At 37.8% G+C, this 144,179-nt stretch overlaps 1 protein-coding gene across 1 annotated transcript; it reads left to right on the top strand.

Moving 5' to 3' along the window:
- The first annotated feature begins 22,210 nt into the window (after nt 1-22,210).
- LOC145129422 (putative pectinesterase/pectinesterase inhibitor 61) lies at nt 22,211-24,981 on the top strand. The gene is made up of 3 exons (XM_079064120.1): nt 22,211-23,385; nt 23,802-23,938; nt 24,083-24,981. Exons 1-3 carry the CDS (start codon nt 22,268-22,270, stop codon nt 24,778-24,780), a joined length of 1,953 nt encoding a protein of 650 aa, XP_078920246.1. The 5' UTR covers nt 22,211-22,267; the 3' UTR covers nt 24,781-24,981.
- The last annotated feature ends 119,198 nt before the right edge of the window (nt 24,982-144,179 follow it).

Here is a 144,179-nt window from a genome sequence, read left to right as displayed (position 1 = left end):
TTCCCCATGATCAAGTTTATCTTTCCATGCTCCACATTCTCACTTCTTCTCAGTCCCTGCAAATCAGAACAAATATGAATACCACAACCGGTATCAAGGAACCAAGAGTTAGAATAAGGTGAGTTATTAGATAATATAGTGTAAATACCTGCATGGTTGGGTTTCACTTTCCCATCCTTCAAATCTTGCTGGTACTTCGGGCAGTTCCGCTTCCAGTGTGCATTTTCATGGCAATAGAAGCATTCAGCCTCTTTTGGGTCAACAGAAGGAGTGACAAAACCTTTCTTGGTTCCGCTTGAAGAGGAGCCATCAAGGGTCTTACCCTTGGTACCCTTCGAAGGGTTCTTCCTCTTCTTCCCTCTACCTTTCCGGATTGCCAGGACAGGTGCGGAGTTTGGAGTAGGAGTAGGAGTGGTAACAACCGACTTACCTTTAAGACCTGATTCTGCGGTCTTTAGGAGTCCTTGAAGTTTGCTGAGGGTGACTTCTTCCTTGTTCATGTGGTATGTCATGCGGAACTGATCATAACACGATGGTAAGGAGTGCAAAATGATATCTATTGCTAACTCCTCTGGAAATTTCACATTCAGCTTCATCAAACGGTCCACATACCTCTGCATTTTCTGCATGTGGCCCGTGATGGGTTCACCATCTTTCATTCGGGTTGTTATCATGGAGGAGATGATTTCATATCGCTCTTGACGAGCACTCTGATGGTAGCGGTCCATCAAATCCTGGTGCATCTCAAAAGGATAGTAGTCCTCATAGGACTTTTGGAGCTCGGCTGTCATAGTGGCCATCATGATGCATGCCACTTTGGTAGCATCTCTTTCATGTGCCTCATATTCAGCAAACTCCTCAGGAGTAGCAGTCGGCTCGGGTACCTTAAGCTCCTTGTCGAGAACATATTATTTGTTCTCGTATCGAGTGACCATCCTGATGTTTCTGATCCAATCAGTAAAGTTGGATCCATCAATGATGACTCTCCCACAAAGGTTCATGAGAGAGAAGGAGCCGGTAGGGTTTGAGCCAGGAGCAGCATTGTTGGTAGACATCTGAAAAGAAGAAAAGACAAGTTTAGTTTAGATATAAAGATAGTCCTTAATAAAACACCCAAATGTAATATTAAGGCTAGGATCCAATCACAATATATTATAACTTAGAAGAGGGATGCCGTAATCTAAGCTAAAACATATTTGAAAGGTAGGTGAATGACGATTCACCAATTTCCACCATGAAAACGAAATATATAAATTATTAGGTTTTATTTGGTTTTAGAAACTCCTAGATTCTTTTGAGATTCATTGAACTTTTCAATGGCATGTTTCAATCTCGAGTGTGCCCTTCATGTTTTGTGACTGGGATATCGAGGATCACAAAACAAGGTGTGAAGTAACCATGAAAATTACATGGTACCCTTAATGTTTTTCACTTGATCGATGTGCCGGTAAACCACACGCGCTCCACCGACCTATGAAAAACCTTAAGTCACCCTTTGCCTACCTTGTTAAGTCCAAGTTAGTGTGCCGGTTAACCACACACGCTCCACTAACGACTTAATCAAAGTGCAAAGTGTAATTTCATAGGTTAGCACCTTATTCACATTTTCCTAAAGTAACTAAGATTGGGAATTTATAAAACATTTAGTTACTTTATAATAATCATTATACTTTTAATGAGAATTTTAAGTCATTGTCCTACCCGTTCGGCTAACGACCCTCCACCAGTCAAGGAAGCGGTGGGTGAGAGTGGACACCCATTAAGCTGCCATTTTATAGGCAACAACCTTATACCCCCCTTATAGACTGGCTTCGTGAATGAGGCCTACTAACGGTAAAACGATTTGATCTTATACATATATATATATATATATATATATATATATATATATATATATATTATTAAACTTATAATATTATAAAGTATAAGGGTTGAATTTTAACATTTAAAATTCTAGGGGTTGGAACTAAAGTTTATTAAGATGGCTTTACATGTTCCAAAACTTGAGGGCAAGTTTTGTAACTTTACAAAACCTTTCAATTCATAACTTGTGAGTTATTAAAATGAAGACTCTTCATTTTTGTAACTTATGTGTTCTTTTAATGGCTTTAATACAAAGAGGCTTTTGGTTATCCATAACTTGAGGACAAGTTATGGACTCCATTAAAACACATAAAGATCATGAATTCAACATTAATCAAGTAATTCCTATGATCTATCAAGAACTCATAAGAACATGAACATAAATGGATTAGAACAATCATTACACCATCTAAAACAAGTTTAATAACACCAAAACAGTTTAGGGTAATGTTTCTAGTCCATTTCCAGCAGCAAAAGTCGAAAATCTGCATTTTGAGGCTCTTACTCGTCAAGTGCACGAACCTACTCGACGAGTAGGATGAGTTTAGTCATGGACTCGATGAGTCCCGCCCATGGACTCGGCGAGTTCATCATGCAGACAGCAAGAAAATCGACTTTTTTTTCACTATTTTGCATCAAGTATCAACAAACAAGTCTAGGCTCTGATTCCACTGATGGGTTTTGAGCATTCTAACACTCCTAAGTGTACATGCAACCCTAGAAAACCTTGGATCTATGTTTGTCTATAATACATGCAAAATATGATTTCCAAGGTTCATAATCCTATCTAGCATACATGGGGAACTTTTAACATAAAAGATGGCTAGAATTACATACCTTGTAGTTGTTATGATTCCTTGAAAACCTTGACAGCCTAGCACCCCAAGTGTGATGCCTCAAATGTTTCACACAACACCAAATGCTTTGGAATAACTTTAGAGAATGTATAACACTTGTAAAAATCGGCTTGCCCTCTCTTGTTCTTAGTGTAGCCGATTTTGGTGAGTATCATGTTCCTTATATAGTGTGTCACATCTAGGGTTACACCATGTAAACCCTAATGTGACATGAATCTTCATTTCCATGACCCATGGGTTTGTAACTCCCATGGAGCCTCCATGGAGCATCCAATGGGTTTAACCCAACTTGATAACCTATGGAGCCTTTTAGCCCACTATACAAGTTATGGATGATTTACATAATCAACCCATATATTTAATTATTCATCTTTTGATCATTTAATTAATTCCAAATTAATTCTTGATCAATACTAATTAAATAATACTGATAATATATTAGAACTTATAATATATTAATAAACCACAAGTGTTATTTCTCTCATTTAGTCTATCCAAATGCATGATGCCAAGCAACCCAAATGGACCATGTCGGGTCGGGTCAAGTACATACCAGAAATAGTTATGGACTTAGACACCTTTGTTGGGTTTTAGTATACTACAACATCCTATGGTGCACATACAACCCTAAATACCTTGGATCTATGTTTTCTCTATTATACATGCAAATATGAAGTTTCCAAGATATTACCCTATACTAGCATGTAAATATCATATACTTGGGTAATAAAATAGATAGAATAGATACCTTTTTTTTTATGTAACTTGTCTTCATCAAGCCTGAGTGTCTAGTGCCTCAAGTGTGACACCTCAAATGGTTCACACAACACCATGAACACTTGGAATAACCTTGAGAATAAGGATACTTTGGTTCTCTCTAGTGAAATCGGCCTTGCCCTTTTGTGTACACACACTAGTTCCAATTTCACCAACCAAGGACATCTTTATATAGTGTGGAGATTAGGGTTAAACCCTAATACCCATGACCTTTCATTTCATATGATCCATGGGTTAAACACTCCATGGACTATCCATGAAAGCTTAGCCCAACCTAAATGAACTTGGCCCATCACACACATATATCTTAGAGTCCATATTTAATTAGTTCCTTTTGATCACTTAATTAATTATAAATTAATTCTTGATCAATACTAATTAAATAATATGATTATATATTAATATATTAGAACTTATAATATATTAATATAAATCACTAGTATCCTTTTTCCTCATCTTGTCTATCCAATTGTCCCGATGCCATGCAACCCAAATGGACCATGCCGGGTCGGGTCAAGTCTTACCAATTATAGTTATCGACTTAGACATTAATGATGGGTTTTGAGCATTCTAACACTCCTATGGTGTACATGCAACCCTAGAAACCTTGGATCTATGTTTGACTATGATACATGCAAATAATTATTTTTCCAAGGTTCTTATCCTATCTAGCATGGCATGGGGAACTTGAATCAAATCAAGTTAGTATAATTACTTACCTTGTAGTTGTAGTTGATTGCTTGGAGTTTTAGAGCCTAGCACCAATAGTGTGGATGCCTCAAATGGAAATCACAAATCACCACAAACTTGGAACTTTGAGAGAATAGTAATCACCTTCTTGAAATCGGCCCTCTTACTTTACTCACCACAACTCATGTGATTTCAAGAACCAAAGCCTCCTTTATATAGTGTGGTGGATTAGGGTTACATTCATGTAAACCCTAATACCCATGTCTTTTCATTTCCATGAGATCCATGGGTTAAAGCTCCATGGAGTATCCATGGACTTTTCATGCAAGCCTAGCCCATTCCAAATAAGCATTAGTCCACACTATATAAATACAAGAGCCCATATTTAATTAGTCATACTTTTGATCTCTAAATTAATTCTAGATTAATTATAGATCAGTACTAATTAAATAATATGATTTTATATTAATATATTAGGACTTATAATATATTAATAAATCATAACTTATACTATTCTCAAACGATTATCCATAAATTGTTCGGGTGAAGTGCAACCCAAATGGACCATGCCGGGTCGGGTCAAGTACATACCAAATATAGTTATGGACTTAGACACTATATCCAACAGTCTCCCACTTGGATAAGTCTAATAACTATAGTTGCAAGTATGGCTTCAGGAACCGATCAGCAATCGTAGCTCTGTAAACTCTGTTGAACTATGAAGCGCCATTTTAGATAAGTGATCATATAATCATCTGTTCTAGATATCAGCCGGACAAATACATGGAACATGGTCTTGTTTATTATCCAGCATTTGTTTCCCGATTTTCGATTTGTTTGACATAGAACTTAACTGAACACATCAATTTAGTTCTGACCGGGCCCGGTACATAGGTCAAAACAAAATCATCGAGTGGCCTAGATATCGCTTCTAATCCTAGAAGGAACAGATAAACTTCGACTCATATGTTTGCTCTACTACTTGTTGAATTACACACAAAAGCATGGCTTATAACATCGAGTTACCAATGCGTTTTCGTGCAATCAATGCATAACCAACTCATAGGCAACAAATCATATCTCTAGGTTTGAAGACTTATATGATATTACCGTCTCACGATCACTCGAGATAAATTCCATGAAGTGATACAAGTGAGCGTTGGTTGAATCCAATACTCAGAACTTATGAGCACTCATGAGTGTTGTAGCCCCGCTTTGTCTAACATCTTAGACCTCTACAAGCCAACCCATGACAGTCTTGATTCATATCTACTTCCAACATATGACCGACTGTGGAGAGTTTGAATAATATGATATAAACCATAACATAATTATTCTGGAAGTCAAAACATGCAAAAAGAAATAATAGTAAACGATTGACAAGAGATAGCAACACTTTACTCATAAATAACAGCTTTTATTTATCATCAAATATCAATTACATTTTACAAATTTCAAGATTATATAACTACTAAAACTAATATCATCCTTCAGCCCTATGCTCCGAGCATGCTGGAGATGCTTAGCCCGAGTCAGTCCCTTCGTGAGGGGATCTGCTGGGTTCTCATCCGATGATACCCTCTTTGCCACGAGGATTCCTTCTTCTATTCGATGTCTGATGAAGTGATATTTTCTGTCAATGTGTCTGGATCTCCCATGATCTCTTGGTTCCATGGCTAAGGCAACCGCACTATTGCTGTCACAGAAAATCTCCATTGGCTCCTTTATAGCTGGTACAACTCCAAGGTCTCCGATGAAGTTCTTTAGCCATATAGCCTCCTTTGCTACCTCGCTTGCTGCTATATACTCTGATTCACAAGTGGAATCAGCCACTGTCTCCTGCTTGGAACTTTTCCAAGTAATTTCCCCTCCGTTTAGAGTAAAGACCCAGCCCGAATGAGAGTGGAAATTATCCCTGTCAGTCTGAAAGCTAGCATCACTGTACCCTACAACTCTCAAGTCCTCACTGCCACCGAGGGTAAGGACCCAGTCCTTAGTCCTCCGTAGGTACTTGAGGATATTCTTTACCGCAGTCCAGTGTGCCTTGCCAGGGTTCCCCTGATACCTGCTAACCATGCTCAAAGCAAAGGCTACATCAGGTCGAGTACACGTCATAGCATACATGATCGATCCTACAGCTGAAGCATAAGGTATTCGACTCATTTCTGCTATCTCAGCCTCAGTACTAGGGCTTTGTGTCTTACTCAATCTGGCGTTACTCTATATGGGTAACTCTCCTTTCTTGGAGTTATGCATGTTGAACCTTTTCAACACTTTGTCCACATAGGTGCTTTGACTAAGTCCAATTAGTCTTTTACTCCTGTTTCTCAAAATCCTTATCCCTAGGATATAGGCAGCTTCTCCAAGGTCCTTCATAGCGAAACACTTCCCAAGCCAGGACTTTACTTCCTGCAGGGTTGGGATGTCATTTCCTATGAGTAGTATGTCATCCACATATAGTACCAAAAAGCTGACTATACTCCCACTAGCCTTGATATAGACACAAGATTCATCTTCACTCCTTGAAAAGCCAAATTCTTTGACTTTCTCATCAAAGCAAAGATTCCATCTGTGAGGTGCCTGTTTTAATCCATAAATGGATTTCTCGAGCTTACACACTCTACTGGGGTACTCTGTACTGACAAAACCCTCTGGCTGAACCATGTAAACATCTTCAGCCAACTTTCCATTAAGGAAAGCGGTTTTGACATCCATTTGCCATATTTCATAATCATGAAATGCAGCAATGGCTAACAGAACCCTAATAGACTTAATCTTGGCCACTGGTGAAAAGGTCTCATCATAATCAACTCCCGGAGTTTGAGAATAACCCTTTGCAACTAGTCGTGCCTTATAAGTGTGTACATTACCATCCATGTCGGTCTTCTTCTTGAAGATCCATTTGCACCCAACTATCTTACGATCAGGTACATTGTCAACCAAGTTCCAAACTTGATTGTCATACATGGACTGTATCTCGCTATCCATAGCCTCTTTCCATTTAGCAGCCTCAGGGCCTGCCATGGCTTCCGTGTAGCTGTTAGGCTCATCCAGTTTTACCAGTGTGTTATCACTGATAAGTGTCTCACCTTCTGCAGTAATATGAAAACCATAATAATGCTCAGGTGCATTCCTAACTCTGGTGGAACGCCTCAGAGGTATAGATTCTTCAGTCGGCTCAACATGAGTTTTCTCCTCAGGCTGAGGGCTAGGGTTTGAGGTACCTTCACCACTTGACTCTTGAATTTCCTCAAGGTCAATTTGCCTCCCACTGTCTCCTTGGCTCATGAATTCTCTCTCTCGAAAGAATCCTCTTCTTGCTACAAAGACCACATTATCACTGGGTCTGTAGAAGATGTAACCAAAGGATTTCTGTGGGTAGCCGATGAAAATACACCTTTCGCTTCGGGGTTCGAGCTTATCGTGAGTCTCGCGTCTCACGAAAGCCTCGCAACCCCAAATCTTGATGTGGTATAGATTGGGAACTTTTCCAGTCCACACCTCGTGAGGTGTTTTGTCAACCTTCTTTGTAGGGACTAGATTAAGGATATGGGCGGCAGTCTCTAAGGCATACCCCCAAAATGAGATTGGTAGCGAAGCTCGACTCATCGTGGAACGAACCATGTCCAACAAGGTCTGATTGCGCCTCTCAGCTACACCATTCAACTGTGGTGTCCTAGGAGGTGTCAATTGTGAGACAATCCCACATTCCTTAAGATGGTCAAGGAACTCAGTACTAAGATACTCACCACCACGATCGGATCGAAGCATCTTAATGTTCCTGCCCAACTGATTCTCCACTTCTTGCTTAAACTCTTTGAATTTCTCGAAGGTTTCTGACTTAGGCTTGATTAGGTAGACATATCCATATCTACTAAAATCATCAGTAAAAGTCACATAGAACCGATTAGCATCTCTTGTGGTGGTTCTGAAGGGTCCACACACATCCGTGTGTATGAGGTCCAACAAACCTTCACCCCTAGCACAAGTGCCAGTAAAAGGTGACTTTGTCATTTTACCAAGCAAACAAGATTCACAACTATCATCTGACTTTAGGTCAAATGACTCCAGGACTCCATCCTTTTGGAGTTGGCCTATGCGTTTCTTGCTTACATGTCCAAGACGACAATGCCATAAGGATGCTTTATCTAAGCTAGTGGAAGAGTTAATACACAATACATTATTTCCTAGATTATCTACAACAGATACAGTTTCATACACGCCATCACAAGGTAATGCTTTAAAATAAAGAAGTTTATTAAAGAAAGCATCAATACTACCATTATTATTATCAAAATAAAAGGTAAAACCTTGTTGATACAATGCATGAAAGGAAATAACATTTCTTGCCATTTCTGGCGAATAATAACATTTATTCAAATCTAATGTAAACCCACTATTTAGCACTAAGGAATAAATTCCTATCTTGGTGACAGGTGAAGCTTTCCTGTTTCCCATGATCAAGTTTATCTTTCCCTGCTCCACATTCTCACTTCTTTTTAGTCCCCGCAAATCACAACATATGTGAATACCACAACCTGTATCAAGGACCCAAGACTTAGAATGAGGTGAGTTATTAGACAATATAGTGTATATACCTGCATGGTTGGGTTTTACTTTCCCATCCTTCAAATCTTGCTAGTACTTTGGGCAGTTTCGCTTCCAGTGCGACTTTTCATGGCAATAGAAGCATTAAGCCTCATTAGGGTTAGCAGAAGGAGTGACAAAACCTTTCTTGGTTTTGCTTGAAGAGGAGCCTTCAAGGGTCTTACCCTTGGTACCCTTAGAAGGGTTCTTTCTCTTCTTCCCTTTGCCATGCCCGATTGCCAAGACATTGGTCGCAGTTGGAGTAGGAGTAGGAGTAGTAACAATCGACTTACCCTTTGGACCACTTTCGGCGGTCTTCAAGAGTCCTTGAAGTTTGCTGAGGGTGACTTCTTCCATGTTCATGTGATATGTCATGCGGAATTGATCATAACACGATGGCAAGGAGTGCAAAATGATGTCTATTGCTAACTCCTCAGGGAAGTTCACATTCAGCTTCAGTAAATGGTCCACATACCTTTTCATTTTCTGCATGTGGCCCGTGATGGGTTCACCATCCTTCATTCGGGTTGTTATCATGGAGGAGATTATTTCATATCGCTCTTGACGAGCACTTTTATGGTAGCGGTCCATCAAGTCCTGGTGCATCTCAAAAGGATAATAGTCCTCTTAGGACTTTTGGAGCTCGGCTGTCATGGTGGCCATCATGATGCATGCCACTTTTGTAGCATCTCTTTCATGTACCTCATATTCAGCAAGCTCTTCAGGAGTAGCAGTTGGCTCGGGTACCTTCAGCTCCTTGTCAAGAACATATTCTTTGTTCTCATACCGAGTGACCATCCTGATGTTTCTGATCCAATCTATAAAGTTGGACCCATCAAAGATGACTCTCCCAAAAAGATTCATGAGAGAGAAGGAGCTAGTATGGTTTGAGCCAGAAGCATTGTTATTGGAAGACATCTGAAAAGAAGAGGGAATAGATTAGATTAGATATAGAGATAGTCCTTAACAAAACACCCAAATGTAATATTAAGGCTAGGACCCAACACAATATTTTATAACTTAGAAGAGGGATGCCGTAATCTAAGCTATAAGATATTTGAAGGTAGGTGAATGACGATTCACCAATTTCCACCATGAAAAACGAAATATTTAATTAGGTTTTAATTGGCTTAGAAACTCCTAGATTCTTTGAGATTCATTGAACTTTCTTCAATGGCATGTTTCAATCTCGAGTGTGCCCTTCAAGTTTTGTGACTGGGATGCCGAGGATCACAAAACAAGGTGTGAAGTAACCATGCAAATTACTTGGTACCCTTAATGTATTACCCCTCAATCGATGTGCCGGTTAACCACACACGCTCCATCGATACTATGATAAACATTAAGTCACCCTTTACCTACCTTGTTAAGTTCAAGTTAGTGTGCCGGTTAACCACACACGCTCCACTAACGACTTAAACAAAGTGTAAAGTGTAATTTCATGGATTAGCACCTTATTCACATTTTCCTAAAATAACTAAGATTGGGAATTCAATAAAGTTTAGTTACTTTAGTATTATCATTATACTTTTAATGAGAATTTATAAGTCCTTGTCCTACCCGTTCGGCTAACAACCCTCCACCGATCAAGGAAGCGGTGGGTGAGAGTGGACACCAATTAAGTTGCCATTTTATAGGCAACAACCTTATACCCCCCTTATAGACCGGCTTCGTGAATGAGGCGTACTAGCGGTAAGACGACTTGATCTTATAAATATTATTAAACTTATAATATTATAAAGTATAAGGGTTGAATTTTAACTTTTAAAATTCTAGGGGTTGGAACTAAAGTTTTTAATATGACTTTACATGTTCCAAAACTTGAGGGCAAGTTTTGTAAACTTTCAAAACTTTTCATTTCTCATAACTTATGAGTTAATGGTTATTAAAAATGAAGACTCTTCATTTTTTGTAACCTATGTGTTCTTTTAATGGTTATTTATAAATGTGACTTTTGGTTATCCATAACTTAAGAACTAGTTATGGACTCCATTACAACACATAAAGATCAAGAATTAATCTAATCAATTATTAGCACATAATATCTATGATCTTCTAAACTCATATGTTTATGAATGTTCATATCAAAAATTTCAAGAATCGTAAGTACATATACAAAACTTGAAATTTTGATACGAGCTTTTGAACAAAACTTCGATTTTCAAGGTTTTTTTTTTGCATCAAGTATCAAATAAACAAACCAAGCTCTGATACCACTGATGGGTTTTGAGCATTCTAACACTCCTATGGTGTACATGCAACCCTAGAAACCTTGGATCTATGTTTGACTATGATACATGCAAATAATTATTTTTCCAAGGTTCTTATCCTATCTAGCATGGCATGGGGAACTTGAATCAAATCAAGCTAGTAGAATTACTTACCTTGTAGTTGTAGTTGATTGCTTGGAGTTTTAGAGCCTAACACCAATAGTGTGGATGCCTCAAATGGAAATCACAAATCACCACAAACTTGGAACTTTGAGAGAATAGTAATCACCTTCTTGAAATCGGTCCTCTTACTTTACTCACCACAACTCATGTGATTTCAAGAACCAAAGCCTCCTTTATATAGTGTGGTGGATTAGGGTTACATTCATGTAAACCCTAATACCCATGTCTTTTCATTTCCATGAGATCCATGGGTTAAAGCTCCATGGAGTATCCATGGACTTTCCATGCAAGCCTAGCCCATTCCAAATAAGCATTAGCCCACACTATATAAATACAAGAGCCCATATTTAATTAGTCATACTTTTGATCTCTAAATTAATTCTAGATTAATTATAGATCAATACTAATTAAATAATATGATTTTATATTAATATATTAGGACTTATAATATATTAATAAATCATAACGTATACTATTCTCAAACGATTATCCATAAATTGCTCGGGTGAAGTGCAACCCAAATGGACCATGCCGGGTCGGGTCAAGTACATACCAAATATAGTTATGGACTTAGACACTATATCCAACAATTAATCCAACAACCTTATCCAACAAGGGTGTGGTGCATGCAATCGACCGAGCTCAAGTAAGTTTTCCCAAAATACTCATACACGTTATCTGATATGATTTGATCAGTGAATCTGTGAATTGCATGCTAGTTAGGGCTAAGGATCTGGTCAGTTTTTGCATGATAGAATGCTAGGAGAGTTGCCTTTGTATGCCTATTATATGACCTTATAGACTTGCATGCTAGTAGGAACGCTTAGCGTACAAGCCCTAAATGGGGGAGTACGTTGGGGGTACAAGTAGGTATGCTTAGCGTACAAGCCCTAAAGCAAGTACGTTGCACATACGTGCTGAGTACGCCCCGCATACTCAGCATATTGGGCTTCGAATGCTTGGGCTTCGGTTTGGGCAATTTTTGGACTTAGATGCTTAGGGCCTTGTTGGGCCATCAGGTTTTGGGTTGATACTTGTTTGGGTTTGCTTGGAAAAGGACCATGAAAGAGATTTGGGACAATTTGGAAAATTGGGCCATAATTGGGCTTGGAATGATTATTGTGGAATTTTGGGCTTTTGGACATTTTGGATTGGGAATGGGCCTTGGGCCAAACATAAGGAAGGGTAAAAAGGTCTTTTACCCAAGTTTAGAATCTTTTTGTGAATTGGGATCCAATTATTGATTGGATGATTATTTTGTAATTGAGAGCGCGTGGATTTTAGCGGGCCAGCAGCCAGAGATTCTTTCTGTGAGATTCAACAGTGCGATGTGAGTTTCCTCACCGTCTTTGGTGGGTCGAAGGCACCAATGCCAACCCATGATTTTGTTATTTTAAGATGCTAGATGTTTGTGTGACTCTTGCATGTGTTATGTACTCTTATGCTTACCGGACGAGACCCGATGACCGTTTTGTATACTATGTATCTTTGTGATTATTGCATGTGTATGTGTTTATATGTTATATGTTTATATGTATGCCGTACGGGGCCCAATCTGTATACCGAGCGGGGCTCGATGCTGGGTGGGGCCCATTATGTGTCTATTATGTATGGTATGTGGTATCTTGGGGAACTCACTAAGCTTTGTGCTTACGATTTTCAGTTTATGTTTCATGTACTTCTGGTTCCAAAGGGAAGAGCTCGGGATGATTGCAGAACACACACCACTTGATTCCACATTTTGTGTTTTACTCTGATATTGATGATGTATCGATACATTTTGATAACTTTGGTTTGATGATAATGATATGGTTTGATGTTTATCAATCTAAAAACGAAAAATTTTATGGTCTTATTTTTGGGACGTTACAGTTATGTTCATGCTTTGATGAAGAAATCAATCTCACCACCATCATCAGACCCACAACCCAACTGGGTACCCAAGAAAAAAACCTCTATCCTTCAACAATGTCTATACAATCAGAAGCAAATTAGGACAAGTGCAGTTTGATACAACCCATCTGTGCTTACAGAAATCCACATGCATTCCTTATCCCTACAAATCGATACCCACGCAAAACCTCATCTACAAAATTTCAAGCTTATTTATCTCCAAACCTGTGTTCTTTACATTTTTAGAGGAGAACAAATCATAAGAAGATTAAACCTTATTTGGATCAGGGTCTTCTTCGATATGGTGAAACTAGTAAAACCAAGTCGGAGCTTGGCATCTTGCGATTCCATCTCCACTGACCCAAACACCAACATCAACACTCCAACCCTAACCCTCAGTTACGTTCCCTGCGATTCCCCCCACCTACCGTCGCTGGCAATCCGTAGCCACCATTTACTCTGACATGTAAAAGATCTACATCAGGAGGAGAAATTTGTAGAAACCCAATTTGATTTTAGTTTTGGAGCGAAGGTATTGAAGTAGACCAAATCGTCATGGATGGAACCCAGAATGTGTGAGCTTAGGAGTTAAAAACTGGCGACAGAACCATAGTGAGGTGCACAGGTAACGACGAACCATGAAAAGGGGGTGACATCAACATGGTTCCAGTTTTGGAGAAGTGTAGATCGGTGAGAGAGAGAAGAGAGTCTTTGAAAGAAATGAGGATGGTTCCATCGGAGTTAAGGATGTGTGTGGGCACCTTTCTATTGTTTTAATTATTAAAATATTAAAATAAATATTAAAAAATATAAATTAAAAATAAAAGGGTATAATAGTCATTTTAATTTTCGGACGGACCAATTCCACGTAGAAACATGGCCAAAAGGACCACGAAGATAAAAAAAAAAATCAAGGTTTGGACGGAAACCCAAAAAAAAAATACATACCATATGGACCATTTTTACAGTTGTCTTTTTTCAAATAATTAAAAAGTATAGGAACCAAAAATATAATTAACTCACATTAGGACCAAAAACATAATTTACTAATGTCCTATAAATAGTTAAAAATTATAGAGAATAAAAATATAATCCACTGAGAACTAAAAATATAATTTACTCTTTTTGACAATTAAAATGATCAATAGTAATTAGGCACTTCAAAAGAAAGGAAAGACACGACATAAGGTCGTAGACTATATATGGAAAGATATTTTATTTTTTGAATGTCACTTCAGTTTTTTCTTTATTCTCATTTCATTCCCCAAAACATAGAAAATTGTCACCTTTTACTATATTTCACTACCTTTTATTTTTCTATTTTTCTAAATATATTTTATACAAATATTATACTCATTTTGTAAAGAATTAAAAAAAAGAATTTTGATAAATTTTTTATAATTTTTAATAAATATATAATTTAATAAATAATACAAAACTAAGAAAAAGACTGACCAATCACACGATGAGAGAAAGTGAGGGATAGACTCCCCTCATATTTTCCCCGCACCCTCTAAAGCGCAACAACGGTATGGTATGTCAATGTAAGTGAAATCATCTTTCGGCCATTCTCCTCTCCATACCCTCCGGCCTAAAAGGCAAAATCAAAGAGATGAAAAGTAAAGGGAAACAAGAAAATGGGAGAAGTGTAGAGTGTATTACACATTTACAAGGTAATTTTGATCAATTTATGCAACAAAGATATATGATAGTTTGGATTTTATTTTTATTGATATACAATAAAATGAAATAACTTAAAAAAATCTACGCTTGAAAAATCGTTAAAATATATAGAAATACACAAGCTTCTAAATTCTATTTGAGTATTAATATATATCAATTAGTTATAAATTTAAGAAAAGTTGTAGTTACATGACCTTTACATAAAGAAGGAAAAAAAAAAAGCAAAGGAATAACTTTAAATCTGTTAAGAGGGTGGGCACGAAGCAAACTAGCAAAGACCGACGAGAACCTTGATGGGCTTTACAAGATCAAAAAGACCATCATCATTAAAGATAAAAAGTCAACACCAGAAATATTTTTCTTTTACTTAAATAATTAAGTTCATCGTGTATTTTCTACTTCCCTTTAATTAACATTTACATTTTTTTTCTTTACTTTTAATCAAATAATGCCCATCTGTATTTTTTGAGTTATTCATTGAAAAGCCCATCTAAACTAATAGAGTAATATCATAAAACTATTTTTTTCAAACTTTAACAAAATAACCACAATTATCTTGAAATAATAAGCTATTTTTCATCATAAAACTCTATAAAACCATTAATTGGGGAAAAAAACTTGTATTTTAAACTCAAAGACAGCAGCACTACTCAAATTCAACTCATATAAATAGTGCAATATAAAAGATGAGATGAGTGATATGAACACTTGTGCCAAATTCTCAAGTTGTTTTTTTTTTTTCGTTTCTTTAATTATCTTATGGGTTCCATTGCTCTTTCCAAGGAACGATGATTAGAAGAAACATGTTATAAGATCATGATCAATGCAAGAATCCTAGTCAGTATAGTCGGAGGATTCAAAACGTACTATGCTACATAACATACGTACCACACGATGCGTTTGCAATACAAACATGTCGTGAAGATGTTCTAAAATTCCAACACATTCTTCCATATAATATGTATAAATTAATGAATGCTATAAGATCATGGTTTATGCAACACCTTACGTCTTTTGAAAATGATTAAACATTATATAAGACAACCCCTTCCTAAAACTATTTTCTTCTTTAAATCCTTTTACTTGTAAGTTATATAAATAGTATATACACTAAAAAGTAATACATTATATATATATATATATATATATATATATATATATATATATATATATAAAAGGAAAACAAGACATGTTGTGGGGCATGTGCACAATATATTATGTACTCACCATAGTTGCTTTTTAGTGGGCACTCTTTGTCTATATAGAGTGTTCCCTGATCACCTATAAGCCATGACAATTACCAATACGTAGGGATGTAGAAGAACCGAACGAATACGAACGAGAGCTTGTTCATGTTCGTTCGTTTAAGTTAGTCGAACAAATAAACGAACACGAACGGATAAACGAACGAGTTTTTTTGTTCATGTTCATTCGTTTAACAAATTACATTGTTTATGTTCGTTCATTTATGTTCGTGAACATACTAAACGAACATAAACAAACGAAGATAAACAAACATAATTGAACCTATATGAACATAAATGAACATATACTATAATAATGTAATCAAACACAATTAAACATATATGAACATAAAAGGAACTTATATAAACGAACATAAATGAACGTAAACAAATAACATAAACGAACACTCACGAACATAATTGAACGAACGAGACCATTATTCATGTTCATTCGTTTAACTAAACGAACAAGAATTTGTGTTCATGTTCGTTCATTTATTAAATAAACGAACGTAAACGAACTTCCCGCAGTTCGATGAACGTTCACGAACAGTTCGATGAACGTTCAGTTCGTTTACAGCCCTACCAATAAGACTTATGAAACCCTACAAGTAAAACTACTTAAAAATCACTCACTTATGGGCTTGTGCGACCTTGCAAATACACCTTATGGGGTCAGAACCCATGCGCAAACCAACTCGCAATAAGAAACCCTAAAAAGCACCCTGCGTTTTGGCTAGTTTTTCAATGACTTTTGCTTTAATTTGTTAAGACAGGGCTCCAACCTCTAGATTTGAACTCCCACAATGTCCTAATTGATAAAGCTTCCAACTTTATCTATTTATATGAACCCAAATGCACAAGATCTAAAGTTGAACATCAAAAAGGGGACAAAAGACAACCTACTTTGCATGGCCAAGAGAACAAGCTCTAAGATGCCAACTTTCTTAATAAGAATGGTCCAAATAACAACTCTATGTGCTTATAAAGAAATGGATTCATCACTACTCCAAGCTCACCACCAAAATGGGAAAGTTGAGAGCTTTATACTCATAAAGGTCTAGAAGATAAGCAAGCTTTCTGGATCTACATCACCCCTTGCTTCCACACACCAAAATCGAGTCTTCTTCTTCAAGTCTTGACCACAAAGATGATAAGCTCTCAAGAGGATTTTAAGCTAAACTATGATATGAGAGGGCTATGGTTTGCTAAGACACTCTCTAGGGTTGATGGAGGTTGAGAATGATCCAACCCTAGAGGCTTAAGTGTCTTTAAATAACTCTTAAACCTTAAAAATCCAGGCATCCCAAGGAACTAGGCGCCCCACGCTTTACAAGAGCGCTCCGCTCTTTCTCGGCTGGACAAGCCCAATAGCGAATTTCAAGTCCAACAAGGTCCATTCATGATGAATTCTAAACAATTTAATTACACGTACCGAAAATAGGATATTACACATGTCCTTCCACCTAAATTTCAAGGGGATATATTCTCTTGCACAAACTCACAAAAATCATGTATGAGGAGGTGTAATTTTGCGACGTAGCTCGCACTTTAAGAATAATGTGTATGTAACGTCCCAAAAATAAGACCCAAAAATAAGACCCAAAAATTTCATTTTAGAATTTATAAAACGGTAATCTAAAACATTGTCATACAACCAGGATGGATCAAAGTGTATCACTACATCATAAAATATCAGAGTAATCATATGAATGCGGAACAAAATAGTGTGTGTACTGCAATCACCCGGAGTTCATCCCCTTTGCACCAGAAGTACCTGAAACATAAACTGAAAACCGTAAGCACGAAGCTTAGTGAGTTTCCCCCAAATACCACATACCACACATATCAAGCCATAATGGGCCCCGCCCGATGAGTGTAATAGGCCCCCGCCCTAACTCGCATAACGGGCCCCGTCCACTGAGTATAACCGGTCTCGCCCAAACTCGCATAACGGGCCCCGTACACTGAGTATAACGGGCCTTGCCCTAACTCGCATAACGGGCCCCGCCTACTGAGTATAACGAGCCTCACCCTAACTCATACAATGGACCCCGCCCACTAAGCATACAAACACATACATATGCAAGAGTCACACAGAAATCTAGAACCCTAACATAATAAACCATGGTTCGACATTGGTGCCTTCGACCCGCTAAACATGGTGAGGAAGACTCACCTCAAACTGCTGAATCACACTGATAATTCTCTGGCTGCTAGTCCGACAATCCCCGCGTTATCAATACCAATAACATCCAATTAATAATTGGGTCTCGATTCATATCTAAGAGTCCAACTAGGGTAAAAGACCATTTTACCATTTACCTAACTTGACCCAAGGCCAAGGCCCAAACCAACTACTCAAAAAGGCCCAATTCCAAAAATGGACACCTAAGGCTCAATTCTGGCCCAATCTTCCAAATTGGGCCCAAACCCCTTCGTGGGCCTTCAACCAAAAGAACCTAACATAATGGCATCAACCCAAAAATAGAAATTTGATGGCCCAACAAGGCCCTAATCTCCTAATGTCCAAATATGGGCCCAAAAACGAGAAGCCCAAAATCCGAAGCCCATCTGCTGAGTATGCGGGGCATACTAAGCTCGTACGCTTAGCGTGCTCCCTTTGGGGCTAGTACGCACAGCGTACCATCTTGGTACGGGTTATGTGCTTTTAATAGTACGGGCCCATACTACTTTCCACACCTACCCGTATTTGTCTCAAGGATCATTACGACCACGCAAAACTAATACAACAAAGAAAATACACATACATACTATTCTTACTCTCTCGAGAGTGGGTAAAACATTCCTCCTCAGGTCGACCGCTCACACACATACTCATCCACAATGATACTCCAAACACTTGCTAAAATCACATCATGAGTACTACGTACCCCTAGGCTATCCTAGGTTCCATACCTCACCCTTCCATCAATTGCCAAACGACCCCCATTGGTGCCAGTTAACTACTGCATGAATACAATCACATGCAACATAACTTAAATAATCTTAGATTAAAAGATTCAACCCTACCACGGTTGGACATAGACAAGAGTTGTACAATATGACCAAATCCTTTACCCTAAAATTATTTAACCCATGCAGTATGTGACTTAACGTATTCAATTAGTAGTTAGTTCACACCCGAAAGAGTCATACAATAATCAATAAGAAACTCTATAGGAAGTAAGGCATCATATATCAGACAATTCTATCATGAAATTCCTGAAGATCCCTATCCCACAACTAGCATGATGTTCTAACATAACATACCATCAAATAACAGTGTGGTAACTTGGGGTCTACTTACTGGCTCCGGCTGATCGTACACATCACACCCTTTCTTGATTATTTTTTAAAACAATTTGAAAATCATTTTTAAAGCCTTTGCAGTTCCTTAGTTTGAGACTGGATTCACACAGATGTTCCTCCAATTCGCTCAAACCAAGGCTCTGATACCAACTTGTAACATCTCAAAATCACAATAAATTTAAACTTTTTTAAAAACGACCATTTTACTAATAAAAGTGCTTACAAAACCATTGTTTCCAAAATATTATTTAAAATCAGAGTCTCCTAAGATCAACAACATAAAAATCCAGGATGTGTATGGTCACGCCTTTTCCTTCCCGCGATCATCAGAAGTACCTGAAACAATACACTAAACCGTAAGACAAAGCTTAGTGATTTTCCCCCAAAGTACCACCACATAAAACATATCAAACAACAAAATGCATAACCGAGCCTTCAGCCTAACTGGACCGCCTCGCAGGGCCTACATCCTATCTGGACTTCTCCCGAGCCTTCAGCATGACTGGACCTCCTCGTAGGGCCTACAACCTATCCGGACCACTCGCCAGGCCTTTGGCCTGACTGGACCGCCTCGCGGGGTACAGTCTATCCGGACCGCCCTGGGTATATTGGCCTTCAACACAAAGCAGGACCGCTTCAACCCAACCACACATAACATGTCGACATATACATAACATATAAACATATAACCAGTCAACAGACAACATGCAGATCTACAAATCACTACCGCATGCTAACATCCCAAATACCAGGATATCGATCTAATAGATCTCTACAACATAGCAACATCCTATATACCAGGATACAGATCTAACATATCATCACAGCATAACAACGTATGGTAAACCAGGATATCAATCCAAAGTGTTGGCCTTGGTGCCTTCGACCCGTAAGTACAGTGAGGAAGACTCACCTCTCAATCTAAACAATAGTTGATGAGGTCCCGACTCCGAATCTCATCTTTCACCGACGCCTATCCATCCAAATGACCAATTCACAAACATAATCCAAAATACCCAAAATACCCTCAAGTCAAACTTGGTCACCCTTGGTCAAAGTCAAACTGGTCAAAATCAATAAGTCAACTGAGTCAACCTAGCCGAGTCAACTCAGGGCGCGTACGTGGGGCGTACTCCAGAAGTATGCGGGACGTACTCGAGCATTGACCGCAAATGGGAGAGTTGACCTCGTACGCACTGCGTACTCAAGTTACGCAGAGGGTACGCCCAGACTTCCCAAACTTCATTAAGAGCTTAATGCCTTAAGTTCTTATGTCCAACTTTCAAATCCAAGGCTAAATCATCCTCAAGAGTCATAAAGTTTCCAACTTTATGACTTTGCATGTCCATTAAGTTCCCAATACTCCAAAGTACTACATATTAATGCATTAAGACCCTCTAAAGAATGCATGGAGCAAAACTAACCAACAAAACTACATTTTTATGACTCAAGACCCTCCCTAAGGTCTGAAAGGATGACTTATTGGGTCAAAAACATGCCATGCTCAATAATCACCACCTTGGGGCCAAAAAGTGTCTCAAAAGAGCAAAAGTCTAGATCTACAAGATGGAGTGATCAAGAGGCTATCTTTCTACCTTCTGGAGGTTACTATCAAGGAAGAAATCAAAATCCAAGGCGCTTCCCAATTCCAAACTTTTCACATCACACTCTTCTCCTTCAAGAACACTTCTAAACACTCAAATAGGCTTCAAAAAGGCACTCTTTCACTTAGGGTTTTGGGGTCGATCTCACAGAGGGAAGCTGAAGAAGGAAGGGGACATGAGGTTATGATGACATTTATATAGGGCCAAAACCCTAAAAATTAGTGCTTGGACAACCTGTGCGTACGCCCTGCGTACGAGGTGTACGCCCATCATACTAAGGTCCGCCCTGGTATGCTCAGCGTACGCTTCGTACGCCTAGCGTACTAACCCAAAGCCCAAATTACTATAGTGCCACTAAGTGCCATTCATGCAATCTTTTCCAATTCCAAGGGCTAAAATATAACATTATTCAAACATAGGGTTGAGATTGAAATTACTTTGACATCAAGATGTTACACCAAAATCATATAATTACAACTTTTTTTTCTCATTTTCAACACCTAACATCTCTAAACATCTTAGAGTCAAGTTCAAAGGATGATAATAATTAAGATTTATTCAAAGAATTTCACACTCTAATCCCAAATTACCATTTGAAATAAATGAGATTCGTTATTTTCAACTTAAACACTCGAATGCAAGTCAAATAGGGAGGTGTTCATACCTTCGAGAATTAATTTCTAGGCATGGATTCTTCTCCAATGCATAAATATGTGTATTCGTTTAAAACCCCCATTTGGTTTGATTATTCTTTCAAGAACACACATTCTACTCATTCCCTTGATCGACTAACTCAAAACGCTAAGAAGGCTTCCATATCTACTTTCCCCTTTCACAAATTTAGCTACCAAACTTGTTATATTTAAAGTATTACCCTTACGACCAACATTCGGTTTCCTTACTTCCTAGAGCTAAATTGGATGTTAAAAAATATTATCAATATTTCACTTTCATTAAATTAAGGTATTAAACCCAATATAGCTATGTTTCGTTACTCCCATGGGATTTGGTTAACCACTAATTCTTTCAATATTACGATAAATATTTGTTCTTATAATTCTCACCGATTTTTAAGTAATCATCCGATCTATATATTAACACTGTGTGAAAGAGGAGTAGAGAGAGATTTAAACGAGTTAGATAGCCTGTGACTTCTCCCGATCAGTGGTAACGCGTTGTTCGGATCCATTTCACAAACGATACCACCACCGACCCACAGATAAAAAGTCGACTAAAAGGTGTCGACTCATCCCAACCTAAAATCATATCATAAAATTTTATAAATCAAAACAAACTAAATTTCTCGTGGTCCAAGTAAACAGTCATCACTAAACAGTGTCGACTATGCCCACCCTTTTGTATGTATGTATGTGTATATTTATATTCATTCTTTCTCCGATTTGACCCTCTCGATCATCATCCCCAAATTGATCCTCTCTCTTCTGCAACCAATCGTTCAGAATCTAAGAATAATCATGAATTACGGCAGGCTTGAAGCAAAATCACAATCCGATGCTGAATTGACGCAGGATCATTACGCCACTAGTTCATCAGAACCCCTTGAACCAACCCCCAAAAGAAGGTCGAGGCTAAAGCTCCTTCTTCTCATAGTCGGATTCACACTCATTATCGCGTCGGCGGTATCTGTGACACTAGTGGTGGTCCTCCGAAGTAAAGACTCCGGTGGTGGATCCGGTTCAATGACCCACCGGCAGCCGACGAAAGCCATATCACGAGTCTGTAGCCGTACACTTTACCAGAACCTGTGCGTCAATTCCCTTGTCGATTTCCCGGGTTCACTCATCGCATCGGATAAGGAACTGGTTCACATTTCAGTCAACATGACGCTTCATCATGTCGGGAAGGCGTTGTATACGTCTACCGATCTCAGCAATCTGGAAATGGACGGACGTGCACGGTCGGCATACAACGATTGCCTCGAGCTTCTGGAGGATTCCGTTGACCAGCTCACACGCTCTCTAACTTCCGTCGCCCCTTCCGGTGACGGTGACCCGCAGCGCCTAGGATCACCTGAAGACGTGATGACGTGGCTCAGCGCGTCGCTCACGAATCAAGACACGTGTACGGACGGTTTGTCGGAGACGGAGGAAGGAGAAGTGAGGAATCAGATGCGAGAGAAGCTTAAGGACTTATCGGAGCTCGTGAGCAATAGCTTGGCGATATACTCATCATCTGATGACGACGAGGACGAGGATGCAGATGGAATTCCGATACAGAACCGGCGGAGGAGGAGGTTAATGTCAGCAGCAGAAGAAACCAGTAAATTATCACCGCTACCCGAATTTCCAGTGTGGGTGAGGAAGAAAGAGAGAAGATTGATACAGACGCCGGCGTCCCTAATTCAAGCCGACATAGTGGTGTCCCAAGACGGCAATGGCACGTGCAAGACGATCAAGGAGGCGATCAAAAAAGCACCTGAGAATAGTAATCGCCGATTCATCATCTACGTGAAGGCTGGAAGGTAAAAAACACACGCACTTTCTTTTCTTTTCAATGTCACTTTTCAAAAGGGCATTTTAGTTTGGTCCAGTTACAGTAATACCACTGTCAGTTTTCTCGTAGTCAACGGTAAAAATCCCGTACGTTTTTAAATATTAAATAATACTATAAAAGAGAGACAAGTAATTAATATAGAAGTGGATGATTGGATATTTGGCATGTAGTTATATTATATTATTTTAATTTTAATTTCATTTTTTCAAATAATATTCACATATATAATTTAATAAATAATAAATAGGATTTGACGCATGGTATATAAAAACAATTAAGTTTGGTGCGGGTTAATTATAACGTAAGCAATGATTCCGACATTGAAGTCGTAATGCAAATTATTATTATTTTCATAACCTTTTTTGTTTGTTTGTTATTTTGAAGGTACGAAGAGAAAGAATTAAAGGTAGGAAGGAAGAAAACGAATTTGATGTTCATAGGCGATGGTATGGGCAAAACGGTCATTACAGGAGGAGTGAGCATTGCTGATAACGTGACCACATTCCACACTGCTTCTTTTGGTAAATATAAAACCCGATAACCCATGTCCTGAATTGTCATTTTCAACTTTTGCCTCCTTTCCATGTGCGTTGTTCCATCATTTCACTAATCATTTGTACCCCTTGCATGTAAAGTTGTACATTAAATAAACATTTGACTTGCAGCTGCCACCGGAGCAGGGTTCATGGCACGTGACATTACGTTCGAGAACTACGCCGGTGCCGCAAAACACCAAGCTGTGGCACTCCGAGTGGGTGCAGATAAGTCGGTGATTTACCGATGTAACATAATTGGATACCAAGACTCGTTATACGTACACTCACAACGACAATTCTATCGTGAATGTGACATTTATGGAACGGTGGATTTCATTTTCGGCAACGCCGCCGTCGTCATCCAAAACTGCAATATCATTGCCCGGAAGCCGATGGATCAACAGAAGGTGACAATCACGGCCCAAAACCGGAAAGACCCAAATCAAAACACCGGGATCTCGATCCATTCATGTAAGCTTTTAGCCCAACCGGATCTTTTGGCGTCAAAGGGAAGTATCCAAACGTTCCTTGGTCGGCCATGGAAGATGTATGCCCGGACAGTGTACCTGTTAAGCTACATGGGTGATCATATTGACCCGAAAGGTTGGCTGGAATGGGACGGGTCGTTTGCACTGGATACATTATACTACGGGGAATATATGAATTACGGGCCGGGTGGTGCTATCGGGCAACGGGTCAAATGGCCGGGTTATCGGGTGATTACATCGGCTATTGAGGCAAACCGGTTCACTGTCGGGAAGTTTATATATGGATCGTCATGGCTGCCGGCCACCGGAGTTGCTTTCTTGGCAGGTTTATCGGAGTAATTGATTGATATGTATTTGTTCGATTTATATTATATGATTTAATTATACAGAGCATAATTATAGTGATGACTTATGAGATCTGCTAATTCTTTTGAAAATTAGAATAACCCAGAAGTCTCACATACGGTATAAAATGTAAAAGGGTAAATTTGGTTGGTTGCGTGTGGGGTGTGTGATAATGAAATTTGTACCATTTATGAATTACTATTGTCGGTGGCTTTATTTTCTATACTGATTGTGATTTCCTAAAGGCTCTTTGTAGTTATGTCTATCATGCAGATGTTCATGATGAGCTAACAAAGGTTTTCTTTTTGAAATTTGTAACTATAAAGTTGTTAGGAGATAAAGGAAAAAATATCTAGAAGAGTAAAGTTAATTTTAGTCGTATTTTTATAAGATGATACAATAACTAGAAGAGTAAAATTTTAGGCGTATGTTTATAAGATGATATATAAGGTTTCAATTAACATGAAATGTTTAACATGAAACACAAGTATATTAACATAAAGCTTTTAACGAAGTGTTATTTATACAATTTTGAGTGAATATAGTATCACTCTCAAATTGCAAAGCATAGTCAAAATATTACAAAGTAATAAACAATTAAAAATTTAAAACATAACAAAACACAAGAAGGGAGAGGGGGACAATTCCCAAACAACTTAGGTAGCAGTACTGTACACAATTGACAATGTACACAATTGACAATACCACTCCAGCACCAGGCAATATCACCCGAACTCCAGAGCCTAACAACTATATAATGTGTCCGAAGCCGGAACATAATAAAGGCATCAAATCACCTCACCACACGCCACAACTCTTCCATCAAGATTGCGTGCCTTCCAAAAAAATTTTGCACCTAACAAACGTCTCAAAAGGAGACAGTACCATGTATGAATAAAGTAGACAATCTCTCCTAACCAACATTATAAATACGTTCTCCATAGGAGGTATCAATAAGCAAGAGCTCGCTCTCAAATTCTCTGTATCACTCTTATACACTCTCTTGACTCTTGAGTGTACATCTCTACCTTGGGCGTCAAAACGTAATCACGGGTCACAACCCTGAATTACAACTAATTATGACGGACCATACTACTATTTATGATCAACATGTATTGGATTCACCAACCTACCTCAAAAAGATTCTATGTTATCTAACCTTCCATCCCTAACTCTTTCCCTCCACGACTTGGTTGCATCATTAGGAAAATGATCAAGCTTATTTATACGCATTTTGGGATTGTTCCCAAACCCCTAGAACATTAAGATACTACATAAATAACTTATAAACTTAGAAACTTTCATTAGAGATATATAGGTATCTTAAAAGACTAGTGCAACTCAAAATATTGGTCACATTAAAATGACCTCAACCACTAGATTGTTTTTATGAAAAATGACAACTTATAAAAAACGAGCATAACATCTTTTAGAAATCTTCGAACAATTCATCATTTCTTGCGTTGGAAACTAGATTTTCAGGTCTCTCCAACCATATACTACACATAATTTTTGGCATTTTAAATCGTTCTAGATTTCTCGTTGAACTTTGTAACATCCCATTTGGATAACCAAATTATTTCATTTTTAATTTAGCTAAAAACGTCGTTTCCATAAAAACCAAGTCAAGAAAAATCCATAAGTATCATATGCAATCATCCTAAAAATTAGAGTATCGTAATAATGCGGAATCACAAAAGCTGCCGATGAGTGTGTATAATCAAGCATTCGCCTTTCTATGATCATCTGAAGTACCTGAAACACATTAAATCCACAAATGTAAGCATGATACATAGTGAGTTCTCCAAAATATCACATACATCACAACATAATAAACAACTATGAGTTATCAACAACCATGGGACTACAGCACTCCTGAGGACTATCAGCAGTTCTATGGGCTCACATCAACCCTATGAGTTATCAGCAACCCTATGAGTTATCAGCAACCCTGCAGACTATCAATAGTCATGAAGTTATTATCAAATCAATAATACACATAACAACAATCAGCAAACAAAACTCGGCTAGTCTAGCATACACACATAGGTAATATAGTGAGAAGACTCACCTCACAAATAGCAGACAAACACAACAGCTCTCAGACAGCGAAGACTGGTACTACGAATCACTTAATCATCAATTAAAAGTATTGATAGATGCCACTTTCCGCATCTTTTTGGGTAGTTTTTATTAGAATTTTGCATAATATTTCATGCTTATGTTCAACTCATGTATTTTGTAAGAATTCTCATATTGCTCATGTTTTTGTGTCTATTTCATGTAATTTGAAGTGGAGCGGTAGTTTGAAAGTCTTTGGAGCATTTCTGGAGCAAACTGGAGCATATCTGGAGCTTATCTGCAGCCAAATCGCTAAAAAAAGTCCAAATAGGGGCTATGTCTCACCAAGGTCGTACTTCACTTACGAAACTTAACCGAAAGATTTTTGATTGTTTTGAGGCATTTTAAAGCTTCAGTCCAGAAGCACGGGCTGTGCCTAACTCCTGATGTAACGCCCCGATTCCAGGTATGGATTTAAATAAAAGGTTATTTGGTTTTAAGTCCTACTCGACGAGTTGGTTGCCATACTCGTCGAGTAGCAGCGGGTTTGATACGCGTGTTTAGTGACCTACTCGCCGAGTCCATTAAGGGACTCGACGAGTAGGAGCTGGCAGATGAAACCCTAATCCCGGGGTTTTGCACCCTATTTAAAGAATCATAAGCCTCCTTTGGCCTCTTTGCAGTCCATTGAGAGTCCAGAAGAACCCTAACTTGAGTGTGTGTGTATTCTTTTGAAGTTTAAGCTTGGAGGAAGATCTTTGGTGAGGGAATCTCTTGGGAAGCAAGCTATTTGAAGCAAGAGTTTGTGGGTTTCAAGTTCTGCATCAGAAAGGGCTCTCTTGAAGGTATTAAATCGTTTTTCCCTTGGCTCTTTCTCTTCTAAACCCTTTTATGCATAAGTTTAGAAAAGGATTCTTGTGTTTAAGCCAAGATCTGAAGTTGTAACTTCAGATATGGACCCCCTGGCTTCTGGATTCATAAAGCCATCAGTCTTGTCTAGTATGAGCCTTCTCTCAAGGATGTGACTTCATTGCAAGCTTAGTTGTGCCATTTTAGGGTCTTAAAGCCTTGTATGCACGTAAAGTTTGCAACTTTACGTGATAAGCATGCCTAAGGAAGTTGGATCTGCAATTTGGGGCCTTGGCATGGCTTAGAAAGTGTCTGCATGGTTAAAGGGCTGAAGAGACTCGGCGAGTCGCATAGTCGACTCGGCGAGTCATGTGAAGATAGGCATTGAACTCGACGAGTTGGATGAACAACTCGGCGAGTCCGATGAAGATTGCCATAGACTCGGCGAGTTGTATGAACAACTCGGCGAGTCGGATGAGTTTTCTCCAGGATATGTATGCGTGTGTATCCGTCGAGTTGCAAGAAGGACACTCAACGGGTGGCCTTAAAGTTTGATCGAGAATCGGAGGAACTCGACGAGTCACCTCGATGACTCGGCGAGTTGGAAAGTGTTTCAAGGAACTCGGCGAGTAGCCAAGGGTACTCGGCGAGTTAAGGTCAACATGGACTGTTGACCTTGACTGAGGACTTTGACTTTGATCAGGGGTTGACTAGTGGGTTATGGAGTACCTTATAAGGTTAAGGACTTATGAGTATATTGTGCTATGGTAATAGGTGGTGGAGCCTGTGTCAAGTGATTCGAGAGTTGGGATTTATCTACCGAGTCGACATCTGCGAGGTGAGTTATCCTCACTATATCGATAGGGTCTAAGGCACCAAGGCCGACCCTTTTTAGTTGTTATCGTGATGGTATGCTACATGTGGATATGATCTGTTAGATCGGAATCAGGATAGACAGTATGTTATGCTCTTATGATCCGTAGGGATTAATATGTTAGTGACCTGCTAGGTCAGTGCTATAGTTATGAGTGATTGCTATGTTTGGTGATCAGTGAGATAGATATGTTTGATAGTAGTATATGCCAGTATATGTTAGTTATGTACACATGATTATTTGATTGTTGCTTGGGTTGAGGCGGTCCTGCTCTGTGCTGAAGGCCAACACACCCTATGAGCGGTCCGGGGAGACTGTAGGCCCACGTGGCGGTCCATTCATGCCGAAGGCTCGGTATAGATTCAATTGGACTGTAGGCCCGGTAGGGCGGTCCAGTCAGGCCGATGGCCCAGTATGCATGTTGATTGATTGATTATTATGGATATGGTATTATCAGTGTGGTATTGGAATTTTGGGGGTAGCTCACTAAGCCCTCGGGCTTACAGTTTTTAGTTTATTGTTTCAGGTACTTTAGGAGTTCATGGCAAGGCGAAGGCGTGACCGTACCGCTCCTCATCCTTATGATCTGGCTTTTGGGACACTCTGATTGAATAATGAATTGAAAACACTTTTGTAACCAAATACTATTTAGTTTTATTTATGCTTGAAAAGTTTAAATTTGGCGTAAAATTTATGGATGTTACAAGTTGGTATCAGAGCCTTGGTTTGAGTGAATTGGAGGAACACTCGTGTGAATCCAGTCTCAAATCAAGGAGGTTTTCGGAAAGTAAAAATTTTAAAATGGTTTTCAAAATAAAGGATGGAGGATGCAGAGGGTACGATCAGCCGGAGCCTGTAAGTAAACCCTAAAATTGATGGGTTTTAGGTGAAACAAATAAACTAGAAAACAATTCCTAAGTTCACATGCAACCTACTTTGGATCTATGTTTTAACTATTGAACATATAACTTTGAATTGCAAAACAAGAACCCTAGAGGAAATTTCGAAATTAACAAACTAGAGTTTAAGAGTTACATACCTTTCAATTGTTATAGCAAACAATTGAAAATCCTCTTGATCTTGATCTTGATCTTCTTGGAAGCTTGACACCACAAATGTAATGCCTCTAATGGAATCACACCCAAGAGCTAGCAAGAAGGAAATTAGAAGGAGAGAGAGAGGGGGAGTAAGCAATTTTCAGCCCTAGGGTTTCACCAATGAAGGAGTGAGTGAATTCAGGAGCTGGGAGGCTCCTTATATAGCTGAGGGATCTAGGGTTTAGGGAAAACCCTAATACTCCTTTGCTTGGGGCCTAAGCTAATCCAAAGGCCTTATCCAAATCCCCTTGGACGAAATCCTTAGGGTTTCCCCTATAGATTTCGTCCACCTCCTTCCAAGGAGGTTCTGGAGCCTTCCACTCAACTATCTGACAATTGCAAACTAGTCCCTGCAGTTTATAATTAATACTTTTAACCCCAAAATTAATTCTGATTAATTTCTGGCTAACTATTAATTAAACATAATGATTTCTAATTAATATATTAATCTTTTAACATATTAATAAATCATTTATATTAATTTATTAATCTTATAAATTAATATCTCTCCTTTCATAATTTCCTTGTCCAGTTGCTAGGTTTGAGGGCAACCCAAAAGGACCGTGCTGCTATCAATTCAAGTATATACCAATTATAGTTATGGGCTTAGACACCTAATCCAACAGTCTCCTACTTGGATAAGTCTGTAACTATAATTGCTCGTATGACTTCTAAATTTGACCAGCAAATTGTAGCTTCCAAAAGCTGCTGCTGAACTCTGACCCAGTCAGTTACGTGTCCTTAGATAAGTGATCATATAATCCTTCGTTCTGCAAGATATCCCCAGACATAAGACATGGAACGTAATCAATCTCTTTGTCCAGAATCTATGTTTCCCGATTTCTGATTTGTGATGATGTAGGACTTCTAATTGAACACATCAATTTAGTCCTGGCTGGGCCCAGCACATAAGTCAACACCAAATCATCAAGGGGCCCACAGATATCGCTTTTCCGGTTAGGGCAAAAGGAACGAATAAACGTTGACTCATATGCTTGTATCTTTTACTCATCAAATTATACATGACAATACGTTTTATAACACCAAGTTACTGATGCGTTTTCGTATCACCAATGTATAACTGACTTTGTAAATTACAACTCATATATCTTCGTTTCAAGATTATAAGATATTGTCGTCTCAGTTAATTATAGCAAAACAACTTTTCAACCATTGCAACTTTGCAAAGTGAATCTTTGTTTTCTATAATTAATATTGCTAACTTGCAATACTTACCATAATAATCATGCTCCCACTAACATGATGATTATTTTCTTACCAGCATAACACTTATGCTCCCACTAGCTTTGACATGTATTCAGAAAACAATTTAACTTCTAGAAAACAATGCTTATTGAATTCCTTAAGTTCATATTTCTAATACCTAATGCTTTGATAAGCCTTTATCTAAGCTTCTTAAACTCATACACCTTTGCCTTAGAAAGCTCATATGTGTGTCTAGACAAATTCAGAACTTATGTTACTAAGTCCCAAATGTTCAGACTAATTGCGAAATCTCACAATTCGAGCTATGAAGAGGGATGCCGTAATCATAATCGAATTTGAGAATACAATTTTCACAATTGTTGTCTTCTTAAAATCTCTCTTAGTGAAAGCATTTCCTCACAATCATTTTCATGAAGGAGGGAAACCTTATGCCACTTAGATTTTATGGTGTATGTGTTCCTATCTATGTGAATTTGCCAAAACCAAAGTTTGCGACAAATCCAAACTCATATGGACCGAACGTGCTCAATCTCGATTTCTTGCCTCATGGTAACACGAGTGCCCACCATGTCTTCCAAGTGGTTTAGCAACTCATCCTTACTTATCAATGTACTTTCCATTGATCAAGGTGCTTTGTCTTTATGCATTCACATGAGAACTCATAGAACTCACATACATAATTAACTCAATTGGAATGGCACAGAAAAGGAGTATGTCATCCACGATAGGCTTTAAACCTCAAGTCGTGTGCTAGTGATGATCAACTAGGTTTAACTCTTGATTTGTTCCTAAAACCTTTCAAGACCATTAAGACTCCCACTGACTCCTTGACATATAAGATTCTCTTGTCAAGAAACATTCCTTGACAAAACAAATATTCAAGAGTTAGTGTAGTTTTTATCAAGACTATCACTTCACATAATTGGTTCTAGTTGATCTTTGTCTTATCCAAGACATCACAACTTACCAATCTCAAATGTGCAGGAATAAGAAGACTTTTTCCAATTCCATATTTGTTGAGTGTTATAAACCTACTAAAGACGTGTCACTCAAGTCACAATCTTGGAGTATGACTCTTAAGACTTGATATTGGAACGAATTACGATTGACTTATTGATTTAACTATGTCCATAATTCTCGATTCCTCTTCTTAGACATGCAAATGCACTAAGACTCACTTAGAGGACCAATTGAGAAATAGTTCTTAATCATTAAGACCTATCATAAAACATAATAAAAGGTACTCTCCCTTCTTCTTAGAATAGAGAAACTTTTATCTTTCTGCCTACTTGATTCTTCTTATTCGTTCTGCTATTGATTGAAACTCTTTCGATCAACTCAGAATTATACTTAATCTTATAAGTATAACCATATTTACTAAACTTTAGTAAATCATGATGAATATCTTTATCACTCTTGTGGTGGACTTGATCAACGCACAACCTAGTGTACTCGATCTCCTAGTCCTTCTCTTGACACTTTGCCAAAGAATTAGTCTAATTTCCAAATATGAAGTTTCTCATTCATCACGCAACCTAGTTGTATGATTCCAAGTTTCTGTCCAATCGAAACTTGGGCGATGAGAATCTTCCCTTATTTGGAAAATTCTCGACATTTCCACAAATAACATAATTAAGAATCAAATCCATTCATTGTAGTAATACACAAACATCAATTTTTCATAACGATTTCATTGCAAGGATATATAAAATTATTCAAACCAAAATTTATTTTATTAATAAAAGCAGCGGAAAACATGTCCTTACAATGCAAAATCAACTGAAAAACTATGTAATCAAATATTCCTAACAAATCTATTATAACTTTCTAAGCTCAAAATCTGATCTTCGAATCCATGCGATCGTGATCCAATTCTTCGTGATCAGACTCATCTTGCTTTTCCATCAAGCTTCCTCTCTTTTCTATGATCCTGCAAAACATTCAAATGTAATCTTATCACATTATGTATTAAGAATCAATGAATAGGAACTTAATGGAGTTAGATAGTGGATTTTACCTGAAGTAGAGCCATACTTCTTGACTCTCCCATCTCTTAGATCTCTCAGGTAGACTGGGCAGCTTCGTCTCCAATGCCCCTTCTCTTGGCAATAAAAACAAATTGACTCTTTTGGAACAGTACACGGAACTACTTCAGACTTTGCCTTTTTCTTATGATCAAACTTTTCGACCATGGCATGCCTTTCGTTGCCATAGCCTATATCCATAGAGGTCTGGAAGGCAGATCCACCAATCAACTTTGCTTTTCTAGTGCGCCAAATCATCGTTGATTCAGCAGCAATAAGCAAATAGGTAAGATCGATGAGGGTCACGTCGTGGTCTAACATATAGTGCTCTCTTACGAACTCACTATATGAGTCAGGAAGCGACTGAAGAACCTAGTCAACAGCCAGCTCCTCACAGACAACGACTCCCAACATTCTTAACCTATCAATGTGTGACTTCATCTCTAAGACGTGTGCACACACTGACTTTCCTTCTTCATGTTTACTTGCCAAAAGGGCTTGAGTGAGTTTGAACTTTTCAAGCCTTTGAACTTGTGGGTTAGGGAGAACAATAGGAGGAGGTGGAGGAAGTGAAATCAAGCTAGTCCACATGGCAGGAATTGATCTTTCACCTTCATTGTGGAACAGACTTTCACTTTGAGCAGGAATACCTTTTCCTTTGGATTTGGGAAGGCCATGGTTAGATTCAGACATCTATAAAACGGGAGAAATCAAGTTAGTCGATTGAATCCTTAATAAAACACCCAAAAGAGATATTAAGGCTAGGATCCAACTATGAAGATTCACAACTTAGAAATGGGATGCCGAGATCCAAGTGTAAATTTCATAAAGGTAGGTGAATGACGATTCACCAATTCCACCATTAGACGAAATAAACGAAGTGAAATTCCTAATTCTTTTGAGATACATTGAAACTATTCAATGGCATGTTTTAATCTCGGATTATGCTCTTCTATTTGTGCCTGGGATGCCGAGGATCACAAACAAGATGTGAATAACCATGCAAATGTGCTTGGTAACCTCATTGTCTTTATCATTAACTATTGACGTGCTGGTAAACCACACACGCTCCATCAAAATGACAATTATGAGATACCCATTACTACTCTTTATTAGTGCCTTTTAGTGTGCTGGTTAACCACACACGCTCCACTAACGACCAATAAAGCATAATGTGCAATTTCATGGATTAGCATACTTTTCAGATTTTTCCTAAAGTAACTAGAGTTGGGATTTTGTAAAATAATGTTCTAGTACTTTCTTTAATAACATTATACTTTTAATGAGATGTAGTTGTCCTATCAAATCCGTTCTGCTAACGACCCTCCACTAATCAAGGAAGCGGTGGGTGAGAGTGGACACCCATTCAACTACCATTTTATAGGTAGTTTCCTTATACCCCCCTTATAGACTAGCTTCGTGAATGACGCATACTAGCGATTTGACTGACCATATTCTTATACATATATAATATTAACCTTTTAATTATAATACATATATAAGGTGTGTTTTAAACTTTTTAAAAATGTAAGGTTTATATATAAATTTCGAAAAATTAAACTATTAATTTAAATTTAAAATAAACCAAATAACTAGATTTAATAATTATATATTAATTAACTTTTAATTAATCTATTAAATCTTGTAAGGATTATCTAATCAAATTAAACAATTAATTTAATCCTAATCCTTATCCCTCTAGATTTCGAAAATTAGGGTAAAGGATAATTTCCTTATTTTTCTCAATTATCCAATTAGCAATAATTATCCAATCAAGTAATAATTATCCAAAATAAGATAAAACCCTAAAATAACAAGCAAATTTCGAAATTTAAGGGAGGAGGCTAGGGTTTTCCAAAACCCTAACCCTAATTTCGATTAGGGTTCATGGAGGCTAGGTTTTTTCGAAAAACCCTTTGAACCAAAAACCCTAAAAACGAAAATTTTGGCCTTTAGGGTTTAATGGCTATAAACCCTAATTTGGAATTCAACTATTATAGCAATTCAATTTAAAACAAATAATGGCTCTGATACCACTGATGGGTTTTAGGTGAAACAAATAAACTAGAAAACAATTCCTAAGTTCACATGCAACCTACTTTGGATCTATGTTTTAACTATTGAACATATAACTTTGAATTGCAAAACAAGAACCCTAGAGGAAATTTCGAAATTAACAAACTAGAGTTTAAGAGTTACATACCTTTCAATTGTTATAGCAAACAATTGACAATCCTCTTGATCTTGATCTTGATCTTCTTGGAAGCTTGACACCACAAATGTAATGCCTCTAATGGAATCACACCCAAGAGCTAGCAAGAAGGAAATTAGAAGGAGAGAGAGAGAGAGAGAGGGAGTATGCAATTTTCATCCCTAGGGTTTCACCAATGAAGGAGTGAGTGAATTCAGGAGCTGGGAGGCTCCTTATATAGCTGAGGGATCTAGGGTTTAGGGAAAACCCTAATACTCCTTTGCTTGGGGCCTAAGCTAATCCAAAGGCCTTATCCAAAGCCCCTTGGACTAAATCCTTAGGGTTTCCCCTATAGATTTCGTCCACCTCCTTCCAAGGAGGTTCTGGAGCCTTCCACTCAACTATCTGACAATTGCAAACTAGTCCCTGCAGTTTATAATTAATACTTTTAACCCCAAAATTAATTCTGATTAATTTCTGGCTAACTATTAATTAAACATAATGATTTCTAATTATTATATTAATCTTTTAACATATTAATAAATCATTTATATTAATTTATTAATCTTATAAATTAATATCTCTCCTTTCATAATTTCCTTGTCCAGTTGCTAGGTTTGAGGGCAACCCAAAAGGACTGTGCTGCTATCAATTCAAGTACATACCAATTATAGTTATGGGCTTAGACACCTAATCCAACAAAAATACCATACAGTTATTTGATATTTTGATATGTTAGAACATCATGCTAGTGCTAGGCTAGGGATCTTCAGGAATCGTATGATAGATTTGCCTGATTATATGATGCCTATTAGCCTAGGGTTTCTTGTATATGGAATTGACATCATAACTATAGATGGTTAGTGTATGCATCACGGCTATGCATAATAAAGACCTCATAGACTGAGAATGTTGATTCGGCCTTCGAGTAGGATTGGACATTCGAAAGTCTATTGGGTCCAGCGTTATGTGCAGCTAGTATACACTAGCGCTGCAGGGGATGATGAAAGTTTCATGGATGTGTGTGTTGTGAGAAGCGGTAAGACCAGTTGCAAGAGAGTTGATATTCCTCTAGGGATGAGGGTTGAGCGCATTTTATGTTGATGCTAGTGTTAGGGTGTTGTGGTGATACTTGAGACAAATATGGGTGGGTGTGGAAGGTAGTATGGGCCCGTACTACTGAAAGCACAGGACCCATACGCGTAGCAAGGAAGTCACAACCCCTAGGGTTTGTGGGTTTTGGTTTCCCGATATTATGTTATCTATCTGATGATTGACTATATTTTTCAGTATGGTGGTGACGAGACGTTTGCTGCTGGGCCCGGATCAGGATCAGGGTCCGGATCGGGGTCAGGGTCGGGAGACGGAGGGTCGGAGGTGCCGGTAGCACCTGAGCCCGTGGTACAGATAGGGACCGAGGAGTTGGATGCCAGGATCCGGGAGATTATGCACGGTGAAATTGTTGCAGCGTTCCGAGCGCAGCTGCCAGAGATGTTTGGGTCGATTAAGACCGCGATGGTCGAGTACTTTGATGAGCGATATGCAGCTCTAGCAGAGACAGCTGCCGCTGCAGCCACTTCGGCTGTAACTGCGGCAGGGGTTGGAGGGGGAGCCAGCAGGGCTTTCCAGTACCGGGACTTCGATAATACGAAGCCCCCGACATTTGATGGTACACAGGATGCGATCAGAGCTATGAGGTGGTTATCTGACGTGGAGGGATGTTTCTTCACGTGTTCATGTCCTGCTGACCAGAAGGTCAGGTGTGCCCTGAACCTGCTGAGGCTTGGGGAAAAGGACTGGTGAAGATTGACGACAGGGTCGTATACGGATGATCAGCGAGCTGCTGTTACTTGGGAGCAGTTCCAAGATATGTTCCGCAGCCGCTATGTTCCACGTGTTGAGCGGGAGCGGCTTACTCAGGAGTTTTTGACATTGAGACAGGATGGGGATTCAGTGATGGAGATTACCCGTATGTTCACGGAGAGGGCTATGTTTTGCCCGGAGTTTGCTTCAGAGCAGTATCAGATGACTCGTTATCTGAGTATGCTCAAGACTGATATTCGATAGTTTGTGTCTACCCAGCGATGTGATACCCTCCTGGATCTTCAGGAAGCCGCGAGGCGGCGTGAGTTGGAGATAGAGCTGTAGTTGAAGGAGCAGCGTCAGGCACCGACACAGTCTCAGCCGACGCCTAAGCGGTCTAAGACCGCTGATACTCGGACTGGGAGTCAGCAGAGCCGCACTTGTGGAAAGTGTGGCAGGGGACATTCGGGGGTATGTCGAGCAGGAGGTGGGTGCCACAAATGTGGCAAGGAGGGGCACTATGCCAGAGACTTCCATCTGTCCGCCCCTACAACAGATATAAGGATTTGTTACCATTGTCATCAGGTTGGTCATGTGAAGACCAACTGTCCGCAGCTCGCCGCCAAGCCGGCGCAGGGTCCCGCGCCAGCTACTGTGGGGATTGGAGATGGGAGGCCAGTCAAGGTGGAGCCTTCGAAGGCTCAGGGTCGCGCCTTCCAGTCATGGCCGAGGAGGCCAAGGTAGCACCGGATGTGGTTGCTGGTACGTTTCTATTCTCTGTCTCAGTTATTGTATTTATGTTATGCTTATTGGTCGTACCTGTGATTAAGTACGTTTTTAGTGAATTCTTTGCCTGCTTTGGTTTTATTTGACTCGGGGGCGAGTCGGTCGTTCGTATCTCAGAATTTCAGTAGAGGGTTTAGTGTGCCGGTAGATGAGCTTGAGTGTCCGTTGCGAGTTTCGATCGCCAACGAGCACGGGGTTTCTGCTTCTACGGTCTACCGGGGATGCGAGTTGGAGATTTTCGGGGTGCCTTTCCCGATAGATTTGATTCCTATTCCCATGGGGGAAGTGTGCGTGATTGTAGGGATGGATTGGCTCAGTCGATTTGGCGCCATGATCGGCTGTGAGGGACAGCGAGTGGTAGTTCGAACCCCAAGTGGGGGAGAACTGGTGGTATATGGCGAGGGCACCAGGATGGGATCAGGGTTTTGTTCGGCGGCCAGGGCTTGACAGTATATTCAGCACGGGTGTGCCGGTTATTTAGCGTGTGTGGTGGACACGCGGGTCAGGGATCAAACTTTAGTTTCAGAGGTCCCGGTGGTTAGAGAGTTTGCGGACGTGTTTCCAGAGGAGTTACCTGGAGTGCCTCCGGAGAGGCAGGTGGATTTCAGGATTGATTTGGTGTCGGGTGCAGCCCCTATCGCTAAGGCGCCGTACCGTCTGGCACCGCCTGAGATGCAGGAACTGCTGGGTAAGCAGTTTATCCATCCGAGTAGTTCACCTTGGGGAGCACTGATCCTTTTCGTCAGGGAGAAGGACGGTTCGCACAGGATGTGTATTGACTATAGGGAGTTGAATAAGTTAACGGTGAAGAACCGTTATCCACTCCCGAGGATAGATGATCTTTTCGATCAACTACAAGGTGCATCTTGGTTTTCCAAGATCGATTTGAGGTCCGGATATCACCAGGTCAGGGTGAGGGAGGAAGACATGGAGAAGACCGCGTTTCGGACTCGTTACGGTCATTAAGAGTTCGCGGTGATGCCGTTTGGGCTCACCAACGCGCCGGCAGTGTTCATGGATTTGATGAATCGGGTCTGCAGACCGATGCTCGATCGTTCGGTCATTGTGTTCATAGACGATATATTGGTGTATTCCAAGACCCGAGAGCAGCACGAGGAGCACCTTAGGGAGCTGCTGGAGGTTCTGCGACGAGAACGATTGTATGCCAAGTTCTCGAAGTGTGAGTTTTGGTTACGAGAGGTCCAGTTCCTCGGGCATCTCGTTAACCAGGAGGGGATTTTGGTCGACCCGGCCAAAGGCGAGGCCGTTATGCAGTGGGAGATTCCGAAATCTCCCTCCGACATCAGGAGTTTCTTGGGATTAGCAGGGTACTACCGAAGATTTATTCGAGATTTTTCCAAGGTTGCAGTACCCCTCACTCGTCTAACGAGGAAGGGGGTGGATTTCCGGTGGGGCCCTGAGCAGCAGAGGGCGTTTGAGACCCTCCGAAGATGTTTGTGTGAGGCGCCAGTGTTGACACTCCCCGAGGGAGTCGAGGATTTTGTGGTATTTTGTGATGAATCCATCACAGGTCTGGGGGCGGTCCTCATGCAGAGGGGACGGGTGGTAGCCTATGCATCACGGCAGCTGAAGCCGCATGAGACGAGATACCCTACACACGATCTTGAGTTGGGAGCGGTGGTTTTCGCTCTCAAGATTTGGAGGCATTATCTGTACGGGATCCGATGTACTATATACACGGATCACAAGAGATTGAGGCACATCATGGATCAGCCGAACCTGAATATGAGGCAGCGCAGGTGGCTGGATGTGGTCAAGGACTATGATTGTGAGATCCTTTACCATCCTGGTAAAGCGAATGTGGTTGCGGACGCTTTGAGCCGCAAGTCAGCTGGGTCTTCTACCCCGGCAAGGTGTATGAGGATAGCGGTGGATTCCCCGCTTGTGAGCTTGATTAGGGATGCTCAGGTCGAGGGCATGAGATCAGAGAACTGGAAGATGGAGCGGATTAAGGGCGAGAACGCCCGGTTTGTTCAGGATAGCCGCGGATTATTGACCCGACACGGTCGGGTTTGGGTTCCGATGACCGGAGGGATCCGACAGACAGTGATGGAGGAGGCTCATAAGTCTCACTTTTCTAGACACCCGGGGGCCACCAAGATGTATCGGGATTTGAGTTTGAGCTACTGGTGGCCGTGCATGAAGCGATAAATCGCTGGGTATGTTGAGAGGTGCTTGACCTGTAGGATGGTCAAGGGCGAGCATCAGAGGCCGCACGGCAAGCTGCAACCTCTAGAGATTCCCATGTGGAAATGGGAGCAAATCACGATGGATTTCATTACAAAGTTGCCAAGGACGGCGAAGGGGTTTGATGCTATATGGGTCATCGTGGATCGGTTGACCAAGAGTGCCCATTTCTTGGCCATACGGGAGAGTTCGTCAACGGAGAAATTGGCCGACATGTATGTCAGCGAGATTGTCGCTTGCCATGGGGTTCCAGTTTCTATCGTTTCCGATAGGGATGTCAGGTTTACTTCCCGTTTTTGGCAGAAGTTCCATGAGCAACTGGGTATGCGACTGCATTTTAGTACAACTTTCCATCCGCAGACAGATGGGCAGAGTGAACGGACCATCCAGACCCTCGAGGATATGTTGAGGGCGTGCGTTATTGATTTTGGTGGGAGTTGGGATTCCCACCTACCGCTTGCAGAGTTCGCCTACAACAACATCTATCATTCCAGTATTGGCGCCTCGCCTTTCGAGTTATTGTATGGTCGGAGGTGTAGAACCCCAGTCTGCTGGGGTGAGATTGGGCACAGGGTGATGGGGCGGACAGAGGTAGTTCTGCAGACTACCGAAAAGATACAGCAGGTTAGACAGCGTTTGCAGACCGCTCAAAGTCGGCAGAAGAGTTATGCCGACAGACGCCGATCTGAGTTGGAATTTCAGGTGGGTGACATGATACTTCTGAAAGTCTCACCCTGGAAGGGTGTGATCCGTTTCAGGAAGAGGGGAAAATTGGGTCCCCGTTTCATTGGGCCATTCAGGATCATTGCCAGGGTTGGCAAGGTGGATTACAGGTTGGAGCTCCTGGAGGAGCTTAGCCGGATCCATAGCACGTTCCATGTTTCGCAATTGCGAAAGTGTATTATGGACCAGGAGGCAGTGGTATCACTGGATGATATTCAGGTCGATGAGCGCCTAAACTATGTGGAGAGGCCTGTGGCCATCTTGGAGAAGAAGAAGAAGATTTTGCGGAACAAAGTGATACCTTTGGTAAAAGTGCAGTGGGAGCATCGGAGAGGATCTGTGTGGACGTGGGAGCCGGAGGCGGAAATGCGGGAGCATTACCCGACATTGTTTAGTCCAGCAGACTTCGAGGGCGAAGTCTAGTTCAAGCGGGGGAGAATTGTAACGCCCCGATTCCAGGTATGGATTTAAATAAAAGGTTATTTGGTTTTAAGTCCTACTCGACGAGTTGGTTGCCCTACTCGTCGAGTAGCAGCGGGTTTGATACGCGTGTTTAGTTACCTACTCACCGAGTCCATTAAGGGACTCGACGAGTAGGATCTGGCAGATGAAACCCTAATCCCGGGTTTTTGCACCCTATTTAAAGAATCATAAGCCTCCTTTGGCCTCTTTGCAGTCCATTGAGAGTCCAGAAGAACCCTAACTTGAGAGTGTGTGTATTCTTTGGAAGTTTAAGCTTGGAGGAAGATCTTTGGTTAGGGAATCTCTTGGGAAGCAAGCTAGTTGAAGCAAGAGTTTGTGGGTTTCAAGTTCTGCATCAGAAAGGGCTCTCTTGAAGGTATTAAATCGTTTTTCCCTTGGCTCATTCTCTTCTAAACCCTTTTGTGCATAAGTTTAGAAAAGGATTCTTGTCTTTAAGCCAAGATCTGAAGTTGTAACTTCAGATCTGGACCCCCCTTGGCTTCTGGATTCATAAAGCCATCAGCCTTGTCTAGTGTTAGCCTTCTCTCAAGGATGTAACTTCATTGCAAGCTTATTTGTGCCATTTTAGGGTCTTAAAGCCTTGCATGCACGTAAAGTTTGCAACTTTACGTGATAAGCATGCCTAAGGAAGTTGGATCTGCAATTTGGGGCCTTGGCATGGCTTAGAAAGTGTCTGCATGGTTAAAGGGTTGAAGAGACTCGGCGAGTCGCATAGTCGACTCGACGAGTCATATGAAGATAGGCATTGAACTCGATGAGTTGGATGAACAAATCGGCGAGTCCGATGAAGATTGCCATAGACTCGGCGAGTTGTATGAACAACTCGGCGAGTCGGATGAGTTTTCTCCAGGATATGTATGTGTGTGTATCCGTCGAGTTGCAAGAAGGACACTCGGCGGGTGACCTTAAAGTTTGATCGAGAATCAGAGGAACTCGACGAGTCACCTCGATGTCTCGGCGAGTTGGAAAGTGTTTCAAGGAACTCGGCGAGTAGCCGAGGGTACTCGGCGAGTTAAGGTCAACATGGACTGTTGACCTTGACGGAGGACTTTGACTTTGATCAGGGGTTGACTAGTGGGTTATGGAGTACCTTATAAGGTTAAGGACTTATGAGTATATTGTGCTATGGTAATAGGTGGTGGAGCCTGTGTCAAGTGATTCGAGAGTTGGGATTTATCTACCGACTCGACATCTGCGAGGTGAGTTATCCTCACTATATCGATAGCGTCTAAGGCACCAAGGCCGACCCTTTTTAGTTGTTATCGTGATGGTATGCTACATGTGGATATGATCTGTTAGATCGGAATCAGGATAGACAGTATGTTATGCTCTTATGATCCGTAAGGATTAATATGTTAGTGACCTGCTAGGTCAGTGCTATAGTTATGAGTGATTGCTATGTTTGGTGATCAGTGAGATAGATATGTTTGATAGTACTATATGCCAGTATATGTTAGTTATGCGCACATGATTATTTGCCTGTTGCTTGGGTTGAGGCGGTCCTGCTCTGTGCTGAAGGCCAACACACCCTATGAGCGGTCCGGGGAGACTGTAGGCCCACGTAGCGGTCCAGTCATGCCGAAGGCTCGATATAGATTCAGTTGGACTGTAGGCCCGGTAGGGCGGTCCAGTCAGGCCGATGGCCTAGTATGCATGTTGATTGATTGATTATTATGGATATGGTATTATCAGTGTGGTATTGGTATTTTGGGGGTAGCTCACTAAGCCCTAGGGCTTACAGTTTTCAGTTTATTGTTTCAGGTACTTCAGGAGTTCATGGCAAGGCGAAGGCGTGACCGTACCGCTCCTCATCCTTATGATCTGGCTTTTGGGACACTCTGATTGAATAATGAATTGAAAACACTTTTGTAACCAAATACTATTTGGTTTTATTTATGCTTGAAAAGATTAAATTTGGCGTAAAATTTATGGATGTTACACCTGATACCATTATTTTGAATATTTTAACCTGAAAATCCCAAGCATGGGTCGTGCTTCCCCATCGAAGCCCAGTTTTTTGGTTTTTTCTGATTTTTTCCGGATTCTCAATTTGTGATGACCTGACACGGTCTGTGCTTATTGCCAAACTCCTTATTCGATACCAAGTCTTTTATATAAATACCAGATGTTGTCTCAGTTGAACCCAAGACGTTCTCAGACGACGAAAAACCATTCTGAAGGTGATTTTATACATTTTTCATCACTTTTTGAAGATCTGAAGGTTGTGGATCATCTCCTACATTTAGTGTAGTAAAATTTAGTAGTTCAATGTTTCTTTTTATTGTTCTAGATCAGATTTTAGCCATGTCTGTCTAAAACTCTATTTTTCGGTTCTACAAAAGACTAATACTTTTCATGTGATCAGTCATCAGATTTGATTTTCATTGTGTGATTCTATTTAGTAATTTCAGCTTTGTACTTAATGATTGTTTGATTTTGATATTTGTTAGTCTGATCATCTAGTTAAGTTTTAATCATTCCAGTTGATCAGTTGTTGAAATCCGTATTTTTTTGACAATATGGTAATAAGAAACAAGTAATAAATCAGTTCTTTGTTTGGATTTGACTTTATTATAAACAGAAATTTCATATCTTTACGCTTCCGAACTTGTGAGAAATATTGGATATTGCTGGGAATTTTACATAGATCTTAATGCAACTTTTCCAGAATTTAATTAAGAGCTTGTTTAGTAAAAATTTAGAGTTAATTGAAGAGCTTGTTTTGGTTAACTAATTAGGTAAAAGAGAATGTACTAGAGCTTATTAGTTGTTCTTAGTATCAGCTTGGATAGAACATATTTTGAATAACCAGGTCAGGATTGATCGCATGATTAGGAAAGTCATAGCATAAATGAATTCGTTTTTATTATTGAAATTAAGTTGAAAGTAACGATGCACTCACTTGTTAAAAGTGGATGCCTCAAAATTTAGGAAACATTTCACCTTAGCACTTTGGCGTTTCCCTTGATATGACCTATGTATAATTATTACTAAGTTTTAGCATGATATTCCTTATGACTAATGATAGTCGAGATTCCTCAACAAACCCAATGTCTACATCAAGATTTATCAAGTAAGGAATAATCAGGTGGGATCATATTGGAGCTAGGGTCTGTTTGGTATATATAGTATACTGTTTGGAAATCTCATTTTAAACACCTCACTTAATCCAACCCATACATTATCCCCGTAAGTAGATCAATCAGTATAATGACTTGGAATAACTGATAAATCTTATTTATAGGTTTATAATAACGACTATGAACATAAATATATATATTACACTTGAAATAAAATAAGTGTAGCTTAACTTATAGAGATTTTAGTGAAAACCAATAAATTACAGGGGCAGAACCCCGACCCGAAAGCTTCTATTAACCGACCGCATATGCCTAGGGTGCCACTAAACTAAAATATTCTTGAAATCCCGAAGGAAGACATCAAAAACCGATCTTAGAAGTTGAGAGAGTAATTGGAAAACATGTGAGGAGTGAATGAGCTGAAGAAAGCAATTTATTAGAAAAACTTGGGATGTGTTCTGTGCACATGGTCAGTGCGTTTCGCAAACTTGGTTGAGGGTTCTGAAGTGGCTCCTCTTAGGTGCTGACATGAGGCAGATTCTTGTGGTATGCCAAAGTTGCGCCACGCCTCATATCGGAGCGCGTCGCACGCACATATTTTTAGTTTTTTCAAAAGATCATATATTCTTCATACGAGCTCCGTTTTCGACGTTCTTTATATCCAATCGTAGCTATCGATGGGATCTACAACTTTAGTTTAGGCTCTATCGGATAATTTTCACTTTATTTTTAAAGTTATATTTTTAATAGGTTTAGACTGTTAAAGCTGATGAGTTTTATAGGTTATAAATCTATGACTGAGGCGGAAAATTACTTAATATTAAGTTCACATGCAACCTATTTAGATCTATATTTCCTCTATTTATAGCAATAAACTATGAACATCAAGAACCCTAATGGTAACCTATTATAATCGAAATATACATAGGATTAGGGTTACATACCTCTTGATTATTGTAGCAAATAATCACACCAATATCCTTCTTAAAACCTTGGAAAGCAAACACCAAAAGTTTAGTGCCTCTAATGGATTGTACCCAAAACCCTAGAAATCCTATAATGAAGAGGAGAGAGAGAGAGAGAGAGAGAGAAAGGAGAGGGATAGAAATTTCGTTCTTGAGCTTGTAGGTAAAGGTATGAACGAAAATAATGAGCCAAGGGGTCTTATTTATAGTTTAGGTAAATTGCAGACCAAACAATATTTGAATTGATTAATCAACATATTTAATCCTAATTCAAATCATTTTCCATATCTGCAACCAGGAGGCTTCCACAAACCCTAAGAACCCCTCCAAAACCGTTCATGCTACTATGGAGGGTTCTAGAATTGTTTCTTTTTTTTTCAACTATTGAATAATTACAGTGCATCCCTTGCACCTTTAACTAATATCAATTAATCCCAAATTAATTTAGATTAATTATGATTAATAATTAATCAATTCTAATTGATTTCTTATTAATTTATTAACCATATAAATTAACAAATCAATTATTTAACTAATTATATCATGTTAATTTATTAATCACATAACAAATTAACATATCAATTATCTATTCCCAATTAATATATTAATCACATAATATATTAACAAATCATTTCTCTCTCTCTCTCTCTCTCTCTCCCCTAATATCATTTCTAGTTACATCTGGTTTGTAAGGGAAACCTAAAAAGGACTTTGCTTCTATTTGCAAGTTTATACTATGAGCTTAGACACCTTAATCCAACATTCCCCCACTTGGATAAGTCTACAACTACAATTACAAGTATAACCAAACAACAAAGAGTGTTTTCCAAAGCAATTGTCGAAATCTGATCTAATCAGATATTGGCCCTTAGATAAGTGATCAACTATTCATTCGTTCTACAAAATATCGTATGGAAATGAGACATGGATTGGAATCAATATCATAGTCCAAGATTATGTTTCTCGATTTCCCTGATTTATGACGGATGAATTCAAACTACTAATTGAACACATCAATTTATTTTAGGCTTGGCCAAGCACTTTAGATGTCGGCAATAAATCATAGAGGGTCCCTAAGATATCACTTTTCCTGTTAAAGCAAAAGGAACAAATAAACTTCGACTTATATACTTGTATCTTTTACTCACCTCATCATACATGGCACTATGTTTTATGACATAATGTTACTGATGCATTTTCGCAATACCAATGCATAAGTGACATGTAAATTACAACTTATATATCTCCATTTGAAGAATAAAAGATATTTTTGTCTCAGAATTACTCATGATAGAATCCATGAAGTAATTCTCTAAGCATGAGTTTATCCAATACTCAAAATCCCCATTTTTCTAAGTACTCATGAAAATTGTAGCAATCTTAGTGCAATGTCTAATCCCCATAGACAATCTACAATTCAATTCATGACAGTTAATGAGATAGATCTATTATCATACTTTTTACTGGGAACATGCAAACATGATTCAGTTAAATATGGCTCTACACTTCTACCAAATTGGTTTGGTCCAATCTTCTATTGATGGTTTGGTTCGGTTTTCTGCAGGTGCTTCGGTTCGGTCTTTTGTTGATGGTTCGGTTCGGTCTTCTACAGACGGTTCGGTTCTGTAGTTCGACCAAGCATGGTTCAGTAGTTCGGTTCGGTCAAGATGCTCGCTCCTTCCCAAGACAAAGTACCTTTGTGTTCCTTCTCAATGAAAAACGTATGCTTCATCCCAAGATAAAGGTACCAGAAGCTATACCTTCTTCCCCAAGGTAAAAATACTTCCATCTATATATATATATATATATATATATATATATATATATATATATATATATATATATATATATATAGATCAATTGACACATAACTTGGGTATGCTTTAACTCTCTCTACGTACTCATCACACTTGCGTACCAAAAGTTTTATTGTCGGTTGACTCTTGAAACTCTCAAGATCAATATGACTCCCACTGAATTCTTAACATATGAGTTTTCTCTCGAGGAACATTACTTGACGAGCTAAAACAAATATTCAAAAGTTTGTGTGGATTCCCGACAAGAAAACACTTCATATAATATGTCTCGGTTTATCTTTTGTTTCTCGATTAACGAAAACATTACAAATCCAATTCAATATGTGCTAGAGTAAGAAAACATTTTTACTCTACATATTTCAAGGTGTTTTCAGCCTTATTAGTTTGAAAAGAGTTTCAAGATATGATTCGTAATTAGTAGAGCATGGCTCTACAACTTTATTTGGAATGAAGTATGACTCGTCTTTTGATCAAACTATTTCCAACAATATTCGATTCCTCTTCTTAGTCGCACAGTTTCACTAAGATGTTCTACGAGGATCAATTGGGATATAAATCCACAATCACTAAGATGATCATAAAACATGATAGTAAAGTACTCTCCTTTCCTTTCAGATTGGAGAAACTTTTATCTTTCTAATTAATTGATTCTTCTTATTCGTTTTCTACTCTTTGAATCTTTTCGAAGTATAAGAGTTACGTTTAATCTTATAAACACAACCATATTTATTGAAACATCATAAATCCATGACGAATAGAATTATCATCCTTTGTGGTTGATCTGAAGAGTCCATATCAACATGTACTAGATCCATTAGTCCTTCAATTGAACCACATAAATATGTGTACCATAAATTAGTCATAATTTTCCAATAAACAAGATTCTCATGCAACATGCAATTCGAATTGTATGACTCCAAGTTTCTATCCAATTGAAACTTGGTGATGAGATTTCTTTTCAATTAGTCAATTATGACATTACCACAAGCGATATCATAAGAATCAAATCTTCAATTAATATTTCTAATATTAGAAACATAACCAACACTTCCATAAATGTCATTGCAAGAAAATATAAAACAAGGAAACCAAACAAACCAAAACTTCACTTTTATTAAAAATAAACGAAAAATTGGAGCTTGTCCATAAAATGCATAAAATGAAAACTATGTTTCTAGACATCTCTGAAGAGTAATAACATTCTATTAAATTATCCTAAATCCTTAGCAGTGGCTCCAAATTATGACCATCGAACCACGTGACTAAAGTCTGCAGTTCCAACGATCAGATTTAGCTCACTCTGCTTAAGCTTCCTTACTTCTCTTAGATCCTTCAATACCATCAAAATGTGTTTATCACATCATGTATTAAGAATTTATGAATGGGAAATTGTTAAAATAATGGAGTTAGATAATGGATGTACCTGAAGTAGATTTATACGAATTGACTTTACTATCTATGAGATCCTTCAGGTACTTTGGGCTGCTTCGCAACCAATGTCCCTTCAATTGGATCTAGAAATAAATGGACTCTGTGGGGTCAACACATGGAATGATCCCAGAACTAGCCTTTCTATTTACCATACGATCAAACAGTTTGATCTTGGACGACCCCTTTCCATTGGGAAGAGAAATCTTTTCTTGATCACCATTGTCACCATTGTCAATGTCCATGGAAACCATGGAATTAGACCCTATAAGCATCTCTACTTTAGATGTTCTCTTAAGCATTTCTACTTTAGCAACCATCAACATTTGGGTTTTTATTATGTAACACCCCATCTTTCAAGTAACTTCAAATTCATCCCTTGGGTTTTTATTATGTCATTTTTCGTCCTTAGATTGGTAAGAAGTGGCCATGGGAAGCCCTAGCGGCAAGATGGTAATTTTCGAGCATGAGTAGTACGTAGGGCGTACATGTGAGTACGCTAAGAGTACTAGGGCACGCCCTAGTACGCTAGGCATACATATATGTACGCTGGGCGTACGTGTGTCCGGGTGAGACCCAAACTTTTAGGGTTTATGGAGTATTTAAGCACCATTATGGGTCATTTTAACTCACCCTTTCATCCCCCAAGTTCTTTAGCCATTTTGAGAGAACCCTAACCCCCATGAGTGAGCATCTTGAGCTTATAGTGTGATTTTGTATGCCAAAAGGAGAAAATAGTGCAGCAAAGGAGTCAAGGAAGGAAGTAGGCAATCTTGTAGATCTGGGATTATCATCTTCTTGGGAAGCTCCAGAGGGTATAAAGCTTCTATATTTATGCTTGGATTGTTTAGATCTTCTTTTGGTTGCTTTTTAATATTCTTCTTGTCCCAAAAGTTCCAATATTGTGCATGCTTTGTTTTGGACGTGTTGGGCTGTCCTTTCAGACCCTAGGATGGGTCCTAAGGAATAAAAATGAGATCCCTTAAGCTAGTTTGGTCCCTTGTTCCTTGTACGAGGTCTTAATGGATTAAGACCATGTATTAAGCCCTTTTTGGACGTCTAAAGTATTAAAGTTTGAGACTATATGATTTGGGAGTACTTTTGAGTCATGGATCTGAAGTTTGAGATTAGGTGCTGTAATGCCTGTGTTTCTAGCTAGGCATTAATGATGATGTAATAGTCTAGGACAACCTTTGTAACTTGTTTTGAAATAATAAGATGTATTATTTGATTATTATGTGTTTTATACTTAATTATTATGATTTAATAAGTTAAGGATAAAAATAAGTGTCGAAAATAAATGTTAGATGAAGTAGATATCTAAGAAGAAAGTTGTAGTGGTTGAAACAAGGATTCCGAAGATATAAAGAATACCGAAATCCGAGTTATAACGAAGAAGTTATGACCTGTCGAAGTTTCGTGACAGAACCGGCACGACGCTGTGTGACGTAAAAAGTGAATTTGCGATAGCCTTAGTGATCTAAACGAAATCCATAGTGTTCGTTAAACCGAGAGCGTGCATAAAAGGAACGCCCAAATCTGACTTCGTATGAGGAAGTTATGATTTTTCTAAGTTTCGGCTTAGAAGTATGCAGCCCGAAACTTGAATTTTAGATCAAGTGATTTTTAGCCGAAACAACCTAAACGAGAGTCGAAGATCTTATTGACAGTAGTTCAATGGTAAAAAGACAGACGAAAACGGACGTCGAATGAAGAAGTTATGAATTTTTAACGGACTTTTCATGTCCCGGCTTGTTAAAAATATAACTTTAAAAATTAAGTCAAAATTAGCCGACAGACTCTAAACGAAAGTTGTAGAGCAAAATTTCACCTATGCGTGGATATAAAGAACGTCAAAAACAGAGTTCTTATCCGAAAGTTACGAATTTTTGAAGTTTTGGACACAAACTTCGAGGCTGGTCCGAAGGAGTACGCCCAGCGTACAGAAGTACGCCCAACGTACTCGTGTAAGTGTTACGGAGTCCGTCACCTCCCCTACTCCTTCGCATCAGAGACACGTATCATAGCCTTAACGCGTCCGATATGATCCCTTCGTACGCGCAACGTACTAGTTGAAGTAGCAGTACGCCCCACGTACTGTATAGTTACGCCCATTGTAACTCGAGTGTTCAGCCCCTATAAATAGTGATCGAAGCCAGCCGTATTTATGTTACAAAATTTACTTCCTCTTACCCTCTACTTTCCTTTTTGTTACAATAAATACCCCAAGAGTATTATATTATCCTAGCATCGTAAGCAAGCCCTAGAGAGCCCGAAGATCCCGAGAAAAGAGTTTTTCGAGACAAAACTCTTCCCGCGTGAAGCTTGGTTTTTGGAAAAACATCCCGGTTTTATCGGAACCGATCGTTTTAAGAAACGAAGTGCTACCCGATTACCGTTAAATAAGGTGAGTGTATAGTCACTTTCATCTTACACATAGATATGAAGTATTTTCTATAAAGTACGTGTTATGTGTAATTATATTGTTTGTTTATTTGAGATGGGTGTTGAATAGATGTTTTATACAAATTTTAAACTGTATATGTATTTTTATCTACAAATATGTTGGGTAAAACATGAGTAGATGAAATAGTTGATGTGTGTTAAACTGATGAGAGGCCTCGATGTTGTTGTTGTTGTTGTAGTCATCTTGCGGAGTATAGATGACGACCACAGACCTTTATAGACAGTCCAGTGGAACGCTACCAGGTTCGTAACCTGTAGGTGTTGGTGAACTATATGTTCGCTGGTGTACTCCATCCCCCTCATGGTTTCCTTATTTGACATAAATTGTTGAGGAATCCCTAAAGCAGTGTTGTCACCTCGATGAAAATCCTTAGACTAGGTCCCTTATGATAGGTGTTTTAGGGACGCAAAGTGAGGATAACGGGAATAGGTAACCAGGGTTATTGTTGGTTGATGAAATTAATAAATTTATTTTTGATTGATGAATTTAATAAATTTATTATTATTGTGGTTTGAAAACCCTATATGCTCACCAGGCTTCCAAGCCTGACCCACTCAGCTTTTTATATTACAGGTAGTGGACCCATAGCATAGTTGGATGATGATGAGGGTTTTTTGGATTATAGGCTAGTAAATGTAAATATCTATTGTAAGGCTTATAATGTACTGTTTATGCTTTTGGTCTGTATCGGAATATGACATCCCGAGGTTTTGATATATAATGAAAATATATATTTCTTTAAGAAATGTTTTGATAAATTTTTATCATGTTTTGTTTTGGGGACAAATTTCGCAACATCTTTTAAAAGATTACTCTGATTTTATTTTAAAAGCATAAATTAAATCGGTCTTTTCTGGCCGAGAAATTTGGGGATGTCACAGTTAGTATCAGAGCATTAGTTTAAGCGAACTAGGAATTTGTAGGATTTCTAGACTTAAACTTATAATGCTAAGTGATGATCATGAGATGAGTGTCTACCATATTTTAGACACGAGCACTGCTATATTTTAGGAAAGATGCCTAAAATGCTATTATGTGCTAAATGTTATATGTTTGCCATATATGATGTTGTTTGTTCGGATCTTTGGTCTGTTGCCAACCGGATCTGGAAACCTTATGTGTTTAGGATTCTAAGCGTACTACTACGATATTAGAACTAGCATGTAACGTTTCGGAGTGATAAGGATAATTTAAACGTCTATCATGAATAAAGATCTAATTCGCCTAATTTGGTGTATAGATCAAAATGTCAAGAACCCGAAGTGGAGCTGGAAATGCAAATAGAAATCAACAACCTCAAGCCCAAGTGATGGAACAAGTGCCAATAGTAGAAGCTGCACCAGAACTGATCACAATGGCTGGAGTACAAGCCATGATTCAGACAATGATGGCTGAACAAAGGGAGGAAATGAGGCAACTATTGCTGAACAACAGGAATAAACCTTCAATACCTGTTGAACAACCTGAATTAAATGACAGTCAGTCAGGGGAAGGGAATTACAGTAGATCTGTTGGTCAAACTGAACCGCTTATTGTTAAGAGGAATAACCACGAGAACGGAGTGGAGAGAAATGAATGCAAGTACAAAGAATTTATGACTTGCAAGCCGTCAACTTTCACTGGAAAAGAAGATCCCTTCGGAGTAATGAATTGGATCTCGGAAATGGAATTGGCTTTCATGACATATGGTTGCCAAGGCAAGTTAGAAACCATATTTGCAGTGTGTCAGTTCAGAGGCGTCGTTGTTCGCTAGTGGAACACTATGGGGAAGACCCTAAGTCCTAATGAGCCACTGAAACTGGCTTGGGCATAGTTCTTGGTTCAATTCAAGCGCAAGTACTGCTCGGCCCAAAATGTGCTTGAGCTAGAAAACCAATTTCTGACATTGAATAAGGGAAGTATGTCCATCGATGAATACACCAATAACTTCATAGACAAAATGGAGTTTGCTTTGCGTATTGTCCCAGATGAGCTGCAAAAATTGACAGGTACGCAAAGGGACTTCCATGGGAGTATGCGGTGCCAGTGCGTCAGGCACTTACTTTGGAGGCAGTTATATGGGCTGCCAAGTCTGTTGAAGATATGATTAAGGGGAGAGCCGCCAGCAAGGTTGAAGTTGGAAAAAGAGAAAGTTTGAAGGAACTTCAGGTTCCAACAAGAGGAACAAGTTCTCGAAGTCTGGTTCGAGGAAATTCGGAGGAGGAGCCGAAGCGAAGTGGTGTGAAAAATGTAAAAAGAAACATGTTGGGAAATGTAGCGTGGAAGTCATTTGTTACAAATGTGGAAAGCCTAGGCATTATGCCAATGAATGCACCTTCAATAAGAAAGTCTGTTATGGGTGGACACATTTTGAAGGACTGCCCGAAGAAGAAGGAGGTAGCAAGGCCCAATCTCCCACCAAAGGCAAAAGCCAGAGCTTTCCAGATGACATTGGAAGCCGCAAAGGATGCAACAGATGTCGCTTCAAGTACCTCTCTTGTAAATGGATTGCCTGCCAATTTATTGTTTGATTCCGGAGTGAATTACTCCTTTATATCACATAAATTTGGTGAAAGACTAGAATTGCCTATAGAAAAACTTGATGATGCCCTAACTGTAGAAGTTGCTAGTGGCAAATTCATACATGTTAGCGATTGTATTAAGAATATCGTTATCGACTTGAATGGAAACGAATTCCACGAGGAGCTGTTACCCATTGAGTTGAATGGTTTCGACATCGTTATAGGAATGGATTGGCTTAGCGCCAATGATGCTGAGATATTGTGCAAGAAAAAGATAGTGAGGGTAAACCCGCCTGGAAAAGAGTCATTTATGGTATACGGAGACAAGCGCAGAGTAAGTTCTGGAATCATTTCCCTAATGAAAGCCAGAAAATGTTTGTCTAAAGGATGCACCTCATACTTGGCATTCGTGATCGATGCTAAGAAGGAGAAAAAGGATGTATAAAGTATACCAGTGGTGTGTGAATATCCGAAAGTTTTTCCAAAAAATCTTCCTGGATTTCCCCCTGATAGACAGGTGGAGTTTAGAATAGACGTGTTACCAGGAACAACACCAATAGCAAAAGCACCATATCGATTAGCACCGACGGAGATGAAGGAGCTTATGACGCAACTTCAGGAGTTATTGGACAACGGTTTCATTAGACCTAGTTCATCACCCTGGGGAGATCCGATGTTATTCGTAAAGAAAAAAGATGGGAGCATGAGAATGTGCATAGATTACAGAGAGCTGAATAAGGCAACAATAAATAACAAGTACCCATTGCCAAGGATTGATGACCTGTTCGATCAGCTGCAAGGTTCGAGCTATTTCTCGACGATCGATCTTAGGTCAGGATATCATCAGCTAAAGGTAAGAGAGCAGGATATTGAGAAAACTGCATTCAGAACAAGATATGGACACTATGAGTTCTTGGTTATGTTGTTTGGACTAACCAATGCTCCAGCCGCATTCATGGATTTGATGAACAGGGTTTGTAAACCATTCCTCTATAAATCTGTGATAGTGTTCATAGATGATATTTTGATTTATTCAAAAAGCAAACAGGAGCATGACAAGCATCTGCGAGAAGTGTTAGAAGTTCTGAAAAAGGAGAAGTTGTATGCAAAGTTCTCCAAATGTGATTTTTGGATTCAAGAAGTCTAATTTTTGGGTCATGTGGTTAACCAAGAAGGAATAATGGTTGAACCAATGAAGATTGAAGCTGTGATGAAGTGGGAACAACCGAAAAGTTCCACGGAGATCCGAAGCTTTCTGGGATTAGCTGGATATTACCGAAGATTTATCCAAGGCTTTTCTTCGATAGTTGCTCCATTGACAGCTTTGACCCACAAGGGAGCTACTTATACTTAGAGTGAGAAGCATAAGGAAGTTTTTGAGAAGTTAAAAGAAGAAATTTTGTGAAGCCCCGATTCTTTCTTTACCTGAAGGAGTCGAACACTTCGCAGTTTATAGCGATGCATCTGGAGTTGGGTTAGGTTGTGTTCTGACCCAAAGGGATAAGGTGATAGCATATGCATCGAGGCAATTGAAAGAACATGAAAAGAACTACCCCACTCATGATTTGGAGTTGGCAGCGGTAGTATTCGCCCTAAAGATATGGAGACATTATCTTTATAGCACAAAGTGTAAACTTTTCACTGATCATAAGAGTCTCCAGTATCTCTTTAATCAGAAGGAATTGAATATGAGACAACGATGCTGGCTAGAGTTGATTAAGGATTACGATTGTGAAATCCTTTACCACCCTGGTAAAGCAAATGTTGTAGCCGATGCTTTAAGCAAAAAAGTGAGCCTTGAAAAGAAAAGGGCGAGAGAATTAAGAATCGAAGTTGTCTCAATGATTGTAGAAAGTATCAAGAAAGCTCAGGAAGAAGCTTTAGAGAAAAATGACCGAAAGGAAGAACATTTGGGCAAAACGTTAGTGTTCGATACAAACAGTCAAGGATTGAAGGTATTCGAAGATAGAATTTGGGTACCTAATACGGGAGGAATAAGAGATCTTCTAATGGAAGAAACTCACAAGACCATGTACTCGATTCATCCTGGCAGCACGAAAATGTATAGGGATCTGAAACCCTACTACTGGTGGCTGAAGATGAAGCTCGATGTTGCTAAGTATGTGGCTGAGTGTGTGACATGTGCGAGGGTTAAGGCACAACATCAGAAACCATATGGGAGTTTAGAACCTTTACCTGTACCCATGGGTAAATGGGAAGACATCACCATGGATTTTGTGACTAAACTGCTCAGAACGAAGAGTGGTCACGACATGATTTGGGTGGTCGTTGATTGATTTACTAAAAGTGCTCATTTCATAGCAGCCAATGAAAAATGGTCTATGGATAAACTTGCAAATTCCTACGTGAAGGAGATAGTGAGACTTCACGGTGTTCCTTTAACGATTGTATCAGATCGTGATAGTCATTTCATGTCGAGGTTTTGGAGAAGTATACAAGAGGAATTGGGTACGAAATTGTGTTTAAGTACAGCTTACCATCCGCAAACCGATGGTCAGAGCAAATGAACGATTCAAACATTGGAGGATATGCTATGAGAATGTACCCTGGAATTTCAAGGTAACTGGGATGAACATTTACCTCTGGTAGAATTTTCCTACATAAATAGTTTCCACTCGAGCATCAAGATGGCACCTTATCACGCTTTGTATGGATAAAAGTGTCGAACACCGTCATGTTGGCTTGAAGATGGGGAAAAGCAGTTTATGGGACCTGAGATATTCCATCAGACTGCTGAAAAGCTGAAAGTGATTAGGGAAAGGATGTTAGCAGCTCAGGATCGTCAAAAGAGCTATGTTGACAAGAAAAGACAACCGATAACATTCGAAGTTGGAGATTCGGTTTTACTTAAAGTCTCGCCGTGGAAGGGACTTATAAGATTTGGTAAAAGAGGAAAGTTGAGTCCAAGGTTTATTGGACCGTTTAAAGTTCTTCAGAGGATTGGGAACCAAGCTTACAAGCTAGAACTACCAGAAGAACTAGATGGTATTCATAACACTTTCCATGTGTGTTATTTGAGGAAGTTCACGGGAGAAGTTCCCGACATAATTCCAATTTCTGAATTAAGGTTGGATGAAAGCAAAAGGTTAATCGAAGAACCAGAGGCAATCCTTGACCGTAAGACTAAGAAGTTACGATGCAAGATGGTCGATTTAGTGCTTGTGCGATGGAAACATACGAATGTGCCAAATCTCACCTGGGAAACGGAGAGTGACATGATGAGTCGCTATCGGCATTTGTTTGCTGATGTGTGATTATGGGGACGGAATCATCCTAAGGAAGAGAGCATTGTAACGCCCGTGTTTGTAGGCTAGGAATTAATGATGATGTAATAGTCTAGGCTAACCTTTCTAACTTGTTTCAAAATAATAAGATGTATTATTTGATTATTATGTGTTTTATACTTAATTATTATGATTTAATAAGTTAAGGATAAAAATAAGCGTCAAAAATAAATGTTAGATGAAGCCGATATCTAAGAAGAAGGTTGTAGTGGTTGAAACAAGGATTCCGCAGATATAAAGAATACTGAAATCCGAGTTATAACGAAGAAGTTACGACCTGTCGAAGTTTCGCGACAGAACCGGCATGACGCTATGTGGCATAAAAAGTGTATTTGCGATAGCCTTAGTGATCTAAACGAAAGTCGTAGTGTTCGTTAAACTGAGAGCGTGCATAAAAAGAACGCTTAAATCTGACTTCGTATGAGGAAGTTATGATTTTTCTAAGTTTCGGCTTAGCAGTATGCCGCCCGAAACTCGAATTTTAGATCGACTGATTTTTAGCCGAAACAATCTAAACGACAATCGAAGATCTTGTTGATATTATTTCAATGGTAAAAAGACAGACGAAAATGGACGTCGGATGAAGAAGTTATGAATTTTTACCTGTCCCGCCCTGTTAAAAATATAACTTTAAAAATTAAATCAAAATTAGCCGACGGAGTCTAAACGAAAGTTGTAGAGAATAATTTCACCTATGCGTGGATATAAAGAACGTCAAAAACAGAGTTTTATGCGAAAGTTACGAATTTTTGAAGTTTTGGACACAAACTTCGAGGGTGGTCCGAAGGAGTACGCCCAGCGTACAGAAGTACGCCCAACGTACTCGTGTAAGTGTTCCGGAGTCCGTCACCTCCCCTACCCCTTCGCATCAGAGACACGTGTCATAGCCTTAACGCGTGCGATATGATCCCTTCGTACGCGTAACGAACTAGTTGAAGTAGCAGTACGCCCCACGTACTGTATAGTTACGCCCAGTGTAACTCGAGTGTTCAGCCCCTATAATAGTGATCAAAGCCAGCCGTATTTATGTTACAAAATTTACTTCCTCTTACCCTCTACTTTCCTTTTTGTTACAATAAATACCCCCAAGCCTATTATATTATCCTAGCATCGTAAGAAAGACCTAGAGAGCCCGAAGATCCCGAGAAAATAGTTTTTCGAGACGAAACTCTGCCCGCGTGAAGCCCGGTTTTATCGGAAACGATCGTTTTCAGAAACGAAGTGCTGCCCGATTACCGTTAAATAAGGTGAGTGTATAGTCACTTACATCTTACACATAGATATGAAGTATTTTCTATAAAATATGTGTTATGTGTAATTATATTGTTTGTTTATTTGAGATGTGTGTTGAATAGATGTTTTATACAAATTTTAAACTGTATATGTATTTTTATCTACAAATATGTTGGGTAAAACATGAGTAGATGAAATAGTTGATGTGTGTTAAAATGATGAGAGGCCTCAATGTTGTTGTTGTTGTTGTAGTAGTCATCTAGCGGAGTATAGATGACGACCACGGACCTTTCTAGACAGTCCAGTGGAACGCTAGCAGGTTCGCAACCTGTAGGTGTTGGTGAACTATATGTTCGCTGGTGTACTCCATCCCCCTCATGGTTCCCTTATTTGACATAAATTGCTGAGGAATCCCTAAAGCAGTGTTGTCACCCTGATGAAAATCCTTAGACTAGGTCCCTTATGATAGGTGTTTTAGGGACGTAAAGTGAGGATAACGGGAATAGGTAATCAGGGTTATTGTTGGTTGATGAAATTAATAAATTTATTTTTGATTGATGAATTTAATAAATTTATTATTATTGTGGGTTGAAAATCCTATGTGATCACCAGGCTCCCAAGCCTGACCCACTCAGCTTTTTATATTACAGGTAGTGGACCCAGAGCATAGTTGGATGATGATGAGGGATTTTTGGATTATAGGTCACTAGATGTAAATATCTGTTGTAAGGCTTAATGTGCTGTTTATGCTTTTGGTCTGTATCGGAACATGAAATCCTGAGTTTTGATATATAATGAAAATATATATTTATTTAAGAAATGTTTTGATAATTTTTTATCATGTTTTGTTTTGGGAACTAATTTCACAACATCTTTTAAAAGATTACTCTAATTTTATTTTAAAAGCATAAATTAAATCGGTCTTTTCTGACTGAGAAATTTGGGGATGTCACAGGTGCTTAATCCATTAAGAACTTATAAGGATGTTAAGACATGTGAGGGTACACTGTGACAACCCGAAACTTCTATCTTGTACAACTATTCAATTCAATCAATGCTAGACTTGTTTCTGTCATCTTTTAGCACTTTTTAAGGGTTCGTTTAAGTGTTTTAAGCTTAAGTACAACCAAGGTTGAGATTAGAAATGGGTTATCAAAGTCGTAAGGAAGCATTTTGGGCCATACACTCCTTTAGGAGGAGTGTACGGCCGTACACATGGGTGGGCGACCGTACACCCCCCCCCCCTCATGGCCGCACACTCAAGGTGGTGGGTCACCCACCCCTATATATATGAGTGAACCTCATTTCCTTCATTCCTTTCTTCCCTTGGCTGCACACTACTCCATACTCTCTCAAGTTTCTTCAACCGTGAACCCTCCAAGGCTTCAAAAACATAAGTATTCCACCCTTAAGTTTGCTAGACTTGAAAGACCTCTTGATTTAGTCCTTGATTCATCAAATTTCAAAAATTTTCTTCATCCTTTGAAGGAGTACGGCTGCACACCTTCAAAAGGTTGTCCGTACACACCTTAAAGGCCCTCCAAAGTGAGAGTTTGACCCCTATCTTCTAGTTGGACATGATCCTAGCCTTTATTCACCTTAAAATCGACAAATTTGGCATAAACATGAAGGGTGTATGGCCGCACACCCCTATGTACGGCCGTACACACCTCTTAGGGCCGTAAACCCACTTTGATGATCATTATAGGCCTCAAACTTGCATTACAACCAAGCATGGGACCTAGAACACTTCCTTGATGCTTCTTACGGCCTTAAAACACCTCAACATGCACACCTCTTCATGAGTGTACGGCCGTACACTCATGGGCTGCACACCCATGGCCGTACACACCCTTAGGGTGGCCGTACACCTCCCTCACTCAATCACATATGGTTTTGACACTTAGTTCAAGTGTTTCCTAGTCCTTAGGGTGATTCCCTATCATGTCTAGTAGTGAAATACCCTAATTTTACTCCTATATGTGCTATTACATGTTAAATAGGATCCAATTGTGTTCAAGGTTTCACTTGACATTCGGCATCTCATATCGATCTTTCGTACAAACCACTCACTCGAGGTGAGTTCATACCCCTAAATTTTTCCGAGTTTTTAATGTTTTCAGGAGGGAATACAAGCCAAACATAAATGATTTTATGAAAGTTATACAAAAGGATTTCAGTAAACTTAAAACAGATGCAATCAGTACAAACACATAGTTTCTACAATTTTACAAAATATTTAGATATTTTATCCCTTCTGTATTATGCTGAGCATAAGGGACGTTTTCAACTTACAAGCTTAACCAAATAGTTTTCAGATCAATACATTATTTTACACATACAGGGTTATACATATACATACACACAAACTATATTAAGTATAGTTTGGGGATACATACAAGGTTATACACATACAAACACATAAACTATATTAAGTATAGTTTGGGGAAACATACAACGTTATACATATACAAACACACAAACTATATTAAGTATAGTTTGGGGATGCATACAAGGTTATACATATACATACACACAAACTATATTAAGTATAGTTTGGGGATACATACAAGGTTATACATATACATACACACAAACTATATTAAGTATAGTTTAGGAATACATACAAGGTTATACATATACATACACACAAACCATATTAAGTATAGTTTGGGAGATCATTAAACAGTTTACAAACTTATACTTAATAAACCTTTCGTTTATTTATAAAAAGGGTTTTCTGCATTATTACTTGTAAAGTCGTTAATCTAATTGGAGACACGTCCTTGGGCGCATACAAACTTAACTAAGTGGAGGACTACCTCTTATGAACCGGAGTCTCCTCGAGGGAGAGCGTGATTTTTGTGTATAGATCTATACGGGACTGACTATCCCGCACCTTGCTTCTAGCTATAGTAGGACCGGTAGGTCTACGGGTGACAAAAGTCATAAAGGATATTGGTGCCCGATTCGCGCCATATCAAGTTAATGCATGGTCATAAAACTCGCAAATAGATAACAACGATTTACTTATGTAGTAATATACTATACATACTGACAATAACCAGGGTTTTCAAACAGAACATTTCATACAGAGATTTTTCATACAAAATTCATCATATAATACATTTGGTAGTAATCCAATCATACAAACATTTTTACTAATAGAAAATATTGGATTTTCTTGGAATCATGCAAACATTTTTACAGATTCAACAACAGGTTTTCAATACACAAACATCACTTATGAACTCACCAGCTTTATGCTGATACTCTTTCAAAACTGCTTGTATTCTCAGGAAATCAGTAGACAGGTACTTCCTGGAGTTTTGAGAAGTCGGAGCAATTAAAGTCATGCCTTCATATTTTATCTACACTTTTGATGTATTCAAACAAGACTTGAACAGATGTAAACCTTTTTCATATATGTATTCAATGTAATGGTTATGTTTACTATGATTACTATGATACAATTGTTGTGATACTACACATGACGTCCTCCACCCCCGAACGTTTCCGCCGTTCCGGTTTGGGGGTGTCACAGATTGGTATCAGAGCTCTTATTTATAGTGAACTAAGTATATCGAACCTTACATGGTATACAACTATAAACACTAAGGGGACAAAGTGCTCTGAACTAAAAGTATACTTTTAAAATATAAATATTTTATAAGAAGTATACAAGTATGCATACATAACAGAACCAGAGCCATAGAAGGAATAAAACAAAAGTATTTGGATGTTGGGCACTGCGGTTAAACCTGGGCAGTTATGTAATCATGTCTAGGGTCAATATAGCCTGATCAACTATATTTACTCGAGACATGACCAACATGTGCTTGGGAGTGAATGTGGTGTTGCAGCAAGCCTAAAACTTACCAAGTATATATACATCAGATACCGATTGAATCAAACATACAACTTAAAATACTACAGGAGTATTTTAGCTAGAGTCGAATACAGTATAGAGATTCATTCCAAGTGTTGCTACATATTCCTTCTTAGCGATAGTTACTTGAAATAGTAACCCTCCTCCATATATCGCTTCGTAGAACACTTTAACTTTCAGAATGAGATATATCTTGTTTCATATATCTTGATTTAAATTAGGGGACTTATCATCCTCTTCTTCCTGATTGTTCTAGAACAAGATGCCTCCCCGAAGAAGACCCATCAGAAGGAACAACGACACCCCGCCACCACCACCCCTTCAGTTCGATCCTGTTATGTTCCAGGCAGCAGTTACAGCCGTCGTGACTGCTACAATGGCATAAGTAAACTCTGGGGGATCCGGAAGTGGTACTCATTCCCAGAACCTCGGTGACCAGGGACATCAAAAGGAGTGTTCCTATAAAGACTTCATGAACGCAAAACCCAAATACTTCGACGACAATGGAGGTGTTATTGCCCTGACTCGATGGTTCGAGAAGATCGAATCCATCTTCGAAATTTGCGCCTGTTCCGAAGAAAACAAGGTGAAGTTCGCCGCCTGCACCTTCACCGACAGAGCATTGACCTGGTGGAATGGTCAAGTTAAATCCCTAACCCTGCCAGTGGCTAATTCCATGGGTTGGGAAAGTCTGAAGGAACTTATGCTCGCCGAATACTGCCCAAGAGGCGAGGTGCAAAAGTTAGAGCACGAACTCTGGAACCTGAAGATGAGGGGTTCCGACATTGCTGCCTACACAGCTAGATTCTGCGATCTGACTCTTCTCTGCCCGGGAATGGTCACCCCGGAACGCAAGAATATTGAGAGGTACATCTGGGGACTGACGCCCCCAACCAAATGAAATGTTTTGGATGCTAGGCCCACTACATTTGATAGCACCAAGTGTCTGGCGCAGACTCTGATAGATCATGGGTCCAATCTTGATGAGGTAACAGCCGCTCCCGAACCACAAAAGGAGAGTGGAGGGAAGAAGAAGAAATTCTGGAACAAGCGAAAGGGCCAGTCTTTGCAGGAGCCCTCTAAGAAACAGCAAACAGTGGCAGTCCACGCTGCTACTACTCCTGCTGCAGTTCCCGTTACTCCAATAACCCCCAACCGTTATGCTGGAAACCTACCTTTGTGCAACAAGTGCAACTACCATCATCATGGGCAGTTCCGGGAGATGTTGTGCAACAGCTGTGGTAAGAAAGGACTCACAGCTCGATTCTGCAAGGCACCAGCCCAACCAACCAATCAGGCTCCTGGAGCGGGCGCCGGTCAAGCCTGTTATGGCTGTGGAGAGGTTGGGCAATTCAAAAGAAATTTCCCCAAGGCAACAACAGCTGGCAACACAGGAAGGGTGCTAGCTATGGGCCAGGTGGAAGCAGTCGTTGATCCTACCGTTGTTACGAGTACGTTTCTCCTTGACAACTCTTATGCATGCATTCTTTTCGATTCTGGTGCGGAGAGGAGCTTTGTTAGTCATGCATTCAAACATCTACTCAAACGTAAATCCCAACCTTTAACTGAAACATTTACCGTCGAGATGGATAACGGAAAGAAAGAGAGCACTAACGACATATTCATAGGTTGTACTCTTACCCTAGACGATCATTCCTTCCCTATCGATCTTATGCCAGTTTCCATAAAGAGCTTCGATATCATAATCGGCATGGATTGGTTGAGCCCCAATCGTGTTGATATCCTTTGCTACGAGAAAGCTATCCATATCAATCTTCCCTCTGGCGAAGCCCTCACTATTTACGGTGATAAACTCAGTTCGAACCTTCGTATCATTTCATGCATCAAAGCCCAGAAGTATCTCCGGAAGGAGTGCTATGCATTCCTAGCTCATGTTGTTGACGAAAAGCAAAAAGTTAAAGACCTCGAGAGCATCCCCGAAGTATGCAACTTTCCTAATGTCTTCCCCGAAGATCTTCCAAGAATTCCTCCCGAGCGCCAAGTCGAGTTTCGTATCGACTTAATCCCCAGAGCTACTCCTGTAGCTAAATCTCCATATCATCTAGCGCCGGTAGAAATGCAAGAGTTATCCAGCCAGCTCAACGAGCTGATCACCAAAGGATTCATAAGACCGAGTTCCTCACCCTGGGGAACCCCGATTTTATTTGTGAAAAAGAAAGATGGATCCTTTCGGATGTGCATCGATTACCGAGAACTGAACAAGCTTACCATCAAGAACCGTTATCCCTTACCCAGAATCGACGACCTCTTCGACCAACTTCAGGGGGCCAGTTATTTCTCAAAGATAGACCTTAGATCAGGGTATCATCAGTTACGAGTTCATGAGGATGATGTTCCCAAAACAACATTTCGAACTCGTTACGGACACTACGAGTTTGTTGTAGTGCCCTTCAGTCTAACTAACGCACCGACAGTATTCATGGACCTGATGAATCGGGTGTGCCGCCCTTTCCTAGACAAGTTCGTGATTGTGTTCATTGACGATATACTTGTCTATTCGCGAAGCGAAGATGATCATAAACATCACTTGAGACTAGTGCTAGAAACATTAAGGGTGGAAAAACTATATGCAAAATTCTCAAAGTGTGAGTTCTGGATCCGGAATGTAACTTTCCTTGGTCACGTGGTTAGCAAGGAAGGCATACATGTGGACCCTTCCAAAATCAAAGCGATTGAGAATTGGTCAGCACCAAAGACACCCACAGAAATTCGCCAATTCTTGGGTCTCGCTGGCTATTATCGCAGGTTTATCCAAAACTTCTCAAAAATCGCTAAGCCTTTAACCACCCTGACACAAAAAGGTGTAACGTCTAGTTGGGGAGAAAAGCAAGACACCGCGTTTCAAACATTGAAGCAGGCCCTATGCAGCGCACCTATCTTGTCCCTGCCTGAAGGGATGGAAGACTTCGTTGTCTACTGTGATGCATCCAATCAGGGCCTAGGCTATGTGCTCATGCAGCGAGGAAAGGTTATCGCCTATGCCTCGAGGCAGCTGAAAACACACGAAGTCAATTACACAACTCACGATCTAGAGTTGGGAGCAGTGGTCTTCGCATTAAAGATCTATAGACATTATCTCTACGGAACCAAGTGCACAGTGTTCACCGATCATAAGAGCCTACGACATATCCTTGATCAGAAAGAGCTGAACATGAGACAACGGCGATGGGTAGATCTACTCAGTGACTACGAGTGTGAAATACGCTACCATCCCGACAAGGCCAATGTGGTAGCAGATGCCCTCAGCCGAAAGGAATATTCAGGTCGTAGGGTGAAGGCATTGACAACGACCATTCATTCCGAATTATCCACACAAATCAGAGAGGCTCAGCTGGAAGCCTTAAAACCAGAGAACATGTCGGATGAAGCCTTGTGGCGAATGGAAAAGAACTTAGAGGTGAAGTGAGACATAGTTTACTATTTCATGAACCAGATCTGGACCCCAAAGTACGGCGGGTACAGGGAGGTTGTCATGAACAAGGCTCACAAGACTAAATACTCCGTTCACCCAGGTTCAAATAAAATGTATCTGGATCTCAAACAACTCTATTAGTGGCCGAACTGTTGGATAATGTGTCTAAATCCATAACTATTTCTGGTATGTACTTGACCTGACCCGGCATGGTCCATTTGGGTTGCATGGCATCATGCATTTGGATAGACTAAATGAGAGAAATAACACTTGTGATTTATTAATATATTATAAGTTCTAATATATTAATAATATTATTTAATTAGTATTGATCAAGAATTAATCTAGGATTAATTAAGTGATCAAAAGGAGACTAATTAAATATATGGGTTGATTATGTAAATCATCCATAACTTCTATAGTGGGGTAAAGGGTCCATGGGTTATCAAGTTGGGCTAAGGTCCATAGGATGCTCCATGGATGCTCCATGGGAGTTACAAACCCATGGGTCATGGAAATGAAGAGCCATGTCACATTAGGGTTTACATGGTGTAACCCTAGTGCAACATACTATATAAGCATGCTTCTAGCAACCAAAATCGGCTACACCAGTGAGACAAGAGGGAAAGCCGAATTAGAAGTGTTCTACATTCTCTCAAAGTTTATTCCAAGAGCATTTGGTGTTATGTGAAACATTTGAGGCATCACACTTGGGGTGCTAGGTTCTCAAGGTTTTCAAGGAATCAAAAACAACTACAAGGTATGTAATTCTAGCCATCTTTTATGTTTAAAGTTCCCAATGTATGCTAGATAGGATTATGAACCTTGGAAAAAGTATTTTGCATGTATTTTAGATAAACATAGATCCAAGGTTTTCTGGGGTTGCATGTACACTTAGGAGTGTTAGAATGCTCAAAACCCATCACGAACATGAAAGCAGAGATCGCTACTTTCGTGGGCAAGTGCCTGACTTGCGCCAAGGTGAAGGTAGAATACCAAAAGCCCTCAGGTTTACTTCAGCAGCCAGAAATACCTGAGTGGAAGTGGGAAAGGATCACAATGGATTTCATCACTAAGTTACCCAGATCTCCGAGTGGGCACGACGCTATCTGGGTAATTGTCGATCGACTGACTAAATCCGCCCACTTTCTGCCAATCAAAGAAAACTTCAAAATGGAGAGACTCACACGAATCTACATTCAAGAAGTAGTTCGCCTTCATGGTGTGCCTGCATCCATTATCTCCGATCGAGATAGCAGCTTTACCTCGAGATTTTGGCAATCACTACAGAGGGCTCTCGGAACTAAGCTGGATATAAGCACAGCTTACCATCTACAGACAGATGGGTAGAGTGAGAGAACCATTCAAACATTGGAAGATATGTTGAGAGCCTATGTCATTGACTTCGGCATGTCATAGGACACTCATTTGCCATTGGTTGAGTTTTCCTACAACAATAGCTATCATACCAGCATCAAGGCTGCGCCGTTTGAAGCCCTCTATGGCCGTAAGTGCAGATCCCCTCTGTGCTGGGAAGAAGTGGGTGACATGCTTCTAGTCAAATGTCAAGTCCCCGATAGCAATCTCACATGCCCAGAAATCATCCGAGAGACTACTGAAAAGATTATACAAATCCGGGAACGACTAAAAGCTTCAAGAGATAGACAAAACAGCTACACCGATAAGAGACTAAAACCCTTGGAGTTCCAGGTTGGTGACCGTGTTCTTTTGAAGGTCTCACCATGGAAAGACATGATACGCTTCGGAAAGTGTGGAAAGCTGAATCCAAGATACATTGGACCATTCGAGATCATCGCTAGGATCGGTCCCGTAGCATACAAACTCCAGTTACCTCGAGAACTTAGCAACGTACATCCCGTCTTCCACGTGTCGAACCTAAAGAAGTTTTTGTCCGATGAGACAATTTTGATTCCCCTCGATGAGATCGAACTAGACAAGAACTTCCACTTCGTGGAAGAACCAGTTGAAATCATGGACCGGGAAGTCAAACGAACGAAACAAAGTTGCATCCCGATAGTGAAGGTTCGCTGAAATGCCAAGCGGGGACCTGAATTCACTTCGGAGGGTGAGGATTCAATGAAACATAAGTACCCTCATATTTTTCCAAGTCCATGATTTGTATCTCTATTCTTGAATTTCAGGACGAAATTCCCTCTAACGGGGGGATGATGTGACAACCCAAAACTTCTATCTTGTACAACTATTCAATTCAATCAATGATGGACTCGTTTCTGTCAACTTTTAGCACTGTTTAAGGGTTCGTTTAAGTGTTCTAAGGTTAAGTACAACCAAGGTTGATATTAGGAATGGGTTATCAAAGTCGTAAGGAAGCATTTAGGGCCATACACTCCGTTAGGCGGAGTGTACGGTCGTATACATGGGTGTGCGGCCGTACACCCCCCCCCCCTATGGCCGCACACTCAAGATGGTGGGTCACCCAACCTTATATATATATATATATATATATATATATATATATATATATATATATATATATATATATATGAGTGGACCTCATTTCCTTCATTCCTTTCCTCCCTTGGCTGTACACTACTCCATAATCTCTCAAGTTTGTGGATACATACAAGGTTATACATATACATACACACAAACTATATTAAGTATAGTTTGGGAATTCATACAAGGATATACATATACATACACACAAACCATATTAAGTATAGTTTGGGAGATCATTAAACAGTTTACAAACTTATACTTAATAAACCTTTCGGTTATTTATAAAAAGGGTTTTCTGCATTATTACTTGTAAAGTCGTTAATCTAATTGGAGACACGTCCTTGGGCGCATACAAACTTAACTAAGTGGAGGACTACCTCTTATGAACTAGAGTCTCCTCGATGAAGAGCGTGATTTTTGTGTATAGATCTATACGGGAATGACTATCCCGCACCTTACTGCTAGCTACAGTAGGACCGGCAAGTCTACGGGTGACAAAAGTCATAAAGGATACTGGTGCCCGATTCACGCCATATCAAGTTAATGCATGGTCATAAAACTCGCAAATAGATAACAACGATTTACTTATGTAGTAATATACTATACATACTGACAATAAACATGGTTTTCAAACAGAACATTTCATACATAGATTTTTTCATACAAAATTCATCATACAATACATTTGGTAGTAATCCAATCATACAAACATTTTTTCTAATGGAAAATATTGGATTTTCTTGGAATCATGCAAACATTTTTACAGATTCAACAACAGGTTTTCAACACATAAACATCGCTTGTGAACTCACCAGCTTTATGCTGATACTCTTTAAAAACTGCTTGTATTCTCAGTAAATCAGTAGACAGGTACTTCCTAGAGTTTTGAGAAGTCGAAGTGATTAAAGTCTAGATTGTTTTCTTGAATACTTGATGCAAACTGTTGAAAAATCGAAAAAATTGAGCTGTCTGGGCAGTGGACTCACCGAGTCCATGGGGGGACTCGACGAGTCCAAGTGAAAATTCATCCTACTCGTCGAGTAGGTTCCTGCACTCGATGAGTAGGAGGCCCTGACTGCATTTTTCGACTTTTGCTGCTGGAAATGGAATAGAAACTTTACTCTAAACTTTTTTGGTGTTTTAAAACTTGTTTTAGATGGTGTACTGGTTATGCTAATCCATTTACAATGGCTAATATCAAAATTCCATGTTTTATATGTGTTCATATGATTCTTGAAGTTTTGATATGATATTCATGTTCTTATGAGTTATTGTTAGATCATAGGAATTACTTGCTAAATTGTTTAATGATTAATTCTTGATCAATTATGTGTTTTAATGGAATCCATAATTTGTCCTCAAGTTATGGATTTCCAAAGGTCACTTTCTTTAATGCATTTAAAACACATAAGTTACATAAAAAATGAAGAGTCTTCACTTTTATGAACCATTAACTCATAAGTTATGAAATGAAAAGTTTTGAATAGTTTCAAAACTTGCCCTCAAGTTTTGGAATTTGTGAAGACACACACACTTTAATTCCAACCCTTAGGATTTTAAAAGTTAAAATTCAACCCTTATACTATTATAAGATTAATGGTTAATATTTATATATATATATATATATATATATATATATATATATATATGTATGTATAAGATCAAGTCGTTTTACCGTTAGTAGGTCTCATTCACGAAGCCGGTCTATAAGGGGGGTATAAGGTTGTTGCCTATAAAATGGCAGCTTGATGGGTGTCTACTCTCACCCACCACCTCCTTGACTAGTGGAGGGTCGTTAGCCGAACGGGTAGGACAATGACTTTAATTCTCATTAAAACTATAATGATTATTATAAAGTAACTAAATGTTTTTATAAATTCCCAATCTTAGTTACTTTAGGAAAATGTGAAAATGGTGCTAACCCATGAAATTCACACTTTGTACCTTACCAAGTCGTTGGTGGAGCGTGTGTGGTTAACCGGCACACTAACTTGGACTAGTAAGGATAACAAAGGGTGACTTAATTTTTATCATAGATCGGCGGAGCGCGTGTGGTTAACTGGCACATTGATTAGGTGATAATATTAAGGGTACCAAGTGAATTTGCATGGTTATTCACACCTTGTTTTGTGATCCTCGGCATCCCAGTCACAAAACTTGAAGGGCACAATCGAGATTAAAACATGCCATTGAAAAGTTCAATGAATCTCAAAAGAATCTAGGAATTTCAAAACCAATTAAAACCTAATAATTTATTTCATTTTCATGGTGGAAATTGGTGAATCGTCATTCACCTACCTTCATATATGTTATAGCTTAGATTACGGCATCCCTCTTCTAAGTTATAATATATTGTGTTGGGTCCTAGCCTTAATTTTACATTTGGGTGTCTTATTAAAGACTATATATATCTAATCTAAACTTGTCTTTCTTCTTTTCAGATGTCTTCCAACAATGCTTCGGGTTCTAACCCTACCGGTTCCTTCTCTCTCATGAAACTTTGTGGGAGAGTCATCTTTGATGGTTCCAACTTTATGGATTGGATCCGGAACATCAGGATGGTCACTCGTTACGAGGACAAGGAATATGTCCTCGACAAGGAGCTTAAGGAAGTCGATGAGCTACTGCTACTCCTGAGGAGATCGCTGAATACAGGACACATAAGAGAGATACCACCAAAGTGGCATGCATCATGATGGCCACGATGACAGCCGAGCTCCAAAAGTCCTATGATGACTATTAACCTTTTTAGATTCACCGGGACTTGATGGAAAGGTACCATCAGAGTGCTCGTCAAGAGCGGTATGAAATAATCTCCTCCATGATATAACCCGCATGAAGGACGGTGAACCCATCACAGGCCACATGCAGAAAATGAAAAGGTATGTGGACCGTTTGCTAAAATTGAATGTGAACTTCCCAGAGGAGTTGGCAATTGATATCATTTTGCACTCCTTACCCTCGTGCTATAACCAATTCCGTATTACATACCACATGAACAAGGAGGAAGTCACACTCAATAAGCTTTAAGGACTTCTGAAGACCGCCGAAAGTGGTCTTAACGGTAAGTCGGTTGTTACTCCTACTCCTACAGCAACCCCTATTTTGGCTATCGGGCAAGGCAAAGGGAAGAAGATGAAGAAACCTTCGAAGGGTACCAAGGTAAAGTCTCTTGATGGCTCCTCATTAAGTGGAACCAAAGGTGGTTCTGCTACTCCTTCTGCCATCCCTAAGGATGTTGATTGCTTCTATTGCCAGAATAAGGGGCACTAGAAGCGAAACTGCCCAAAGTACTTGCAGGATGTCAAGGATGGGAAAATGAAACCATCTCATGCAGGTATTTACACTATATTGTCTAATAACTCACCATATTCTAACTCTTGGGTCCTTGATACAGGTTGTGGTATTCATATATGTTCTGATTTGTAGGGCCTAAGAAGAAGTGAGGATGTGGAGCACGGGAAGATAAACTTAATCATGTGGAATAGGAAGGTTTCACCTGTTACCAAGATTGGAGTTTATACTTTGTTGCTAAGTAGTGGGTTAAAGTTAGATTTGAATAAATGTGTTTACTCGTCTGAAATCGCGAGGAATATTATTTCCTTTCATGGTTTGTACAAACAAGGGTTTACATTTTCTTTTGATAATGTATGTGGTAGTATTAATGCTTTCTTTAATAATGTTCTTTATTTTAAAGCATTACCTTCTGATGGTGTGTACGAAACTGTGTCGATTGTAGATAACCTAGGAAATAATGTGTTGTGTATGGATTCCTCTACTAGCTTGGATAAATCATCATTGTGGCAATGTCGTCTTGGACATGTAAGCAAGAAACTCATAGGACAACTCCAAAAGGATGGAGTCCTGGAATCATTTGTCCTAAATTCAGATGATAGTTGTGAATCTTGTTTGCTTGGGAAAATGATAAAATCACCCTTCACTAGTACTTGTGAAAGCGGTGAGGGTTTGTTGGACCTTACACATACTGATGTATGTGGACCCTTCAAAATGGCCACAAGGGATGCTAATCGCTATTATCTAACTTTTACTGATGATTATAGTAGATATGGTTATGTCTACTTAATCAAGCATAAGTCAGAGACTTTGGAAAGGTTTAAAGAGTTTAAACAGGAAGTAGAAAATCAATTGGGCAGGAACATTAAGATGCTTCAATCCGAGCGAGGTGGTGAGTATCTTAGTACAGAGTTCATCGACTATCTTAAGGAGTGTGGGATTGTCTCACAACTGACACCTCCCAGGACACCACAGCTGAATGGTGTGGCTGAGAGGCGTAATCGGACCTTGTTGGACATGGTTTGTTCCATGATGAGTCAAGCTTCACTCCCAATCTCTTTTTGGGGGTATGCCTTAGAGACTGTCGCCCATATCCTTAATCTAGTCCCTACAAAGAAGGTTGTCAAAACACCTCATGAGATGTGGATTGGGAAAGTTCCCAACTTGGACCACATCAAGATTTGGGGTTGCGAGGCATTTGTGAGGCGCGAGACTCACGATAAGCTCGTACCTTGAAGTGAGAGGTGTATTTTTATCGGCTACCCACAAAAATCCTTTGCTTGCCTCTTCTACAGACCCATTGAGAATGTGGTCTTTGTGGAAAGGAGAGGGGTCTTTCGTTAAAGAAAGTTCATGAGCCAAGGAAACAGTGGGAGGAAAATTGACCTTGAAGAAATTCAAGAGTCAAGTGGTGAAGGAACCTCAAACCCTAGCAATCAACATGAGGAGGAAACTCTTGTTGATCCGACTGACGAGTCTGTACCTCTGAGGCATTCCACGAGAGTTAGGAATGCATCTGAGCATTACTATGGTTTCCATATTACTGCGGAAGGTGATACACTTATCAGTGATAGTACATTGGTAAATCTGGATGAACCTAACAGCTACACGGAAGCCATGGCAGGCCCTGAGGCTGCTAAATGGAAAGAGGCTATGGACAGCGAGATACAATCCATGTATGACAATCAAGTTTGGAACTTGGTTGACAATGTACCAGGTCGTAAGACAGTTGGGTGCAAATGCATCTTCAAGAAGAAGACCGACATGGATGGTAATGTACACACTTATAAGGTGCGACTGGTTGCAAAGGGATTTTCTCAAACTCCGGGAGTTGATTATTTTGAGGAATTTTCACCAGTAGCAAAGATTAAGTCTATTAGGGTTATGTTAGCCATTTCTGCATTTCATGACTATGAAATATGGCAAATGGATGTCAAAACTGCTTTCCTTAATGGGAAGTTGGCTGAGGATGTTTACATGAGTCAGCCAGAGGGTTTTGTCAGCACAGAGTACCCTAATCGATGTCAAAACCGTGCAAGGGTTTTGTCAGCCAAAGGGTTTTGTCAGCAAATGGATGTCAAAATCGCTTTCCTTAATGGAAGGTTGGCTGAGAATGATTACATGAATCAGCCAGAGGGTTTTGTCAGTACAGAGTACCCTAATCGAGTGTGTAAGCTTGAAAAATCCATCTATGGATTGAAACAAGCACCTTGCAGATGGAATCTTTATTTTGATGAGAAAGTCAAAGAGTTTGGCTTTTTGAGAAGTGAAGGTGAGTCCTGTGTATATGTCAGAGCTAGTGGGAGTATAGTTAGCTTCTTGGTGCTGTATGTGGATGACATATTGCTCATAGGAAATGACATCCCAACCTTGCAGGAGGTGAAGTCCTGGCTTGGGAAGTGTTTTGCTATGAAGGACCTTGGAGAGGCTGCCTATATCCTAGGGACAAGGATATTAAGAGACAGGAGTAAAAGACTAATTGGACTTAGTCAGAGTACCTACTTGGACAAGGTATTGAAAAGGTTCAACATGCAGAATTCCAAGAAAGGAGAATTACCGATCCAAAGCAATGCCAAACTGAGCAAGGCTCGGAGCCCGAGTATAGAGGCTGAGATAGCTGAGATGAGTCGATTTCCATATGCTTCCGATGTTGGCTCGATTATGTATGCTATGACTTGTACCCGCCCTGATCTGGCCTTCACTTTGAGCATTGTCAGCAGATATCAGGGGACCCCTGGCAAGGCTCACTGGACTGCGGTAAATAATATTCTCAAGTACCTACGGAGGACCAAGGATTGCATCCTTGCCCTTGGTGGGAGTGATGACTTGAGAGTATTAGGGTATAGTGATGCTAGCTTTCAGACTGATAGGGATAACTTCCGCTCTTAGTCAGGCTGGGTCTTTACTCTAAATGGAGGGGCAATCACTTGGAAGAGTTCTAAAAAGGAGACGGTAGCTAATTCGACCTGTGAATCAGAGTACATAGCAGCGAGTGAAGCGGCAAAGGAGGCGAGATGGTTGAAGAACTTCATCAGATACCTTGGAGTTGTACCAGCTATTAAGGATCCTATGGAGATTTTCTGTGACAGCAATAGTGCGCTTACCTTAGCCAAGGAACCGAGAGATCATGGCAGATCTAGACACATTGACAGAAAATATCACTTCATAAGACATAAGATAGAAGAAGGACTTTTCATGGCAAAGAGGGTATCATCAGAAGAGAATCCTGCAGATCCCCTCACGAAGGGACTGACGAGGGTTAGGCATTTACAGCATGCGAGGGGCATCGGGCTGAAGGATGATATTAGTTTTACAGATTAGATAACTATTTCTGAAACTTGTAAAATGTAATCGACATTTGATGATGAATAAAAGGTGTGTTTATTTATGAGTAAGGTGTTACTGTCTTTTGTCAATTATTTACTATTGTTTCAGCTTTGCATGTTTTGACTTCCAGAATAAATTACTTTATTCAAACTTCCACAGTCGGTCATACGTCGGAAGTAGGTATGAATTAAGACTTTCATGAATTGGGATTGTAAACGACTAAAGGTGTTTAGACATAGCAATGGTTGCTACAACATTCATGAGTGCTAATAAGTTTTGAGTATTGGAATAAACCCACGCTCACTTACATCACTTCATGGAATTTATCTCGAGTGATCGTGAGACGGTAATATCATATAAGTCTTCAAACCTAGAGATATGAGTTGTTGCCTATGAGTTGGTTGTGCATTGATTGCACGAAAACGCATCAGTAACTTGATGTTATAAAACGTGCCTTTGTGTATAATTCAACAAGTAGTAGAACAAGTATATGAGTCAAAGTTTATCTGTTCCTTCTAGTCCTTGGAGGATTATAAGCGATATCTGGGCCCCTCGATGATTTTGTTTTGACCTATGTATCGGGCCCGGTCAGAACCTAATTGATGTGTTCAATTTAGTTCTATGTCAAACAAATCGGAAATCGGGAAACAAACTACTGGAAAATAAGTATGACGCTGTTCCATGTATTTTTCCGGCTGATATCTTGAGAACAAAGGATTATATGATCACTTATCTAAAATGGCGCTTCATAGTTCAACAAAGTTTTAAGAGCTACGATTGTCGGTTGGTTCCTGAAGTAATATAGGAAAATATAGTTATTAGACTTATCCGAGTGGGAGACTGTTGGATAAGGTGTCTAAGTCCACAACTTTATTTGGTATATACTTGACCCGACCCGGCATGGTCCATTTGGGTTGCACTTCACCCGAACTATTTGTTTGGTTAAACCTTTGAGAATTGTATGTTTATGATTTGTTAATATATTATAAGTTATAATATGTTAATATGGAATCATATTATTTAATTAGTATTTGATTATAAATTAATTTAGAATTAATTTGGTGATAAAAAAAGGTGACTAATTAAATATGGGCTCTTGTATTTATATAAGTGTGGGCTAATACTCATTTAGAATGGGCTTGGCATGCATGGGAGTCCATGGATAGTCCATGGAGCTTTTAACCCATGAATCCTTGGAAAGGAAGAGTCATGGGTATTAGGGTTTTCATGGATGTAACCCTAATTCCCCACACTATATAAAGGAGCTTATGATGCTTGAAATGGCACTACTAAGTGTGTGTAAGAAGGTGGCCGATTTCTACAAGCAAACATACACTCTAATAGTTTTTCCAAAGTTTGTGGTGATTTGTGACTTCCATTTGAGGCATCCACATTATTGGTGCTTGGCTCTCAAACTCCAAGGAATCAACTCACTATTGAAAGGTATGTAATTCTTCTAGCATTTATGTTTAAAGTTCCCCATGCCATGCTAGATAGGTTATGAACCATGGAAAAATAAATTTGCATGTATTCATAGTAAAACATAGATCCAAGGTTTCTAGGGTTGCATGTACACCATAGGAGTGTTAGGATGCTCAAAACCCATCAAAAATGACTAAGTCGCGCTTTACTGGTTCTTGTGAAGGGGGCGAGGGTTTGTTGGATCTCATACACACCGATGTGTGTGGGCCCTTCAGAACCGCCACAAGGGATTCTAACCGCTTCTATGTGACTTTTACTGATGATTACAGCGGATATGGCTATATCTACTTAATCAAGCATAATTCAGAAACCTTTGAGAAATTCAAAGAGTTTAAGCAAGAAGTGGAGAATCAACTGGGCAGGAAGATAAAGATGCTCCGATCCGATCAGGGTGGTGAGTATCTTAGTATCGAATTCTTGGACTATCTTAAGGAGTGTGGAATTGTTTCACAGTTGACGCCACCTAGGACACCACAAATTAATGGTGTGGCTGAGAGGCGCAACCTAACCTTGTTAGACATGGTTCGTTCCATGATGAGTCGAGGTTCGTTACCAATGTCATTCTGGGGGTATGCCTTGGAGACTGCCGCCCATATCCTTAATCGAGTTCCAACTAAAAAGGTTGCCAAAAGACCTCACAAGATGTGGACAGGGAAGGCTCCCTCGTTAGCACACATCAAGGTTTGGGGTTGCAAGGCTTTCTTGAGGCACGAGACTCACGACAAGCTCGAACCTCGGAGTAAGCGGTGTATTTTCATCGGCTACACGCAAAAGTCCTTTGGTTCTCTCTTCTACAGACCAAGTGACAATGTTGTCTTCGTTTCAAGGAGAGGGGTTTTCCGAGAGGGGGAACTTATATTCCAAGGGGACAGTGGGAGGAAAATTGACATTGAAGAACTTTAAGAGTTGAGCGATGATGGAACCTCAAACACTAGTGGTCAACCTGAGAAGGAAACTCCTGTTTAGCTAATTGACGAGTCCTTACCTCTGAGGCGTTCCAGTAGAGTTAGAAATACACCTAAGTTTTATCGTTTCCATATTACTACTGAAGGTGATACATTTATCAGTGATAGCACACTGGTAAATTTGGATGAACCTAACAACTACAAGGAAGCCATGGCAGGCCCCGAGTCTGCTAAATGGAAAGAGGCAATGGACAGCGAGATTCAGTCCATGTATGACAATCAATTTTGGAACTTGGTTGACAATGTACCAGGTCGTAAGACAATCGGGTGTAAATGGATCTTCAAGAAGAAGACCGACATGGATGGAAAGGTACACACTTATAAGGCGCGGAGGGTTGCGAAGGGCTTTACTCAAACTCCGGGAGTTGACTATGATGAGACCTTCTCACCAGTAGTGAAGATTAAGTCTATTAGGGTTATGCTAGCCATTGTTGCATTTCATGACTATGAAATATGGAAAATGGATGACAAAACCGCTTTACTTAATGGGAAGTTGGCTGATGATGTTGTTGGGTTTTGAGCATTCTAACACTCCTATGGTGTACATGCAACCCTATAAACCTTGGATCTATGTTTTCTCTATTATACATGCAAATATTAACTATTCCAAGGTTTCATCCTAACTAGCATATTATGAAGCACCTATACTACAAAGTTCTAGTTAGATGACATACCTTTTGATGTAGCTTGATGTATTCAAGCTTTAAGAGCTTAGCCCCAATAGTATGGAAGCCTCAAATGGAATCACAAATCACCAAAACACCTTGGAAGAACTTGAGAGAATATGTATGCACACTAAAATCGGCCCACTCTTATTTTCACACACTTGTGCCAATTTTGTGAGCCAAGGACCCCTTTATATATTATGGAGGATTAGGGTTACATCCATGTAAACCCTAATACCCATGACCTTTCATTTACATAGGATCCATGGGTTAAAAGCTCCATGGACCATCCATGAAAGCTTAGCCCAACCTAAATGAACTTGGCCCATTCCATATATATAAGAGTCCATATTTAATTAGTTCTTTTTGATCACTTAATTAATTCTAAATTAATTCTTGATCAATACTAATTAAATAATATGATTCCATATTAATATATTAGAACTTATAACATATTAATATAAATCACAAATATACTATTCTCAAAAGACTATCCATATAAATTGTGCCGGTGAAGTGCAACCCAAATGGACCATGCTGGGTCGGGTCAAGTACATACCAAATATAGTTATGGACTTAGACCTTAATCCAACAGTCTCCCACTTGGATAAGTCTAAAACTATTATTGAGTATGACTTCAAAACCTAACTGGCAATCGTAGCTCTTAAAGCCGCTGTCGAACTCTGACCTTGTCAATGACTTGTCCATTAGATAAGGGATCATATATTCCTCCATTCTAGATATCATATGGACTGAGACATGGATTATAATCATTCTCTCTGTCCATTTGTTGTTTCTCGATTTTCGATTTATGATGACTGACTGATTGAACAAATCAAATCAGTCCTGGCTTGGCCAAGCACTCACATGTGTCATCGCTAAATCATCGAGGGGCCCACAGATATCGCTTTTATCCCGAAGGTAAAAGGAATGGATAAAGTTCGACTCATATGGCTTGTTCTACTACTTGTTGAATCATACACAAAGGCACGTTTTATAACATCGAGTTACCAAATGCGTTTTCGTGCAATCAATGTATAACCAACTCATAGTAACAACTCATATCTCTAGGTTTGAAGAATATAAGATATTATCGTCTCATGATCACTCGTGATAAAATCCATGAAGTGATTCAAATGAGCGCGGGTTGAATCCAATACTCAGAACTTATAAGCACTCATGAGTGTTGTAGCACCACTTTGTCCACCAACTTGGACCTCTACAAACCAACCCATGACAGTCTTGATTCATATCTACTTCCAACATATGACCGACTGTGGATGGTTTGAATAACTTAATCATTCAAGAAGAGCGACTTAGTTATTTTGGAAGTCAAGACATGCAAAGTGAAACACAAGAATAAATGAATCAAATATGGTATCAAACCCTATGAATATAAATAAACACTTTTATTTATCACCATACTGATTACTCATTATTCATTGTTTCGATTTTATCAACTTTATACTTGAATTAAAAACACTAGTTGTCCCATGCTCCAAGCATGTACACTATGTTTTTATTAAACAATAGCTTTGCCATACACCAAGTATGCACTCTATGTTTGTCTATGATCCTTACTTTGTGAAATAAACCAATTGAACATAATTTCAATGATTCTAATTTCACACTCCCAAATCCTTATCGAAAAATGTGAGAATTTCAAATTCCTATCATTTATCGAAATCTGTTTAGATTTTAAACTTATATGCATTGACCCTCCTGTAATGAATATGTACAAAGTCACAAAGACTTGTCAACAGTCATTATAAGGTATTCCAATGGAGATCAACTCCATGGAAACTAAGTCTCATATTCAAAGTACATTGCTTTGGACATGCTTCTTGCATTAAGTTTTCTAATCTTACACAGATAACTTCCACCTATGGAGACAACTCCATATTCTCATTTTGACTATCACTTCTGAACAGGAGATGCCTCTTTTCAGAATATGTCAATATGGTCCTTCCAAAATTAGCACTATACTTCCAACTGTCCCTGAGCAACCAATCTTTGGTAAACCTCAGATTGTCCTCGACAATTGCTTAATCATTTTAGTCATATCCAATTCTAGACCTTTTCCCTTCTTAATGCCTCTGGGCATTTGGAAAAATTTAGAAATGAAAAATATTATAGCACATGCAATCGATCCTGTACCCAAAGCAAATGGTACACGATTCATGATGTCTCACATAAAGACATGATTCTAGACCAGTCTTTTGCTACAATATTTTTATTTGCCATGTTTTCAAAATTTGACTATGAAGAGGGATGCCGTAATCATAATCGAATTTTGAGAACGCAATATATAGAATTTCCTTAAGTTGAACCAATTCAACATGAAATTCATATATATATTATTGACTAAAGATGATTAAGGTCTCAATCTAAGCCTTTAGAACTGAAATGATGTATATCCTCTCCCTTAATTATAGCAAAACAACTTTTTCAATCCCTGCAGCCTCACGAATTGAAACTTTTATTTTCTATAATTAACATTGCTAACTTGCAACACTAACAATAATTATCATGCTCCCACTAACATGATGATTATTAGCATAACACTTATGCTCCCACTAGCTTTGACATGTACTCAGAAATCAGCTGGACTTCTAGAAATCAATACTTTATTGACTTTCTTACCAAAGTTCAGATTTCTGATACGAGATGCTTTGATAAAACTTTATCAAAATCATACACCTTTCCTTAGATAGCATGCATGTGTGTCTAAACAATTTCAGAACTATGAAAAGGGATGCCGTAATCATAGTCTCAATTGTTTAGACCTTTTGCCATCTGCTTCAAATCTACTTGGTGGAAGTGCTTCCTCACCATCATTTTCATGAATCGGAGAGAAACCTTATGACCCTTCAATTTTATGGTGTATGTGTTCTTATCCATGTGAATCGTCAAAACCATAGTCACAAGACAAGGATAATGACAAATCCAAACTCATATGGACTGAACTTATGCAATCTTAACTTCTTGCCACCTGGTAGTACAGGGCCTGCCATTGCTTCCAAGTTGTTATGCAACCAATTGAGAACTTTCAGAACTCCTATGCAAAGCCAACTTTAACTGGAATGGGCACAGAATATGTCAACACAATAGGTTATAAACCTCAAGTCGTGTGTTAGTGAAGAACCTTAGGTTTTATTCTTGATTAGTTCTTGAAATTCTTTTTAGGATCTTTAAGACTCCCACTATCCTCTTGACATATAAGACTATCTTGCCAAATATTCAAGAGATAGTGCGGATTCTTTATCAAGACAAACACTTCACACAATTGGCCTTAGTTGGTCTTTGTTTTATCCAAAACATCACAACTTACCAATTTCAAATGTACAAGAGTAGGACACTTTTACTCTTACATTTGACAAGTGATTTAAACCTTTCTTTAAGATATGTCACTCAAGTTACAATCTTGGAGTATGACTCTAAGAATTTTTTTGGAATGAAGTATGACTCATCTTCCTGATCTAACCATTTCAACAATTCATGACTCCTCTTCTTAGTCATAAGAATGCACTAAGATGACCTTTAGAGGACTAATTGTGATATGATTTCAAAATCATTAAGATGATCACAAACATGATACTAAAGTACTCTCCCATCTTTTCAGATTTGAGAAACTTTTATCTTTCTGCCTAATTTGATTCCTCCCATTCGTTCTGCCATACATTGAGACTTTTCCAATGTTTCAGAATTATACTTAAACTTGTAAGTATAACCATATTTACTAAACTTTAGTAAATCAAATAGTCTTAACGAGCTTTGTGGTGGACATGAACAGTGCACAAGAATGTGTACTCGATCCCTTTAGTCCTTCACTTGACTCACACATCCATGTGAACAAGTAATTAGTCATGATTTTCCAATGCTTGAAAGTTCTCATTCATCATACTATTCAACTTGCATGATTCCAAGTTTCGGTCCAATTGAAACTTGGGTGATGAGGAACTTTCCTGATTTGGTAAATTTAGACACTACACAAATGAAAGAATCAAATCCATTTTCCAATATTGCTGTCAGTGGAATCATATAAGCAACAATTTTCCACAAATGCCATTGTAAGGATACTTCAAATAAACAAAATTAAACAATTTTCTTTTATTTTAAAACTTTGTGGAAAAACTTATCCTTACAATCCACATGGAAAATTGTTGTTATCTATTCTTTAGCAATATATCATAACTTCTTAAGCAACTGCTCAAAATTCTGATGCGATCGAAATCCACCTTCGCGATCAGAATCAGCATATACTTCCTTTAAGATTTCTCTCTATTCTTTGATTCTTAAAACATCAACATGTGACCCAGTCACATCATGTAATGAGGATCTCAGAATAGAACTTAACAGAGTTAGATAATGGGCTCTACCTGATGTAGAGTCAAACTTATTGACTTTAACATCCTTAGGTAAATTTGGCAGCTTTGCAATCAACGCCCCTTCCTTTGGCAAAATAAACATATGGACCCTTTGGTAATGGGACTATCTCAAACTTAGCCTTTCTCTTTACCATTTGGTCAACCGGGTTGACTATGGCCAATCCCTTTCCATTGGGAAGAGAATGCTTTTTCTGGATTTCCAGTGTCACCATTGTCACTGTCCATAAAGTTTTTGGGAAGTTGATCTTCTAATCAAATTTGCTTTACTATCGTTCCAAATCATTGTTCATTCAGCAGCACCAAGCAAATAGATATGATCATTAAGGTTCATGTCATAGTCTGTTTCATGGTAGTCCCAAAGGAACTCACTATGTGACTTAGAAAGTGATTGAACATCCAACTTTCTCAAGACTTTGACACCCAACTCTCCCGGCTTGTCAATATGTGACTTCATCTCTAAGATGTGATCACACATAGACCTTGCTTGCCATTAGGGCTTGAGTGACCTTGAACTTGTGGGTTAGGGAGAATAATTGGAGGAGGTGGAGGAAGAGAAGTATGACTTCCATGAGCCAAACTCGGGAAGTCATATTCATTAGGAAAGCTTGGTTTGGGAAGATCATTGTTGTCTAAACCAGACATCAACAATGGGAGAAATTCACGTAAAGTTGATTTAAGTCCTTAATATAACACCCAATATGATATATTAAGGCTAGGACCCAACAAACTATTTTATAACTTGGAAGAGGGATGCCGTAATCCAAGCTATAAAATATTTGAAGGTAGGTGAATGACGATTCACCAATTTCCACCAAGATAAACGAAATGTATTATTAGGTTTTAATTGGTTTTGAAACTCCTAGATTATTTTGAGATTCATTGAACTTTTCAATGGCATGTTTCAATCTCGAGTGTGCCCTTCAGGTTTTGTGACTGGGATGCCGAGGATCACAAAACAAGGTGTGAAGTAACCATGCAAATATACTTGGTACCCTTAATATTTACCCCTCAATCGATGTGTCGGTTAACCACACACGCTCCAACGATACTATGATAAACATTAAGTTACCCTTTGCCTACCTTGTTAAGTCCAGGTTAGTGTGCCGGTTAACCACACACGCTCCACTAACAGCTTAAACAAAGTGTGTAATTTCATGGATTAGCACCTTATTCACATTTTGCTAGGAAACTAAGATTGGGAATTTATAAAAGGTTTAGTTACTTAGTATTTATCATTAATACTTTTAATGAAGGGAGAATTATAGTCCTTGTCCTACCTGTTCGGTTAACGACCCTCCACCGGTCAAGGAAACGGTGGGTGAGAGTGGGCACCCATTAAACTGTCATTTTATAGGCAGTAACCTTATACCCCCCTTATAGACCGGCTTCGTGAATGAGGCCTACTAATGGTAAGACGACTTGGTCTTATACATATAATATATTAAACTTTTAATATTATAATAGTATAAGGGTGTATTTTAGACATTTAAAATACTTGGTGGTTTAATCTATTAATTAAACTATACTCTTAATTTAATTAAATTTAAACCATCTCATTATGGAATTATTAATTCTCTTTTAATTAAACACTTTAATTATCTATTAATAAAGTCCATAAGAGTTAATTGAATTATTCAATAAAAACATCATAATTCCAGTTATTAAATTCAAAATTAAAACCATTTAATTAATTGTTTAAGTTATGAACCCAAGAGTTTTAGAATTCAATTCTTTTTTTTATCATAAAAAACTTTTTCCAAATTCCAAAACTTGAGGGCAAGTTTTGTAACTCTTGAAAACTTTTGGATTTCATAACTTATGGAGTTAAATACTTGTTTTATGATGAAACTTTTCATGTTCCATAACTTAAGAACAAGTTATGGAATTCTTTAAAACATTAAGACTAAGTTTTGTAACTCCATAAAAAACTTTGAATCAATTTTTTTAAAAACCTTTTCATATCCATAACTTATGGAGGTTTCAAAAAACTCTTTAGATCAAACTTTTAAAACTAATAAAATAATCATATCATTTTATCTTTTACTAAATTTGACCTAATTCAACTCATATAGCAAATGATTCAAATTTTACAAATAATTAGTTTTTCACAAAAACAAGTAATTATCGTAAAATTTGACAAACGTCATGTTTTTTTCCTTTTTTTTTCCAACTTTGAAAATAAAAAATTTGCATCAATATAACAGAAAACAACCCATGGCTCTGATACCATTGTTGGGTTTTGAGCATTCTAACGCTCCTATGGTGTACATGCAACCCTATAAACCTTGGATCTATGTTTTCTCTATTATACATGCAAATATTAACTATTCCAAGGTTTCATCCTAACTAGCATATTATGAAGCACCTATACTACAAAGTTCTAGTTAGATGACACACCTTTTGATGTAGCTTGATGTCTTCAAGCTTTAAGAGCTTAGCCCCAATAGTGTGGAAGCCTCAAATGGAATCACAAGTCACCAAAACACCTTGGAAGAACTTGAGAGAATATGTATGCACACTAAAATCGGCCCACTCTTATTTTCACACACTTGTGCTAATTTTGTGAGCCAAGGACCCCTTTATATATTATGGAGGATTAGGGTTACATCCATGTAAACCCTAATACCCATGACCTTTCATTTACATAGGATCCATGGGTTAAAAGCTCCATGGACCATCCATGAAAGCTTAGCCCAACCTAAATGAACTTGGCCCATTCCATATATATAAGAGTCCATATTTAATTAGTTCTTTTTGATCACTTAATTAATTCTAAATTAATTCTTGATCAATACTAATTAAATAATATGATTCCATATTAATATATTAGAACTTATAATATATTAATATAAATCATAAATATACTATTCTCAAAAGACTATCCATATAAATTGTGCCAGTGAAGTGCAACCCAAATGGACCATGCCGGGTCGGGTCAAGTACATACCAAATATAGTTATGGACTTAGACATTAATCCAACAGATGTTACATGAGTCAGCCAGAGGGTTTTGTCGATGCTAAGTATCCTAATAGAGTGTGTAAGCTTGAGAAATCCATTTATGGATTGAAACAAGCATCTCGCAGATGGAATCTTTGTTTCGATGAGAAAATCAAAGAGTTTGGCTTTTCGAGAAGTGAGGATGAGTCTTGTGTATATGTCAGAGCTAGTGGGAGTATAGTTAGCTCTTTGGTACTGTATGTGGATGACATACTACTCATAGGAAATGACATCCCAACCTTGCAGGAGGTGAAATCCTGGCTTGGGAAGTGTTTCGCTATGAAGGACCTTGGAGAAGCTACCTATATCCTAGGGATATGGATTTTGAGATACAGGAGTAAGAGACTAATTGGACTTAGTCAAAGTACCTACTTGGACAAAGTGTTGAAGAGGTTCAACATGCATAATTCCAAGAAAGGTGACTTACTGATCCAGAGCAATGCCAAACTGAGCAAGGCTCAGAGTCCGAGTACAGAGACTGAGATAGCTAAGATGAGTCGATTACCATATGCTTCCGCTGTTGGCTCGATCATGTATGATATGACTTGTACTCGCCCTGATGTGGCCTTTGCTTTGAGCAAGGTCAGCAGATATCAAGGGAATTCGAGCAAGGCTCACTGGACTGTGGTAAAGAACATTCTCATGTACCTACGAAGGACTAAGGAGTGGGTCCTTACACTTGGTGGGAGTGATGACTTGAGAGTGGTGGGGTATAGTGACGCCAGCTTTCAGACCGACAGGGATAATTTCCGCTCTTAGTCGGGCAGGGTCTTTACCCTGAAAGGAGGATCAATAACTTGGAAAAGTTCCAAGCAGGAGACTGTAGCTGATTCAACGAGCGAATCAGAGTACATGGCAGCAAGCGAAGCGACGAAGGAGGCGATATGGCTGAAGAACTTCATCGGAGACCTTGGAGTTGTACCAGCTATAAAGGAGCCTGTGGAGATTTTCTGTGACAGCGATAGTGCGGTTGCCTTAGACAAGGAACAAAGGGATCATGGCAGATCCAGACACATCGATAGGAAATATCACTTAATAAGACACAAGATAGAATAAGGACACCTCGTGGCAAAGTGGGTATCATCAGATGACAACCTGACAGATCCCCTCACGAAGGGACTGAGTAGGGTTAAGCATTTAGAGCATGCGAGGCGCATTGGGCTGAGGGGTGATATTAGTTTTAATGATTAGATAGCTATTTCGAAACTTGTAATAGATAAACTATAATTAACATTTGATGCTTTAATAAAAGGTGTTTTTTATTTACTAGTATGGTACTGTCTCATGTCAATTTTTTTACTATTGTTTCATTTTTGCATGTTTTGACTTCCAGAATAATTGGATTATTCAAACCATCAACAGTTGATCATACTTTGGAAGTAGGTATTGAAGCAAGACTATCATGAATTTGGCTTGTAGATTGTCAGAAATGGTTAGACATTGCTATGACGTTCATGAGTGCTCATAAGGTCTGAGTATTGGATTTAACCCACGCTTACTTGTATCACTTCATGGAATTTATCTCGAGTGATCGTGAGACGATAATATAATATAATCTTCAAACCTAGATATATGAGTTGTTGACTATGATTTGGTCGTACATTGATAGTACGAAAGCGCATCGGTAACTCGATGTTATAAAACGTGTTGTTGTGTATGATTCAATGAATAGTTGGTACAAGCATATACTGTCAAACTTTATCTATTCCTTTTAGTCCTTGGAGGATTAAAAGCGATATCTTGGGCCCCTCGATGGTTTTGTTTTGACTTATGTGTCAGGCCCGGTCAGAGCTAAATTGATGTGTTCGATTAAGTTCTATGTCAAACGAATCAGAAATCAGGAAACAAACTGTTGGACAATAAGATTGACTGTGTTCCATGTGTTTGTCCGACTGATATCTTGAGAACAGAGGATTCTATGATCACTTGTCTAAAATGGTACGTCTAAGTTTGACAAAGGCATTTAAGAGCCACGATTGCTAGTCGGATCGTGAAGTTACACTTACAACTATAGTTATTAGACTTATCCAAGTCGGAGAGTGTTGGATAAGGTGTCTAAGTCCATAACTATATTTGGTATGTACTTGACCCGAGAGTAGCATGGTCCATTTGGGTTGCACTTCACCGAGACAATTTGAAGGATGGACTTTTGAGAGGAGGATAATTATGATTTATTAATATATTATAAGTTCTAATATATTAATATGAAATCATATTATTTAATTAGTATGGATCAAGAATTAATTTGGAATTAATTTTGTGATCAAAAGAGACTAATTAAATATATGGGGATTGATTGTGTAAATCATTCATTCTTATGAAGTGGCCTAATGATCCATGATTCCTTATGTTGGGCTAAACTCATGTGGTGACCCATGGATACTCCATGGAGGTTTAAACCCATGGAGCATGAGTAATGTGGAAATTCATGCACATTAAGGTTTGCATGGTGTAACCCTAATCTACCCACACTATATAAGGACCCCTCTAGCTAGCAAAATCAGCCACTAAGCATACACACAAGAGTGCTAGCCGAAATTTAAGTGCAAGTAACCTCTCTCTAGTTCTTCCATTTGTTGGTGGTGATTTGTGATTCCACTTGAGGAATTCACATTATTGGTGCTAGGCTCTTAAAGGTTCAAGGCTTCCAACTACACTAAAATATATGTCATCTAACTAGAATTTTGTAGTATAGATACTCCATTGTATGATAGTTAGGATGACGCTTTGGAATTTTGAAAGTTTGCATGTATATTAGAGAAAACATAGATCCAAAGCATCTAGGGTTGCATGTACACCATAGGAGTGTTAGAATGCTCAAAACCCATCAATTTTAAGGTTCTGGTTCATCATATGGGTTTGGATTGGGAGAGGTTCGCGATTGTTGTTATTTGAGGATCTTTTCTGTATGTTTTATGGTGTCTCCAGTCAGGGACTCGGGGTATAATTCATGAATGGACGCTCATCATCCTTAGGGAAGATCTTATGGGAAATTTTATGGATGTCCATTTCGGGATGACTTTTAGTGGGAACTCGTGTATCCGTGCAAGGGCTATAAGTCAGGGAGGTGTAAGTTAAGGAATTGGTATGTCAAGGGCATCAACTGGAGGGTCAAGAGTTATTTCATGTGTTTTTGCTCTAGGATGGTTCTATCGGTACGAAGGTCGGGCAGGTCATAGGGTTGTTAGGATTATAACAGTTGTGTATCGTTCCGATAGTTAAGGAAATCCGTATCATGTATCTCTTTGTGTTCATAGATTTGCTTTCATCATGAGTTGAATAAATAATTGATGGATAAGTGACATGGATTTAGCATTGGTTCAGTACAGGTGATCTGTCAGGGAGTTAGACCCATTTCGAGTCTTGAGGTATAAGATAAAGTAGGGTTGGTTTGCTGCATGGGATTATGGATCCGTCTTCTTCGGGTTGAAAGATTTCTTTTGGGTTTAGTCTCCTTGAGAAGGTCGATGTATGTTCATGGTTGTGGGTGTGCCCCTGAGGATGTCGGGCTTGCCGAGGATGGTAAGAAATGATTTCGAGGACGAAATCGAATGTAAGTGGGGGAGAGTTGTAACACTCCATCTTTCAAGTACCTTCAAATTCATCCCTTGGGTTTTAATTATGTAATTTTTGTTCCTTCGATTGGTAAAAACTGGCCATGGGAAGCCCTATTGGCAAGATGGTAATTTTGGAGCATGAGTAGTACGCAGGGCGTACATGTGAGTACGCTAAGCGTACTAGGGTGCTCCCTAGTACGCTGGGCGTACGTGTGTCCGAGTGAGACCCTACTTTTTAAGGTTTGTGGAGTATTTATGCACCATTATGGGTCATTTTGACTCACTCTTTCAACCCCCAAGTTCTTTAGTCGTTTTAAGAGAACCCTAACCCCCTATGAGTGAGCATCTTGAGCTTATAGTGTGATTTTGTGTGCCAAAAGGAGAAGATAGTGCACCAAAGGAGTCAAGGAAGGAAGCAAGCTTGTAGATCTGGGATTATCATCTTCTTGGGAAGCTCCAGAGTTTATAAAGCTTCTATCTTTATGCTTGGATTGTTTAGATCTTCTTTTGGTTGCTTTTTGGTATTCTTCTTATCCTAAAAGTCCCAATACTGTGCATGCTTTGTTTTGGACGTGTTCGGCTGTCCTTTCAGACCCTAGGATGGGTCCTAAGGCATAAAAATGAGGTCCCTTAAGCTAGTTTGGTCCCTTGTTCCTTGTAGGAGGTCTTAATGGATTAAGACCATGTATTAAGCCATTTTTGGACGTCTAAAGTATCAAAGTTTGAGACTTTATGATTTGGGAGTACTTTTGAGTCATGGATCTGAAGTTTGAGCTTAGGTGCTTAATCCATTAAGCACTTATAAGGATTTTAAGACATGTAAGGGTACGCCCCGCGTAAGTTGATGTACGCTCCGCGTACCTGGGCAACGTCCCCGTATGCAGTCAATGTGAGGCTCGCGTACGCCCTACGTACCTTCGGGGTACGCCCAACGTACGCCATCTGGTGGGTTTTCGCTTTTGGGCTTTATGCTTTGGGCCACCTTTAGGGATTTGATTCTTGGTCCCTAATGGGTTATCTGAGTAGTGTGTTCTGGACTAATTGGAGGATTGGACCTTAGGATAAGGCCCAATAAGGAGTTGGGCCCAATTTGGAAAATTAGGCTAATTATGGGCCTTGAGGTAATTTGGGCCTTTTGGATCAAGAATTGGGCTTAGGTCTTGGCCCAATTAGGGAATGGGTGAACTGGACATTTACCCTATGTATGGATCATTGGTCAAGGATGGTAATAAAATTGTTAATTAGATGTTTGTTTTGTTGTGTTAGTTTGGGAGTTTCGTGAGCCAGCAGTCGGAGGTTTTCAGTATGTTTTGGCATTGTGAGGTGAGTTTTCCTCACGGTACTTTTGCGTCGAAGGCATCAAGGCCGGCCCATTGGTTTGATATCCTGCTATTTGCTGATATGCCGCGTATGGAATAGATATGCATGAGTATTCTAGTTTTTGGTATGCTTGTCTGGTAGATCTGTAGGACTACCTATGATTTTGTCTGCATGATTATATGTGCATGTGGTTATCTGTCAACATATTGTGTTGGGTTGAGGTTGTACTGCTTTGTGTTGTAGCCTAAAAACCCTAGGGCATTCCAGATATGAGCTGAGGGTCGGGTAGGGATTTCCAAACTCATACTGAGGGCTCAATAGCATTCCAGATACGAGCTGAGGACCCGGTTGGTATGCCAGACTCGTATTGAGGGCTTGAGGGTATTGGAGCAATCCAGATATGAGCTGAGGGCCGGGTAGGGCATGCCAGACTCTTACTGAGGGCTCAATAGTATTCTAGATACGAGCTGAGGACCCACTTGGTATGCCAAACTCGTACTGAGGGCTGAACATTGACATTTCAGTTCGATGACTAATCGGTACAGGGAGCAAGCCAGACATAAGTTGTGGGGCCCGAGGGCAAGCCATACTTATGTTGTGGGCTCGGGAGCAAGCCATATATGAGCTGTGGGCCCGATAGGCAAGCCAGAATCATATTGTCGGATCAGGGGTAATCCAGTCTTTTTGCTATGGACCCATTGCATACTGTTATTTTATATATGTAATCAGTTGTGTGATTGGTATTTTGGGGGAACTCACCAAGCTTCGTGCTTACAATTTTGGTTTTTGGTTTCAGGTACTTCAGTGGATCGTGTCGAGGTGAAGGCGTGACCGTGCACATCCTCGTGTTTTGGACTTATGACTTCTGGGAAACTTTGATAACGTGAATGTTTGGAAAACTATGTCACAAACGATTCTGATTTTAAATAATGTTTTGGGAACAATGGTTTTTGTAAACACTTATGTAGAAAAAGGGCTGTTTTGAAAAGTTTAAATTTTATGGATGTTACATAGAAGTTCTCAATGAACTAATCATATGAATTTGGAATCAAGAGAAGAACCAAATCAATGGCTTGCTCACTTGGGAAAATGACACCCATCCTATCTAACTTGTCAATGTACGATTTCATTTTTAGAACATGTGCACACACAGAGTTTCCATCTTCATGTTCACATTCCCATAGGGATTAAGTAGCCTCATATCTTTCAAGTTGATGGAAACGTGATTTTAGGAGCGTCACAGGAGGAGGAGGAGGTGGAAGAGTTGAAGAAGCATGACGTCCAATTCCACAATTTCCTAAGGAAGAGAAAACAATATCACCTTGATTTGAAATTGGAAGACCATCTCCAGAAGATCGAGGAAACCATTTCCATAAGAATGAGGAATAGCATTTCTATCTTCATAAGACATATAAAAGTGGGAAAAGAAAGAATTCAAGTTAGTTGATTTTAATCCATAATTATTAGCCCAAAATTTAAATTAAAGTTAGGATCCATATTTTCGGTTCAAACTTTGAAGAGGGATGTCGTAATCAAATTCAAATCTATCTTAGGTGGGTAAAGCTTTTACTAATTTCAAATCTTATGAAACTCCTAGATCTTTTGAGATTCATTGAATCTTATCAATGACATGTTTAATCTTGGATTATGCTCTCACTTTTGTGACTGGGATGCCGAGGACCACAAACGAGATGTGAATAACCATGCAAACCCGCTTAACAACCTCGATGTCATTTATCATCTTATATTAATGGTCCAGTTAACCACACACACTCCATCAACAACAATAATTTTTGAGTTATGCCATCAACTAAACTTTATAGTCTCACATTATTGTGTCGGTTAACCACAGACGCTCCACTAACAACTCACAAAGAATGATGTGTGTTTTTATGGATTAGCATACTTTTCATATTTTATTAAAGTAACTAGAATGAGACTTTATAAGAAGTTCTAGCACTTAATATCATTATACTTTTAATGAGACAATGTCCTATCGAACCCATTCGGCTAACGACCCTCCATCACACAGGAGAGCGGTGGGTGAAAAAGACACCCATTCAACGGTCATTTTATAGGTCGTTTCCTTATACCCTATTTATAACATGGTTTCGTGAATGAGGCCTACTATTGATTCGACTAACTTTTCTTATACATATAGTAATTACACTTTTAATAATATAGAAGATGTATTTTAAACTTTTCAAAATGCAAGGTTTAAAGTTTTAATTATCTAAATTAAACTTTTAGTTAATTAAATTTAAACAAATTATGATTTAATCTTTAACTTTTGATTAACTTTTAATTAAATTACTTAAATCATTTAGGGATTAAATAATTATTTTCTATTAAACATTAATAAAACAATTCAAATTAATACTAATCCAAAAACCCTTCTAGTTTTCGAAATTAGGGTTTGGGGCTATCCAATTTTAATTATTCAAAATTTAAGGTTTTTAAGACAATATATAAGGAAACTAGAAAAACCTAAGGTAACCCTAGTATTTTCGAAAATTAGGAGTGGAGGCTAGGGTTTCAAGAAACCCTAGCCAAGTCGAAATTTCAAGGCTATATCGTTTAATTCTATAAAGCCTAAATTTGATCCATCAACTATTATGTACAATCAATAGAAAACAACTACTAATGTGTTTTATAGGTTATAAATCTATGCATGAGGTGGAAAATTACTTAATCTTACGTTCACATGCAACCTATTTAGATCTATGTTTTCTCTATTGATAGAAATAAACTATGAACATCAAGAACCCTAATGGTAACCTATTAAAATTGAAATATACATAGGATTAAGGTTACATACCTCTTGATTATTGTAGCAAATAATCACACCAACATCCTTCTTGAAAAACTTGGAAAGCAAACACCAAAAGTTTAGTCCCTCTAATGGTTTGTACCCAAAACCCTAGAAACCCTAAAATGGAGAGGAGAAAGAGGAGAGGGATAAAAATTTCATTCCTAAGCTTGTAGGTAAAGTTATGAACGGAAATAATGAGCCAAGGGGTCATACTTATAGTTTAGATAACTTGCAGACCAAGAAAGATTTGAATTGATTAAATAATAGATTCAATCTCAATAGAAATCTTTTCCTTAGCTGCAACCAGGAGGCTTCCAGAAACCCTAAGAACCCCTCCAAAACCGTCCATGTTGCAATGGAGGATTTTAGAATTGCTTCTTTTGTTCAACTATTAAACAATTACAATTCACCCCTTGCATATTTAACTAATTCCAATTAATCTCGAATTAATTTTATATTAATTCTTATTAATAATTAATTAATTCTAATTGATTTTTTTATTAATTTATTAACCATATAAATTGAAAAATCAATTCTTTAACTATTGATCTCATGTTAATTTATTTATCACATAACAAATTAACATATCAATTATCTATTCCCAATTAATATATTAATCACATAATATATTAACAAATCATTTCTCTCTCTCTCTCTCTCTCTCTCTCTATATATATATATATATATATATATATATATATATATGTATATATATATATATATCCTAATATCATTTCCAGCTATTTCTGGTTATAAGGGAAACCCAAAAATGAATTTGCTTCTATTTTGCAAGTTTATATCAATTTAGTTATGAGATTAGACACCTTAATTCAACAAAAGCCCGTATAAAAATCATGACCCTCTCATACGACATTCGTTCTTAGATGTATTTATATTGATGGACTCTTGTTAACGAGATCTTCAACTTTCATTTAGATTGTTTTTCCTAACAATCGACCGATCTTGATTTCGGTTTATGTGTCGCATAATGTTACGCTGGAACTTCTAAAAATCATAACTTCCTCTCACGAAGTCAGATTTGGAGGTTCTCTATATGCACTTTCTATGTTTTAATACTACTATGACTTTCATTTAGATCACTTAGGCTAATAAGCAATCTATCAAAAATTCACTTTTTACGATACGCAAAGCTGTATCGGTTTAATCTCGAAACCTCGAAGAAGCATAACTTCTTCATACGAAGTCGGGTTTTAGAGTTATTTATATGTGTAGAATCCTTGTCAAATATACTATAACTTTGGTTAATATTATTTATCCTAAATAATATTTTATAAAAGTGTCATTTTATATCTTATTATATTTTAATTGTCTAGCCCGAATCTGTGGGCGTTACAGTTTTTATTATTCAAACTCTTTTTGTCTCAAATATATCAATTCATAAAAATTCTCTATATTTATCATCTTTCCTTAACAATTAAATGGCCTCTTCACATCAAACTCAATTATCTTTTATGAGTATATATATATCTTATATCTTCATTTGATAATCTCATGAGGAAACTCATCCACAATATATGATTTATTTATCCCCCATAGATCCATCATGCAACTCATTATAATCTCAATTACCATATTTATCCCAATAATATCATACATAATATAATCCAATCATCTCTTGTGGATATATCATGTATACTTCTCATACTCAATCAATTCTCATTTACACAATCTTATAATATATAAATTGTATAGTTCATATCTAACTACTCAATAAATTATAAATATCAAATTCATTTTTATATCAACAATATCATAAGTGAGTCAAAGTTACTCATCTTTGTTTTAGGCATGTGTGGGTGGTACTCCAAGCTTCTAACTTCATTCTCCAAATTTTTCCCTTGATTCCCTGATCAATTAAATTTATATACATCAACGATTAAGTTAATTATATGACTTAGCTCATAACAATCATCTCTTACTCATACAATCATAGCATCTTCTCAATTTTTACATATAGCATTCACATTCAATAGAATAGACTGTAACTATACTTTACAACATAATTTAGTATCTCAATTTCATCAATTAGGTTCGTACCCTTCATTTAGGGTTTCATCAATTACTTCAAAATCTTGCCCTAAATTCGTATTTAAAGGGTTAGAAGAAGAATTTTTTACCTTAATTCACTTAATTGAAGTTCGAATCAGTAAATCTTACCAAGAACTTAGCTCCCAGGGCTTGGATAGGTAAAATCACACCTTAGTGTATGTTTTTGGGAGTAATTGATGAACTGGTCTGTTTACAGGTCGGCCTTTTTTAACTTGATTTTGTCGTCACGTCGTGGCATAATACTCGCCACGTCGTGACGTGTCTTTTATGACGCCTTTCCTTCGCGACATACCTCCACCCAACTCTAAAAATAGAAGGCAATCTACTTTTACACTTCGTGGCTAAACTCCTTCACGTTGTGGTATTTTCAAAGTACGTTACTTTCACTGTTCATTTTAAGTAACTCAATCACCGTTGTGAGTTCATGTCGTGGCCTCATCCTCGCCACGTCGTGACTAACATATAATGTGTCATTTTTTTATATTTGATTATTTAGGCTTAAACCACTTGTACTTTTAATCTATAAAAGTCATTTTAACTAATAAAATACATAATACTCATACTAAGATCATTTATACATAATACTGTTGGGTTTTGATACGAAATATAAGTTTGTTTTTCACAAAAACCGGCAACGGAAGACTTTAAAAATAGCAAGTTTATTTTTAGTTCATAACAAAACCAAACCATCATGGATCCATTTATAGAGGTTAGAATGAAATAAAAAACAACCATAGGATGTTTTAGAGATAACCTTTAAAGCCTTTGAACCCACTTGGTTTTGGGGTGTTGATGAAGATGTAAAGATCAAAAAACATGATCTTCTTTACAAGTATCCACCATCAAGAGTAAGGCACTTGGAATGCTAGTTCCTTCTTGTATTCTTGAGTGTCTTAACCCTTTAAGTTCTTAACTCAAATAAGCACTAAAGGGAACACCTCAAGAAGGCTTCTAAACCACCAAAGTAAAGCACCAAACTTCAAAAGAAGAGATCTCTTCATACTCACGATTTTTAGAGAGAAAGGAGGGAAGAAGAGAGTGTTTTCACTTGCAAAAATGCAAGCCTCATGCATCTCTTATATAGTCCATGCAAAGTAAGGCCTTTTGATTAAAATACTCTAAAGTATTTCTAGCCTTTAGAAGCATGGGAGACAAAGCATGGAGGTTGAAAAGCAACCTCCATATTTTTTTATTAATTTCGGCCATACCTATCAAAAGAGGATGGATTCTTTAAATTTTATAAACTCTAAGTTTATAAAATATAAACTTTGTCTTTAGGTAAAAGACAAAAGAATCCAACTAGTCCAAAATGTTGTGCATGACTTATTAATTCATACCATATGAAATAATAACTAGTTATACTCTCTTATAATTACTATTTTCACAAAACAACAATTATTCTCTAATTATAATACAAGAATCGATATTATTTATTAATAGTCATATTAATAATAAATATACAAAATGTGCCAACTTAATAAAGGTGTGACCCTATAGGATCATATATTATTAGCAATATCACTCCATAATGATTATTGGGCATATAGATTCAACAAATACAACAAAAATATATAAGACGAGTATTACAATGGTAAGCTTATGGGCCTTTAAAAACTGACCACATTTGGAATCGAAGAGACCACCTTAAACTTCTCTTATACCATTAGATTGAGTAAGCCTAGTCATGGTTCAATGATAACGTTTTTGCTAAACTTGTGAGAAAACATGTTTATTATAATTTCTTATACATATAATAATAATCTTATTATAATATGTAGGTAAATTTAAACATTTTAAATTTGATCTTAATCCTTTTAAATATTAAAATTTAATTCTTTTATTAAATAATATTTAAGAATTAAATATTCAAGAATTAAATATTAAAATTTAATTCTTTTATTAAATAATATTTAAGAATTAAATATTCATATTTAAATTCTAATTTAAACAATATTTAAAAATTAGTTAATTAAATATTCAGATTTAAATTCTTATATAAATAATATTTTCGAACTAATCTTAGATTCACTATTCAATTTAAATAATTTGAATAATATTTATATTTATTCATTAAATATTCATATTTAAATCCTTTTGAATAATATTTAAACTAAGAAGCTTTATCCTAAAAATTCGAAAAAAGCCAAAAATATGGAAATATGGTAAAACTCGATTACGTGCAACATAGAAAGGAACGCGCTGCGTAATGTCCATTTTCTAGAATTTAGATTTTGATTTTTGCAGCGATGCTCATAATTAAAACCTAGAGGCACTGATACCACTGTTAGATATTTAATACATCAATGCATACTAAATTAGCGCAACGAAATAATCATAACAATCCTTATGTGTATAGGCATGCTAGGATCTAGGTTTTACTAGTTATAGCAACCTACTTTAAAACTGTAAATCTACTAAAGAAAGACAAAATTACTAACCTCTTGTGTAGCTCGATCTTGATCTTACTAAACCCTTCTTGAACATTCTTGATCCAACCATGTTGCTTAGATGAGAGGGCCCAATTGTCACACCCCCAAACCGAAACGGCGGAAACGTTCGGGGGCGGAGGACGTCATGTACAGTATCACAACAATTGAATAATAGTAATCAAAGCAACAAAAACCATTGTATTAATAGTATAGTGTTTACATTACATTTGAATCATACATGATTGACTCCAAAAGTAAATACAAGTAAAGACTCGAAGCTACTATGCCCCGTCTTCTTGAATCCGTGCGTGTACCTGTCTACTAATGTCCTCAGAATACAAGTAGGTTTTGAAAGAGTATCAGCATAAAGCTGGTGAGTTAATAAGGATTTTGTTTTGGAAAAACTGTTCTTTGTTCTTTTGAAAAGTGCGTTATGTTTCTCCAGAAAACCTTATATTTTCTGATGTAATGAATGTATAAACCTTAAGTAAAAATGATTCTTACAAGTTCCTCCTGCGAGTACTTAGTGTATACAAATCATATACAAACCAGATCGAACAAACAATCGATTGTGTGGTTTTGCCCCAAGCCCACAACCAAACAAGGAACAGGAAATGAGGCGGAGGTCACACATTCCACTGGTTGTCGGATCCTCATGTACATAATCCTGAAGTATTCACTAAATACTTACAATGTTAACTGTATTGATCCTTTGATATCTGTTGAAAGTGTTCCTCAAGAAAATCCATTATTTTCTGATTGAATGCATGATTAACCAATTCCTTTTATAACTACTTAGCTCATACTGGCTATGTATAAACCAATATCGAACAGACGATTGATTGTGTGGATCTGCCCTAAGTCCACAACCAAAGAAGGAACAGGAAATGAGACGGAAACCACACATTCCATGGTCTATCGGATATTCTTCATACATAGCCTGGATGCATAAACTAAGAAATTACAGAATTTAACAATGAATGTTCATGAATGAAATGATAAACCGATTGTTTATAGAATACTGATGTTTACCCTGGAAATCCCATATTTTCCTTAAATGTAAGTTATTGAATTATATGTTCCATATCATAGAGTACAAGTATCTACCATACTTATGTTGTTTAAACCTTGTTCTGTTTTGAAAACCCTGGCAACCCCAGTAATGTATAGTAGTCTTATTACATAAATAAAACTAGTTGAAAACGTGTTGTTCTGTATACCGAAAGTGTTGTTAATACCCTCCTGTGATCACTTAGTACATATGAGTTATAGAAATCTAGATCGAACAGACAGTCGATTGGGTGATCCCGCCCTAAGCCCACAACCAAACAAGGAACAGGAAATGAGGCGGAGATTACACATCCCACTCCAAGTCGGATGTTAATTTCATATTACCCTAGTGTATATACTAAGTTATCACATAGTTACTAACCCTAATGTTTGTTCGATAGGTATATTATTACATGGACGAGTCGTTGTTTCACCTGTGGATTCTTATAACTATACTGATGGACGAATACCAATACGACGTACTTCGGACGTAGAAAACTGAACAAACGTTTGTCACCCCCGGTTGACTGTAGCTAATAGTCAGGGTGCGGAATTGTCAGTCCCGTATAGATCTATACACGAACTCACACTCTCCCTCCAGGAGACTCTAGTTACAAGTTGTCTCACACTGTAGTTCTCTCAATGAATCCACGAATAATGCCTTGAAAACCCTTTTGTTAACATGAATCCTCAGAATACAAGTAGGTTTTGAAAGAGTATCAGCATAAAGCTGGTGAGTTAATAAGGATTTTGTTTTGGAAAAACTGTTCTTTGTTCTTTTGAAAAGTGTGTTATGTTTCTCCAGAAAACCTTATATTTTCTGATGTAATGAATGTATAAACCTTAAGTAAAAATGATTCTTACAAGTTCCTCCTGCGAGTACTTAGTGTATACAAATCATATACAAACCAGATCGAACAAACAATCGATTGTGTGGTTTTGCCCCAAGCCCACAACCAAACAAGGAACAGGAAATGAGGCGGAGGTCACACATTCCACTGGTTGTCGGATCCTCATGTACATAATCCTGAAGTATTCACTAAATACTTACAATGTTAACTGTATTGATCCTTTGATATCTGTTGAAAGTGTTCCTCAAGAAAATCCATTATTTTCTGATTGAATGCATGATTAACCAATTCCTTTTATAACTACTTAGCTCATACTGGCTATGTATAAACCAATATCGAACAGACGATTGATTGTGTGGATCTGCCCTAAGTCCACAACCAAAGAAGGAACAAGAAATGAGGCGGAAACCACACATTCCATGGTCTATCGGATATTCTTCATACATAGCCTGGATGCATAAACTAAGAAAGTACAGAATTTAACAATGAATGTTCATGAATGAAATGATAAACCGATTGTTTATAGAATACTGATGTTTACCCTGGAAATCCCATATTTTCCTTAAATGTAAGTTATTGAATTATATGTTCCATATCGTAGAGTACAAGTATCTACCATACTTATGTTGTTTAAACCTTGTTCTGTTTTGAAAACCCTGGCAACCCCAGTAATGTATAGTAGTCTAATTACATAAATAAAACTAGTTGAAAACGTGTTGTTCTGTATACCGAAAGTGTTGTTACTACCTTCCTGTGATCACTTAGTACATATGAGTTATAGAAATCTAGATCGAACAGACAGTCGATTGGGTGATCCCGCCCTAAGCCCACAACCAAACAAGGAACAGGAAATGAGGCGGAGATTACACATCCCACTCCAAGTCAGATGTTAATTTCATATTACCCTAGTGTATATACTAAGTTATCACATAGTTACTAACCCTAATGTTTGTTCGATAGGTATATTATTACATGGACGAGTCGTTGTTTCACCTGTGGATTCTTATAACTATACTGATGGACGAATACCAATACGACGTACTTCGGACGTAGAAAACTAAACAAACGTTTGTCACTCCCGGTTGACTGTAGCTAATAGTTAGGGTGCGGAATTGTCATTCCCGTATAGATCTATACACGAACTCACACTCTCCCTCCAGGAGACTCTAGTTACAAGTTGTCTCACACTGTAGTTCTCTCAATGAATCCACGAATAATGCCTTGAAAACCCTTTTGTTAACATGAATCCTTATAAAATAATATCTTTTATTTCATAATTCATAAGTTTGTTTCCTTTGTTCTAAAAAATGTATTTCCAACGTTTGTATCTTAACATGTTTATAAAACTGTTCGCAAATCTAGTAGTAACTATGTTCATCATGGTTAGTAAGTTCTATGTTCAATGTATACTAATGATAGGAAAATATAATAAACCAAATTATATTTTTAAACATAAGATTACTTGTGCTTTTACTTGTATCCCCCTCCCCCCCCCCCCCGAAAACATTAAAAACTCGGAAAAGTATAGGGGTATGAACTCACCTTAGGTGGGTAATTCGATTGAAGGTTCGCGTAAGGATGAGAAGTTCCACGAATGAATTCCCGAGACACAAACGAGTCCTAAATGACACATAATGGCATATATATGCATGTAATTGGTGTTTTTAACAACTAACATGCAAGGAAATACCCTTATGGACTAGGAAACACTTTCTAGGAAGTGTTACAATCACATGTGATTTACTGAAAGGGGTTTACGGCCATACAAGAGAGTGTACGGCCAGGGGTGTACGGTCAAATGAGTGTACGACCATGAGTGTATGGCCATACACCCATGAAAGAAACATGCAAAAAGGGTGATTCGATTCATGGGGAAACTAGTGGGTCTAATGTTCAACAATGAGATGGGTAAAACACTCAATTTGGACACCTTTTAGGATGTGTACGGCCACCCTATTGTTAGGGTGCAAAGTTTTCCATGTATGACTTTGTAATGTGTTGACTTTTGTAAAACCCACTTACATGTGGTGTATTAGCCGTTAGACTCATGAGATAGAGAGTAAGAGAGAGACATGTAAACACCTCTATATAAGGTGGGTGTATTCCACTTGTAGAGGTGTGCTTGAGAGGTGTAAAAGTTGAGTGTGTAAGTGTGTGTTATTTATGTAGACTAGATCTAGATCTCTTTTTGTAACACCATACATATTCGAATACATCTCTTAAACACCGAAATCACGATGTTCATTGTGCAATCTTTAATTCCGCATGACAAACCATGTTCTTTAATCACTACGATTGGTATCAGAGCGGGTCTTCAAGATCAACGTGATTTTTGAAGAACGATTCTCGGTTTGGCAACATTTGTCATAATTGGAACATTTTTGGTGAGTCTCTCTCTATGATCTCTCTTAATTTCATTAAATTTGTGCGTTGCATTTTTGATTTGTAATCATTTGACTCGTTGGATCAAATTTTTCTTGAAAAACCCACTTGTTGTGATCCACTAATTTTTTCATAGATCAAGCCGGATCCAATCCTATTGTTTTGATTGATTCAATTTTAAATTTGAATTTGTTGTTTTGAATCAAAATTGAGTCCAAAAAGCATCTTGTATTTGATTCGAATCTAAGGGTATGTTACTGTTCATCATGTTTGATCACGTTTTCTATTCGTTCAGTCCAGATTAAGCCCAAGTTCAATTTGTGTACTATTCATCTAAGCCCAATTCAAATGTTTTGATACCTGTTTAGTCGATCCAATTATCAAAATAGAATATCATTCATTCATTCTCACAGGTTTCAAATACTCGTACTTTTCAAATGTTCTTGAATGTTCTTACGAACATGATTTCGTCTTGATTTTCTTAGCAATCGTTGCTTATATAATTTGACTTGTGAATTGATTTTATTCTTCTTGTCTTCAATCTCTAAATTGATGAGGATCAAGTTTTGGCTAAGAAATTGAACATTGAATCTTTGATTTTGATGAAATTGTTCAAGATCTGTCAAATTTTTTTGAAGAACATGTGAAGAATAGTTGAATAATCATGTTTTGATCTAATTTTCTGGGTTAGATTTATCAATATCATGTTTGCTGACTTCCAATTTCAAAAAGTCAAACTCAGAAAAGATAAGTCAAACTCAATATGAAAATCGATGAATCAATGAATTGAAGATGGAAATCGAAAGATACATGTTATTTTGAGGATTCAGGTGTTGAAATCGGGTTTAATTTGATCAGTTAATATCGAAATCATTTGGATTGAAGTTCTTGATGACGAACTGTACATGTTTGCATCTTTTTAAAATCGAAGGTTATTGTGGTTGGATTTGGTGTTAATTTTTGGTTTTCGAAGACCTAAGATTTGAAGTTTTTGGAGTCGATTGGCGAACAACGTGATGCTTTGGTTTGAATGAAAACGCAAATATCTGTGATTTGAAATTTGATTAACGAAACCTTGATTTTGGTTTGATGTTACTGTTGTGATAACGAAGAGTCGATGTTGTTATATTCCTTGGAATTGACTTTCTATGGTTGGTAATTTTAGAAGTCGATTGAATGAAAGATGTGAAATCGATTTGGGTTTGATTTCAAATAGCTATACTTATACTTGATGTGTTAACGAAAACATGAAATCATAATGACGAAGGGTCCCTGTGATGGTCAATGTTTCATTTGCGAATGGCTATTGATTTTGGTCCTGTATTGATAAGCGAAGGTTTTGGGTTGATGAATGAAAAGATAAGAACGAATGGACGAGAAGTCGACTGTTGATGGTCAATGATCGATAAATGGGTTTGCTTTATTAACGAAAATTTGATACCGACTAACGAAGGTTTTGTAGCAATTTTCGTTCTCTGACTAACAAAGTGAAGAATGAAAAATTTCGTTAATTTGGTGCTTTGATTGAATCTAACGAAGGGGAGAGAGAAAATTTTGGTGCTGTGTAATTTCGTATGTTTTGAAGAAGGGTGAAGAAGTTTCAAATTTGGCCCCTGAAATTTCGACAATTTGACACTTTTTCCAAATTTTCGTATGAAGGGTAAAGTTGATTTGTACAAAGGATGAAGACAAATTCATACGAAGGGTGTGACAAAAGTTTCGAATATGGCCCTTATAGTTTCGACTGTTTGACAAATTTTAAAACTCTTCGTATGATTGACAAAATGTTTCGTATGTTTTGAAAAGAAAAGAAAAAGTTTCGTAAGCAGTCCCTAATATTTCGAATGTTTGGCACAACATAACCAACTTCGAAAATTGGCTGAAGTTTCGTATGTTTGGGGTCTTCTTCGTATATTTGGAGCACAAAGAGCAGAATTGTCGAAATTAGTCCCTGCAACTTTCGTAAGTTTCGCAGTTTTTGCCCAAATTCAAAAATGGACTGATTTTGCTGAAAAATTGAAGAAAATGCATTTTAGGCCCCCGCAGTTTATGCAAATTGACACTTTCTACCCAGCTTCGGAAAAGGGGGAGAGTTTTGCATTTTTGGCTGTTTTGGGCGCACCGGGTCACTGCAGAATTTTGAAATTGACAATTTCTACCCATTTTTGAGAAATTTTGTCAAAGGCGGTCCGTGAACGAAATTAAAAATTGAAGATTTTTTGGGTTTTCCGGATTGAAGCACAAAGTTTATGCCACATGTTAAGGGGAGTTTTGACACGAAAAATTCCGAATAGAGCACGTTCTTTCCTTGAAGGTTTTATAATCAAGTTTCGATTATAAAAAGGGGGAGAAATTTATATGGAAATTCGAACTTAAATTTTTCATATTACGCGGATTTGACAACCGAAGTGACCTTGAATTTTTGAAGCTTACAAAATGATGCAATGGGAAATTCGGAAGTGATTTATTTTCGAAATGGGTTTGGTTTTATTGAAGATTTTTGCAGTGTGCTTTTGTGCTCAACTTTTGGTGATCAATTTAGAGTTTGAGAAGCTCGTGATCATTCGTTGATGCTCGGTTTGTATGGTCTCACATCCTAGAGCCCAAATTGAAGAATCATGGAAGAATTGAAGATTGAAGTTCATTTCGACATGTGTCACCCTTGAGGCTCGAATCGTGTAGTTGCTCGATTTTGGAAGATTTGAAGTGGGTCATCTATTCCTAACTTTGAGGGGGGAGAATGTTGGGGTGCAAAGTTTTCCATGTATGACTTTGTAATGTGTTGACTTTTGTAAAACCCACTTACATGTGGTGTATTAGCCTTTAGACTCATGAGATAGAGAGAAAGAGAGAGACATGTAAACACCTCTATATAAGGTGGGTTTATTCCACTTCTAGAGGAGTGCTTGAGAGGTGTAAAAGTTGAGTGTGTAAGTGTGTGTTATTTATGTAGACTAGATCTAGATCCCTTTTTGTAACACCATACATATTCGAATACATCGTAGCTCTTCAAGGTCTCTCGGAACTGAGATGATGATGATACGCCATTTAAGATAAGTGATCATATAATCCTCTGTTCTAGATATCAGCTGGACAAATACATGGAATAATGCCTTACTTATTGTCCAGCAGTTTGTTTCCCGATTTCCGATTTGTTTGACATAGAACTTATTTGAACACATCAACTTAGTTCTGACCGGGCCCGGTACATGGGTCAACACAAAATCATCGAGGGGCCCAGATATTACTTCTAATCCAAGAAGGAACTGATAAACTTCGACTCATAGGCTTGTTCTACTACTTGTTGAATCATACACAAAGGCACATTTTATAACATCGAGTTACCAATGCGTTTTCGTACAATCAATGTATAACCAACTCATAGGAAACAATTCATATCTCTAGGTTTGAATACTTATATGATATTACCATCTAACGATCACTCGAGATAAATTCCATGAAGTGATACCAGTCAGCGTGGGTTCAATCCAATACTTAGAACTTATGAGCACTCATGAATGTTCCATACCCTGGACATCTACAATCCAGCTTCATGACAGTCTTGATTCATATCAACATATGACCAACTGTGGATGGTTTGAATAACTTAGTCGTTCAGGAAGAGCGACTTAGTTATTTTGGAAGTCAAAACATGCAAAGTGAAACATAAGAATAATCGAATCCAATATGGCCTCAGAACTTATGAATATAAATAAAACATCTTTTATTTATCACCATATTGATTACACATTATTCATTGCATACTGTTTCAAACTATCAACTTTATACTTGAATTTAAAAACAATAGTTGTCCCATGCTCCAAGCATGTACACTATGTTTTTCTAAACACTAGTCATGCCATACACCAAGTATGCACACTATGTTTTTCCAAACATTAGTTATGCCATACACCAAGTATGCACACTAAGTTTGTCTATGATGTTTACTCTGTGAAATAGATCGATTGAACATAATAATACAATGATACTCATTTCACAATCTCAAATCCTTACCGGAAATGCAAGAATTCCAAATTCCTGCCATTTACCTAAATCTGTTAGATTCTAAACTTATATGCATTGGTCCTCTTGTAATGATTATGCACAGAATCACAAAGACTTGTCAACATACATTACAGAGTATTCCACTAGAGATCAATTCCATGGAAACGAAGTCTCATATTCAAAGTTCATTGCCTTTGAACATTCTTCTTGCATTAAGTTTCCTAATCTTACACAGATTTAATGAATAAATTCCACATATGGGAACATTTCCGTATTCCCCTTTTGACTATTACTCCTGAACAAGAGTTGCCTCTTTTCAGAATATGTCAATATGGTCCTTCCAAATTAACATTGTACTTCCAACTGTCCATCGGCAACCAATCCTTGGTAAACCTTAGATTGTCTTCGACAACTGCTTAATCAAATTAGTCATATCTAGTTCTAGTACTTTTTCCCTCTTAATGCTTTGGGCATTTGGAAAAATTTAGAACAGGTGAATATTATAGCACATGCAATCGATCCTATATCCGAAGCATATGGGACACGATTCATGAAGACATGATACTAGACCATTCTTTTGTTATAATATTTCTATTTCTATTTGCCAAGTTCTCATAATTCAGATTATAAAAAGGGATTTCGTAATCATAATCGAATTTTAGAATGCAAATAATGGACCCAAATATAGAATTTCTTTATGTTGAGCCATTCTAACATAAAATTCATATATATATCCTTGACTAAAGATGATTAAAACCTCAATCTAAGCTTTTAGAATTGAAATGAAGTATAGTTTCCTCACCCTTAATTATAGAAAAACAACTTTTTCCCAAATTGAAACATTTTGTTTTCTATAATTAACATTGCTAACTTGCAACACTTATTATAATTATCATGCTCCCACTTGCATGATGATTATTAGCATAACACTTATGCTCCCACTAGCTTTGACATGTACTCAGGAATCAGTTGGACTTCTAGAAGTCAATATTTTATTGACCTTCTTACCAAAGTTCATATTTCTGACACAAGATGCTTTGATAAAACTTTATCAAAATCATACACCTTTTCTTAGATAGCACACATGTGTGTCTAAACAATTTCAGAACTATGAAAAGGGATGCCGTAATCATAGTCTCAATTATTTAGACATTTTCCATTTCTCACAAGTCCATGTTAGTGTGCCGGTTAACCACACACGCTCCACTAATGACTTTGAGAATGCAGATGTCACAATTGCTATCTACTTAAAATCTACTTAGTGAAAGCATTTCCTCACCATTATTTTCATGAATCGGAGAGAAACCTTATGACATTTATATTTTATGGTGTATGTGTTTCTATCTATGTGAATTTGTCAAAACCATAATCACAAGACAAGGTTAGTGACAAATCCAAGCTCATATGGATTGAACTTGTGCAGTCTTAATTTCTTGCCACCTGGCAGCACAAGGGTCTGCCATTGCTTCCAAGTTGTTATGCAACCAATTGAGAACTCTCAAAACTCATATGCAAAGCCAACTTTAACTGGAATGGGCACAAAAATAGGAATATGTCAACACGATAGGTTATAAACCTCAAGTCGTGTGCTAGTGATAAACTATAGGTTTTTCTTCTTGATTAGATCTATAAGCCTTTTCAAGATCTATAAGACTCCCACTGTCCTATTGACATATAAGACTCACTTACCAAATATTCAAGAGATAGTGCGGATTCTTTATCAAGACAAACACTTCACACAATTGGCCTTATTGGTCTTTGTTTTATCTAAAACATCACAACTTACCAATTTCAAATGTACAACAGTAGGACACATTTTACTCTTACATTTGACAAGTGTTATAAACCTTTCTTTAAGATATGTCACTCAAGTTACAATCTTGGAGTTTGACTCTAAGATTTGTTTTGGAACGAAGTATGACTCATCTTCTTGATTTAACCATTTCAACAATTCACGATTCCTCTTCTAGCCATAGGAATGCACTAAGATGTCCTTAGAGGACTAATTGTGATATGATTTCTAAACCATTAAGATGATCACAAAACATGATACTAAAGTACTCTCCCACCTTTTCAGATTTGAGAAACTTTTATCTTTTTGCCTAATTTGATTCTTCTCATTCGTCCTGCAATACATCAAAACTTTTTCAATGTTTCAGAATTATACTTAAACTGGTAAGTATAACCATATTTACTAAAATTTAGTAAATCATGGCGAATAGTCTTATCGATCTTTTTGTGGTGGACTTAACCAGTGCACAAGAATGTGTACTCGATCCCTTAGTCCTTCACTTGACTCACATATATATGTGAACAAGGAACTAGTCTTAATTTTCCAAAGATGAAAATTCTCATTCATCATACAATACAACTTGCATGATTCCAAGTTTCTTTCCAACTGAAACTTGGTCGATGAGAATCTTTCCTTATTTGGTAAATAATGACACTACCACAAACGACAGAATCAATTCCATTTTCCAATGTTGCTATCAATGGAATCATATAATCAACAATTTTCCACAAATGTCATTGTAAGGATACTTAAAATAAATAAAATCAAACATTTTCTTTTATTTTAAAACTTGCAGAAAAACTTACCCTTACAATGCAAATGCATATAAAAACTATGTTGTTATCTATTCCTAAGCAATCTATCAAAACTCTTAAGCAGTAGCTCCATAATTCTGATCACTGAACCATGCGATCGAAATCCATTTTCGCGATCAGAATCATCTTACTCTTCTTTAAGCTTCCTCTATTTTCTTTGATTCTTAAAACTTCAACATGTGACCCGGTCACATCATGTAATAAGAATCTCCAAATAGGAACTTAATAGAGTTAGATAATGGATTTCCCTGAAACAGAGTCAGACTTTTGACTTGACCTTCTCTCAGATCTTTCAGGTAGTTAAGGCAGCTTCGCAGCCAATGCCCCTTCCTTTGGCAACAGAAACATATGGACCCTTTGGAAATGGAACACAGGACTATCTCAGACTTAGCCTTTCTCTTTACCATTTGGTCAACCGAGTTGACTATGGCCGATCCCTTTCCATTGGGAAGAAAAAGATTTTCTAGATATCTAATGTTACCAATTGTCAATGTCCATGGTAGTTTGGGGAGTTGATCTACTAATCAAATTTGCTTTACCAGAGCTCCAAATCATTGTTGATTCAGCAGCACCAAGCAAATAGATAACATCATTAGGGTCATGTCATAGTCTGTTACATAGTAGTCCCAAAGGAACTCACTGTGTGACTTAGAAAGTGATTGAACAACCAACTTTCTCAAGACTTTGACACCCAACTCTCCCGGCTTGTCAATATGTGACTTTATCTCCAAGATGTGAGCATATATAGACCTTGCTTACCAATAGGGCTTGAGTGACTTTGAACTATTCAAGAACTTGTGGATTAGGGAGAATAATTAGAGGAAGTGGAGGGAGGGAAGAATGATTTTCAGGACATCATCTTCAAGAGTTTTTGGGAAGATCATAATTGTCTGAACCAGACATCTTTTGGGAGATATTCAAGATAGTTGATTTAAAGTCCTTAATATAACACCCAATATGAAATATTAAGGCTAGGACCCAACACAATATTTTATAACTTAGAAGAGGGATGCAGTAATCCAAGCTATAAAATATTTGAAGGTAGGTGAATGACGATTCACCAATTTCCACCATGAAAAACGAAATAAATTATTAGGTTTTAATTGGTTTTGAAACTCCTAGATCCTTTGAGATTCATTGAACTTTTCAATGGCATGTTTCAATCTTGAGTATGCCCTTCGGGTTTTGTGACTGGGATGCCGAGGATCACAAAACAAGGTGTGAATAACCATGCAAATATACTTGGTACCCTTAATATTTACCCCTCAATCGATGTGCCGGTTAACCACACGCGCTCCATCGATACTATGATAAACATTAAGTTACCCTTTGCCTACCTTGTTAAGTCCAGGTTAGTGTGCCGGTTAACCACACACGCTCCACTAACGACTTAATCAAAGTGCGAAGTGTAATTTCATGGGTTAGCACCTTATTCACATTTTCCTAAAGTAACTAAGATTGGGAATTTTATAAAACATTTAGTTACTTTATATTCATCATTATACTTTTAATGAGAATTATAGTCCTTGTCCTACCCGTTCGACTAACGACCCTCCACCAGTCAAGGAAGCGGTGGGTGAGAGTGGACACCCATTAAGCTGCCATTTTATAGGCATCGACCTTATACCCCCTTATAGACCGACTTCGTGAATGAGGCCTACTAACGGTAAGACAGACTTACTCTTATACATATATATATTATTAACTTATAATATTATAAAGTATAAGGGTTGAATTTTAACTTTTTAAAATTCTAGGGGTTGGAACTAAAGTTTTTAAAGAGACTTTACATGTTCCAATACTTGAGGGCAAGTTTTGTAACTTTCAAAACTTTTCATCTTTCATAACTTATGAGTTAATGGACAAATAAAATGAGAGACTTTTCATTTTATGTAACCTATGTGTTTAATAATGGACTTTAAAAGAATGACTTTTGGTAATCCATAACTTGAGGGCAAATTATGGATTCCATTAAAACACATCAAGATCAAGAATTAAACTAACAAGCAAGTTACAAATAATTCCTATGATCTTCTAAACTCATAAGTTCATGAATGGTCATATCAACAATTTCAAGAATCATAAATAAACCATATAAAACTTGAAATTTTGATAATAGCCATTGAAAATGGATTAGCATAACCATTATACCATCTAAAACAAGTTTTATAACATCAAAACAGTTTAGGGTAATGTTTCTAGTCCATTTCCAGCAGCAAAACTCGAAAATCTGCATTCAGACTGGCCAACTCGTCGAGTGCATGAACTGACTCGGCGAGTTGGTTGAAGATATGCATGGACTCGTCGAGTCCCCCCATGGACTCGGCGAGTCCACTGTCCAGACAGCAAGAATTTTCGATTTTTTCAACTATTTTGCATCAAATATCAAGCAAACAAGCCTAGGCTCTGATATTACTGTTGGGTTTTGAGCATTCTAACACTCCTAAGGTGTTCATGCAACCCTAGAAACCTTGGATCTATGTTTTACTATGATACATGCAAAATTGATTTTCCAAGGTTCTTCAACTATCTAGCATGGCATGGGGAACTTTTAAACATAAATGATAGTAAGAAATACATACCTTTAGTTGCTTGGATTCCTTTATAACCTTGTGAGCCTAGCACCTCAGTGTGATGCCTCAAATGTCTCACACAACACCAAATACACTTGGAATAACCTTGAGAGAAATAGAACACTTCTAAAATCGGCTATTCCCTCTTGTTCTCATAGTAGTCACCAATTTTGGTTGCTCACAAGTAGGGTTACACCATGTAAACCCTAACTTGACATGGCTCTTCATTTCCATGATCCATGGGTTCAAAGACACCATGGAGCATCTATGGAGCATCCTATGGGTTTTAGCCCAACTTGATAATCCATGGAACATTAGCCCTTATTGGTGATTTACACAATCAACCCATATATTTAATTAGTCTTCTTTAGCCCAACTTGATAATCCATGGATCCTTGGGGTGTTCACGACCGATGATAGTTGAGAGAGAATGGGAGTGATCATGGTTGGGAGGAGGAGAAAATGAGAAAGGAAAGAGCACCATATATATATATATATATATATATATATATATATATATACATATATATATATATATATATATATATATATATATATATATATATATATATACATATATATATATATATATATATATATATAGGGTTAGGTTATTTTGTTTTTACTAACTATTGTGTGCCAGAATGCACAGATCTGGACCATCGGATGGAATATAATCAAAGGTCATGATCTGAGGGTCTATGATAGTATAATATGATAACATGTACCATATAATCACACAAATTTTAACATAAGGGCATTTTAGTCAATTAACCTATATTAAAAAAGGAAATTTTCAGATTTTTAGGGATGATTAATTCCTTTATTTTTTAAAAATCTGAATATTTTAAATTAATTGAAATTTAAAAATCCGATTTTATTCTGTCAGAATGATAGAATGCCAACCATAAACTAGTAAATATATTTTTCGATTTTATTCTGTCAGAATGGCAGAATGCCAACCATAAACTAGTAAATACATTCTGAAAGATTACACAAATCAATTCTTGAACTAATAATATAACAATAATTACATTGTATGATTGTGATTCATTGAATAATAACAACATTCTGAAAGAAAAAAAAAACATCAAAATCTAACAAAGACACTAATCTATTCTGAAAGAATATTATTTTTAATCAACACTTTATACATTGTAGCATAACACATTCTGGTATAATACACTCTCGTTCTATATGTTTTCTTCCTTCTCCACATCAATGTTAGCCTCTTCAAAACCTAAATCCACAAAGAAAAGATAATCATTTTTCAGAAATTAAACAATTCAATGCATTATAATAGAATACAACAATAAATATTCTTACAGAATAAACTATTCTTGCAGAATGGTTTTGAATATTCTTAAAGAATTTGTAACATATTCTATCGGAAACGATATAATAGAGAATGGTAATTACCGGATTTAATTTGAAGAAGAATTCCAAAGCCAGGGTAGAGAGGGTAAATATTGGATTCGAGTTGGAAAGGCTTGGTGGGGGAGGGACTAAACTTGTTAAAAAGGATGAAAGTTTGATATGGAGCACGGGACTTGAACCCGATGATCTTCCCTCCCGTTTTAAGGTAACAACTCCCATACCCTAATCCTAACTCGTCTTCTCTCTAGCCGCCACCATCCATTCAGAGTTTACCCAGCCGCCATCTTCACCCCTCTTACTTCCTCCGCCGCTGCCAGCCTTTTGCCTCGACCACCGGTGTTGCGAAGCTGCTGTTGAAGACGTGAACTGCCACCCCCTTCACACTCGTGTTTCGACCGGCAAGGCCACCGATGGCCTCTTGAGGCTCTGACGATGAATAAGACCGATATCGCGGCCGTTGCTGCTGCTCTGAGTCGCTACTCTCCTTCTACTTATTCTTCCACCGTTCTTAGCCGCGTAAGGCAGCTGTAGACGCTGTTTCGGTTTTCCTTCTTCTCCTGTTTCCTCTCCGCAGCAAGAAACCGACATCCGCTGCCTGCCGCCTCGGAGGTTGATGAGCTCGTGGTGTTTCCGTTATCACCGGAGCACGGTGACGAGTTCAAGGCTTGTATTCCGACAGGCGTGCACTGTGTGGTTCATTTCACGAATAGAAGCGTGTTTCAGATCATGTTTGTGTGTGGATGCTTGACTAGAAATCATGGGGTTTGGAGTTGTGTTTAATCGGTGGTGGTGTTATATGAAACAAATAACCTAAATTAGTGGGATATTGATTGATTTTGTTTTCTTTTACCATAATTAATTGTAGTGTACATTACTCTTATACCCTTTTATTATTTATTAGTGATTTAATTATTTCTTGAATTCTCATTGGTGCATTTAGACGCACAATACTTGCTAAAAACATTTGAACCTAGCTCTCTCTCTCTCTCTCTCTATATATATATATATATATATATATATATATATATATATATATATAGGGTGGTGTATGGCCGTAGACCCTGTGTACGGCCGTACACAACCTTGTGAATGGTTTTCCAGACTTAGCCAATATTTCCAACCTCAATTAAACACATTCTAACACCCATTTTTACATTACACCAAGTTTAGAAGCTCTCAAACGGTCCTTTAATATGGCTAAAAGGTAGTCGAAACAAGTTGGCCCTTGGATTAAATTGATTGACTTTTCAATGCATAATTTTGGGTTGTCACATTTTCTCCCCGTTAGAGAGAATTTAGTCCCGAAATTCAAGCATAGAATACAAATCATGGACTTGGAAAAAGGTGAGGGGTATCACAAGTGTCTCATCGGATAGACACTTCATTAGGATCGGTAGGGTACTTGGGTTCCATAAAACCCTCGCGTTCTCCAGTGAATTCCAGATCCTCTCTGGGTGTTCAGCGGATCACCACTATTGTATCTGCTGTTTTGGTCTGTGGAGGGTGTGTAGGTTTAGCTTGCTCAACTATGTTCATCCAACTGGTAGAATGCCCATTCGTAGATCCGAGTAGCTTTTTCCCTGAAGTGCATGGTAGGACTCATACATGGTTCATCTATCATTGTCTCGTGCATACAAGACGTATATAATTAAGATTGATAAGACGGTCGGATGGGTGGCTCTGCCCCAGGTCCACAACCAGACAAAGAACAGGAGATAGGGCGGAAACACACATCCTAAGTCAGTAGAATCTTAATCATATACCACTCTCACGTATAAGTTTAACATTGATAGGCTAACTGTATCCGTCCTTAGCCTCTGTGCTTGAACTGGACTTGCTGCGCAAGTGGTATTTCCAAAATGGTCTGCTGGGAATACTTAAGGAAGGTTACAGGAGGATATCGTACTCCTCGCATGAGTACTTCGGAAGTTTGAAGTGAGAGATGATCCCGAGGTCCGCGTCTAGTTTGTCGTTATGAGTGACGAGAGTTTTTGTTATTCGGTCAGTTTTAAGGCAAAGGGTCTCCTTGGTGCCACATAGGTTCGTCATTGCATGGACTCAATTAGACTAGGTGGGATGACATCGTCGGATCGCGTGTTAAGTTAGTTCAGAAGGAGTGCTTTGTTAGGATATCGGTGCATCTGAGTGTATGTTTCTGGTGCTTTCTATTTTGATCCTGATATTACTACTACGATAGTTTTGCGTTGCCTTACGTTTGTATTAACTGAAAAATTGTTCTAGTGATTGATACTTGATATTATTGTCCCTTTCTAGTCCTTCTATAATCGCTTGGTGTCTACATGTCATATATAATTAAGATTGACAATACGAACGACTGAATGACTCTGCCCTAAATCCACAACCAGACAAGGAACAGGAAATAAGGCGAAATCACGCACTCTAAGTCTATTGGTTCTTAATTATATATGGGCCTAATGTTTACACCAATTCATTATAGCTTGCCATAAAGAGTATTTAGTTTCTATAAAAACTATGTACTTAGTTTAGACAAGGAAGAAACTATTATAGTTAGGATTTGGTTGGGAAACGTACCGCTGTTGTCATGTGGTTCCGGGGTAGACTCTCCTGCAGTGATCATTAGCACCCTTCCTTCTTCATCAGGGTTTCTGGCCAGTGGACAAACTCTCCTGTAGTGTCCAGTTTCACCACACTCGTAGCAGGTTTGGCTTGCTTCCTTAAATGGGACCTGAGAGATTGGTCGTGCCGGTGCCCTACAGAAACGGATGGTGTGTCCTCTTCTGAGGCAGTTCTTGCAAAACAGCTTTTGCCACCTTCTGGTATGATGGAAATTGCACTTATTGCATTTAGGGAGGGTTCCAGCATAACGACTGCCTGGTGTTTAAGTGATTGGTGTCGTGGCAGCATAGGCTGTACCCGTCTGTTGTCCCTCGGAGGGTCCTTGTGTTGATTGTCTCTTCTTCCCACTCTCGGACCTTGGTTTATCATCGCCTCCTTTAGTTGACCCACGAACGGGGTCCATTATGCCTTGGTGGATCCCATAGTCCACCAAGGTTCCAGCCATGCGTTTGGCACTGTCAAACGTAAGAGGTTTCGTTGCTATTACATTTCCTTAGATTGGAGAAGGTAGTCCCCAAATGTATCTTTCTACCTTCTTGCTCTCCGGGGTAACCATCCCAGGGCATAGTGCACTAAGTCACTGAATTTATCTATGTAGGCTTCTATGTCTGAGCCTGCCATGGTGAGATTCCATAGCTCATGCTCTAGTTTTTGCACTTCGCCCCTCGGGCAGTACTCTTCCAACATCATCTGTTTTAGATTCTCCTAGCCCATTGCGTTTGCTATCTGAAGAGTCAATGACTTGACATGGCTATTCCACCATGTAAGGGCCCTGTCAGAGAAGGTGCAGGTAGAAAACTTCACTTTGCTCCCTTCTGGGCACGCGCATAGCTCAAAAATCGATTATGTCTTTTCTAACCATCGCATTAGAGCGATAACTCCCCCACTTCCATCGAAGGATTTGGGTCCGCAAATCATGAAGTCCTTGTATGAACACTCCCTTGTGTTTCTGTGGTTAGAGTCGTTGGTCCCACTACCCGATCCACTAGTACCACTTGCATTGATTTGTGTCATGACAGCTGTCACTGCGGCTGTTACTGCCGCCTGAAAGACAATTGGGTCATACTGAGGAGGTGGCAGTGGTAGTGCGTTGTTTTTGTTTCTGTTCTACTTCTTCAGTGACATCTTTCTACCATAAGGTTTAAAAGAGGATACAAGGGTAAGTCCTTAGTGATTACAAGTCGGGTGTTATCTAAATCAAAATTGTCTCAGTTATGAATGTATCATGTTCTGAATTTCGAAGAAATTCATAACAGAGGTCTATGCAACATAGACTTATGAATTTGATAGTGACTACCCTCTTAATGAAGTGATCGGATCTGGTTTACTGTTACTAGCTGATATGATAAGGGCGATAAGCCTAACATGTAGGTTGAGTAGTGTAATCACTAAGACACTAACTCACTAGATCATATTAGTTAGTTAATTATTAGTATGACGTATATGGTGTTCTAACACCTTGCGCGCCTCGGTAGGGTTTCCTGTCCTAGTTTTGATGGTCCTAAATTCAGTCGTGTGGATTTGTTGTCTCTGAACTTTCCTATAGTTTTTCATGTTCGATGTAGCTCATGCTTCGGGTTCTTTCACAGATGTCCAGTACCTCCTGATGAGAGATTTGCCTCTACGTATGATTCCTTCTCGGAATCCACTTTATGAACCCTCTCTTATTCCTCATTGACTTTTCTATTATGGTTGGAGTGGCTATCTATTTCTAGGTGGTTCACGCAAGAATGGGGATGTCTAAAGAATCTTATGAGATTAAGTAGAACATTTCTTCTGTAGTTATTGATGATCCAAACTGGGTCCTCCTATAATCAAGCAGTGCATGCAAGCTGTATATAACCAAGATCCAATAGACCTTCGAATAGGTGATCCTACTCCAAAACCACAACCAAACAAGGAACAGGTAGTGGAGCGAAGATCACCAATTTCTAAGTCTATAAGATCCCAATTTATATAACCCTGGAAGCATGCATTTCGCAACTATAGACTTGTCAGTAGGGGTCTTTTAGTTCTCATATAAGTTTGTTATAGTGCCTAAAATACTCCTATAGTATTTTATCTTTATGTTTTGTTCTAGGGATACTTTGTACATACAGTTAGGTAAGTTTTAGACTCGTTGCGACACCACTATCACTCTCAAACACATGTTGGTCGTATCTCGAATAAATATAGTTGATCAGGTTATATTTATTCCAGATATGATTACATAACTGCTTAGGTTTGACTGTAGCGTCCAACATCCAAATACTTTTGTTTGTTTTGTTTCTGTATGTTCTTATTGTAATACTTGTCCTTAGTATGTATGCTTATCAGTATACTTCTTGTAAAATACTTATATTTTAAAAGTATACTTTTAGTCAGAGCACTCCGGCCCCATTGTATTTATAGTTGTATATCCTTTTACTGGTTGATATACTAAGTTCACTATAAACAATGCTCTGATACCAATCTGTCACACCCCCGAACCGAAACGGCGGAAACGTTCGGGGGCGGAGGACGTCATGTACAGTATCACAACAATTGAATAATAGTAATCAAAGCAACAACAACCATTGTATTAATAGTATAGTGTTTACATTACATTTGAATCATACATGATTGACTCCAAAAGTAAATACAAGTAAAGACTCGAAGCTACTATGCTCCGTCTTCTTGAATCTGTGTGTGTACCTGTCTACTAATGTCCTGAGAATACAAGTAGGTTTTGAAAGAGTATCAGCATAAAGCTGGTGAGTTCATAAGCATTTTGTTTTGGAAAAACTGTTCTTTGTTCTTTTGAAAAGTGTGTTATTTTTCCCCAGAAAACCTTATATTTTCTGATGTAATGAATGTATAAACCTTAAGTAAAAAATGATTCTTACAAATTCCTCCTGCGAGTACTTAGTGTATACAAATCATATACAAACCAGATCGAACAAACAATCGATTGTGTGGTTCTGCCCCAAGCCCACAACCAAACAAGGAACAGGAAATGAGGCGGAGGCCACACATTCCACTGGTTGTCGGATCCTCATGTACATAATCCTGAAGTATTCACTAAATACTTACAATGTTAACTGTATTGATCCTTTGATATATTTTGAAAGTGTTCCTCAAGAAAATCCATTATTTTCTTATTGAATGCATGATTAACCAATTCCTTTTATAACTACTTAGCTCATACTAGTTATGTATAAACCAATATCGAACAAACGATTGATTGTGTGGATCTGCCCTAAGTCCACAACCAAAGAAGGAACAGGAAATGAGGCGTAAACCACACGTTCCATGGTCTACTGGAAATTACAGAATTTAACAATGAATGTTCATGAATGAAATGATAAACCGATTGTTGATAGAATACTGATGTTTACCCTGGAAAATCCCATATTTTCCTTAAATGTAAGTTATTGAATTATCTGTTCCATATTGTAGAGTACAAGTATCTACCATACTTATGTTGTTTAAACCTTGTTCTATTTTGAAAACCCTGGCAACCCCAGTAATGTATAGTAGTCTTATTACATAAATAAAACTAGTTGAAAACGTGTTGCTCTGTATACCGAAAGTGTTGTTAATACCCTCCTGTGATCACTTAGTACATACGAGTTATAGAAATCTAGATCGAACAGACAGTCGATTGGGTGATCCCGCCCTAAGCCCACAACCAAACAAGGAACAGGAAATGAGGCGGAGATTACACATCCCACTGCAAGTCAGATGTTAATTTCATATTACCCTAGTGTATATACTAAGTTATCACATAGTTACTAACCCTAATGTTTGTTCGATAGGTATATTATTACGTGGACGAGTCGTTGTTTCACCTATGGATTCTTATAACTATAATGATGGACGAATACCAATATGACGTACTTCGGACGTCAAAAACTGAACAGACGTTTGTCACCCCCGGTTGACTGTAGCTAATAGTCAGGGTGCGGGATTGTCAGTCCCGTATAGATCTATACACAAACTCACGCTCTCCCTCCGGGAGACTCTAGTTACAAGGCGTCTCACACTGTAGTTCTCTCAACGAAATCCACGAATAATACTATGAAAACCCTTTTGTTAACATGAATCCTTATAAAATAATATCTTTTATTTCATAATTCATAAGTTTGTTTCCTTTGTTCTAAAAATTGTATTTGCAACGTTTGTATCTTAACATGTGTAACGACCCAAAATCATGACTAAAAATTTCGTTTTAAAAACATTACTTAAACCACAACTGTCAATTCATAACATAAATCATAACATAAAATCATAATGTTAATTCAAAACATAATCTTCTTATCAGAGTAAAACATCCCAGGGTGACTAACTATGGTGTGTGCCATGCGATCATCCCGAGCTCTTCCCTCCGCTATCGGAAGTACCTGAAACCAAAATTGAAAACTATAAGCACGAAGCTTAGTGAGCTCCCCCAAACTAGCACATACCATACAATAACATATAAAGCACATACTGGGCCTTGCCCACTGCATCGGACCGAAGTCCGGACTAACTGGGGCCTTGCCCCCTGCATCGGACCGAAATCCGGACTAACTGGGGCCTTGCCCCCTGCATCGGACCGAAGTCCGGACTAACTGGGGCCTTGCCCCTACATCGGACCGAAATCCGGACTAACTGGGGCCTTCCCCCCAGCATCGGACCGAAGTCCGGACTAACTGGGGCCTTGCCCCCTGCATCGGACCGAAGTCCGGACTAACTGAACATATCATAACATGATCATAGCATATAAGCACATATACTGCATACTGCATCGGACCGAGTTCCAGACTAACTAACACATAAACATGCCTGAATCACAAAGACATCAAGCATACTGAACTACTGCATCGGACCAAAGTCTGGAACTACTGCTAACTAAACGGGCTGGCATTGTGGCCGTAGACCCGTTCCTACTGGGATGAAAATGTTGGGTTATGAGCATTCTAACACTCCTAAGTGTACATGCAACCCTAAATACCTTGGATCTATGTTTTCTCTATTATACATACAATTATGAACATCCAAGGTATTATCCTAATCTAGCATACAAAATAATAAATATAACAAGATAGAATACATACCTCTTTGATGTAGAATGTCTTCATGAAACTTGAGTGCCTAGTGCCCCAAGTGTGACACCTCAAATGGTTCACACAACACCAAATACACTTGGAATAACTTGAGAGAAACTTGAACACTCCTTGAAATCGTCTAGCCCTCAGACTCACACATTAGTGCACGATTTCTTGAGCCATGGGATTCTTTTATATGGTGGCTATTAGGGTTACACCATGTAACTCATAACTTTACCCATTCCTTATGCTCCATGGATTTTAACCTCCATGGAGTATCCATGGGTCACCCCATGGACTTAGTCCAACATAAGGAATCTTGGATCACAAGCCCACATATATAAGAATGAATGATTTACACAATCAACCCATATATTTAATTAGTCTCCTTTTGATCACTTAATTAATTCCAAATTAATTCTTGATCAATACTAATTAAATAACCTTATTAATATACTAGAACTTATAATATATTAACCAACCTTAAGTGTTATTTCTCTCATTATAGTCTATCCAAATGCATGATGCCATGCAACCCAAATGGACCATGCCGGGTCGGGTCAACTCTTACCAATTATAGTTATGGACTTAGACATGAATCCAACAGTCTCCCACTTGGATAAGTCTAAAACTATTATTGCGTATGACTTCAGGAACCGATCAGCAATCGTAGCTCTCAAAAGCTTCTGTCGAACTCTGACCTTGTCGATGAACTCTGACCTTTGTCAATGACTTTTCCATTAGATAAGGGATCATATATTCCTCCATTCTAGATATCATATGGACTGAGACATGGATTATCAATCATTCTCTCTGTCCATTTGTTGTTTCCCGATTTCCGATTCATGATGACTGACTGATTGAACAAATCAAATCAGTCCTGGCTTGGCCAAGCACTCACATGTATCATCTTTAAATCATCGAGGGGCCCACAGATATCGCTTTTATCCCGAAGGTAAAAGGAATGGATAAACTTCGACTCATATGGCTTGTTCTACTACTTGTTGAATCATACACAAAGGCACGTTTTATAACATCGAGTTACCGAATGCGTTTTCGTGCAATCAATATACAACCAACTCATAGTAACAACTCATATCTCTAGGTTTAAAGAATATAAGATATTATCGTCTCATGATCACTCGTGATAAAATCCATGAAGTGATTCAAATGAGCGTGGGTTGAATCCAATACTCAGAACTTATGAGCACTCATGAGTGTTGTAGCACCACTTTGTCCACCAACTTGGACCTCTACAAACCAACCCATGACAGTCTTGATTCATATCTACTTCCAACATATGACCGACTGTGGATGGTTTGAATAACTTAATCATTCAGGAAGAGCGACTTAGTTATTCTGGAAGTCAAAACATGCAAAGTGAAACACAAGAATAAATGAATCAAATATGGTATCAAACCCTATGAATATGAATAAACACTTTTATTTATCACCATACTGATTACTCATTATTCATTGTTTCGGTTTTATCAACTTTATACTTGAATTAAAAACACTAGTTGTCCCATGCTCCAAGCATGTACACTATGTTTTTCTTAAACAATAGCTTTGCCATACACCAAGTATGCACTCTATGTTTGTCTATGATCCTTACTTTGTGAAATAAACCAATTGAACATAATTTCAATGATTCTAATTTCACACTCCCAAATCCTTATCGAAAAATGTGAGAATTTCAAATTCCTATCATTTATCGAAATCTGTTTAGATTTTAAACTTATATGCACTGACCGTCCTGTAATGAATATGTACAAAGTCACAAAGACTTGTCAACAGTCATTATAAGGTATTCCAATGGAGATCAACTCCATGGAAACTAAGTCTCATATTCAAAGTACATTGCTTTGGACATGCTTCTTGCATTAAGTTTTCTAATCTTACACAGATAACTTCCACCTATGGAGACAACTCCATATTCTCATTTTGACTATCACTTCTGAACAGGAGATGCCTCTTTTCAGAATATGTCAATATGGTCCTTCCAAAATTAGCACTATACTTCCAACTGTCCCTGAGCAACCAATCTTTGGTAAACCTCAGATTGTCCTCGACAATTGCTTAATCATTTTAGTCATATCCAATTCTAGACCTTTTCCCTTCTTAATGCCTCTGGGCATTTGGAAAAATTTAGAAATGAAAAATATTATAGCACATGCAATCGATCCTGTACCCAAAGCAAATGGTACACGATTCATGATGTCTCACATAAAGACATGATTCTAGACCAGTCTTTTGCTACAATATTTTTATTTGCCATGTTTTCAAAATTTGACTATGAAGAGGGATGCCGTAATCATAATCGAGTTTTGAGAACGCAATATATAGAATTTCCTTAAGTTGAACCAATCCAACATGAAATTCATATATATATTCTTGACTAAAATGATTAAAATCTCAATCTAAGCCTTTTAGAATTGAAATGAAGTATAATTTCCTCTCCCTTAATTATATCTCAATCGAGTTTTTCAACCCCTGCAACCTCACGAATTGAAACTTTTGTTTTCTATAATTAACATTGCTAACTTGCAACCTTTGTCATAATTATCATGCTCCCACTAACACGATGATTATTAGCATAACACTTATGCTCCCACTACCTTTGACATGTACTCAGAAATCAGCTGACTTTCTTAACAAAGTTCAGATTTCTGATACTAGATTGTTTTGATAAAACTTTATCAAAATCATACACCTCTCTTAGATAGCTCACATGTGTGTCTAAACAATTTTAGAACTATGAAAAGGGATGCCGTAATCATAGTCTCAATTGTTTAGACCTTTGCCACTTCTCACAAGTCCATGTTAGTGTGCCGGTAAACCACACACGCTCCACTAACGACTTTGAGAATGCAAATGTCACAATTGCTATCTAGCTAAAATCTACTTAGTGAAAGTGTTTCCTCACCATCATTTTCATGAATCGGAGAGAAACCTTATGACACTTAGATTTAATAGTGTATGTGTTCTTATCCATGTGAATTTGTCAAAACCATAATCACAAGACAAGGTTAGTGACAAATCCAAACTCATATTGATTAAACTTGTGCAATCTTAAATTCTTGCCATTTGGCAGCTCAGGTGCCTGCCATTGCTTCCAAGTAGTTGTGAAACCAATTGAGAACTCTCAGAACTCCTATGCAAAGCCAACTTGAATAGGCACTAAAATTTCAACACGATAGGTTATAAACCTCAAGTCGTGTGCTAGTGAAGGACTTTAGGTTTTATTCTTGATTAAGTCTTGAAACTTTCAAGAGCTTTAAGACTCCCACTGTCCTCTTGACATATAAGACTCCCTTGTCAAATATTCAAGAGATAGTGCGGATTCTTTATCAAGACTAACACTTTACACAATTGGCCTAAGTTGGTCTCTGTTTTATCCAAACATCACAACTTACCAATTTCAAATGTACAAGAGTAGATAACCTTTTACTCTTACATTTGACTAGTGTTAACAAACCCTCTTTAAGATATGTCACTCAAGTTACAATCTTGGAGTATGACTCTAAGAATTGTTTTGGAACGAAGTATGACTCATCTTTTTGATTTAACCATTTCAACAATTCATGACTCCTCTTCTTAGTCATAAGAATGCACTAAGATGACTTTAGAGGACCAATTGTGATATGGTATCTTAATCATTAAGATGATCATAAACATGATACTAAAGTACTCTCCCATCTTTTCAGATTTGAGAAACTTTTATCTTTCTGCCATACTTTGATTCTTCTTATTCGTTCTGTCTCACATTGAAACTTCTCCAATGCTACAGACTTATACTTAAACTTATAAGTATAACCATATTTACTGAACTTAAGTAAATCATGACGAATAGTCTTCTTGATCTTTTGTGGTGGACTTGACCAGTGCACAAGAATGTGTACTCGATCCCTTAGTCCTTTCCTTATTCACATAAGGAATTAGTCTTAATTTTCCAAGCTGAAAGTTCTCATTCATCATACTATACAACTTGCATGATTCCAAGTTTCGGTCCAATTGAACCTTGGGTGATGAGAATCTTTCCTTATTTGGTAATATTAGACACTACCACAACCGAAAGAATCAAATCCATTTTTCCAATATTGCTATCAATGGAATCTTATAAGCAACAACTTTTCACAAATGCCATTGTAAGGATACTTAAAATAAATAAAATCAAAACCTTTTTCTTTTATTTTAAAACGTTGCGGAAAAACTTATCCTTACAATCCATATGAAAACCTTGTTGTTATCTATTCCTAAGCAATATAAATATCATAACTCTTAAGTAATAGCCCAAAATTCTGATCACCGAACCATGCGATTGAAATCCATCTTCGCGATCAGAATCAGCATATACTTAATAGAGTTAGACAATGGACTTTACCTGAAGTAGAGCCAAACTTATTGACTTTAACATCCTTAGGTAAATTTGGCAGCTTCGTAACCAATGCCCCTTCCTTTGGCAATAGTTACCTATGGACCCTTGATAATGGAACTATCTCAGACTTCGCATCTCTCTTTACCATTGGGTCAACCGAGTTGACTATGGACGATCCCTTTCCATTGGGAAGAGAGAGCTTTACTGGATATCCAATGTCATCATTGTCAATGTCCATAGCGTTTTAGGAAGTTGATCTTAGCAAATAGATAAGATCATTAAGGGTCTTGTCTTAGTCTGTTTCATAGGATTCCCAAAAGAACTCACTATGTGACTTAGAAAGTAGTTGAGCCACCAACTTTCTCAAGACTTTGACACCCAACTCTCCCGGCTTGTTAATATGTGACTATATCTCCAAGATGTGATCACACCTAGACCTTGCCTTGCCAATAGGGCTTGAGTGACCTTAAACTTTTTAGGAACTTGTGGGTTAGGGAGAATAATTGGAGGAGGTGAAAGAAGTATGATATCCATGGGACATCATCTTCATTTAGGAAAGCTTGTTTCAAGAGATTTGGGAAGATCATAAATGTCTAGACCCGACATCTTTTTGGGAGATATTCAAGATAGTTGATTTAAAGTCCTTAATATGACACCCAATATGAAATATTAAGGCTAGGACCCAACAAACTATTTTATAACTTAGAAGAGGGATGCCGTAATCCAAGCTATATAATATTTGAAGGTAGGTGAATGACGATTCACCAATTTCCACCATGAAAAACGAAATAATTTATTAGGTTTTAATTGGATTTGAAAGTCCTAGATCTTTGAGATTCATTGAACTGTTCAAAGGCATGTTTCAATCTCGAGTGTGCCATTCAGGTTTTGTGACTGGGATGCCGAGGATCACAAAACAAGGTGTGAATAACCATGCAATTATACTTGGTACCCTTAATATTTACCCCTTAATCAGTGTGCCGGTTAACCACACACGCTCCACCGATACTATGATAAATATGAAGTTACCCTTTGCCTACCTTATTAAGTCCAGGTTAGTGTGCCGGTTAACCACACACGCTCCACTAACGACTTAAGCAAAGTGCAAAGTGTAATTTCATGGGTTAGCACCAAATTCACATTTTCCTAAGTAACTAAGATTGGGTATTAATAAGAGTTTAGTTACTTAGTATTTATCATTAATACTTTTAATGAAAGGAGAATTATAGTCCTTGTCCTACCCGTTCGGCTAACGACCCTCCACCAGTCAAGGAAGCGGTGGGTGAGAGTGGACACCCATTAAACTGCCATTTTATAGGCAGTAACCTTATACCCCCCTTATAGACCGGCTTCGTGAATGAGGCCTACTAACGGTAAGACTGACTTTACTCTTATACATATATATAAATATTATTAACTTATAATATTATAAAGTATAAGGGTTGAATTTTAACTTTTAAAATTCTAAGGGCTAATTTGGAATTAAAGTATTCATAAGTGAAAACTTTTCAAATTCCAAAACTTGAGGGCAAGTTTTGAAACTATTCAAAACTAATTAATTCCATAACTTATGAGTTTAAAGTAGTTTTAATTAAAAAAAAAAAAAAAAAAAAAAAAAAAAAAAAAAACTCTTCAAGTTCCATAACTTGAGGACAAGTTATGGAAGACTTTAAACTAATTAATAAAAAAAAATAACTTTTTTTTATTGTAACTTATGGAACTAATTAAGGTTACATTTTTTTTTAATTTAATGAAGAGACTCTTGAACCTCCATAACTTGAGGACAAGTTATGGAGTCATAAAACCATTTAATTAGAACTAGACTCTTCATTTTGTAACCTTTGCCAACTTTTATGAGTTTTATGATTCTTAAATGTGACTTTTCATATAACTTGAGGACAAGTTACAAAAACACACTTTGGAATCAACTCTTAGATTAAAATGGATTGAAAACAACTATTTCACACAACTTTTCTATTAATCTAAGAACCTCATAAGAACAAGATAATTCAAATCATCAATCTTCAAGAAATTAGCATGAACATACAAACTAATACAAATCTTGAAATTATGACAATTATCTTAGAAATTGGATTAGCATGAACATTACCACATCAAAAACAAGTTTATAAGTCCAAAAACATCTTAGGGTAATGTTCCTAGTCCAATTCCAGCCAAAACAATCGAATATATGCATCCAACTCGATTTTTCAGCTACTTTTGCAAGTATAACAAGAAAACAAGCCTAGCCTCTGATACCACTGTTGGGTTATGAGCATTCTAACACTCCTAAGTGTACATGCAACCCTAAATACCTTGGATCTATGTTTTCTCTATTATACATACAATTATGAACATCCAAGGTATTATCCTAATCTAGCATACAAAATAATAAATATAACAAGATAGAATACATACCTCTTTGATGTAGAATGTCTTCATGAAACTTGAGTGCCTAGTGCCCCAAGTGTGACACCTCAAATGGTTCACACAACACCAAAAACACTTGGAATAACTTGAGAGAAACTTGAACACTCCTTGAAATCGTCTAGCCCTCAGACTCACACATTAGTGCACGATTTCTTGAGCCATGGGATTCTTTTATATGGTGGCTATTAGGGTTACACCATGTAACTCATAACTTTACCCATTCCTTATGCTCCATGGATTTTAACCTCCATGGAGTATCCATGGGTCACCCCATGGACTTAGTCCAACATAAGGAATCTTGGATCACAAGCCCACATATATAAGAATGAATGATTTACACAATCAACCCATATATTTAATTAGTCTCCTTTTGATCACTTAATTAATTCCAAATTAATTCTTGATCAATACTAATTAAATAACCTTATTAATATACTAGAACTTATAATATATTAACCAACCTTAAGTGTTATTTCTCTCATTATAGTCTATCCAAATGCATGATGCCATGCAACCCAAATGGACCATGCCGGGTCGGGTCAACTCTTACCAATTATAGTTATGGACTTAGACATTAATCCAACAGAAAACTCACCTGAACTTCTGAACTCTGCTGATAATGCTCTGGCTGCTAATCGACTATTCTCTGAAGCGATGCTCTCCTAGCTCACCGAGCTACCAACACCAAATAATAGAACTTAGCCTAACTGTCCTCCAGAGTTCAACTAAGTCAACTCTGGTCAAGGTCCTGGTCAAAGTCAACCTTCCAGTTGACTAGACTCGCCGAGTTGTTCTACCAACTCGTCGAGTACATGCTCCTCAAATCCCAAACAACCCCGACTCCACTCGTCGAGTCTAGCGAGAACTCGACGATTTTTCCTTCATCTAACACATCGGGACTATCTTCAACTGACTCGCCGAGTTGTTCTACAACTCGTCGAGTCCATCTTCATCAGCTAAGAAGATTGCCTTGGACTCGCCGAGTTCCTCCTTGAACTCGTCGAGTACCATGATTTTCATGTCCATCATGGACACAGACTGGCTGAGTCCTTCTCTAACCCCACTCACTGATCCGACTCATAAACAGAAGGGTTTGGGTTTTGCGACCCGACTCGCCGAGTCCATGAGCTGACTCGCCGAGTCCTCCTTGTGACAACTCTATTCTGTCGATTTCAGTCTATTCCAACACTTCCAACTCATAGATCTGGACTCCTTATGCTAGCATTGCACGTAAAGTTGCTAACTTTACGTGCATGCAAGGTGTTACGAGGCTAAAACACTTAATCCAAGCTTCAAAGAAGACCTAGGTCATGAAATGGGACCTTAGCTGAATAAAGCCAACTACTTTGAGCTTCTAGAGCTCAAGAGTGTCCAGATCTGTCGTCCAAACCATCCTTAAGGGTTTAATACCCGGTTTAACCTTGGAAATGATCCAAATGTGACCAAAAGCAAGCTAGAAAGGGGATTTATCAATTGAAAGCTCAAGGTCCAGACTTTTTACCTTCTAACAGTTGCCAAATCGATGTGAAGGTTGGATCTACACTTCCTTCCTTGCTCCTTTCTCCCAAGCCTTCAAAATCCACTCCAATGGACCTTAATCTTCACCAAAAGCTCCAAAAATGAAGTTGGGTGGCTAGGGTTTTGGGGTTCTGGACGAGAGAGGCTGTAATGAACCCTAGGGAAGAGAATAAGATGCTTAAATAGGGCACCAAGTCCCGGAATTAGGGCTTCCTAACCCAGACCTGACTCGTCGAGTCCACTCTCCGACTCGTCGAGTCGGACACTTAATCTTGCACCCGGATCCCGCTCCGACTCGTCGAGTTCTTCCTTGGACTCGATGAGTTGACCCCCATTTGACTTAGGGTTTTACTTTCCTTTCTTGGCTTTTCTGATACCGGGTATTACAACATGTTTATAAAATTGTTCGCAAATCTATTAGTAACTATGTTCATCATGGTTAGTAAGTTCTATGTTCAATGTATACTAATGATAGGAAAATATAATAAACCAAATTATATTTTTAAACACAAGATTACTTGTGTTTTTACTTGTATTCCCCCCCCCCCCTGAAAACATTAAAAACTTGGAAAAGTATAGGGGTATGAACTCACCTTAGGTAGGTAATTCGATTGAAGGTTCGCGTAAGGATGAGAAGTTCCACGAATGAATTCCCGAGACACAAACGAGTCCTAAATGACACATAATGGCATATATAGGCATGTAATTAGTGTTTTTAACAACTAACATGCAAGGAAACACCCTTAGGAACTAGGAAACACTTGCTAGGAAGTGTTACAATCACATGTGATTGACTCAAAGGGGTTTACAGCCATACAAGAGAGTGTACGGCCAGGAGTGTACGGTCAATTGAGTGTACGGCCATGAGTGTACGGTCATGGAGTGTACGGTCGTACACCCATGAAAGAAACATGCAAAAAGGGTGATTCGATTCATGGGGAAACTAGTGGGTCTAATGTTCAACAATGAGATGGGCAAAACACTCAATTTGGACCCCTTTTAGGGTGTGTACGGCCACCCTATGAAGGGTTTACGGTCGTACACCCTTCAAGATCATGAAGGTGATGCCGAAATGTGAAGAATCGAGGCTTAGATCTAAGGGTCTTTCAAGTATAACAAGTTTAAGGTTGGAATACTTACGTTTTTGGAGCCTTGGGGTGTTCACGGACGATGATAGTTGAGAGAGAATGGGAGTGATCACGGTTGGGAGGAGGAGAAAATGAGAAAGGAATGGGCACCATATATATATATATATATATATATATATATATATATATATATATATATATATATATATATATATATATATATAGGGTGGTGTACGGTCGTACACACCTTGTTAATGGTTTTCCGGACTTAGCCAATCTTTCCAACCTCAAGTAAACACATTCTAACACCCATTCGTACATTACACTAAGGTTAGAAGCTCTCAAACGGTCCTTTAATATGGCTAAAAGGTAGTCGAAACAAGTTGGACATTGGATTTAATTGATTGACTTTTCAATGCAAAATTCGGGTTGTCACACCAATAGAGAATCCCTCTAATGGAATCACACCCAAAAGACTCCAAAGAGAGAACCAAAAGAAAAATGTGAGAGGGTTAGGAAGGGTTAAGAAATTCGTCCCATAAAAATGGAGGAAAAAGTTTTTTCAAGCCAATGTGTACGGACGAATGAAACCTTTAGCACCCTATTTATAGTCTGAACCTCTTGTCAGGTTTCATCTCCGATTTCAAATTTCCCTTATTCCTTAAAGGTCCTGGAATATTCTATCCAATCAATCTTTTAACTAATTAATATTTAACCATTGAATTAATTAATTCTTAATTAATTCCAAAATAGTTTCTCATTAATTTATTAAACATAATAAATTAATAAACTAATTTTCTCCTTAACTATATTTCTTTTAATTTCTTATTTGTGTCATAAGGGCAACCCAAAATCATTTTGTTACTATTTAAAAATATTACCAATAGTTAATGATATTAAACACTATTTTTAAATATTACTATTTAAAAATATTACCAATAGTTAATGATTATATTAAAAAAATACAACAATATTGCACTAGATATACAATAATATTGTAGAAGTTAGTTTTGCAAAATATCATTTGATTTTGTTTTGATTAAGCCCTTGTTTTTTGTTTTTTGGCAAAAATCCATTGATATCGATTTACCTCTTATTTTAGTTCAAAATCCAAATGATAAATTTTCCTATAGGTTATGTCATTTTTATATTAAAAAAAATCAGTTTTCTCATAAATAAAGCCAAATTTTAAAGATTACGTGAAGATTTCTCTAATATATAATGATATAGTAATTATATAAACTCAAAACTGAAACAAATTTAAATAATCCACAAACACTATCTTGAAGGATCAAATATAACAATTGAAACTTAAATTTTATTTATGTATACATGAATAATGTTAGTTTAATTTTTTTTAAACATTATTTATACCTATATTTTAATGTAAAAGATACATATACTTTGAAAATGCTAAATCTCCTTTTTACAACAAAAGTAAATTTAATTTATAAATATAAATGGGTTGCAAATCGCCTGGTAGGAGATACACAAGTCTCTCTCTATATATATTCTTTTTAAACTGACACGATTTGCTGAAAATAGTTAGTAAAATCGATAGGTTTTTAAAAAGTCATGTAATGCATACTGATGTGGGTCTCAATATCATTTTGTTATAGTATATATGAATTAGTTTATTTAATTACTTTACTTAAGAAATTACTTAAACTTGACTAAATTAAATTATAAATTATAAATTATATATCAATAATTTAACAATGACATTTGATTATTAAAGTACAACTCTTTATTTTCATTTCTAAATATAATAAACTTGTACTATAATTTACTTTTATGTAACGGTAAATCATAAAATTATACAACTGGGATATACATATTAATAGAAATATATATAACCCTACGAAAATTAATAACAATACAAGTCAGTGATGCAACACACATTACTATATATCTTTATTTATAAATTAGTTGTGAGACCGGCGTATTATACGGATTGATTAAAACAAAATGTTAAACATGAAGGAATAAACGGAAAGTTTATTTTTTATTTGAAAATTGAAATAAGTGAAAATTATGAGAAACAAATTATAAAAAAAAACGTGCAAAAAATAAATTAAATAAAATTACGTGTTTAGTTGTCAGACCCGTGTACTAAACGAGTTAATATGAAGGTTTAAATTGTATTTATTAGAATCTGAAATTATAACAAAATGTTAAATACGAAGGTTTAAATTGTATTTATTAGAATTTGAAATTTGAAAATTGAAATTAATATAGTTATTATGGTATATTTAATTTATAGAAACTAAATTAATGATATAATGGAAAATAAAAAAAAATGAAGTAATGACAAGTGGAAAACAAATATCTCTAAATTACTACAAATTGACATTTGACAAATTGAAGGAGAAAATGACATATATCAATAGGATTCTTATTTATTAAGGAGGATGTAAACACTCATTAGTATAAATACATCAATAGTTATTATATAATTAAATAAATGCTAATATTTAGTGAGAAAAATATGTACCAAATATAAACCATTTCTAAAATATGTTTGTAGCTTGATACAAATAAAAGAGGTAAAAATTTTCTATTGGAACTAGGGGCGTCAATTAATGACACGACACAACAAAAATACAAGACACGGAACGAAATTGAGACAAAATTGAAATTCGAATTCATGTTTGTGTTCGTGTTCAAAATTCGACATGAAACCGACACGATTTAGTATTTATCTATCATATTTTTCGTGTTTGTCGTGTTATGTATAATTAAGTATTAATTAAATAAACTAATTGTTATTTTATGTTATCTTTGTCGCGTCGTGTCGTGTTTTTCATTTTTTAATCGTTTCGTTTTCGTGTTAGTTAAAAAAACACGACATCGTATCGTGTCATGTTCGTGTTACACAAAACTTTCTCGTGTCAGACAAAAACACGACACGATGACCCGATTTGTCACCCCTAATTGGAACACTGATTTGATGGTCGGTTTTTCTCTTTTTTAAAAGAGGTAAAACCATTTCCACAGTTACTTGATCAGCAAAATAAGCTTCTTTTGCTTCAAGCTTGTATGGGCATTGTCAAACTTTTTTTTGGGCCTGAGGACATGTCAACATGTTCATATGGAGGAAGCGGATTTGTTCTTTGATAAAGAGTTATGTGAGTCGATTTAAGACATTAAGGTTTGTGGGGGTGCTTTCTTTGGGGACATTCAATGACGACTTGCTTCATTACCAATTAGGTTTTGTGGTTTGGGGTTGTACTCAGCGGTAGAAGCTTCCTCCCAAGCTTTTGTGGCCTCAGATCTTAATCGAGGGTATTACAAAACCACATCTTACGAGATAATGGAATATGTAGTATAGATTCTGATTAAGTTTGTGTTTTAGCTTGTCTTCGTGATATGAGTTCGATCTTTGACTTCAACGGTTTCACTAATAAGGACATCGCCCCTCCAAGAGCCCAACATTCATTGGCGAGTGCCCTATTTTTTTGCAAAATTGTCTAAGACATGAAAGTTCACTTCGACATGACTATTAGACATAAATCAGTTTTTGATTGTCTAAGGGTACCACATGCTCTTGATTTTCTTATGACTATCCTTACTAATGGTCTTGATCGACATATGTCGTCAGTGGAGTATCGTGTTATCCTCAAGTAGAGAGCTCCCATGTTTCAAATACTGACACGATCTGGGTATGGATGTTCTTTTCGACATATTTAGGCGCGTTGGGGTTTCTGTCAAGAAATAGACACCTGTAAACTTTCTGACTAACCTGTTGGAAGGAAGATCAACACTTAGACCATCTGATGTTTTAGTTTTTGAATGGGCTGGAGGGAAGCATGCATATGTGGATCTAATAGGGGTTTTCCCTCTCGTGGGCTTGGGGAGTGGGGTTTTCACTGTGGGGCAAACTGTTTTAAAAGTTGTCTTACGCAAAGTAGCAAAACATAAAAAAACGTGATTAGAAAATCAACACGTGTTTGTGTCTTTTGCATTTGATACTTCCGGTTTCCTTGCGCTAGATATTGTAGAACTTCTCAATAGAGTTCTACGAGTCATATATTGTAATGTACCCCAAGATATATGGATGTTGTTTTTAAAAGAATTAGTTTTGTCATCCAAAAAGGAGTTACGGCGCAGCTTGTTGCTCGTTTACCCGTTACGTCTATATAAAATTTTTATGAAGTTTGTGATAATATTCATGGGCGGACGTAGAATTTCATACTAGGTGTGACACGAAAAAAAATCACTTATAGTGGCACATTTTTTTACGTAGTTGCATATTTTTTTAGGTAGTGTCACAATAGTAGAAAAAAAAATTATTCATTATGTAGACGAAAGTCACGTGTTACTGGTGTTACTGTGAGACACCATATAGAACTGTCCCTGATACTATCACAATAATTTTTTAACATACTTTTATATTTTGATGCTTGCATATTGTATTCTGTTGTAAAGAATTTTAACGGCTTTCGTATATATTCTCTCTCCCCCTCCACCCCTTCGTTTTTTGAAGTTTTGAAATAATGATGTATATATATCAATTTAAAATTGTTGAATACATAAAAGATATAAGTTTAATTGATATGGTGAAGTAATGTTAATGTGACGGTGGAACACAACATACTTTATAAAGTCATCACCCACATCGAGTATGCGAAAGTAACTTCGCTCTGAAGCTAAAGTGAGAAGGATGGGTAGTGCTTTGTGCATTTAGAGTTGTACACAAGTGCTTACTAACGTGTCATATTCATATTGGGGAAAAAGACATGTACCCACTTAGCAAACTATTGGTAAAAGCGATCAGTCTATTTCTATATGTGATTATGTACCACTTTTCTTGTTTACCAAGATATCAAAATTATTTATTATATATGAAAAATATTTAGATTAACCTAGGATACGAAAAAAATAATAATAATAAGCGACAACATCAATCTTACAAACCATTGCCACTTAGGCCGGACGGTGTCATAGCGGGAAAGAAGTGAGGGAAGCTTCCCTCACTCTCGAACACCATCCATTGGGTTAGGGCGGAAAAGAGGAGGGGGAGGGGGGTGTCGCACTCCCTCTCTTCATGTTATTGGACATTTTTTTTTAATTATCTTTTTTAATATTTATGAAATTATATACATACTAAAAAAATATAAAAAATATATCAAAATTCATGCTTTTTAATTCCCTATAAAATAAGTATAATATATGTATGAAATATATTTTATAAAAAAATAAAAAAATAGTGAGGGGAGCTTTCCACTCATTCTTTGGGTTTTAGGTGAAAGAAATGGTGGTGTGACCCACAAAAAGTGAGGGAAACATCCCTCCCATACCCTCCGGTCTTAGATGACCATAAGTAATTATTTTTTCTCTATTTGGCTTGGGCAAATCTAAGATTTATGTCTAGACGATCTAATTGAATGACAAATTACAAGCAACAGAAACACAAAGAACAAAGATATCTCAAAAGTTGGATTCTTTATTAATTAATAATCGAATAATGTTCCCAATAATAAAAAAAACGAGATACTATAGGGATGATAAGATAAGCATAAGTTCTTAACCCTAAGTGATGAGTTTTCTTAATCGGCCGTTTTACATGTCGTATGCGAATTTCGTCCAATTCCGAACTGTTGGATCACTTCGACATATTTGGTGTTGATGACATCATACTTCCATTCCTACCTAGTGTTGACATCATCAAGCCATGCATCAGCACTTGATCCATCAACACCAAATATGCCGAAGTAATATGGAAGTATGATGTCATCATACTTCCATTTCTACTAGTGTTGATGTATGGCTTAATGATGTCAGCACTAGTAGGAATGGAAGTATGATGACATCAGCACAAAATCTGTCGAAGTGATCCAACAGCTCGGAATAAGACGAAATTCGCACGAAACATATAATACAGGCTGATTAAGAAAATTCATCGCTTTGCCATGATGTGCAGTGTTTTTCGGCCATTTAGGATCGTTTAGGGCCTCAAAACGCATTTTTTCTGATTTTTTATTGGGGCAACTTTTTATTGTGAGTTTTAATTTAGATATATGATTGTGGATTTTTTCCTAATAAATTATGATCTCTTAGGGTTAAGAACTTATGTTTATCTTATCCTCCCTATAAATATCTCATTTTTATATTATTGGGAACATTATTCGATTATAAATTAATAAACAAACCAGCTTTGTAGTTATCTTTGTTCTTTGTGTTCTTGTTGCTTGTAATTTGTCATTCAATCCGATCGTTTGGGCATCATTTGATATATGTATTGTGATTGACCGTTTCTTTTGTAAGTGTTGCCATTTAACAGATGTATAATTTTATTTGGAAAACTATTAGGCAGCTGGGAGGGGGGTTGCCAAGACCCTCTCTAAACACCTCCCCTTGGCTTGTGCCAAGGGGGAACCAAAAAGTCCTCGTCATGGTTGTAGAATGAGGAGAGAGGAAAAAGAAAGTTGATATGTATGTTGTGATTGGCCGTTTCTTTTATATTTTTTTTTCAAAATAAACTCTATTAAAAAACACACTAACACTCACAATTTTTTTTTACTAGACATGCTAAATTTATGTGGCTTCAAAAAAACTATTAAAAAAAACAAACTATGTGACAATATGCTAAAAATGTTACTACTTCCTCCAACTTTAAACAGATCAATATATATATATATATATATATATATATATATGGAATCAGGTTGTAAATGACACAATCTAAGTAAAATATAATATTAACTTTCACAGTAGAGATCAAATGTAATTTAAAATCAGTTTAAACACTATAACACCTAGTGACTTTCTCTCCCATTTTGCAACATTTCTCACTTAAAAACAACCCACACTGTTTTTGAAGATAAAAAAAACAACTGTTTTTGAAGATAAAAAAACAACTTAATTGCTTTTGAAGAACAAAGATCACCCACCACAGGGGCAAAAAAGGGTGGAGAATAAGCTGTCGATGGGCGACGGAGACTCAAGAGAGGCAAATATCTATGGAGGTGGACAAAAAACGAGGTAGATCTGGCAAAAAGGGAATCGACAGAATGTAGCGGCGACTACCAGAAAGCCCGATAACAGCAGAGTTGTGGAGGTTAGCGATAGCGACCGATAACAATTTATATCAAAAATCAGTGATTTTGTGAAATTATTAGGGTTTTTTGTTTATCATTTCTATTTATCTTCGCTCTCAAATTTACATGTTATAATTTATTATAATATCTTTCAGTTGTTTATGGATTATTAATTTATTGATTTGGTTAAAAAATTTAAGAGTGTTTATCTTAACAATTCAAAAGTGTCATTTGAAAAAAAATCATATACTCTTTTAAAAAAAAAATTAAAGTAAGGGGTGTTTATGGACACATTATATATATATATATATATATATATATATATATATATATATATATATATATATATATATATATATATAAATTTTGTATAAGGATTATTTTTGTAATTATTTTACGTATGCATGTTTCTGCAAAAAAAGAATATATTCAATGAGTTTTTCTGTAAATTACGAAGACCATTTTTGTAATTTATTTTATCTACGGCGGCCAAATTTGTCAACATACGAAAATATTACACATAGAGACTATTTTAGTGAATAAAAACACCAAACAAAAACATTTTCTGTAAATTGCAAAATTATAAAAACTAAATATGCCAATATTGAAAAGTTTTTTGGCAAAAAACTAAAATGTAAAACTAGCCACTTGTATTTAATATATAGCATAATATATTTCTTTAAAAAATATTATTATCATTATAAATTTTAGAGTAAATTACACGAATGGTCCATGTGGTTTGGTATAATTTGCACGTTTTGGTCCATAGTTTATTTTTTTTAACTCAGACAATTCTTATTGTATGTTTTTGTTGCGTTATTGGTTCCTAACCGACTTAAAAGGGCTATTTTTTCCTTAATAAATTTTTAATTAATTATTTGTTTATTTATTATTTATAATTGTGTTTAATAATATCGAAATAATATTAAAAGAAAAAACCCCTCTCCCATTCTTTTTACCCCACCATGATTTCCTTTATGTGCCTTCGTACTTAGGGCTTCAATGTTCCGATGACAACTGCCACTTCTCCGGTGAGAGACCCATCCTACCAGTGAGGTGAGCTTCCTTCTCATCCTCTCTTCCATCTTCCACGTTCGAGAAACCCATCTGAAACCAAAAAAAAAACTCATTCATCCTATTTTCCCTTAGACAACCCAAAAACCCCAAATTGAACAATGAAAACCTATCAGTGTAGTGAAATCATAATCCAACATTGAAACTGAAAACCATATTCATCGTGTCTCTCATCAACATTGCAATTAAATAGAAAGGGGATGCTTGATGGGTTTGCAAGTTTGGCAATGGATGAATGTTGATCACTTCTGGAAAACTGTTGGCGACTTATGGAAAACCCAAATCGCAAATGGACAGAACGTCGGTGACTTCTGGAACCCAAATCCAAAATGTTAATGGAACACTCTAATTTTCCTTCTTCTGTCATATCTCTGGTTGTTTTTGACGGGTTTTGAGCATTCTAACACTCCTAAGGTGTACATGCAACCGTAGAAACCTTGGATCTATGTTTGTCTAAAATACATGCAAAATATGATTTCCAAGGTTCTTAATCCTATCTAGCATACATGGGGAACTTTTAACACAAAAGTTAGGTAGAATTACATACCTTGTAGTTGATTTGATTCCTTGAAAACCTTGAGAGACTAGCACCCCAAGTGTGATGCCTCAAATGTTTCACACAACACCAAATGCTTTTGGAATAAACTTTGAGAGAAATATGACACACTTAGAAATCGGCTTGCCCTCTCTATTCTTTCTAGTGGCCGATTTTGGTGAGCTTCATGTCCTTTATATAGTGTGTTACAATTAGGGTTACACAATGTAAACCCTAATGTAACATGGCTCTTCATTTCCATGACCCATGGGTTTGTAACTCCCATGGAGCATCCTATGGGTCTTAGCCCAACTTGATAATCCATGGAGCATTTAGCCCACTATACAAGTATGGATAATTTACACAATCAACCCATATATTTAATTAGTCACCTTTTTGATCACTTAATTAATTCTAAATTAATTCGTGATCAATACTAATCAAATAATATTATTAATATATTAGAACTTATAATATATTAATAAACCATAAGTTTTATTTCTCTCATTTTAGTCTATCCAAATGCATGATGTCATGCAACCAAAATGGACCATGCCAAACCGGGTCAAGTACATACCAGAAATAGTTATGGACTTAGACACCTTATCTAACAGTCTCCCACTTGGATAAGTCTAATAACTATAGCTGCAAGTATGACTTCAGGAACCGATCAGCGATCGTAGCTCTTTCAAGGTCTCTCGGAACTGAGATGATGATGATACGCCATTTAAGATAAGTGATCATATAATCCTCCATTCTAGATATCAACTGGACAAATACATGGAACAATGCCTTACTTATTGTCCAACAGTTTGTTTCCTGATTTCCGATTTGTTAGACATAGAACTTAATTGAACACATCAACTTAGTTCTGACCGGGCCCGGTACATGGGTCAACACAAAATCATCGAGGGGCCCAGATATCGCTTCTAATCCAAGAAGGAATAGATAAAATTCGACTCATATGATTGTTCTACTACTTGTTGAATCACACACAAAAGCACGTTTTATAATATCGAGTTACCAATGCGTTTTCGTACAATCAATGCATAACCAACTCATAGGCAACAAGCCATATCTCTAGGTTTGAAGACTTATATGATATTACCGTCTCGCGATCACTCGAGATAAATTCCATGAAGTGATACCATCGAGCGTGGGTTGAATCCAATACTCAGGACTTATGAGCACTCATGAGTGTTGTAGCACCACTTATGTCCAACATCTTAGACCTCTACAAGCCAACCCATGACAGTCTTGATTCATATCTACTTCCAACATATGACCGACTGTGGATAATTTGAATAACATTAAATTACAATAACATAATTATTCTGGAAGTCAAAACATGCAAAATGAAACGATAGTAAACGATTGACAAAAGATAGCAACACTTTACTCATAAATAAATACAACTTTTATTCATCATCAAACGTCAATTACACTTTACACATTTCAAAGCTATCTAACTACTAAAACTAATATCATCCTTCAGCCCTATGCTCCTTGCATGCTGGAGATGCTTAACCCTACCCAGTCCCTTCGTGAGGGGATCTGATGGGTTCTCATCCGATGATACCCTCTTTGCCACGAGGAGTCCTTCTTCTATTCGATGTCTGATGAAATGGTATTTTTTGTCGATGTGTCTGGATCTTCCGTGATCCCTTGGCTCCTTGGCTAAGGCAACTGCACTTTCACTATCACAGAAAATCTCGATAGGCTCCTTTATAGCTGGTACAACTCCAAGGTCTCCAATGAAGTTCTTTAGCCATATAGCCTCCTTTGCTGCCTCGCTTGTAGCTATATACTCTGATTCGCAAGTTGAATCAGCCACTGTCTCCTGCTTGGAACTTTTCCAAGAAATTGCTCCTCCGTTTAAGGTATAGACCCAGCCTGACTGAGAGCGGAAATTATCCCTATCAGTCTGAAAGCTAGCATCGCTATACCCTAATACTCTTAAGTCATCACTCCCACCGAGGGTAAGGACCCAGTCCTTAGTCCTCTGCAGGTACTTGGGAATGTTATTTACCGTAGTCTAGTGAGCCTTGCCAGGGTTCCCCTGATATCTGCTAACCATGCTCAAAGAAAAAGCTACATCAGGACGAGTACAGGTCATAGATTACATGATCGAGCCTACAGCAGAAGCATAAGGTACTCGACTCATCTCAGCTATCTCAGCCTCTGTACTCGGGCTCTGAGTCTTACTCAGTCTGGCGTTACTCTGGATGGGCAACTCTCTTGTCTTGGAATCCTGCATGCTGAACCTCTTCAACACCTTATCCAAGTAGGTACTCTGACTGAGTCCAATCAGTCTTTTACTCCGGTCTCTCAGAATCCTTATCCCTAGGATATAGGAAGCTTCTCCAAGGTCCTTCATAGCGAAACACTTCCCAAGCCAGGACTTAACTTCCTGCAGAGTTGGGATGTTATTTCCTATGAGTAGTATGTCATCCACATACAATACCAAAAAGCTGACTACACTCCCCCTATCCTTGACATATACGCAAGATTCATCTTCACTCCTTGAAAGCTAAACTCTTTGACTTTCTCATCGAAGCAAAGATTCCATCTGCAAGGTTCTTGCTTTAATCCATAAATGGATTTCTCAAGCTTACACACTCTATTAGGGTACTCTGTACTGAAAAAACCCTCTGGCTGACTCATGTAAACATCCTCAGCCAAGTTTCCATTAAGGAAAGCGGTTTTGACATCCATTTTCCAGATTTCATAATCATGAAATGCAGCAATGGCTAACATACCCCTAATAGATTTAATCTTGGCTACTGGTGAAAAGGTCTCATCATAATCAACTCCCGGAGTTTGAGAAAAGCCCTTTGCAACCAGTCGTGCCTTATAAGTGTGTACATTACCATCCATGTCGGTCTTTTTCTTGAAGATCCACTTGCACCCAACTATCTTGCGACCTGGTACATTGTCAACCAAGTTCCAAACTTGATTGTCATACATGGACTGTATCTCGCTGTCCATAGCCTCTTTCCATTTAGCAGCCTCAGGGCCTGCCATGGCTTCCGTGTAACTGTTAGGTTCATCCAGACTTACCAGTGTGCTAAAACTGATAAGTGTATCACCTTCCGCAGTAATATGGAAACCATAGTAATGCTCAGGTTCATTCCTAACTCTTGTGGAACGCCTCAGAGGTACATACTCTTCTTTCGGATCAACAGGATTTTCATCCTCAGGTTGATTGCTAGGTTTTGAGGTTCCTTCACCACTTGACTCTTGAATTTCTTCAAGGTCAATTTTCCTCCCACTGTTTCCTTGGCTTATGAATTCTCTCTCGCGAAAGACTCCTCTCCTTGCTACAAAGACCACATTTTCACTAGGTCTGTAGAAGATGTAACCAAAGGATCTCTGTGGGTAGCCGATGAAAATACACCTCTCACTTCGAGGTTCGAGCTTATCGTGAGACTCACGCCTCACAAAAGCCTCGCAACCCCAAATCTTGATGTGGTCTAGATTGGGAACTTTTCTGGTCCACATCTCATGAGGTGTTTTGGCAACCTTCTTTGTAGGGACTAGATTAAGTATATGGGCGGCAGTCTCTAAGGCATACCCCTAGAATGAGATTGGTAGCTAAGCTCGACTCATCATGGAACGAACCATGTCCAACAAGGTCCGATTACGCCTCTCAGCCACACCATTCAACTGCGGTGTCCTTGGAGGTGTCAATTGTGAGATAATCCCACATTCCTTAAGATAGTCGAGGAACTCTGTACTAAGATACTCACCACCACGATCAGATCGAAGCATCTTAATGTTCCTGCCCAATTGATTCTCTACTTCCTGTTTAAACTCTTTAAACCTTTCAAAAGTCTCTGACTTATGCTTGATTAAGTAGACATAACTATATCTACTATAATCATTAGTAAAAGTCACATAATAACGATTAGCATCCCTTGTGGCAGTTTTGAAGGGTCCACACACATCAGTGTGTACAAGATCCAACAAACCTTCACTCTTAGCACATGTACCGGTGAAGGGTGACTTTGTCATTTTTCCAAGTAAGCATGATTCACAACTATCATCTGAATTTTGGTCAAATGACTCCAAGACTCCATCCTTTTGGAGTTGGCCTATGCGTTTCTTGCTTACATGTCCAAGACGACAATGCCATAATGATGCTTTATCCAAGTTATTATTAGAAGTAGAATCGATACACAACACATTATTTCCTAAGTTATCTACAACAGACACAACTTCATACACACCATCACAAGGTAGTGCTTTAAAATAAAACACATTATTAAAGAAAGCATTTATACCACCAACTTCATTATCAAAAGAAAAGGTAAAACCTTGTTTGTACAAAGCATAAAAGGAAATAATATTTCTTGCCATTTCAGGCGAGTAACAACATTTATTCAAATCTAATGTAAACCCACTACTTAGCAACAAATAATAAACTCCAATCTTGGTGACAGGTGAAGCTTTCCTATTCTCCATGATCAAGTTTATCTTTCCATGCTCCACATTCTCACTTCTTCTTAGTCCCTACAAATCAGAACAAATATGAATACCATAACCGGTATCAAGGACCCAAGAGTTAGAATAGGGTGAGTTATTAGACAATATAGTGTAAATACCTGAATGTTTGGGTTTTACTTTCCCATCCTTAAGATCTTGCTGGTACTTTGGGCATTTTCGCTTCCAGTGCGACTTTTCATGGCAATAGAAGCATTCAGCCTCTTTTGGGTCAGAAGAAGGAGTGACGAAACCTTTCTTGGTTCCACTTGATGAGGAGCCATCAAGGGACTTTCCCTTGGTACCCTTCGAAGGGTTCTTCCTCTTCTTACCTCTACCTTTCCCGATTGCCAAGACAGGGGCCGCGGTAGGAGTAGGAGTAGTAACAACCGAATTACCTTTAAGACCACTTTCCGCGGTCTTCAAGAGTCCTTGAAGCTTGCTGAGGGTAACTTCCTCCTTGTTCATGTGGTATGTCATGCGGAATTGATCATAACACGAAGGTAAGGAGTGCAAAATGATATCTATTGCCAACTCCAGGGGAAGTTCACATTCAGTTTCAGCAAATGGTCCACATACCTTTGCATTTTCTGCATGTGGCCCGTGATGGGTTCACCATCCTTCATCCTGGTCGTTATCATGGAGGAGATGATTTCATATCGCTCTTGACGAGCACTCTGATGGTAGCGGTCCATCAAATCCTGGTGCATCTCAAAAGGATAGTAGTCCTCATAGGAGTTTTGGAGCTCGGCTATCATAGTGGCCAACATGATGCATGCCACTTTGGTAGCATCTATTTCATGGGCCTGATATTCAGCGACCTCCTCAGGAATAGCAGTCGGCTCGAGTTCCTTAAGCTCCTTTTCAAGGACATATTCCTTGTCCTCATACCGAGTGACCATCCTGATGTTCCTGATCCAATCCATAAAGTTGGATCCATCAAAGATGACTCTCCCACAAAGGTTCATGAGAGAGAAGGAGCCGGTAGGGTTTGAGCCAGAAGCAGCATTGTTGGAAGACATCTGAAAAAGAAGAAAAACAAGTTTAAATTAGATATAAAGATAGTCCTTAATAAAACACCCAAATGTAATATTAAGGCTAGGACCCAACACAATATTTTATAACTTAGAAGAGGGATGTCGTAATCCAAGCTATAAAATATTTGAAGGTAGGTGAATGACGATTCACCAATTTCCACCATGAAAAACAGAAAAAGAATTAGGTTTTAATTGGTTTTTGAAACTCCTAGATTCTTTGAGATTCGTTGAACTTTTCAATGGCATGTTTCAATCTCGAGTGTGCCCTTCAGGTTTTGTGACTGGGATGCCGAGGATCACAAAACAAGGTGTGAAGTAACCATGCAAATTATTTGGTACCCTTAATATTTACCCCTCAATCGATGTGTCGGTTAACCACACGCGCTCCATCGATACTATGATAAATATTAAGTTACCCTTTACCTACCTTGTTAAGTCCAGGTTAGTGTGCCGGTTAACCACACACGCTCCACTAACGACTTAGTCAAAGTGCAAAGTGTAATTTCATGGGATAACACCTTATTCACATTTTCCTAAAGTAACTAAGATTGGGAATTTAATAAAACATTTAGTTACTTTATTTTTCATCATACTTTTAATGAAGATTTAGAAGTCCTTGTCTTACCCGTTCGGCTAACGACCCTCCACTAGTCAAGAAATCGATGGGTGAGAGTGGACACCCATTAAGTTTCCATTTTATAGGCAACAACCTTATCCCCCCTTATAGACCAGCTTCGTGAATGAGACATACTAACGGTAAAACGACTTTGTTCTTATACATATATAATTATTATTAAACTTATAATATTATCAAGTATAAGGGTTGAATTTTAACTTTTAAAATTCTAGGGGTTGGAACTAAAGTTTACTGGATGACTTTACATGTTCCAAAACTTGAGGGCAAGTTTTGTAACTTTACAAAACTTTTCAATTCATAACTTATGAGTTATTGTTTATTAAAAATGAAGACTCTTCATTTTTCGTAACTTATGTGTTCTTTTAATGGATTTATTACAAAGTGACTTTTGGTTATCCATAACTTGAGGACAAGTTATGGACTCCATCAAAACACATCATGATCATGAAT

This window comes from Lactuca virosa, chromosome 8 (genome assembly GCF_052849685.1).
Source record: "Lactuca virosa cultivar CGN04683 chromosome 8, Lactuca_virosa_CGN04683_v6, whole genome shotgun sequence".
Taxonomy (NCBI): Eukaryota; Viridiplantae; Streptophyta; class Magnoliopsida; order Asterales; family Asteraceae; genus Lactuca; species Lactuca virosa.
The sequence above is the reverse complement of the archived record's forward strand: the minus strand, read 5'-3'. Positions and strand labels throughout refer to the sequence as shown.

What these genes read in the sequence shown, in the direction of transcription:
- LOC145129422 (XM_079064120.1), top strand. Translation starts at nt 22,268, where the DNA reads ATGTATGTGTATATTTATATTCATTCTTTCTCCGATTTGACCCTCTCG. An exon ending in ATCTACGTGAAGGCTGGAAG is followed by an intron (nt 23,386 to 23,801) that starts GTAAAAAACACA and finishes GTTATTTTGAAG; the next exon opens with GTACGAAGAGAAAGAATTAA. An exon ending in ATTCCACACTGCTTCTTTTG is followed by an intron (nt 23,939 to 24,082) that starts GTAAATATAAAA and finishes TTTGACTTGCAG; the next exon opens with CTGCCACCGGAGCAGGGTTC.